At 38.5% G+C, this 144,179-nt stretch overlaps 4 protein-coding genes, 1 long non-coding RNA gene and 1 pseudogene across 8 annotated transcripts; 4 read left to right on the top strand and 2 right to left on the bottom strand.

The window, feature by feature from the left end:
• Nucleotides 1–29,746: 29,746 nt before the first annotated feature.
• Nucleotides 29,747–31,220, top strand: LOC112679155 (ribosomal L1 domain-containing protein 1-like; annotated as a pseudogene).
• Nucleotides 31,221–62,882: 31,662 nt separating this feature from the next.
• Nucleotides 62,883–71,668, top strand: FGG (fibrinogen gamma chain). 2 transcript variants are annotated; one of them, XM_025439209.3, is made up of 10 exons: nucleotides 62,883–63,041; nucleotides 63,130–63,174; nucleotides 63,418–63,601; nucleotides 63,714–63,807; nucleotides 65,850–65,980; nucleotides 66,266–66,399; nucleotides 67,345–67,529; nucleotides 68,960–69,237; nucleotides 70,770–70,939; nucleotides 71,444–71,668. In XM_025439209.3, exons 1-10 carry the CDS (start codon nucleotides 62,964–62,966, stop codon nucleotides 71,456–71,458), a joined length of 1,314 nt encoding a protein of 437 aa, XP_025294994.3. In that variant the 5' UTR covers nucleotides 62,883–62,963; the 3' UTR covers nucleotides 71,459–71,668. The 2 variants fall into 2 exon arrangements, with proteins under 2 accessions (XP_025294994.3, XP_025294993.3); XM_025439208.3 differs by lacking the exon at nucleotides 71,444–71,668 and having other exon boundaries at nucleotides 70,770–71,347.
• A 2,025-nt stretch (nucleotides 71,669–73,693) lies between these two features.
• LOC125752589 (uncharacterized) lies at nucleotides 73,694–80,923 on the bottom strand. 2 transcript variants are annotated; one of them, XR_007402505.1, is made up of 3 exons: nucleotides 80,786–80,923; nucleotides 80,446–80,522; nucleotides 73,694–73,840 (listed from the first exon to the last, which is right to left on the bottom strand). It is a non-coding gene; the product is annotated as an uncharacterized LOC125752589 (long non-coding RNA). The 2 variants fall into 2 exon arrangements; XR_007402504.1 differs by lacking the exon at nucleotides 73,694–73,840 and adding an exon at nucleotides 79,830–80,225.
• A 5,220-nt stretch (nucleotides 80,924–86,143) lies between these two features.
• Nucleotides 86,144–94,624, top strand: FGA (fibrinogen alpha chain). The gene is made up of 6 exons (XM_025439173.3): nucleotides 86,144–86,302; nucleotides 88,434–88,559; nucleotides 89,030–89,213; nucleotides 90,766–90,911; nucleotides 91,503–92,961; nucleotides 93,708–94,624. The coding sequence occupies exons 1-6, from the start codon at nucleotides 86,249–86,251 to the stop codon at nucleotides 94,415–94,417; spliced, it is 2,679 nt and encodes an 892-aa protein (XP_025294958.1). The 5' UTR covers nucleotides 86,144–86,248; the 3' UTR covers nucleotides 94,418–94,624.
• Nucleotides 94,625–104,811: 10,187 nt separating this feature from the next.
• FGB (fibrinogen beta chain) lies at nucleotides 104,812–112,639 on the bottom strand. The gene is made up of 9 exons (XM_025439222.3): nucleotides 112,501–112,639; nucleotides 112,260–112,280; nucleotides 109,690–109,881; nucleotides 109,022–109,205; nucleotides 107,857–108,084; nucleotides 107,217–107,330; nucleotides 106,725–106,850; nucleotides 106,224–106,509; nucleotides 104,812–105,446 (listed from the first exon to the last, which is right to left on the bottom strand). Exons 1-9 carry the CDS (start codon nucleotides 112,603–112,605, stop codon nucleotides 105,215–105,217), a joined length of 1,488 nt encoding a protein of 495 aa, XP_025295007.1. The 5' UTR covers nucleotides 112,606–112,639; the 3' UTR covers nucleotides 104,812–105,214.
• Nucleotides 112,640–119,943: 7,304 nt separating this feature from the next.
• On the top strand, nucleotides 119,944–136,472 carry PLRG1 (pleiotropic regulator 1). Of its 2 annotated transcripts, XM_025439045.3 has the most exons (16): nucleotides 119,970–120,097; nucleotides 121,408–121,514; nucleotides 121,804–121,875; nucleotides 122,547–122,689; nucleotides 123,385–123,438; nucleotides 124,246–124,339; nucleotides 124,532–124,619; nucleotides 127,094–127,195; nucleotides 128,190–128,282; nucleotides 130,269–130,418; nucleotides 130,507–130,608; nucleotides 131,171–131,273; nucleotides 132,004–132,112; nucleotides 133,091–133,230; nucleotides 133,932–134,125; nucleotides 134,683–136,472. In XM_025439045.3, exons 4-16 carry the CDS (start codon nucleotides 122,560–122,562, stop codon nucleotides 134,740–134,742), a joined length of 1,419 nt encoding a protein of 472 aa, XP_025294830.1. In that variant the 5' UTR covers nucleotides 119,970–120,097; nucleotides 121,408–121,514; nucleotides 121,804–121,875; nucleotides 122,547–122,559; the 3' UTR covers nucleotides 134,743–136,472. The 2 variants fall into 2 exon arrangements, with proteins under 2 accessions (XP_025294829.1, XP_025294830.1); XM_025439044.3 differs by lacking the exon at nucleotides 121,804–121,875 and having other exon boundaries at nucleotides 119,944–120,097.
• The last annotated feature ends 7,707 nt before the right edge of the window (nucleotides 136,473–144,179 follow it).

Here is a 144,179-nt window from a genome sequence, read left to right as displayed (position 1 = left end):
ACTAAAAAGACACTGTATAAATCAAGGAACTTTTTCCTGTTTAAGTATCCTTAATCCTATTCCTGCATTTGGCAAACGGCCTCAATGTACGTGCTCCCCTTACATTATCAATTCTTTTATTTACATGTCTGTTGCCATGTTGTTTTAGAATTCCAGTTCCTTGATAAGGAGTTATGTTTGTATTAAATTTAGGCACACCCAGTGTTTCATAGAGTGTTCTTCATCTAGAAGACATTAGTCACTGGTATTTCCAATTCTATGAAAGGCAAATTGAACTTTTTTTCAAGATTTTATTTATTCATGAGAGACACACAGAGAGAGAGAGAGAGACAGAGGCAGAGACACAGGCAGAGAGAGAAGCAGGCTCCACACAGGGATCCTGACGTGGGACTCGATCCTGGAGACCTGGGATCACGCCCTGGGCTGAAGGCGGCGCTAAACCGCTGAGCCACCCAGGCTGCCCGGCAAATTTAATTTCTATACGAAATATCTTCCTCTCGATCATTGAGTTAGATTTTATTAATTAACAGTTCTGATATACCCATTAAATAGCTATTCTTTCCACCTGGGCAAATATTAAGTCACATTTACCATTTGAGCAATGAAAGAAATGGTTTATAATATATATTCAAATGTGGGCTTTAAAAAAATTGGTAGTTGAAGAAATAATGCAGATATTTTACATCTACCACGTGATACCCATCTAGAGTCAAAGCTGAAGGATGGAAAGGTTGGTTCCTAAAATGGGAAGGAGGAGGGTCCTGCTGAAGAATATCAGGAAAACAAAAGTCAACATAAATGCAAGTTTTAGATATATACGCACCTACAAGATACTATATATTGTCATGTGCATCCAAAATGAAAACCGAGAGAGATTGGAAAAGCCCTGACAAAGGTAACAAAATTTCAAACATTAAGCCTACTGCTAAAGGGCATGTCAAAATTTGCTAAGTTTGTTTAAAAACATAGTTTTCAAATACTCTCCTCCAGACTGTTTGGGTTGAAAGGCACACTCTGGGGACAAGAGGGAAGAAAATATGTACTGAAGCCTCGTTGGTGATATTAATGATTCTCTAAAAGGACAAAAAATCAGGCCGTTGTGGTCATGGAGGAGAGTGTCCCAACTACCAGGAGAAGCTGAAGTCTCTAGCGCTGCAGTGTCTTATTGTCTACAACTGAGAGTTTCAATAGGTTCAGAATTTAAACAAACAAACAAACAAAAAGTGTGTTTGTGCAGAGAGAGAGAAAGGAGGCAGAAAATGAGGGGAAATGTTCTTTTACTAAATGCCTGTGGATGACATGGGGGTGTTCATTTTACTACTCTTTCAATTTTCCTATAGATCTGAAGAATTTCAAAATGATCAATGTCCTACAACATTACTATGTACAATATGAGACATACCTAAAACATGTAGGTAATGACTTATGTAGAATGAATAAGAAGTTTTAAAAACCAAAACAATATAAATTCTATATAGACAACTCAAGATAAAAATGATTAAATGGGTAGCTCAGCGGTTGAGCGTCTGCCTTCGGCTCAGGGCGTGATCCCGGGCTCAGGGATCAAGTCCCACGTGGGGCTCCCTTGCATGGAGCCTGCTTCTCCCTCTGCCTGTGTCTCTGCCTTTCTCTCTCTCTCTGTGTGTCTCTCATGAATAAATAAATAAAATCTTTTAAAAAAATGATTAAGTGGTCCAGTCATTTTACATGCACCGAGAGTACCATACGGTGATGTGCAACATTTCCACTGTCCTCTGGTCACACACTGAGTGGCCCTCGTGTAGCCACACCTTCCTCTAGTCCTATGTGCTCTGAATCTGTGATCTTTAATCTCATTTGAACCTCAGGGTTGCTCAGAAATCAACCACCGTCTTTCATCAGTCCCCAGGTTCTCCAATTCTCCAAAAAGGGCACTTCCAACGTTCACTACCTTCACACGTTCATTACTGTTTTAGCAGATGAGCTTGTTTTCAACTTCAAAAGGAAACAGAAATATCAGATCCTTCACCTGCATGCTTCCAAACTTACAAAATCTGCACTTGGTCTGTGGTAGACGCTGCCATTGGGCCGGTCTAACTGCCCTTCTCAAGTCCCGTGTCCCCTGACTTCTCCCACCGTGAGGATGAGAGAGCTTGCTCAGCCTCCCACACAGTGCTGGCCAATCAGACATAAGCAGAAGTCCCCCCAGAAACTTCTGCCAACGCTTCCTGATTAAAGGACAAATGTAGCCAATGCCACTACTTCTTCTTCCTTTTCCTGCCTTGCTCAGGGCCCCAGAAGAAAAGGCCAAGGTGAATGCGGTGACCTCAAGCCCTCAGTGCTGACACCATCGACACGGAGGCCACACCAGCATCATTTACCTTAAATGTATTATCACAGGGGAAAAAAATAAATCTCTGCTTGAGTTAGGCACTGCTAGGAGCTGGGTTTCTGCTACCTGAATTGGCAGCATGCCCAACTGCCAGGGAGCCCGTTCTCCTGCCCCACGTTTGGTTAGAGGGAGAGCTCTTAGCCGGCACCGCGCAGCCCACCTCCTCTCACCTGCCTACAGGTCTCTCTCTGTTGGTCACACCCCCTGCAGCACCTTCAGCCTTTCTCTCCCCACCAATTGTTCCACATCATCTCTGTTTAACACCCTCAAGTCTCTCCCATATTATTATTGTATATTTTTTAAAAGATTGTATTTATTTATTCATGAGACACAGGCAGAGGGAGAAGCAGGCCCCATGCTGGGAGCCCGATGTAGGACTCGATCCCAGGACCCCAGGATCAGGCCCTGGGCTGAAGGCAGGCGCTAAACCGCTGAGCACCCGGGCTGCCCTCTCTCCCATATTAAATAATAAGATTAAACTGTCCCCCAGCCTCCCATCTTCCTCTAGCAACTGCCTTATCTATATCCTTCCTTTCACTAACATTCTTCTTAAAAGAGCTGTCTGCACTCACTATCTCCCACTTCCTCCTTTCCTATTCATTCCTCAACTCATCTGGATTCTGCTGGGCCCCTCGACTGTAAGTATTTGTGCCAAGGTCACCAACAACATCCTCATTGCAAAGTCCAATGGGAATGTTTCGGGTTTTATCTCATTCGACCTCCTTGTAGCATTTGACACTATGACCATTCAATCCTTTTGGAAATACTTTCTCTCCTTGAATTTTTTAAAAGTGTTTTTTGTTGTTGTTGTTTTGTTTTTGTTTTTTAATTTTTAAAACTGTTCTGTCCCAGGTTTTCTTGCCTCCTCTGGTGGATCCCTGTAAGCCTATTGTATGGGATCCTCACTTGCAAATCCCCTGCACATTGATATGAAATGGGCATTAATGGATTCCGCCTCAGGTTTGATCTCCTGGGCAGCCTGCATGTCCTGAAAAGGCCCTTTGACCGCCCCCACCCTGCTTCTTGCCCCTTGGGCCTCCTCTGTGAGTGGAGGATCATCCACCCAAGATCCAGGCCAGAATGATCCTTCATGTTCTCTGCCTTGTTGCTCAAATCCAGTTAATCATTAAGCCCTGTACATCCAGTTCTCTAACGGTCTGTGATCTGCTGGTTCCGCTGAGTCTTGTTAATCTTATCCCAAGTCCGGCTCCTCCTGGCATCAGTTTCCAGACCCTCCTCCCCCAGTTGATCCCATCTCTATGTTGCAGCTAAACAGAACTTTCTTTAGTTGCTCCCAAACTGCCAGCGTCTCTCTTTCACCTCTGGGCTTTCCTGTGTGCTATTTCCTCTGACTAGATTTTTCCCCAAGGCTAAGTATCACTACCAGGAGTCTTGTCATTCTCAGTTTAAGTGGCCACTGTCCTGAAACGCATAGACTGGGCTGGGTGCTCCTGCTGTGTCTCCACAACATCCTATACGCCTCACCATCACTGTTTTCCTTTTCCTTTGCTCCAGGAGAACACATTTGATCTCTAGTAACCCGTCTCTCCAAAGAGATTTCTCAATTAGATTGTAATGCCAGGATTTTGATTTTATTTACACCAAGATAGCAATTCTTTTTAAAACAGCGCTGGCATTCATCAAAGACTGTGGGTTAAATTCCTGGAATATTAAACATTTCCATTTAGTTTGAAGGGCCATTTACTCTACAACGAGAAAAAGGGACATAAATGCTGGAACAGTCGTTTTGGCAGGCACTAAAAACATGATTGGGATGGATAGAGCTTACTTTTCAAAGCAAGGGGTGATCCTCTATCATTCCTGAAGTATATAAATTGGTTATTGCCTATTGCAATAAATATTCCAAGAAAGAAATAAAAAGTATATACGAACCACTAGCTGAATCTATTTGGATTGCCCATGATGAAGAGGGTGCAAAATGCTTTCAAAAGCTCTGACATGACATCCGAGTATAAAATCTAACTAAACAAAATCTAATCAATTCAATTAATTTAATCATGAGAGTGGCAGAGGCCAACGAGACTAAAACAATTTAAAAATAAGACCCTTATGCAACAGTGTTACCAGTAAATTCAACTAACAATGTGACATTATTGAAACATCCGGATTATTGCCAGGATTTACCGCAATTAGTTTTCTCTGCTTAATATGCATGTGCTTCAGATTATAAAACCAAATTCATTTGTATGATGAAGCAAAACATAGCCTGACTGAAACGTTTCACACTTTCCCGACAACCTAATTGCCAACAGAATATAACTTAATATGCAAAATTCACTCCAGATAAATTTTAGAGAGAGCTACTTATTCCTGGATTAGGAAAAAATCAATTTTTTTTTTCTGTTACACAAGCTATGTCCAGAAAATATAAAACCAAAGAACCATACTGTCATATTTATTGCTAAAAGTAAAATAGATTTCAGTACAATAATACAACTGTCCAGAGGAAAAGGCTGTCTACATATATGCCAAACACAGACAACATCCAAGAAAAGAAGATAAAGGCCAAAAGTTCAAGAAAAATACCAGTTTTCTCTTTTATCTATGATGTTTTGATCACTAAGATCATTTGATCTTAAAATACAAATACCAATTGTATTTGGCTTGGAAATATGACTTGGGGCAAAATGCCTGGCAAAAACTGTTATCCATATAATCCTTCAAGTTCTATGTTCATGTGCTTTAGGATTTCTGATCTTTCCCTAAAACCATTATATTGTTTACAGCTAGGACTTCATGTGTGTGCCTCTGTTTACTTTTATCTCTATCATTAAATATCAGGTGTTGAGACATCTGTGGTGTTGTTTCTCCTATTAAGCCCCACATAACACTGATATTCACAAAAATAAATGAAGCTTCCTTCATTTGAAATATCTAAAATGAAAACAGATGAATAAATCCTACATCACATATTGTGGCACATTAGCTCTTAGAATCTGCACTGCTCACACCAGGCATCTGTCTGCCTCCAAACAATTCTTCAGTGGCCATTACCTGTGTGATGTCCCTTCTCTGGTTAAAGACTCCACTCCTCTGGCCACAGGAGTCGGCCCACAAACCAAGCTTGGCTAATAAATAAGGCCTTCTGGACCTTAGAAACTGACTGTGGGAGAGAGGACTTCTTTTCCTGTATGATCTCAGAATAGTTTGGATCCAAGCCTTAAAGCTGTCAGGGGCTGTGTCTTCAGCTTCCTAAAGAAACCGGTCTTCACAGCCAATGCACAGAAAGCAGAGGGGAGAAAGTGAGAGGCCAGATGAGCCCACACCCCTAAAGTCAGCTGCACCTTTACTCTTCCCACAATTAGGTCCTAAGAGCCAATAAATACCACTGACTGACTTTCACTAGTTCATGTAAGGGTTCCATCACTAGAAGCCAGAGCTCTAACTAGAGCAGACACAGATTTGTATTACTATAAAGATTTTTGGAATTTACGGCGTCCCAAATCCTCACGTTAAGTATTAGGAACATGGATTAGTGAGAGAGGTTAAGTACCTTGCCTGAAGTCTCACGATGAATTTTTGTAAGGACGCAGGAAACTGGCAGGTTCTCCAGGTCGGTGCCCTCTCGCTCATTCTGATACCAACTTTCTCCAGTCTTCTTGCAGCAAGGGGTACAGGCAGGTGGCTTAAGTTCTTGGCAAGCAGACGCATCTAGCCAGGATGAGAAATGAGCAATGAGGTCTGGCCACTGCATGCCGGGAGTTTGTCTCTTTGGGGGAGCACAGTGGTGTAGCCAAGCAGTTCCTCTGAGACAACGAATGTAGACTCTCTGGCCTATAGGGTCCTACTGCCTGGTACACCACTGGTTCCCTAGAACCACTGTTTTTCTTTTTAATTGAAGTATAGTTGACCTATCATGCGAAATTAGTTTCAAGCGTACAACATTGAGTCCACAATTATATACATTATGAAATGCTCACCCCCAGAAGCGTATTACAATATTATTGACTATATTCCTTCCCTATGCTGTACTTTTCATCCCTGTTACTTTATAATAACATTATTCAGTTATTATTCATCCCTCTTATTTTATAACTCTAAGTCTGTACCTCTTAATCCCCCTTCATCCATTTCATGCATCCCTCACCCCTTCCCCTTTGGCAACCACAAGTTTTTTCTCTATAAGTCTATTTCTTGCTTTTGTTGTTGTTGTTTGTTCATTTGTTTTTTAGATTCCACTTATAATGAAATCATATGGTATTTGTCTTTAGCTGATTTCTCTCTGCATAATACCCTCTAGGCCAACCATGTTGTCATGAATGGCAAGATTTCATTCTTTTTTTATGGCTGAGTTAATAGTCTATTGTGTATAGATAATATATATATTATATATATATATTTAAGCATTTATCAATCATTCGGAACTGTTTTTGATAAATAATTGATCAATCATTTCCTTGACTGTTTTGTTTGTTTTTGACTCAGTGAGATCCTGAATTGGTTCTATGGCTCTCCCGATTCTGGGAGCTACTAATAACCTTCAAGAAATCTCTTTCTGCTTAAACTAGCTAGAATTCTGTTTGAAACCAAGAACCTTAACCTAAACAGAAGTAGGCACCTGGGAATGGGGTGCTGTAATCGCCAATGTGGAACCAGGTTGCTGAAGATGGACTTTGAGCAGTGAAGGCACAGACACTGAAAGCAGAAAGCGGAGAACTCTTTTTTTTTTTTTTTTAAGATTTTATTTATTTATTCATGAGAGACACAGAGAGAAGCAGACACAGGTAGAGGGAGAAGCAAGCTTCCTGCGGGGAGCCCGATGTGGGACTTCATCCTGGATCCCCAGATCACAACCTGAGCCTGAGGCAGATGCTCAACTACTGAACCACCCAGGTGCCCTGCATTTCGATTTTCTTATGCAAGTTAAATACTTTACAACAACCTTCAATCAGTTTCTCAATGATGATTCATTATAGCGGGGTGACTTTTATGTTATTTTGTGCGTGTCAATATTTTCGTCAAATCATCAAGAAAATTAAGTATTTTTTCCAATATGTTCATACAATTAATTACTCTTCATTAATTGGGTTCAACTTATCCTTTTCTATTTGAAATTTATCTCTCTCAATTAATTATTACTTTTGATGTGATCTGAAAATTTGTTACAATTTACCTCTTGATAAAAAATATCTATTGATCTCCCATAGAAAAATATGAAAAATTATTTTACTTTGGGATACTTTTATAGTTAAAATGCTTTATTGCAGACTACATTCCTGAAGGGGAGAACTTCTAGTTTTGACAAGGTGATAAGGAGAACTGAAACATCTGCTTACGTGCCTAATGAATTTTAACTTTAGTGTATGTGCTGCCGAAGCGAGCACGAATTTTAAGTTTAATAAATTTTTACACACCTAATGATTGAAAGAATTTTCCACATATGGATTGACCTCTGACTGTGTATCTTTCAAACCTGTTTCTCCTCCACTACCCATGTGCTTCTGGTGCCAGGGACTAAAGATCATTCACACAGCAGCCAAACTTCTGGTTCTACCTTCAATATCAGGAAATTCGGTGAGTTGGTGTGGCTGAGGTAGAGAGATTCCCATGGCAGCACAGTCTCCGCCAAGAAGGCTAACAATCACACACACAGAACAGCCTGGGAGGCACATAAGTATACGTGGAAAACTTTGGCAAAAGGGTAGTTAAGGTGGTGGTGGTGAAGGTAGTAAAGAGATAACAGTCTTGCAGATAAAATATCTCACTCTTACCAAATTTACAAAAATACCTGGCTCTGTGAGCACAATGGTAGCACCTTGGAGGGTCCAGATAAGTGAGGGACCCTAGAGGTTAATCTTCATTAGCTCTACAGTGAATATGCCTCTGCTATTTCCATAATGTGTTTCTCATTCCAATTTATATCCAGCTTTGTTGAAATAGAACTGACATATAACATTGTGTAAGTTTAAGGTGAATAACGTGATGATTTGATGTTTGTATATATTGTGAAGTGTTTACCCCAACAAGGTTAGTTAGCACATCTCTCTCCTCACATAATTACCATTTTGTTGTTATGGTGAGAAAATTAAAGCTCTCCTCTCATAGCAACTTTGGGGTATACGATACAGTATTGTCAACTATTGTCACCATGTTGTACACTCGATTTCTGGAATTTGTTTATGCCATAACTGAAAGTTTGTGTCCTTTGACCATTATCTCCCCATTTCCCCTACACCTCAGCCCCTCACAGTCATCATTCTATTCCTGTTTCTAGGAGTTTGATGTTTTTAGATTTCACATGTAAGTATTTGTCTTTCTCAATATGGATTATTTCACTCAGCATAGGTCCATTCATGGTGTCACAAATGGCAGAACTTCTTTCTTTTGTTGTTCTTTCATTCTTTTTTATGGCTGAATAATACCCTATTGTGTCTATATACCACATTTTCTTTATCCGTTTTTCTGTCAATGGACACTTAGGTTGTTTCCATGTTATGACTATTGTAAATAATGCTGCAGTGAATATGGGGGCGTCTATATCTATCTGAGATAGGGATTTTACTTTGTAATATATCCCTAGAAGCAGGATTACTGGATCACAGGGTGGTTCTAGTTTTAATTCTTTGAGGAGCTTCCATACTGTTGTTCAGAGTGGCTGCACCAATTTATATTCTCACCAACAGTGCACAAGGGCTCCCTTTCCTCTGCGTCATTTGTTATTGCCTGTCATTTTGATAATACCCATTGTGATTTTTTTTAAAGATTTTATTTATTTATTCATGAGAAACACACAGAGAGAGGCAGAGACATAAACAGAAGGAGAAGCAGGCTCCCTACAGGGAGCCTGGTGTGGGACTCGATCCCAGGACCCCGGGATCACGACCTGAGCCAAAGGCAGATGCTCAACCGTTAAGCCACAAAGGCACCCCTCATTGTGGTTTTGATTTGCATTCCCCTGATGTTAGCGATGTTGAACACTTTTTCATATATTTATTGGGCATTTATATGCCATCTTTGGAAAAATGTCTATTCAAGTCCTCTGCTGATTTTTAAATTGGATTTTTTTTTTTTTTGCTATTGGGTTACAAAAAGTTCCTTATATACTTGGAATATTATCCCCTTATCAGATATATGGCTTGCAAATATCTTCTCCCATTCCATAGGTCACCTTCTCATTTTATTGATCATTTCTTTGCTGTGCAGAAGCTTTTTAGTTTAACGTATTCCCACTTATTGATTCTGGCTTTGTTTTAATTTTAAGGTGTAAGTTTTGCATAGTCAAAATTCAATTCTCCTTCCACTTTTAAATGTTGGTAGGGAAAGAGTAAGAAGTAGAAAAAGAACAGAACTTTTCCCCATGACACTAACATTTCTATAAAATTTTACTTCTCTTCTTGGGAGCCAAAGGAGGGTTCTTACTTTCTCATTTTACCCACTTCACCTCTCAAAGCCTCAATTTCTCCATATGTGAAATGTAGGATTTCAAAGCCTTTCATATGTTATGTCCCAATGAATGAATGAGTTCATTGGATTAACAGAACTGAAACCTCAAGAGACTTGGTCCTGGGAGCACGGCAGGTTCATTTCATTCGTGAGGGGAACACAAAACCAATGTAAGAAAGAAACTCTGTGTGCCTGGAGGTGGCATGGCACAGGACATCTGAGACCTGTTCAGAGGGCACTGAGAAAGAAAATACAGGTCTTGGGAAATGGGATCCTGATGTGGGGGAAAGAGTACACAGGATGGGGGTGGTGGCATGGGCAGAGCAAACCCAAAATAAACATCACCAGGTTGCTTTGTTAGGGACTATTCCCTAAACCCATCATTTGGCAAACACATAATGGGCAAAGACATATGGTTATACTTAATATCAAGATGTTTTAAAATTTTTGATAAACTTGAAATAAATATCATGACAGAGAGCATATATACAACAAATGAGTAAAGGTATTCAAATCCTGAAAGGCAAAAGGACCATGAATACAGCATGACCCTTGGCACAGGGCCAACTAATGAATATTATAATTGATGAAAATGATAAGAAAATAAGGGATTCTTAGAGCTATAACTGTAAAAATATTCATATTTACCCATTCCAGTCCCTGCTTGTGCAATTTCTCCTGAAAAAAATTTCCACCGCCTTCTTCTGTTTATGATGTACTGAAAGTCAAAGGACTGCTTCTCGAAGACCTTAGAACAAAAAGTAGAAATAAACAAATGCATACCTCAAAATATGACACAAGCCTGTATTTGTATACATGAAAGAAGATATTTTTCTGGACCATATAATTATCTCTGACTTGCATGATCACTATAAAGAGTTTATTATTATAGGTTTTCTCAATTATGTTGTGCATGTTCACAAAAATAAACACCTTATTAAATGATAACACTCTTAGTCCTTCATAAGTTAATAATAATAAATTTTATCTTGGGAATATATGGTATATACATACGGTAATGACAGCATGAAAGAATCACTAAAATCGTATTTGTCAAATCCCTTTGTTTTTTTCCATTTTCTCTCTCTTTTATTTAATTGATGCCTATTACTTTCTTCATATGACAGATGATTTTAAATGATATGTGTATCATTGCTATAGCTCAATTTCTCTTAAAGAAAAACTACAAGAACATATGATCTATAGCCACCAGACAGTTTTTATTTTTAAGATTTTTATTTATTTATTTGACAGAGAGCACAAGCAGGGAGAAAGAGAAGGACACGCAGAGGGAGAAGCAGACTCCCCACTGAGCAGGGAGCCTGATATGGGGCTCAATCCCAGGATCCTGAGGTCATGACCTGAGCCAAAGACAGATGCCTAACCCACTGAGCCACCAGGTGCCCCATTGGACAGATTACAGAATAATTCAGTTATCCTAGCTTGAAACAGAATTAAAGTACATAACTGTAAATAAACATATCTTGGATGAGAATTTTAAGGATTTAGCAATCACTTTCTTTGAAAGGTGTGGCCATTTAGGAGGTCACTAGAAAGGAGTGGAAGTTTAGGGTTTAGTTCTGTCTGTGATTCTAAAGACCTGCTCGTCCTTCATTAAGTCAGTTCATTTCCCCACAACTTAATTTTCCTTTTTAGTAAAATGCAGATGCTATCAGGTTCTTAACTACTTCACTGAGCTACTGTGATGAAACAATATGGCATTAGATGTGAAACATTTCAAGGACAAATGCAAGACATAATTATTTTAATGACCAATAATTAAAGTAAACTTCTACTTTTCCCCTTTGTTTACTGTCAATTTCTCAGCCTAAAGCCAACTTAATGAATCTGACAATTTAATTACATGACTAAGTTGAGCTTCATGGAAACATCATGAAAAACAGACACAGGTGCTGTTTTCAAGCATCTTTTAATACAAAGCACTTTCCAAACAACAGATTAAAAGTTGGCTTTCAGATGGTAGCTACACTTGTGGTGAGCAGAGCATCATGTATAGAGGAGCTGAATCACTATATTGGACTCCTGAAACTAATGCAACGTCGTGTGTCAACTATACTCTATTTTTTAAAAGATTTTATTTATTCATGAGAGACACACAGAGAGAGGCAAAGACACAGGCAGAGGGAGAAGCAGGCTCCACATGGGGAGCCTGATGTGGGACTCTGGGATCATGACCTGAGCCAAAGGCAGATGCTCAACCACTGAGCCCCCCAGGTGCCCAACTATACTCAAATTTTAAAAAAATTAATAAAAATTAATTAATGTTTTTAAAAGTTAGCATTCACGATAACCTTTCATCTTAAGTTCTACATTCATTAAGTCTAATTCAGTGAATTAAATATGGCAATTAAACCACCTAGCCACTAAGAGAGCACATATTTCTCTGTAGAGTGAAATATCTACACTTTGACACCTGCTTCCTGTTTCTGGATTTTATCGAGCATCTAAAATTTCTCATATAATTCTAAAAAGCCCCTAAGTTTAAATCCTCACCACACACTAGTCCACAAAATAAAACACAGGAGTTCTTGGCACTTGGGCCGGGGTGCGGGGGGCGGTTATAAAATGAAATGAATAACACACCGCAAAAATTGTGAAACCAAGAATTCTCTAAAAAGTTTGTCAAAGTAAAATATTTGGCCAATATCTTGTTGAGCTTTCTATTTTGTATAAAAGAGAAAATGCCTATATGAGGGTGTCAGTAAAGACTGTGACACAGAAAACTGAGCCATTTTATTTTAACACATCTGGGATTACAAGTAACAATATTGTTTTTCTCATTTAAAAATTTAATAAATTATCTTTTTATGTTATCCAAGCCCTAATAATTCAGGTTTTAGAGCTTTTTCAATGACTCTACACTGAAACGAAACTCTTGCTCCTAGAGGTTAAAAGTGCAGAAGCTTGAATTAGACTACAGGGAGTTCAAAATCTGGCCCTGCCCCTCATTGGCTGTTTGCCCTCAAATTACTCAACCTCTCTGTGTCTCAGTTTCCTCACTTACAAAATAGAAATACTAACAGATCTATCTAAAAGGGTTGTGGTGAGGGCTAAATGAAAACACAAGTAGAGCACTGGGAGCAGTGCCTGGCACACACTACCCTCTCACTTAGTGCAGTTGCTACATTGTCATAATTGTTTCCCATACTTTCCCATCTTTTATTAACGTTTATTAAGTGAAAGCAATCATTACACACCAAAATATCTACAAATAATCCAGAATAACAATATGGTCAAACCTTTGTGGGTGTGACTATAGGAGTTAAAATGTCCTAAAAAATTATTCAAATGGTTAAACTTGTAAATAGAAAATTTAGATAAGACACATCTATAATAATGTTGCTGGGAATAAATATATGGATAGGGAAAGAAAGTACCTGGATTAGGTCAGATTAATTATCCAGAATCTAATGAGACATTGATCGTACTTCATTTTATTGAATGTGGCCATTCACATTTTACAACATAATCTCAAAATGCCTTGAATTAAATTAGATTAATGAAATTGATTTGTAATGGGTAGTAGTAATAGATTTTGACATACTTTATATGTAGATTTATTTATTTTTAATTAATTAATTAATTTGCATAGGCTCCATGCCCAATGTGGAACCCAACATGGGGCTTGAACTCATGACCTGGAGATTATAACCTGAGCTGAGATCTAGAGTCAGACGCTTAATAGACTGAGCAACCCAGGTGCCGCTGTGTTGATTTTTTTTTTTTTTTTAATGTTAGCAAAAACAATGCTGAATCTCTGATTCCTTTTCTAGGGAATATCTAGAAATCTTCCAACAAGAATGGAAGAAATATTATTTCTTACTGCTAAAAAACAACATGTATTAAGAAGTAGTTAGAAGTTAAAAATTTAAGTATCTATAGTTCTCTAAAAACTTTTTAAGAGAACCGTATGTGTGACACTCAAGAGCCTGAACATAACTTAAATATCAAAGGTGGAACAAGAAAGGAAAAGAACGGAATTGGGGAGAGTTTTGCCATAGGCATATAGGAAATTCAAACTGAATAAGCAGCTTGTTATAGAACTATTGATTTAAAAAAAATACACCCTATCAAATAGCAGTAACCCAAAATTTATAACCCATTAAAACTTAGCTAGATTGGTCTTTATACTAAATACTTTCATACATAAGTAATTAAGAATATTCCAGCCGATTCTTTTACTTTGGAATGGTAATCTTGTATTTTACTTACTCCATTTACATTTGTTTTAGCTTGTGTTCCATATGTTTCTTCAGATCCTAAAATCTGAAGGTGAACCTCATCATAATCTTACACACCAGTGTGTTCAAACATAAGATGAGTTCTGCAGCAAAGGATATGATTTTTTTAAAAGTGAATGGGATTAAGAGGTACAAATTTCTAGCTATAAAATAAATAAGTTATGGAAATGAGAAGCACAGCATATAAAATATAGTCAATAATATTGTAAAAATGTTGTATAGTGACTACACTTATGGTAGTGAACACTGAGTAATGTCTAGAATTGCTGAATCACTATGCTGTATATCTGTAAATAATATAACATTGTATATCAGCTGTACTTCAGTAATCAAAAATAAGTAAATAAATATAGTAAAAAAAAGTTATCATTACCGGATTCCAGCCAAATACTGTTTTCTGTGGAATGGTCTGAGCCTGCTGCTAGCTGGCTGTGTCCATGATAAAAAAGAGAGGTCAGCAAGTATTCAAGGACCAAATGAGATTTTTGTTTTCTCCTTAAATCAGAATCATTAAAAGACAAGGAGAAGAAAAAAATATTCATGAATCTACAGTGGCTGAATTCCAACATTGCCTTAGCTTTTGTTCTCCATCGAGGTCACCTGTTTTGGATGTCAACAACCACAGTTAAAGGGGCCAGTGCAATCCGGCATTTTAAGGCTACCAAGTCACTCTTGAATATAGCTTTAGCTTCAAACCACAACATTTGGTGTGTTATAGCCTCACTGTCCTTATTTTCTAAACAGTCTAAAATTGAAGATTTCCTCTTTGATACAATAATTACACGTGCAAGTACTTTTTACATTTCTTAGATACTAGAGTTTGGGGGTTCTGTTGCCTCTGAAAGTTTGTTATTAATTCAGTGTATTTCATATGATCAAAGAACGTGGTCTATAAAATTTCTACTTTCTGAAACAGATTAAGGTAGCTTTGAGGATGGTTGGTAACAAGATGCATATTTGTTTTGTGGGCAAGAATGTTCTATCTGTAGCTATTAATTCAACTTTCATATTATCCCAATATTCTCTGTTCTTTTTAATCATCTATCTAATAATAAATAATAGTAATAAACAATCATTATTACTTAACTCAATGAATATAAAGATGTGAAAATCCTCCACAGGAATTCTATTTCTCCCTTTCTCTTTAGGTATCTAATAGTTTTGACTTAAATATGCTTGACCACATTATCTTCATTGTGAATGACACATTTTATGCCACCTGAATTCTATCTTCCGTTCATCATTCTCTATTTTTTCCCTTGTCATTCTCTTTCTCCTTTTCCGTCTTGTTCTTCACTTACTCTTCTGGCTTTCTTGCATTGTTTGGTTTTAATGTGCATCATAATACATAGTTGGACTTTAATTTTAATCTATTCTAAGAGACTTTACCTTTTAATTGAGCAGTTTATAGCATTTACATTTATTTGTACAACCAAGGATTTTGACTTAACTTATGAAATCTTGCTTTATGCTTTCTGTTTTATAATTTTTTTTTAATTTTTATTTATTTATGATAGTCACACACAGAGAGAGAGAGAGGCAAAGACACAGGCAGAGGGAGAAGCAGGCTCCATGCACCGGGAGCCCAACGTGGGATTCGATCCCAGGTCTCCAGGATCGCGCCCTGGGCCAAAGGCAGGCGCCAAACCGCTGCGCCACTCAGGGATCCCATGCTTTCTGTTTTAATCTTCACTTTACTTTCTGATTTTTGGAAGAGTCATTCATTCATTCAACAATACTTACTGAGTAATATGTGCCAGATACGTGACACAGAACTATGTTTTCACTGCTTTTATTTTATTTAGGTGCCTAAGAAGGCACTCATCTTTCAGGCTTCTTTGTTCAAACATCACTTTGTAAAGCCTTCGTTAGCTGCTAAATTTAAATTATACTCCTGCATTATTCTTTTTTTAATAACACCCTTTAATATTTCTTCAAAGTATTTTTCCATTCTACTTGTGGGCTATCACCTTAATGTCTATCCATATACCAAACTCCATGAGGATACCTTGAATTACTTTGTCTGACCTACTCATAACTACATAGCCAGGGCTCAGCAGTCACTGCCATGTTGAAAGGGACTTAAAGGTTGAAAGAGAGAACTAATTAATTAATTAATAATGTAGGTAGTCTTAAAAATGCAAGTTGAAATTATCTTACATCTTTAATTTATAGACACTTTGACTCTCTCCTAAGTGATGCGATTGATCACAGGCTATTTTCTCTCATCTTCTGGTTTCTATTTTTTTGTATTTTTAAATGTTTTTGATCGTCATTGTTGATAAAAAAAATGAAATCATTTTATGAATCCCTCCCTCTGAAAGAAGATATTAGCACTAGATTTTCTTTTCATACCTATCAACAACACTTACTTATTTTTATTTATAAGGGCTTGAATCTTTAACCACATGACATGGTAGGAAGCATCACTACTGTAAGTAAGATGTAAGTGATTTGGTTCTAGTATCAAAAATATTATAAAAATTGTTAGATAATTAAATTTGGCTACAAAAATATGACATTTCTTTATCTGGATATGTTTAAAGAAAAGAGAACTTTCTGGGACAAACTAAGTGATATCCAGAGACAAAAACAGTTAGATATACCATATGATCTGTCAAAGGGTCTATTGCTTTGATTCTATCACTTGTTACCTTTCCAAACATCATCTCTAAGTGAAGAGAAAAAAAAAATGTGTAGCTTTTCAAGTAGAAGCTAGTATCCATAAAACTTTTGTAATACTTGCTTGTTTATCTAAGCATACTAAACTGAAGAACTGTTGGGACTGGGCTCTTTTGTATCATCAATAGCCCCCTTCACTTACTACACAATGTACTGAGTGAATAATATATGGAGACTTTAGGGGAAAATGTCAAGTCATTATAATAATGATCCTTGTGAAATAATTTGATCATTAACATGCTTTACATTTAGACTGGAAAATCCATCTTTTTGTTTCATGTACAAACCTTTTCAATATACATTCAACTTTTCTCCTTCCCTTTTCAGTTGCTTCGGACCCCACATTGTGCAGACTGCAGTTGCTCCAAAGTCATCAGTAATAAGCACTTACCTGCCAACACAAGGTGACCAATATAAACAATGACATTAACCCATGTCAACAATGATATGCCCTAGAATGGATCACATAATTATTTTTTAAAGTTTTTTCTTTAATGGGGATCCCTGAGTGGCTCAGTGGTTTAGTGCCTGTCTTTGGCCCAGGGCGCGATCCTGGAGTCCCAGAATCGAGTCCTGCGTCAGGCTCCTGGCATGGAGACTGCTTCTCCCTCTGCCTGTGTCTCTGCCTCTCTCTCTCTCTCTCTCTCTCTCTCTCTATGTCTATCATGAATAAATAAATAAAATCTTAAAAATATAATAAAAAATAAATAATTTTTTTCTTTAAGATCCATTTAGTTAATATATAGAGTATTATTAGTTTCAGGGGTAGAATTTAGTGATTCATCAGTCTTATCTAGCACCCAGTGCTAATTCCAGCCAGTACCCTCCTTAATGCCCTGATATCACAGTTTTCCCCTTCATCTCCTCTCCCCACCAGCAACCTTCAGTTTGCTTCCTATGATTAAGAGTCTCTTATGGTTTGCCTCCCTCTCTGTTTTTATCATATTTTATTTTTCCTTCCTTTCCCCTATGTTCATCTGATTGTTTCTTAAATTCCACATATGAATGAAATAATATGTATTTATCTTTCTCTGACGGACATATTTCGCTTAGCATAATTTACCCTCTAGTTCCATCCACATCACTGCAAATGGCAAGCTTTCATTCTTTCTGTTGGCCAAGTAACATTCCATTGCATATACATATACCACATCTTCTTTTTCCATTCATCTGTTGATAGACATCTGGGCTTTTTCCATATTTTGACTGTTCTGGACATTGCTGCTATAAACATTGGGATGCAATGTGCCCCTTTGAATCACTATTTTTGTATTCCTCGGAAAAATACCTAGCAGTACAATTGTTGGGTTGTAGGGTAGTTCTGTTTTTAACTTTTTGAGGAACATCCATACTGTTTCCCAGAGTGGCTGCACCAGTTTGCATTCCCCCAGCAGTGTAAGAGGGTTCTGCAACATCTGTTGTTTCCTGAGTTATTCATTTTAGCCATTCTGACCAGTTGGATCGCATAACTATTGATTAGAAACTATTATCTATTCTAAGTGTATAGGTAAATAAAGTTATCTTTTTTTAAATGAAATACTGAACTTCACAGAGATAAAGTAAAAGCTTTAATAACAAATTGTGTGTGGGAGGTATAAGATTATATCTCTGAATTTAGAGAAATATGTTAAGGGCTTTAAAGTTTACTTCTAAGCTTCCAATTAAGTTTTTTCTTCTAAGTGGGTGGAGACTTAGGAAACATGCTACTGGGAAGAATCTAAATGTCAGATAAGAATGGAATGGTTAAATAAACTTTGATAATATGCAGATAACGGAATGCTATGGAGCACTTTTGAAATAATATAAAGAAGTAAACAGCAAAAAAACAGTGAAAAGTAAAATTATTTAATCATGAGGAAATGCTTCTAATGTTATATTTTTAAAAAGATGTAACAACAGTATGTAATATAAGCTAAATATGGGTATTTATGTTTGCATATGACTGCCACCCTTTTTTATGCTACTTCGAATTACATTTCTGTCACCTGCAATAAAATAATCCTAACTAGTATACATATAACTATGTTAACAGTTTGCCTTTTTAAATTGACATTTTATTTCTAGAGGAAGCATGACTTCATAGCTTTCAGAGTCTGTTTTAAAGCAATAACATAAAAAAGCATGTATGCCTAAATTTTATGTTTTCTGTCATGGACGTATAATATCTAAAAAAAGAACATTATTTTTAATATACAGATATATGTTCTTTGTATTGATACTTCAACAGCTACTCCACAGTCCTCTATGATGCTTCATAACCATGGTGCCACCATATGTACCTGGTTTTGGATAGGAATTTTAATTTTATAAGTTTGGGAATTTACATATACCAAGTAATTTTAATCAATATCAAGAAACCAAAGATACTCTGTGGCCTCTCTCCCTACCATGTTTTCTGCTTACTTTCTATAGGAAATCATAACTTTATTCCTAAGTAAATACTCTATCATATGGAGAGAATTTTATGAGCTTTCCCCCTGACCTCTAAACAGGTAACAAAATAACACAAGTAAAAAGATTTTATAATATATTTGATCCTTGAAGAACACAGGGGTTAGGAGCACTGATCCCCCTTGCAGTCAAAAAAATCCATGCAAAACTTCTGACTCCCCCAAAACTAAACTACTAATAGCCTACTGTTGATCAACATCCTTACCAATAACATATACAGTCAATTAACATATATCTTGTATAGGTAAAGTAACCTAAAGAAAATATTATTAAGAAAGTTATAAGGAGTAGAAAATCTATTTACAGTACTGTACTATAGTTATAAAGAAAAAAAATCCATGTATAAGTGAACCAGTGCAGTTCAAACCAGTATTGTTCAAGGGTCAACTATAAAAGGAAGAAAAAACAGACCTTTTTTAATTTGAATCTACATTGCTCCACCTTCAATACCTAAACATTGGAGAGAAAAGCAGGATCACTTATTCTAATATAAAATCTGTTCATTTCTTTTAATAAAAAAGCTGTTTTTAAAATAAATGAACTAAAAAGTTAAAAAAAAGGAGACTATTATAAATTCCCTTAAAATAAGTAACAACTGATTTTAATTTGCTATCCATTTACAGTACATCACTGATAAGATCACTATAAGCCTCTTAGGCTTCTGAGTGCATCCTTGTGAAATGGAAAGATCTTTATTTGCCTTACCAATGATATTGCTATTACTAAGTAAAATGTCAGGAAAGATGAGCTAATTACAGCTAATACAGTTCACATTCTGATCTTACAAATGTAGTTGTGTGCTATTTTATACATATCTATATCCCATTAGGTATAATCTCTCTCTCTGAACTTAACAACTACTACTTAGGAGGAATAAATTATAGTCTAAGAACAAAGTGGTGTTAATAAGAATTGATTCTGAGCAAGGAGATGCATATCGGTGAATAAATAATATACATGCCTGCATTATTTGGTAAATGTAATAGGTGTATAGGTTTTTGCAAACAAAGGAAATTTTCAAGAGAAGCAAAAATCTCAGTTACTATCTTCAAATTACTGAGAGCATTCTGCAAGTTCTATATCTAAATTATATAACAATATTATGCAAGAATACAAAGAGATAAATGCTTTAAATTCTCAAAACAAAGATTCTAGAAATATTACAGCATCATCACACTTTTATCTTTTTTTTTTTTCTACACTTTTATCTTTAGCATTATTTGACCAAATAAAACATCTTGTTCCTGGGAGCAGGAACTTGTTGCAAGAGAAAGGAACTGAAAGTCTGGGAGATGCAGATTTAACTCCACAGTTTAGCTGTGTCTTCACAGGCAAGTTACTCAACTTCTCTGTCTCCCTTTCCTCTTGTGCAAATGAGTAAAATAACCACTTGGGGAAGACAGTTGCAAAGATTAAATACCTCTGAGGAGCCTATCTCCTACATAGCAGTGGGAAACAATAGTTGGTGCTCCATTTAATTTCCCTCCTCTTTCCCCAAGTGATCGTTCAAAAACCATGTGCATTTTGAACTGAATCTCTAGCTGCAAACCATTCAAAGTGAAGGATATTATAGCTGATTCATAGTCTAAAATTGGAAAAGGGTCTTTAAAAACCCCTCGAATCTAAATGATTTGAAGCAATATTATTTCAATAAGCTCAATAAAGTTCTCTTAACATTTGTTATATTTTATGACCCAATTAGCTACGTCTTTAAGCACATATACAAATGCTGGTTTAGAATCAAGATGCTGGTCCAAGAAAAATATAGCTGAATCCCTTAATTCAGGCAGATAATGTAACAAAACGGCCTCCAGTACAATAAGGTCAACAAAGTAAACACTGGAAAGAGATAGTCAGCCTCGTTGTCTCTGTCAAACATGTCAAAGCACTGCATCTGAAAATATTTGAAAAATCTGCCTATTTTCCATCTGTTATATTTCTCAGAGGATAACTGAAAGTTCATGTGAAAGTTCACTGTAAGTTCAAATATGTCATATCAGGTCATTTGCAGGGTAAAGGTTCCTGGGAGTTTATTATGATTTTTTAAAGACTGAAGTGGAAAAAGAATAAATATACTAATTGAAGCTATTTAATACTGCATTACGACCACTGATTTTTTTTAAGCATCATAAATAAAAAACATAAATTTTAAAAAGGTTATGTGCAATGCTTAATGGCAATAACAATTAGAAGATGCCTAAGATAGTATCCTTGGGACTCTTCCTAGCAAAGTAGCTGTAGATCAATTTTCATTGTTCTACATATTATTTAAAGTACAATAGTTGTTATATTTTACACTTTATTGAATACTGTTTAAATTACATATTTAAAAACAGTACACAGAGATGGAAAAAAGAAACATCAAAATAATAAATAAGTATAGTGTTACTGTATAGCTGTATAGGGATGATTTTTAATTTATAATTGCTAAAGATGGTGTTTGAGGCACAGCATTTGTGGGTTGCTTACAGCAAAAATAGGAAGCCAAGAAAATTATGTTTCCTTTGGGACAAAATGACTAAATCATTGAAAAAAATCCAAATTGACTAGATGTTAGTCAATATTATCTGAATTGCTGAAGCAAAAATTAAGATTTGGTTTTAACAAAACCTCCACATTTAAAAAAATGCTTAGAATAATATAATTTTCAAGGAAAGTAACAAACATATATAAAATATATATAAAAGTTAGGACATAACTTGTGGATTCACCAATTTCAAAAATTTTCTTTCTCTAAAGTACTGATACGTATGAGAGCTCAGCAAAGGATTCTAAATATGTTGAGTAAAAGGTACATTCCACTCTTTCCTGTCAAATGCAGCTTCACAATATAACTTGCACTCTGTACTTTGCTCCTTAAATTGAAAAACCTACTTATTTTTTTCCAGCATGTCCATGTTCTCTTCATGATGTACTGCAAACTGTTTTTTTTTTAAGATTTTATTTATTTATTCATGAGAGACACACACACACACAGAGAGAGAGAGAGAGAGAGAGAGAGAGAGAGAGGCAGAGACAGGCAGAGGGAGAAGCAGGCTCCATGCAGGGAGCCCAACACAGGACTCGATTCTGGGTCTCCAGGACTGCACCCTGGGCTGAAGCCAGCGCCAAACCACTGAGCCACCCGGGCTGCCCCTGCCAACTGGTTTTAAGAGACCATAGCACTTATTCATAGTATCAAAACATATGTATGTTAGATATATACATGTATCTAACGAAATTAATTTTTTTAGCTGTTAAAGAAGGGAAGGTAGGGTTCCTGGGTGGCTCAGTCAGTTAAGCATCTGCCTTCGGTTCAGGTCATGATCCCAGGGTCCTGGGATGGAGCCCCATGTCGGGCTCCCCACTCAGCGAGGAGTCTGCTTCTCCCTCTCCCTATGCCCCTCTTCCTCCACACTCCTGTGCTTTCTCCCCCTCTCTTTCTCTCCTTCTCTCAAATAGATAAATAAAATCTTAAAAAAAAAAAAAGGAAGGAAAGGATTTCTGATAAGATGGAAAGAGAAGGAAAATGTTGACAAGTGATGGTAATGGGGGCTGAGGCAGATCACTATCTTCCTCGACCACTTTCACTTATTATTTGGCACTCTCTAATCACAGCTTCCCATCTTAGAAGTTATTTTCTTCCTCCCACCATCTCTGGAGTGGATGGGTAAGAATTTGAACTACACTCTCTCCACCATCCTCTACTTTCTCCTTTCCTTTCCTTCCTGAGATTCCCTGGACCTGCCGGGCAGTTCTCTTACTCCAAGCCACCTCATCCATTCCCAAGACTTCAACTATCCCTCTCTCAGATTGTCTAGAAAATCTTTATGTGTTTCCCTCACATAAAGATTTTCAAGCTTTAGAAAATCTTTATAAAGCTGTTTTCAATTGCTGATATGTTCCAGGCATACAAAAAAACAAATGAAATGCTACTTCTGCCTCTGTTACTACCATTATTACTATTATCACTACCACTACCATGACTGCTACTGCCTCTCATTATCATTAATACTACCATTACTACTGTGTCTCCTGAATAGCATTTACTTATGTGTTTACTATGTGTCAGGCACTGGATTCAGCCCTTACCAATGGCAACCTAGTTACAATATTTTTTTACAACAACCTTATGAGTAGGTATTACTATCTTTATTTTATACTCAAGGAACTCAACGAGACTCAGGACTAAAACACCGTGATGGAGAGGTACAACACATGTTCAGGTAAAATCAAAGCATGCTTCTATTCTTGTGTTAACACAATTTATCTTTCATTAGTCTCCAAATATTTGATGAAAACTGAAGTGTAAAACAATAAGATAATGAACATTTTGTTGAAAATTACTATATTTTTTGGTACTGTTCTAAGTGCTTTATTCACTCCCCTTCCGTAATAACCCAAGGAGAGTAGATACTACCATTTTCCTTATTCTACAGATGGGTGCTGCATCACTTATCCCATCTCACAGAGCTGGTAAGTGGTAGAACCAAGATTCTAGGAAATGTCTTGAGAGTTTATGCATTTTTAAAAAAGATTTTATTTATTTATTCATGAGAAACACACAGAGAGAGGCAGAGACATAGGCAGAGGGAGAAGCAGACTCCCTGTGGGGAGCCCTGTGTGGGACTCAATCCCGACCCTGGGATCACAACCTGAGCCAAAGGCAGATGCTCAACCACTGAGCCACCCAGGTGTCCTGAGTTTATGCTTTTTAATTGCTATTCTGGGCTAAGTGATGCAGCTGATAAATTTGTACAAATGCAAAGATCCACGCCCTTGAAGAGTTTACAATCTGATTGAACAGGTAAGAGCAAGATGATAAAATCTAGGAGGTCAGATTTCTGGCATGCCAACTATCTCTTTTAGAGTTGCAAAGCTGTTACACTGGAAACAAGAGGAAAGGAAACCAACTACAAGACTTCAGAATCTACATTACCTTCAGAATCCAGATAAGATTCTATAATAGTCCTCAGAATCTAGACAAGAAAACTGGGAAATTTGGATGAATATAAAGTGAAGAAATTGAAGGATATTATGAGTGAAAACTCACTTTACTGGTGATTAATGAGATAAGGGAGAACATGGAAGAGAATAAAGATTACCTGAGTCTAAGTCAGTGGGAGACTGAGCACATCACCATCAAAAATGTACAAGTCTTAAATAGAGGATGATGAATTTGAGAAATTATAAGAATACAATTATAAATAAAAACAAATCTACTTCAATAAATCATCTGCTCCCAAGTAAGGGTAACCACTGCAAAAGCAAGTGTTCATTCAGAGAGATAAAATAAGAGGTATAAGAGCAAAGAGCTGAGGACTCATTTTCCATTGCTGCTACAACCCTCATGTACTTACGCCTTCTTATTAGTCTGGTCCCATATGACAGTCAAGGAAGAGGAGAAAGAAGAGAGGAAGAAAAGGGTGTAGCACCTGCACAAGGATTAGAGAAAGAATGAGAGACAAGACTGGAAAGACCACTCTCTAGATGGAGAGGTGTCTAGAATGTCATCTATAGATTCCTAATTTATGCTAGAGGCAAAGGGCTATGAATTGTAAACTTCATATTGGTAAGTTGGCTCATGGTGTAGGAGCTTCTTAGAGTTGAGACCAAGAATCTTCTCACAACAAAGCCCTAGATGGAATGGGGTCTTGGTATTTCAAGGTTCCACTATATTTAGTATATTTAGTTCTTAATGAGAAAGACTCTATTTCTATTTTAGGGACCATATAATTTTCCTAACAACAAAGTATTAAAATATGGGTGTCTTAAAGCAACAGAAATTTATTATTTCAGTCTGGAGGCTAGAAGTTTGAAATCAAGGTGTGGACAAGCAGGGCCATGTTCTCTTTGACAATAACCACCCAAATATAAAATCAAACTTTATTTTTTGGAAATATTGTCATAAAAGTGGGAAAAAAACTTAGTGACTTTACATGGGTGCCATTTTGTTTTTGTTTGTTTTAATAAAATAGGCCAATGATGCAGAAAGGCTACCTTGGAATAACAGAAAAAATACTGGTCTAAGAAGAATGGGAATATAGGCCAAATGATGAACTTTAAGCAAAATGGGGCTCATGCATTGACAAGTGTGGCTGTGAAAATTGACTGAGATAAAAAAAATATATGAAAGCACCGTGAAAATTGCAAAGTGCTTCAAAATGTAGGTTATTGGACTTGAAATGTGACATGAAGTTGTCAATATGTTATTTACAGAATAGGAAAGAAAATTTATAAAATATTTCCATTGTATTTGATGTTAATGGACTAAAAGTTATCAATAAATCTATTATTAAAACTCCCTCTTTAAAAATCTAGAAGATCTGAAGCTCTTTATAGAGTTAAGAGCTGTAATCAACATAGGATAATAAAATACTTTGAGTTTTAGTTGTTTGGCTGTGTGAATCCAGCTTGTGTGAATATTGAACTCATTCTGTAACTTTGGGCAATAATTCGTCCTAGACTAGATGCTGCTCTGGTCCTGCTTAACAAATCTTAAAAGCAAGACTGAAAAGAATCATACAGTTTCAAAGTAACTTATCACATTCCAAGATAATAAAAATATTTACAGGAATATGAAAATATCTAGCAACCATCAAGGCAAATTTACAATGTCTTACATCCAATCCAAAATTACTAGGCATGAAAAAATCTAGAGAGTGACCCATATTGAAAGAAAAATCTATCAATTAAGAAACACCTACATCAGACACAGACGTTAAAATTAGCAAACAAAGACACTGAAACCATTGTTATTACTGTATTCCATGTGTTGAAAGACATAAAAACAGATCTCAAATCCAAACATAAAAAATGATCTGAATTTGCACTTCTAAAGAAAACTACAAGCCTAGATGAATAAAATAATGCTTGTGATACTGGCAGGGTAAACACTGCAGAAGAAAGGATTAGTTAATGTTAACACCTAGCAATAGAAACTATTCAAAAATTTAATAGAAAAAAGAATTTTTAAAAATGAAGACAGCATCAGTGAGCTTATGAAAAACTAAGTGACATAATATATGTATAATTGGAGTCCCAGTGAAGGGAGAGGGTCATGGAAAGTATTTGAAGAAATAAAGGATAAAATATTTTCAAATGTGACAAGACTATAAATTTACAGCTGCAGGAAGATCACAAACGCCAAGCATAAGGAACATGAAGAAAAGGCACATCATAATACAATCAAAACCAATAGTAAAGAGAAAATCTTAAAAGCAGACAAGAAGGCCACCTGGGTGGCAAAGGCAGTTAAGTATCTCAGCCTTTGGTTTGGGTCATGATCTTAGGGTCCTGGAATGGAGCCCTTCATTGGGATTCCTGCTCAGCAGGAAGTCAGCTTCCCCATCTTCCTCTGCTACTCCACCCCCCACCCCACTTGTGCTCATGCTTTCTCTCTCAAATAAATAAATAAAATCTTTTTAAAAAAAGAAAAGCAGATAAGAAAACATGATGTCTGTAAACATATAAAGATAAGGAAGACAGCAGAATTCTCATCAGAAGCAATACTGAGAAGGCAGTAGAGCAACAACTTTATAGTACTAAGAGAAAAATAACCTGGCAACATAGAATTTTATATCCAGGGAAAATACCTTTCAAAAACAATGGTAATATTAAGTGGGGAAGTGATGTAATGAGCACTGGGTGTTATACTATATGTGGGCAAACTGAATTGAAATTAATATAAAATAAATAGTGGTGAAATAAAGATTTTTCCAGACATACAAAAGTGAAAGAATTCACCACCAGCAGACCTGTATTACAATACTCTAATCCCTTGGGCAGAAGGAAAATTATACCAGCAGAAACACTGATGTACACAAAAGACTAAAGAGCACCAGAAATGTTAACTACATGAGTAAATATACAAGATTTTTTCTTAGCATTGAAAGCACTTAAAAAAATAATTTATTATTATAGTGCCAACAAAATATAAATACTAACATAAAATTTAATAATAACAATGTGTTGTTGAGTTTATAACATATATAGAAGTAAAATGTAAAAAAAAAAAGCACAAAAGATAGGAGGAGAAATTGAAGTATGATTGTAATTTTTTTTAAAGATTTTATTTATTTATTCATGAGAGACACAGAGAGAGGCAGAGACATAGGCAAAAGGAGAAGCAGACTCTCCATGGGGAGCCTGATGTGGGACTCAATTCCAGGACCCTGGGATCATGACCTGAGCCAAAGGCAGATGCTGAACCACTGAGCCACCCAGGTGCCCCTGGTTGTAAATTTCTTATACTATATATGAAGTAGTATAATCTCACATGAGAGTGGACTGCTAAGTTAAACACGTATAAAAGTGCTAAAGCCACCAAGATAAAAGCTAATAAGCCAACATTTGAGATGTAATGCTCATTATAAAAGAAAAGCCTTAGGGATCCCTGGGTGGCGCAGCGGTTTGGCGCCTGCCTTTGGCCCAGGGCGCGATCCTGGAGACCCGGGATCGAATCCCACATCGGGCTCCCGGTGCATGGAGCCTGCTTCTCCCTCTGCCTGTGTCTCTGCCTCTCTCTCTCTCTCTCTCTCTGTGACTATCATAAATAAATAAAAATTAAAAAAAAAAAAAAAAAAAAGAAAAGCCTTAAACTCAAAAAGGCAGAAAAGGAGAAAAAGGGAAACATAGATTTCGATGAGACAAATAGAAACAAATAGCAAGATGACAGATTTAAACCTAACTATACTAACAGTCATACTAAAGTAAATGATCTAAATGCCCCAATTAAAAGGCAGAGATTGTCAGATTATATAAAAAAGGAAGACTCAAAAGAAAGTTACCCTGGCTACCTTAGCATTAGATGGTAAATTTCAGAGCAAAGACTACCACCAGGAATAAAAAAGTCTATTTCAAAAAAAAAAAAAAAAAGTCTATTTCATAATGATAAAGAAGTCATTTCACCAGAAAGACATAATAATTAATTATGTAGGTGTAATGGTCATTCACAGAAGCTCACTAAGAGCACTAATTATGAAGGTGGGGAGGTAACACCCCCTAGGTGCATTCAGAATGGTTGGGATGGGAGGACGCAAGAGTAAATGGCAGAGTGTACTTTATACAAGTCCCCTGCCCCTAAGATTTTTCTGGTGTAGGAGACAGAAAAAATGGACTGCTGGGGACGCCTGGGTGGCTCGATGGTTCAATGTCTGCTTTGGCTCAGGTCTTGATCCCAGAGTCCTGGCATCAAGTTCTGCATTGGGCTCCCCACAGGGAGCCTGCTTCTCCCTCTGCCTGTGTCTCTGCCTCTCTGTGTGTCTCTCATAAATAAATGGATAAAATCTCTTTAAAAACAACAACAACAAAAAAGGGATCCCTGAGTGGCTCAGCGGTTTGATGCCTGCCTTCGGCCCAGGGTGTGATCCTGGAGACCCTGGATCGAGTCCCACATCTGGCTCCCTGTGTGGAGCCTGCTTCTCCCTCTGCCTGAGTCTCTGCCTCTCTCTCTCTCTGTGTCTCTCATGAATAAATAAATAAAATTTAAAAAAAAAAAAGCAAAAACAAACAAAAAGAAATGGACTGCTGAGGATGCTTAATTTAAAATATAAAGACTAAAATTTCTGTTAGACACAAGATCAGAAAATAAACCCAGCTCCGAAAAGTGTATTTCACTCTCTTATCGCACACACAATAAGACACATACATGTATTTAGAAAACTAGTTTACATTGAAAAACACAAGACAGGATTTTTAAGAACCCAAATATGATATATGTTTATAGTACTTATAAGCATTTATATGTATGTATATAAACATCTGTGCATATGTGTGTGCATACACCATGTTCAATAATTTGATTTTTGGTCTTTTAAAAGGGAAATCGGGGATCCCTGGGTGGCGCAGCAGTTTGGCGCCTGCCTTTGGCCCAGGGCGCGATCCTGGAGACCCAGGATCGAATCCCACGTCGGGCTCCCGGTGCATAGAGCCTGCTTCTCCCTCTGTCTGTGTCTCTGCCTCTCTCTCTCTCTCTGTGTGACTATCATAAATAAATAAAATTTAAAAAATAAATAAATAAAAGGGAAATCACCTGTCAATCTCTGTGGTTTAAAAGTATATATAATATTTGAGTTCTTAAATAAAAATCCTGTTTTGTGTTTTTTGATGTAAACCAATTTTTTAAATGTCAAACTAAACCAAAATATTTTTCCAGTTACAATTCACCAAAAAAATAGATTAGCAGGGAAGAAACTCATTAACATAGCACTATTCAATAGAAATGTATTAGTGCCACCCTGTGGCAAGCTTCATACTTTGTAAAATCTTGTACAAGTGAAGAGGCTACATTTATTGGCTTTAGCTGTCTTTATTAAAAAAAAAAAAAGAGTTTTTAACCTACAAACATTCTTATTGTAATAGTACTTCTCTGAAAGCAATTTTAATGTCTTTTGTATTAGGATCCCCAATAACCACACATGGCAGGTGCTCCATAAATGTATACTCTAATGAGCTGAATGTGCTTATGATTTATTACTACTTAAAACTAGAAGAATTTAATTTAAAGAAATAACCAAGAAAATGGACAAAGGGTTGGGTATAAAAATATCCACTGTAGAGCCCTGGGTATCACACGCTTGCGCGAGGCGAGAGCCACATGGAGGGTTCAGCTTCCCCCTCACCATCCTCCTCAACTGCAGCCTCAGCCTCCACTCCAGAGACGGAGGAGCAGCTGGACCAAGGGCAGATGAGAAAAGCGGTGGAAGCTCTGTTTGCACACCCCAGGTCCAGGAAGAACGCGAATGGCTTGCTTTTGAATGAGAATAAAAATTTATTTTTGATGGTGATATTATGGAAGATTCCAAGTAAAGAACTGAGGGTCAGACAGGCCTTGCCTCGTGGTGTTCAATCAGATTTAACAGATATTTCTTTACTTACCCAGGATGAACCCAATTTAACTCCTGAAAAGACAGGATGGTTTTACAAGAAGCTTTTGAACAAGCATGGAATTAAAACCCTTTCTCAGATTACCCCCTTCTGAACTCTAAAAAAAGGAGTATAAAGCCTATGAAGCCAAGCTCTGCCTCTTGGGAAGTTCTGATTTTTTCCTTACTGATGCGACAACCAGGTGGCTCTTACCGTCACACCTCGGGAGACATTTCTACCACAGAGAGAAAGTTCCAGTACCTGTGAACCTTCTGGCCAAGAATTTATCCAGGGATATTAATGAGTGCATAGGTGGCACCGTGTTAAACATCTCTAGGAGTGGTTCTTGCAGTGCTATCCGCGTTGGCCACACTGGGATGGAGGTGGAACACGTCATTCATAACCTCATGGCTGTTTCGAAGAGGCTTTCACAAAAGTTGCCAGAGAAGTGGGAGAGCGTGAAACTCTTGTATGTGAAGACGGCGAGGTCAGCTTCCCTGCCCATCTTTTCCTCATTTGTCAGCTGTCAGGATGAAGCCAAGGGAATGTGCACTCCTAGTCAGAAGAAAAAGGAAGCAAAGAAAAAACAAAAACAAAAAGAGCATTGTGAAAAACAAAAAAAGAAGAAGGAAAAAAAGGCTTATGAAACAGGCTAGAAAGGCCGCATTGGCCCCGAAGGAAGAGGATGCGGACCCCAAAACTAGTGATGCTGCTGCAAAGGACCCTGCCCCCCAGAAGGAGAAGGTGCAAGCTTGTGAGAAGAAAGAGGCCGGTAGAGGAAAAACCCAGCAGAAGGTGCAAGATGAGTCCAAAGACGAGATCCCACTCCTCATACCAATAGGGAGTCCAGCGAAAGAAAACGTAGAGATGCAAAACCACGCTGCAGGAAAGAAGTCTCAAAAAAAGAGCCTTGGTCCCAACAGACCCCATGGAATAAAGAGAAAGGCCTTTCTGGGTTTGGAGACCCCAAAGGCTGCAGAGCCCAAGACTCCAGGTAACGGCCTGGAGAAGAAGCCAAGAATCAAAGAAGAGGCAGAGAAAGAAAGAAACTCTTCACTGGGGAAAAAAGACCCAAGACAGAAGACCAAAAAGCCAGGGGCCAAGTTCTTTACTACTGCTAATAAATCTGCAAAGAAAGCTCCCCACACTCCCAAACAGTGGCCCCAAAAGCGCAAAGTACCCCAGTCAACCTAAAAATCAAGAGACTCAAGCAGAAGGCAACCTCTGAACTCCCCCAAGAGCTTTTTGAAAATGCCAGCATCCCAAGCCCCCACTCCTTGCAGCCTTCTCCAGGCGTGAGGCCCAGACTTAAATATTTTTTAGAACCTTCCTTCGCAGGTAATTCTGACATATGTTTGTGGGCTAGAGAACCAGTAGTTGTGAAGTAAATCCATTTTTTAAGTTGCCCTTCTGTGTATTTGCTAATATGACAGGGGAAATACAGTGCTTGTCTCTGCTTCTCTGAGGCTGGCCATTTACTTACTAAAGTACCATTTACTGCGCAGCAAACTGCGGGCCTTCCCGATACTGTTGCTTTGACTTGAATCCTTAACATGTGGTCCTTACCCCGTCTGCTTTCCACCGTCTGTTCACCAAGGCTCCATTACCCTGGTTTGTGCAAACCCTCCCAGTGCTTTTCCGCAGGCCTAGGGTGGACTCACTGTGGAACTTATGAGAAACCCTTGGTGGGTTTTGGAAAGGACCCTTGAGATCAAAATAATTGGTTTCCGTGGTTATCGGCCAAGTCTGTGGGTCACTGAGTTAGCGTGTATTCGGTGAGGTTAGTCAACAGGGAGCCGTTGGTAGAGGCACCGGGTTGAATCCAGACCTCTCAGCTTGCGTGGATTTACCCCCATGTACACTGGGAACACTTTGGATGACCATCAAATATATTCTGGAGCAGGAAAGGACTCTTGAGGTGCTCAGCCTCTCCCTGGATTTGAATTGAGGTCCATGTCCCTGGCAGTAAGTGTCAGAGGCACTGTCCTACAGCACAGGCCCAGTGAAGCCTGCTTTCCATCACATGGTCCAGAAACCATGTGATGGTCCTGAAGTCAAGCTTCAGGTGGTCCTCCAGCAAGTCAGAGGAGTGAGAGCTTTTGGTTTTTAGTACCCTCAAATTAGATGGTGACATCAACTCCTCAAGTCACAAAAGCTTCTAAAATACAAAATTGGGACGCCTGGGTGGCTCAGTGGTTGAGCATCTTTCTTCGGCTTAGGATGTGATCCCAGGATCCGGGATTGAGTCCCGCATCGGGCTCCTTGCAGGGAGCCTGCTTCTCCCTCTGCCTGTGTCTCTGCCTCTCTCTGTGTGTCTTGCATGAATAAATAAATAAATATTAAAAAAAACAAAAATAAATAAAATAAAAATATCCAGTGTAGTTTATTTAACACAGTAAAAAAAAGGGGGGGGGGGCACCTGGGTGGCACAGTTGGTTAAGCAACCGACTCTTGGTTTTGGCTCAGGTCATGATCTTGGGTCATGGGATTGAGCCCCATGGGGCTCCCTGCTCAGCACAGAGTCTGCTTGGGACATTCTTTCCCTCTCCCTCTCTCCCTCCCCGCTGTGCATGCACACCTGCACACACTGTCTCTCAAATCTTTAAAAAATAAAATAGTAAAAAAAAAATAGTAAAAATATTGGAACCAACATATATGTCAATTGTAAGTTGGTTAGATCATTTGCACCATATACTAGTATAATATACTGCCGTGCCAAATGATATTGTGAAAAACATTTCATGACATCATTGTTCGGGGTACTTTATTTTAAAAATCAGGTATGCATAGTATAATCGCATTCTCATTTGTGATACATGTGTCAAAGTTTTTATGTTTATAATTCATATTGTTGTTGTTACCACAAGAGGTGTGATGGGCACCCTGACCTCACCATCTGAATTTGGCTCAGATTGATTTTGATGCCACACACACACACCAACAGCATATGAAAAGGTTTGTCACTCACATATTGAGACTTTCTGGATGAGAAGGGAGGGTTCTCAATCAGGTCCAAAAATGGCTTGAGAGAGTGAGGAAAGGAGACTGGCTTGGATTTTATTGCAATTAAGGGGCAGGTCTGGGGTGAGGGTTTCCACATGTGGACTGGAGCTTATGTCTTGAACTTCTTCCTGGAGCTAAAGAAGGGAGAAAAAGATCTTTCTTATCAGCTTGTCCAAATGCAGGGGAGAACAGTCTTTCTCTCTCTTTTTTAAAGACGCATTTATTTATGAGAGAGAGAGAGAGAAAGAAGGAACAGGGGGAGGAGCAGAGGGAGAGAATCTCCTGTGGACTCCCCACTGAGCAGGAGCCTGACACAGGGCTCCACCTCACAACCCATGAGATCATGACCTCAACTGAAACCAAGAGACACACACCCAATGGACTGAGTCACCCAGGTGCCCTGAGAATGGCCTCTTTAGAACATTGATCATGTCATTTCCTTTCTTTCACCTTTAGTGTTTGTTTTTTGTTTTGTTTTGTTTTTGTTTTTGTTTTTGTTTTTGTGGTCAAAGTAAAATATAAAATCCTAACCATGACTTTCAGAGCCCTCTGTTCTCTGACCCCTGCCTACTTCTCCGAGGCCACCTTTCACCATCCTTTCAGCTCTTTCTCTCCCATCCCACTATTTAAGACATCTCAGTTCCTACCTTCCTTCAGGAATATGGCATTAGGCCCTGGAATGTGCAGCGTAGTTTCTTCTACTTGGAACCTTTGCTTTCTTCCAGAACACAAATTATATTCACCCTGAACATCTCACCCTGGACATCTCTTTAATGTCACTCCCTCTGGAGGGCCCTATTGTCTCCTTCAGCACAGGTGAGGCCCCCCAGCTATATATCTCCTAGGCTCCCTGAACATTCCCTTTTGTAATATTCATCATATCTCAAGTAAAAATTAACATGTCTGTTGGGGCCTTCCAGACCCCAAGTGTTTCCCCTTCATTCTCTACTCTGTCTTCACTATTCAGAACTTGTAACTAAAATATTTAAAGAAACTGATTTTAAATGCAAATTAAAGGGCAAATGTTCTCAAAAAAAAAAAAAAAGTGTTTCCCCTTCATTTTCTTATTGAATCCTCATAATAACCTATGTGGATACAAAGAAGAAAAATCAGAGGCTCAGAGATCATGTAACCTCCCAAAGTCGCACAAGTAGTAAGGAATAAGGATAAATACTAGAAACCTCTTGAATACCTGTTGTATTCAAGATACAACTTGCTCAAAATACTAGCAAAACCAAGATTACACAGGACACTTCCTGACTGGGAGGAAGAGGAGAATACAGTAACAGCGCTGGTTGTAAGAGAGAAACTGATTTGGAAAGGAAGGGAAGCCAGAGTCTGCTGGGGGAAGCTGCTTTGGGGCTTACCCCAGAGAGGACATGGATTTGAGGATCAGCCTGAAGGGATCTGGATTTGGAAGTAGCCATTTATGGTAGAGAGCAGACTCAGACTTGACACTACAGACTACAACGTCATTAGGGCAAAGTTGTGCACCTGGTTTGGTCTGAACAGGTGAATGGGGGGATCCAAGAAGCGTTAAGTATGGACTTTCCTTTTTGTCTATACAACACAATTACCATCATTCTCTCCATATGCAGGGAAAGAGGCTCCACAACCCTTGTGAAGCCTGATTTGACTTGAGAATATATTACAACCAAGTTCCTAAGAAATTAAATAGAGTTACACAAAGAGTTGGAAATTTGACCAGGAAAAGATTAATCCACCCAATTTTAGGGCGAAAAATGACTATATAGAAAAAATAACATAGGCAAAATAGTCCCCAAACATGCAGAAGGGTCCTCAAACTGTAAAGACTTTTCTGATTATGGATTCCAAAGTATTGAATATAAACCCTGGAGGTTTTAGTATAAAGGTGTAGAAGTTATTACACCAACCACTATCAGTTGATAAATCCACTTCATATTTCATCTCTAAATAATTACAACTACAACAAAGTATTCCACCCTTTCTTTAATGGAACATCACAGTTCTATGAAATGGAATTTAAAATTCATCATGTGCCTTTTGGTACAATAGACCTTATAAAATCTCAAATAGGAAAACAATTTATTTATTTTAATTTGCTTTTAATATTTTAAAGTTAATAAATTGACACCTGAAAATACATTCTGCAGTGGCCAGAGAAAATTAACAGTGTGTTAGTAAGTAAAACAAAGGTGATAAACACAACGTCCCATCAGAACTATGTCAGCTCCAAGATACAGGGTCTTGCTCTTTGGGAAACAGGACATGATTGTTAGTGTTTTTAATCCAGGTCAGATTGAAGCGCTTGATTAAAACCAAATAACTGCTAATGTATCATTTTGTTCAACGATTCAAATATCTCTCAAGTAATGCCAGACATAAAGTAATGCGGGTAAGGGGCACCCGGGTGGCTCAGTCAGTTAAGCGTCTGCCTTTGGCTCAGGTCACGATCTCAGGATCTAGCCCTGCATCTGGCTCCCTGCTCCATGGAGCCTACTTCTCCTTCTCCCTCTGCTCCTCCCCACCAGCCCTAGTGCTCCGTCTCTCCTGCTCTCTCTCTTCCCAATTAAACCAATCAATCTTAAAAAAAAATAAATAAATACATTCCTTACTTTTTTTTTTCTTAATCATTTTCCTATAGGTCTGTTCATCAAGTATTTGGTCAGCATCACCCTCATTCTATAACGCTCATTTACCTGGGCACACAATTCTAGAAAGACACTCATTTATCTCATGGATGCCATCTCAGTCTTCTGCTATCCAATTTTACTTCTGAGAGGTTCTCGGTCTAATTGTTGACCTTTGTGTATTGTCTTTTCCCTTACATGCTCTTAAGATCTCATTTTGGGGTTTTTAGACAGTTGCACTGTGATATATCTGGTATGGATTTCTTTTTGCTTAATCTGAAAGTGATCGAGTCTCCTTGATTCTGCGGATATATATGTTTCATCAACCTTGAAAAATGCTCTTTGGACTTTACTTCTCCCCCATTCTTTATATCCCCTTCTTTTATAGCTCTTACATTAATAGAATGTTAGACCTTATAATTCTATCCACATATTTCTAAGTTCTCTCTGACTTTCCATCCCTTTTCCCTGGGCTACCTTCTAGATGATTTTCTCAGATCCATTTTCCCATTCTTTAATCTTCCCATTAATTGTATCTAATCTGCTGTTTAATCAATCCACTGAGTTTTTTACTTCAATGATTATATGCTTCATTAATAGTTCATTTGATTTTTATTCAAATTCTTTTAGACCTCTGAATGTTTCTTTTCTTTACTCAGATTTTTATCCCATCTTTAACATGTTTATTCCCTTCTGCATCAAATCATTCCAATTTATGATTTCCACAGACATTTATATAGGTTTTTAAATTTGGGGCTCCTTTTAGGTTTGAGGCTTTATCTGTGGAGTAGTCTCTTTTAAGGAAACATCTGGATTTGCATTTGCTTCTGCCAGACGTCCTGATGATACTAGCAATCATCAACTTCTATAAATAAATTACCTAATAAATTACTTGGACTGCAGCTTTCCCAAATCATAGAAGTTGTATACATTTGAACACTAACGTATGTGAAGGCAGGTCTATGATCACAGATTCTCAGAGGAAATACTGTTCCTCCACCATGAACCCCAGGCTGAGCCAGGTTTCCTCGTGATTTCTTCCTTCCTTAAAAAAAATTAATTCCACTTATTTCAGGTGCCATTTTCTTTATCAGCTCATCACTATTGTTCTGAAGGAGCTCCTATATGTAAAATAAAGTTAACCACTGCTCTCAGAAACACCTGCTGGTCTGCTCTCAGCTCAATCATAATCCTGCCTTATTGCATTTCCACAGCCTCTCTTAATGTCATATCTCCATGATCTACCCACCATCTTTCATTATTTTTTTTAAAGATTTTTATTTATTTATTCATGAGAGACATGCACAGAGAGAAGCAGAGACAGGGAGAAGCAGGCTCCATGCAGAGATGTGGGACTTGATCCTGGGACTCTGGGATCATGCCCTAAGCTGAAGGCAGACACTCAACTGCTGAGCTACCCAGATGTCCACCCATCTTTCATCAGACTCAACATGTACTGTGCACTAATGAGGCACAAGGATGCTATGACCAGGAGCCAGGGACACAGGTAGAGGGAGCGTTTCTGGTCATGTCAGCTAGCTGGGAACCCAGTGCACCAGGACTGAACTAAGTGAGTTCATGAATTCAGAGGAAGTATAAGAGGAAGAAATTCCACTAGACTTTGTAACATCTGTGGTTGCACAGAAAGAGAAAGAGGTAGGGCATTTCTGTTAGTTTAAAATGAGTGGCATTGAAAATCAATTACAGGCTTTCTACAAAACAAGTGTTTGTTACTACAAAATCTACCGTTGGCTTTTTGGTTTAACTCACTTCTGCTAGTTGCTTTGATCAGGATCCACTGATTGCAAGCTTTCTCTGGACAGGCCCTGTAACAGACAGACATGAGGCCTTCACAGATAAAATGTGTAATTCCCAGCTCACAAGGAACTCATGGTGCCGGGAGAGACAGACAGAGGGATCACAGTGCATCTCCCTTTCAGCTACATCATCAGTTCCTCCAGGGCCAGCTCAGATGTTTACCCACCTGTGTGTCCCCAGCCGACAGCACACATCTGTCCCTTGAAGAGCTCAATAAAGCAACTGAAGTATGATATACACGGGAACTTCAAACCTCTTACAACCAATGATCTTTAATCCCCAAAGATTAAAGTTGGATTCCTTTTTCTGTCCTGCTATTGGTTTAGATATACCAAGGGGACACCACTCTAGCAGCTATGGTTGTCTGAGTTCTGCTTCCATTACTCTGGGCCCCATAGATTAAAAACTATGGTGGTTCTTGAGAAAGTCCTTTTGATACTCCTAAGTGTTTCTGCTCTTACTGGGCACTTGGAAGAAAGGCAAAATATCAACACTTTGAAGTCATATGTGTCCAACTACATGTCCAATTACAGGATGGAAGGGAGAAAGGGAGGGAGGGATGAATCAAGAACATAAAAGAAAAGATCTTGCCAAAGGTACACAATTCATGCTTTTAATGGTTTCTGGAAATTTTCTTCCCACTCTCTGTATCTATGATAGCAGAACCTTACAGAGTCTCCTTCTATAAATATTTTGCAAAAAAAAATTTCAAACTTTTATTCATGAAGAGCTTACTTTTTATTAGATATGTTAAAATAATAAAAACGTAATATATAAGTAGAATCTTATTTCACTATTGGAATAAAGAAGTTAATTTGCGTTGAAAAAGGTGTTCTGTATCAGGTTCTTTTCATACGTGTTTTTTTTTTTTTTTTGAGTTGTCCAAACAACCCTATAAAAGCAAGCATTGTAACCCCCATTTTATAGATGAGGAACTTGAACCAAGGAAAGGCTGAGTGAAGCCTCATAGCGAAATGTGTGGGCTTCTGACCCTGGACAAACAAACCACTTGGATTATGACATAAATAGTATCTATCTCCTAGGATTGTTGTAAATACATACGCTCTTCTTGTTCCTGCAAAGTGATTTACCCAATTTGAAAGGTTCTCAAGCAATTTATTTCCAGTAAAGAGTCGTGCTTCCTTTCTTTTTTTTCTTTTTTTTTTTTTTTAATTTTTATTTATTTACGATAGTCACATACAGAGAGAGAGAGAGAGACAGAGACACAGGCAGAGGGAGAAGCAGGCTCCATGCACCGGGAGCCCGACGTGGGATTCGATCCCGGGTCTCCAGGATCGCGCCCTGGGCCAAAGGCAGGCGCTAAACCGCTGCGCCACCCAGGGATCCCTCGTGCTTCCTTTCAAGTCCAAATTAAGAATAAAAGTTACCAGAATATTTTCCCGAAAGACAGGAGTTTGGTTTTGTTTTTCCTCCCCACATGATCATGAAGTTTTGTGTCCAGGGACTCCCGATGCGGGCATGTTTTCCCCCACCTAAGCACCAAAACACTGGAGAGAACCTGGTTAGGGCTATGTCTATGCCCTCTGGAAAAAAGGAGGTCAGGCTAGAGTCGTGGGAAATAGGACAAAGGACCTGGAACAACCATGGTGTGAAGTACCATGGCATCAGCTGAAGCTTCTTAGATATGGTTTTTCATCTAAAAGAGCATGTGGTCAGCTCACAAAGGCTCTAAAGTGCCGAGCACGCTTTCTGGTACCTCTAAAGCCTGTCTATGGTGCACAGCGGTGCCAGAGCCAAAAAACCACTTCACCAATGTGAAATCTGGCATTGCATTATGACATATGTAATATGAGACATATATCTAACACATAAGAACAGGTTATAAATTATGACAAGTGTGTTTTGCGTTGTCATCAGTTACCACTATTCCAACAGGGAGCAGACGGGGCTTAGGCCCGAAAGGCCAAACTCTGATATTCCCAGGCAGAGATGTGCTCCTCCAGATATTACTGTTTCCATATTTGCTCTCTTTAAACAAATCAAACGAATTAAAATACCCTGTGAGTATTTTCCTTTCCACAAGAGAAAACCAGGTCGACAGTGGAGTTCTCTTGGATGAGTTAGCCTGTTTGCCACCACCCTGGGATCACTAAAGCTGACATCTGCCCCAATGCTGATGTTACCCAATTATGAAATATATCAACAGATCATTACAGCAGCAAATTCACTCATGGCCATCACTTTTTTTTTGGTAGTGTAAATAAGAACCTTTTCTTTAGAAGAAAGATACAGACGAATAAAAATGTACTGTGTTCGTTATTTGTTCATAAAATAAAGTTAACCATTGCTCTCAAAGGTTATCCCCTGAAAGATTGTCCCCACGGCAGTCGTCACCAGTCATAACCTTGGGCCTGGGCAGACAGTCCACTTAGCAGACCCACATGAGGGATGCCAGCAGCTAGGGACATCAAGCTAATTAGCAGATCTGTTCTGTTTACACTTACACAGTCAATTGATTTTCCTGTGTGTTCCTGACAGCCAGTTTCAATAGGAGAACCATCCAGGGACCTGCAAAAGTGTCTGCATTTCAAAAGTAGGATTGTACATCCTTCCCATTTCACGGGGAGCTAAACTCAGATGGTACTAAGGAAGGAAACAGCGCCAATGAAAAGCATGATGCTTGCCTGAAACATGTAGCTTTTCAGACTCAAGGGTTCATGAAAGGATTTATTCACTTCACTTTCCTTCCTGTTGTGACACAGAATATATCACCTGCACAGAATCCATCAGCTGGAACCAAAAGGAGGGTAAGAGTAGAAAGGCAGGTAATGACTTGTACTAAATAACTTCATGTTTGTAAGAAGCAGCATTTCAACGTAGACCTCCATGTCCAAAGAAGGGTCCAAAGTCCTTTTAAACACTGCCTTGATTCATGAATCAGTAGATCCTTAATACCACACACATAAAGTAATTTATAAACTTCAATAGGTAACCAGTCCAGGCAGCTGACAAAGCAGATTCATTCTGTAACACAGCTCAGAAAGGGATTTCTAGTGCTTAGTCCTAAGAGTCAGAGCAAAATCTAATTATGATATTCTTCGGGGAATCTGATAAAACTATGGATCCCCTCTTTAGAGGGAAAAACAGTTTTTGCTTATAATTTTGGAGGCATCTCAGATTCCCTAAAAGCCACCCTTGGTCACCAGATTAAGAAATCTTGCCCTAATCCAACCACCTCACTTGCAGAAGGAGTAATTAGGGTACACAGAGGCTCAATGACTTGTCCAGGGTCACGCACCTTGTTAACGACAGAGGCAGGATGAAGACCCTGAAGAATCTTCTCACTCCTTGTCTGCTTTCATCTGTGGTGTCACACTCTACACGGATTTGTGTGTGTGGTTAATGACAAGGGTCATCACACGGAATCTGCAAAGCTAAATGCCCTGCTAAACCACTCCTACTAAGCGGCCAAAGAATGGTTATTAAGTGTATATAATTAAAATTTATACCCACTGGTCCTCTTTCTATCCACGCACAACATTTTCTTCTGTTTTCACTCTCCTCCACCTACTCAGGTACATCTGAACTCAGTCTCACTCTGCTCCCCAACTCCACCCACACTTTCTTAAAAGTCCTCCCTCCCTGGCTTCTGGTGACACTACACTGTCCAGGTCCTTCCCTTTCCCTTCCCCTCATCTCTTGTCCTTTGTCTCCACTACCTCTCTTCTCTCCTTTTTTCCTAACTTAACCCAATTCTATTTCATACCCATTCCCATCACCTCAGTAAAGAAATCCTTTCCAGTCATAGCTTCACCTGTTACTTCTTCTTTTTCTTTTTTTTTTAAATGCTTTTATTTATTTCAGAGAGCGAGAGAGAGCATGAGCAGTGGGGAGGGGCAGAGGGAGAAGCAACCCCCTCCCTCCGCTGAGTAGGGTGCCCCAATGTGGGGCTGGATCTTAACTGAATGCAGCCACTTAACTGACTGAGCCACCCAGGCGCCCCTCAATTGTTACTTTATTGAAGGAAACCTTTCCAAACCTTTCTCTTTCCACCCTCTCATCTAAGAAGCACCAGTGTCTTGCACCTCACTTGTCTGTCCTGTGATGTCTGGCTCTATGTCCGCCACACAGCAAGAGCAAGAGTCAAAACTTTTGTGCAGTAATTGACATTTCATGATTCCAAGTAAAAGATAATGTACAAATACCATACTCACCACCAATACCCGGGGTTCCTAAGAAGTTTGGGTAAATCTGACACCTTGCTTTCTTTATGGCTTTACTTTCTCTGGGTAACTGATTTTTTAAAAGGGGATACAGCTCCTCCTACTGGGAGGACTTAAAATCATATTTAAAATACCGACTTTCTGGGGCGCCTGGGTGGTTCAGTGAGTGAAGTGTCTTGACTCTTGATCTCAGTTCAGGTCTTGATCTTCAGGGTCATGAGGTCAAGCCCGAGTTGGGCTTCACACTGGGTGTGGAGCCTACTTAAAAAGAAGTGCAGACTCCTAACTCTTAACGCATTCTGAAATGCATCAACAATAAAATTAAAGTGTACATAATAACTACGTGCAGACTATTAATCATTCAAAGCTCTTCAGCTTAAAGATCTTAAACAGCACTTCTAAGGGACTTATCTTTTTTCATCGGAGATACATTTTTAATAATTAAGAGATATTCAGTAATGTCACCTTAGGTCACATCAGTATTCAACTGCAAAAGGAAAAAGGATATTCGGTAATGTCATTTCAAATTATCTCAGTCTCCAACTGCAAAAGGCTTTCTTGGTTAGCCCAATAAATCACATCACTATGAAAATGAGGCCAGCATCTTGCGTGGGTTCAAGTATGGTCAGCAGCTTTTATGGTTCCACAGCTATAAATTTCATCCTGAATCTAGGAAAGTATTCTTTTTTTTTTTTTTTATGAGAGACACACAGAGATAGGCAGAGACACAGAAAGAGGGGGAAGCAGACTCCCTGAGGGGAGCCTAATTCGGGACTCAATCCCAGTACCCCCGGGATCAGGACCTGAGTTGGAGGCAGATGCTCAACTGCTGAGCCACCCACGCACCCTCCAGAAAGGTATTCTAATAAGACTTGCCCTGTGCCACAGAACATCCAGGGTGAGGAGAGCAAACAATCAGAACAATTTTAACTCTCTGATTTCCAAATCAACCCAAATATGCTGGTGTGTTTACAGTGGCTATATTTTAAAATAGTCTTTCATCTAATGACAACTGCCTTCTCTCCTCAGAACCATATCAAAGGGGCTAATGAAGCCCTTTTAAACGTTGAGTTATTTAATTATTTAGTTTTAATGACCATATCAAACAGATAGTTATATAGAGATACAGGTGTAGATATATATATGTATATCTATATATTATCTCAATCTTAAAATTTGACATGCCGTGGAATGTAGGAAGTTAAGATGATTTAATGAGGTTTTTCAAATTACTTTTTTAGTGAATGCCCTTTATATATGAAGCCATGGCACCTGCATAAAATCAGGAACATAGCCCAAGTCCTAAAAATATAGCAATAAACATGTGATCCACTCTAAAATACATTTAGTTAACTCAAAGGTAATAAATAATGCAGGCTAATCAATCTTTTAGTTACTTGCAAAGTTACATTAAATATTAATAGCAACATTTATGTTGTCTGGAAAGAACTAATCCCATGTGATTTTGAAAATATAATCAATCAATGGAAAGGTCTACCATAATGTTCCAAAGAAACTGCACTTTCATTATCCCCAAAGTGATAAATGAAGGATCAAACAAAACTTATCACTTATCTTTAGGATCTCTTAGCAGTTTTAAATATAAAGTTCCTAAAATTCCCGACACTATCCATGCCTAGCATTCATCACAAAAAGCCTACTAACTCTCAAGGGAAGCCAATGGTGTCTCCTTCACTTGAGAGATTGTAGAAACAGATGCGGGAAACCAAAAGGGTAGACTGGAGTAAAAGTTATCATAGGTGATGAAGTTATTCCAAAGAACCTCATTTGCAGTCAAGCTATAGTTTAAAGCCAAATTAGATAATTAGTTGTGTTCATATGTTTTTTTTTAATTAATTCTAGCAAATAAAAGCAGCTATTTACATAAACTAAATACCACAAAGTAGATGACATAGCTGTAATAAGACTTTCATATATCCTCTAATAAGCTAAATAATTTGAATGGTTTTCTTGTCTAGATGGGATTTTTGTTGGGATATAGTCCATGCTTCAGGCCAATTTCTAGGCCTTAAATATTAAAATAAAAAAATCTAACCCACTGGAACTAACAAACATTTCAAAGTCAGGACTAAGATATTTATCATATGGTATATGTGACAGCATAATGTTAACAAAGCTTTCCATAAGTATAATTTTCGTGCTGCATAAGATTTTGTTGCTTGGATCTCTCATCACTCATTTAACCATTTCATTATTGTTGGGCATTTAGGCCTTCAGATTTTTGTGTATATTGTAAATGAGGCTACACTATCCATCTATGTGAACAAAGCTCTTGCAGAGTTAGCTGTATTTCCTTAAGATATTTCTGCCTTAAGTGATAGTACCTAACCAAGTGACTTACATTTTTTTCAAACAATAAGGAGACCTAATACTATAAAGGTTTATAATAAGTTACTTACATAAACATTGTCTTGTGTAATTATTCTTTAAAGTATGGTTACAGGGATCCCTGGGTGGCGCAGCGGTTTGGCGCCTGCCTTTGGCCCAGGGCGCGATCCTGGAGACCCGGAATCGAATCCCACATCGGGCTCCCGGTGCATGGAGCCTGCTTCTCCCTCTGTGTCTCTGCCTCTCTCTCTCTCTGTAACTATCATAAATAAATAAAAAAAATAAAAATAAAAAAATAAAGTATGGTTACACGGTTATTAAAATGACTATAGATGATTTTACTTTTGCAGCAGTTAGTAGGCACATAGTTATCTCTGGGAGATAAGCAAAGACCAAATAATCCGGCTTCTCTCCACATAGTAGCTGAGGAACTAGAAGTAAAGCACAAAGTGCAATTTACTTTTTAAAAAATAAATTTAACAATAATTTAATCAAATTTGAAAACCGCATGAGTAAAATCTTATTTCATTTACATTATCCAAATACAGAATCTGCGGATACATACTTATGCATTTTGGGAGTATGTCCCTGGAAACGCTTTCTATCTTACTGAGCTTTTTTTTGCCATTGTACTTTACATTCAAGCACTGCCATATTGGGGTGATAATCCACACACTTCATTGCTAATTGAAGGAAAAGTAAATTATTATAGGGTAAAAGAAAAGACCAGAAAATGGAAAAATATCTATAGCCGTGTAGATGTTCTCATTTCCCAGTGCTTTCCAGAAGTTATTTCCTTCAAATGGGAAGGATTCCTTGCAAAAGAAATTATATATTGCCAGTTCATCAGGTGTCACACCCTCTTTGCTCTTCTGAGCTCATAATCAATGTAGGCAAAAACCAACTCTGTCCCTCACAGCTTTTGGTGTGATGTAAATATGAGAAGCTGATGGGGAAGTCTGTTCTTACCGAGCCTCTAGTTTCCCTCCTTCTTTCATTCGAAAATAATTTATTGCCTTCAAGTTACTTCCTTTTTAAAAACCCCATTCCAAGGCAATTCCCAAAGTACAAAACAAGAGATGTGAAAGTCTAAAGAAAAATCCTGCCATAAAATATTTTGTCCTCCTAGGCAAAAATTATGTTTAAAATTATGGGCTTTATCTTAATGCAGTGTCCCTAGTCTCCAGCACTCTACCTACTGGGCAATTAGCAAAAGTTGGTTGAATTAATGTTGAATGAATAAGAAACGCATTTCAAAACAGTTCTTCTTCTAAAGGCTTCTTCACACCACATCCCTCATTTTTCCTACACAACAGTGATGGAAGCCTCTAATTTCTTATTAACTGACATAGAATCCTTTACTCTGTCATGTTGAAATTCCTACAACCTGCTGTAAAGATTCTATGTAAAAGCTCTTCACAGGCGCAACTTTTTCCACTAGGTCACAGATCTTGGTACAGCAAAGCCTTATGTAAATACATAAAATGAATAGAGTAATTAAAAATTACTTCTTGATTACTGAAATATTCATTTATACTTTCTCCCTCTGTATAATGCAAGAGAGATGGATGGGTTTTCTAACCATTAAAGAGTGAACTCAGACGTGATGTAATATATGTATGGAAAGCCCATTAAAATAAAAGATTGATGAAGGATAAATGGTCCTATAATTAATTCTTTGTGATTTCTCCAGGACAGCTGAGCTCAGAAAAGTCACTAGCAACTGCTTTGAGATAAGTAGCAGTACCATCTGTTGAAACACTGGGTGTCAGACTGTAATTGAGCCATTCTATAGACCACACACAGAACAGAATCTTTTCATCAGTGATTTCAGAGAAGGAAGAAAAATCTCACTTTGTGATTTCATGTCAAGATGTTTAGTAAAAGTGTGAAATTCAAACAGGGCACAAGTGGTTGTATTTGTGATCGTGGGAATATTGTGGTAAGGAAGACAAGAACAAATGGATGCTACAAAAATCAGACAAAGCCTGCTTTGTGGCTGATGGATAACTCAAATGACCACTGTAAGCTTCAGGGACAATGCAAAATCCAAGACAGAGATGTAAACTGCATTGCAAATTAGTGTCATGTATTTTTAAATGTTTCCTTGTTCAGATTCTTTTTTTTTTCTCCTTGTTCAGATTCTTAAATTGTATCTGCAAGTTTTCAATAGTCCAAGAATGGAGAGGTGCATGAAATCTGCTTTCTTGAGAAAAGTCACCTGAACAAGTGTAAGACATAGTGGAAATTTTCCAGAAGGAGCAGAACTGGCTGCCAGTGTGCCTCCCCTTCAGCGATGTGAACTGCAAGCAGCCCAGAGCCCAAAGAGAAGACGCAAGGATGCAGAAGCATCAGAGGCCGAGCTAGATGACCCCATCCCAAAGGCTGTCAGGTGTGCTCATTCAAATCACCTTCTGTGAGATCAGACTTTGAGTCAACTTTGCCTCCTCAAACTGGGAACCTGGAGGCTACCGAAGAATTCAATGAATGAACTTGATTGTACACAACCAAAATTTTTTTAAAAAAGTAAATAGAGGGCAGCCCGGGTGGTTCAGCGGTTTGGCGCCGCCTTCGACCCAGGGTGTGATCCTGGAGACCCAGGATCAAGTCCCACATCCAGCTCCTTGCGTGGAGCCTGCTTCTCCCTCTGCCTGTGTCTCTGCCTCCCTCTCTCTGTGTCTCTCATGAATAAATAAATAAATAAATAAATAAATAAATAAATAAATAATCTTTTAAAAAAGTAAATAGAGATGAGAAGATGGAAATAATCATCTTACATTATTTCTCTATAGTTTATATTTACAAAAAAAAAGAAAGAAAGAAAAAAAAAAGGTTCTCATTCCCTGTAAAGAGTCATGGGTTTTAAACAAAGGTAAACAACATGTTGAATGTAGTGTAAGTCTAGAGATAAATAAAGATCAATAGAAATTATTTGGGGTTCAGGAAATAAGTAGTACTCTGTTTTACATTTCCAAGGCCCAGCCCTGTGCTTAACAAATATTTATTGATGAGTAATGTTTAACTAAAATAATGCAAACTATGTTGATATTCTAGAATTTCTGATGGAACACATAGACTAGCAGGTATTCCTGCAGAATAAACCTATGTACAATTGATAAATAACTGATATATATGAGAGGCACTGTGCCAGGCAAAGATGAATAAAATTGGTCCTGCGGGTGCTACAAGGCCTTTATACTTCACATTTATTGGCCACGGCCAACTTCAGTGAAGAAGCCTTTTTTTTCCAATGTAATGTTCCATGGTCAAACACTCTGTTCTCTTCTCCAGGTTTAGGACAACTCTACCCTTGTTGGGACCTCACATGTTGGGATCATCTTCTCATCCCACTTGAAGCGCTCAGCTCATATACTCAGGAACCCAACCGTGGGGTGGGGGTGGGGTTTCTGGGGATGGGGTTGTCAGGAAGCTGTGCTGCCATATTGGTGGGGGTGTGGACCTAGGAAAAGCTTAGGAGGCTACGTGGGTTCTTTAAGTGTTCTGAGCCTGCATGATTACTGAGGAGGGGGTTGGAAACCAGGGAAAGAGTCCAACACAGCCAAAGCAGGACTGCTTAGCACAACCAAAGCATGAGCTTCCAGGGAGATTCTTAGGCCTCCATTTATCTACCAGTCTAGAATTCTTAAATCTCAACAACAAGAATACAGAAGTGGGCCTGGGACTCAGGATCTCCTCACCTCACAACTTTCTGTGCCCTAGAGGCCCCAAAGCTAACTCAGTCTCAAGAATACGGCCTACGCTTTGGAGTTTCAAGGAAAAACTAACAGTTCCAGATGAAAAAAATAATCAATATGCTAATGTGACCGACTTGCTAGTATCTTCTAACTGCAGTAGGAGTTGACTTACTTCTTGTCCTCAGTTTGCATCATATACACTTGTAAAACTGGCCTACACTATAACCCAAGGGACTGAGTGTCCTGAGGATAAGGGCATGTCATATTCCCCTTTGGATCCCTGCGTTGTCACTGTGTACGGCACTAAAACAAATAGGACTCCTAAGGCAGGACCATGCTGAAGGACCATGTTGTTTATAGGCCATCCGGTCTGTGGTGTTTTATTATAGCAGCCCAAAGGGACTAAGACCCATGCCAAGCACTGTTCTAGGCACTGGAGACACAGCACAGTCAAGACTATCGAAATCTCTGCCTTCTTTGGAGTCTACATTCTAGAGAGGGGGTGGGAAGAAAAAAAACAAAAAAACAAAAAAATTAAAAAAGCCCAACAAATATCTGTCATCTGGCAAGTGCTGTAGAGAAAGGTAACGCAAGGTAAGGAGTTAGGAAGCAGCAGGAAGGAGAGGTCGAATGTGGGTGGTGGCTATTGAGTGGTCAAGGGTAGGTCTTTGATAAGACGCTCTTTGAGTGAGCGGAGGCCTAAGCAAGTGAAGGAGGCAGCCCTTGGGTCGTCTGGGGAAGGAATGTCTCAGATGGAGAGATGAGTAAGTGCAAAGTCCCCAAGACAGAGATGTGCTTGGTATAACGGAGAAGTAGCTGGAAGATCAGTGTGTCAGTAGTGCTAGTGAGCAAGTTGCGGGTGTGTGGGAGGGAGGGGGCGGACAGAGCAAGAAAGAGACAAAGCCAGAAAAGAATCTAAGACTAAGTCACACTTTCCCGCCACCATAGGACTTCGGATTTTATTTTGAGCGAGACAAAGAGTTTCCTTCCAACCCAGGACAAGACTGACTTGCAGGATTACTCTTGCAGCTGTGACGAACACACCGCAGAAGGGCAAGGCGACAATCGGGGAGACTAGGGAGGAGGCTCTTATTACAGTCCAGTTAGAGGGAGGGCGGCTTAGACTAGAGTGAAGGTGGAGCACATGTTTGTCTGCAAGGGTCTGGGCCTGAGCACAGACAGGGCTGTCATTGACTGAGGTGGACAGGCCCCGGGGAGCCGCAGATTGGGGGGGAGGGGCTGAAGATCAGGAGGTCAGCTTTAAACATGCTACTTCTGAGACGCCTTTTACAGAAGATGTCAGGAAGGCAACAGGATATGGGAATATGGATCTCAGAGGAGGACAAGTCCATGTTGGCGGCATGAGTGTGGAGTCTGTCAAGGTACTGATGGTAAACGTCACGGATGAGGGTGTCTGAAGAGTAAGAGAGTCCAAGAGGAGGCCCGAGGCACTGAGAACCTTAGCTCTTAGCGATGAAGAGGCACCAGCCAAGGAGACGGAGAAGGAGTGGGCAGGGAGGAAGAAGAACACTTCTAGAGACTTCAAGGCAAGTATTTCAAGGACAGAGTGATCCGTTTGGTCCAATACTGCTGATAGGTCAAGCAAGATGAGGGCCAAGCTTGGCCACTGATTTTAGCCCTCATTGGCCAGTAGATGGAGGTTATCGGTTCCAGCTTCCCTGATGGAAGCTTCTAAGAGATGAAATAAGTTGAACAACCAAGGTCACATGGCCAATTAGCAGTAGAGCTGGGCCCAGGCCCAAATACTGAACACAGGCGTCGGGATAGCCAAGCCTCCTGAGTCCCAGAGCAGGCTCTTCATACCATGATGTCAATCTTCCCTTGGAAACTGTGATTCATGAGGAGGACTCTTAAAGGACAGCAAGGCTGCAAGCAAAATAAATAAATCCTGGGCGCCCGCATGGCTGTTAGGTAAGTGGCTGCCTTTGGCTCAGGTCATGATCCCAGGGTCCTGGGACTGAGTCCCCGGTTGGGCTCCCTGCCCCACAGGGAGCCTGCTTCTCCCTCTGCTCCTCCCCCCACTTGTTCTCTGTCTCTCTCAAATAAATACACAACTTTTTAAAAGAAAGGAACATCAATAGCAGAACTTGGGGGCATAATGACAGACAACAGTTTGGTATTTCATGCCAGGGACAATGGTCTTCGAATCAAATGATACAGACACTGTCACCAGGGAGTGCCCAAGTGTCAAAACACATTCTGTTGAAAAAAAAAAAAAAAAAGTTTACATTTCCTCAAAGTGAATTGTTCATTGTGTTTCGCTAGATGATTTCCATGTAAATAAATAGGTAAATAAATAGCCCCAGGTCTGATGACCTAGGTTAACCTATATGCACAGTCAGGTTTGAATACTGGGGACCTGATCCCCCACCCTCTTTTCTCCCTTATAATGGGGTCCAGAAAGGGGGGGTCATATTTTCAGTTTTAATAAATGAAACACATCTTTGGGAGCGGGGCAAAGGCACAAGGAAGCCCTACGCCACCGAGGTACCAAAGCCACAGTCCTAACAGTCCCCACTCCTAACCTCAAACCCACAGCGGCCAGCACCCGGGCCGCGGCTTGGCCACCGTCTGCGGGGGAGTCTGCGGAAGGTCCTCCGCGGGGAGAGCAGGGGGCGGCAGGCGCTTCCCGGGGCTGACAGGGCGGGGCCTTCCCGGGGAGGGGGGGGCGGTGCGAGCTGGACCCGGCGGACGAGCTCTCAGGGGGCTGTGCCCCGCGCAGTCCCACTGTCACCGCTGGACCGCGGCCCCCACAGGGTCGGTCTCCCTCCGGGGTGGCGGCCAACGCCGGCCTGCCTGCCGGCTCTGCGCGAGGTGGCGGGTGCTCAGGGGTGCGGGTGCTGGGGGTGCGGGCGCTCAGGGGTGCGGGCGCTCAGGGTGCGGGCCCTCAGGGGTGCGGGTGCTGGTGGGGGCGGGTGTTCAGGGTGCGGGTGCTCAGGGGGCGGGCGCAGGGGGGGCGGGCGTAGGGGGTGCGGGTGCTCGGGGGTGCGGGTGCCCAGGGGTGCGGGCGCTCAGGGGTGCGGGTGCCCAGGGGTGCGGGCGCTCAGGGGTGCGTGTGCTGGGGGTGCGGGCGCTCGGGGTGCGGGTGCTCAGGGGGCCGGTGCAGGGGGGGCGGGCGTAGGGGTGCGGGTGCTCGGGGGTGCGGACGCTCAGGGGGCGGGCGCGGGGGGCGGGTGCTCAGGGGGCGGGCGCTGGGTGCGGGTGCTGGGGGGTCGGGCTCGGGCGCCGCTGCCGCTGGGCTACCTGAGGCCGCAGAGTCTCCAGGACGCGGAGGCGCCGCCCGGCGTGTCACCCGGAGGCGGGAGCCCGGGCCCCCGAGCGTCGCGGCCGCAGGTGCGGGGCGGGGACGCGGAGAGGCGGAGGCCGAGGCCGAGCGCGCCCCCTGCTGGCCAGGCCGCCCGCGCGCCAGCCTCGGGTCTCGGGTCCACACCGCCTGCCGCCCGCAGCTCCGGGGGTTTCAGCAACCCTGCGGGCAATGCGGTTCAGGGTTCCTGGCGCGGCTCCTCTCCCCTGATTTTGGAGTTTGTGCCGATGATTTAAGGATCCTTCCCGGGACGCCTGGGGCCCAGCGGTTAAAGCGTCTGCCGTCCGCTCCGGTCGTGATCCCGGGCGAGGACCGAGGCCCGCATCGGGCTCCTCCAGGGAGCCTGCGTCTCCCTCTGCCTCGGTCTCTGCCTCTCTCTGTGTCTCTCATGAATAAATGAATAAAACCTTTTTTTTTATGAATAAAATCTTAAAAAAAAAAAAAAAGACCTCTACTCTGCAGCTGCCCTTTGGAGTTCCCTGATCAGAAACTCCCAAAGGGGCTGCTGAGCAGCCCCACCTGGCCCTGTAAGTCCCCTGTGTGCCCTCGCCTTCTTACTGTTCTGGGCAGAAGGCCCTGTGCTGCCGCAGCATCCAAATGGTCCACGGCATCCAAATACTGTGTTGGACTCCCTTCCCCATTCTGCATGCAAACCTGTCAAAGTGTTGCCCAAATAAAAGCTAGCCGCGTGTCACTCTTACCTCATGGTCTTGTCTTCTTCCTTGACCAGCCTCAGATCCCTCCAACTCACTATGTTAGGCAAGACAAGCCTTGTCGCCAAAGGGAGAAAGAAATGAACTTCCAAAATGGAGAGAAATCAAGTTGTTCTATGGTCATGGCATGTACTACTTTACTGTCTTTAATAGCTACAAGATCTCTACTCTGCAGGGAGCCTGATGGGGGACTTGATCCTGGGATCCTAGGATCCCGGGATCATGACCTGAGCCAAAGGCAGACAACCACTGAGCCGCCCAGGCTCCCCCAGAATAGAGATCTTTAACAGCTACAAAGTTTATTTTATGGATGGCTAGCGGATGTTGGATGCAGTTTCATTGCATAAACAAAGAAGGTCAGTTTTAAATAAGTTTTTAAATATGCCTATTTGGGCTGTATTTAAAGCAACTGATTTTTTTTTTTTTTTTGAGAGGGAGATAGGATACATGCAAGTGGGAGTGGGGGAAGGGGCAAACCTAGAGGAAGAGAGAGAATCTTAAGCAGGCTCAACATACCTGGTGCACAGTCCAATGCGAGACTCGAACCAGAACCCTGAGATCACAACCTGAGCCAAAATCAAAAGTCAGCCACCCATGTGTCCCACAACTGAATATCTTTTAAACATGAACATTTGGCTTCTATGCCCAGAGGCTTTTGAGTTCCTGAGTTCCGGACTGGTCTAAAGAAATCAGCAATTTAAGGACCAATTTATTGGGCGCCATCCTTGGCTTAATTATGTAAGACGCTAAAACGAGGATCTTAGGAAGTACAGCCAAACACACATCTAGAATCCACAGCTCTGCCAAGGCCGGGATAACAGCAAAGAATCTCCCAGGCATGTTGCTCATCCAAATTCTGAGTTCAGTGTTGTGACCCGAGAGGCCACACTGAATGCTGGTGATGGACGCAGGCTGATGACTGACTCTTACCTTACCACATCCCTTCATAATCAGAAAAGCAGGGAAAAAAATCTAACATTCAGACTATAATGTTCTACACACATACAGAAGGAATGGGTTAGGAGGATATTTTATCTACAAGAATGTATGAGAGAGTATGAGTGATTAGCGATCCATACGAGTGTGCCTACGGTTGGGTTGCCTGGTGGTGAAATAAGTCCACCAGCAGGTGGCTCTGTCGCATTACGTATCGGAGAGGATCTCTTCCAACACAAAATCCTAAAATAAAGCATATTTCCAAGTTCCTTAAATTCTGGCCACTGGCTCTAGGAAGCCTTATGTAATCCGAGATATTCATAATGACATATGCTGTATTAAGTCTTTTCACTACTCAATCCAACAGATTTGCCCAAGCCCCTCGGGAAATGCAGCACAATTAGGAGACTAATTTCACAGAATATTCTAATGAACAAAAGCAGCTTACTAGACAGTCTATCTGCTTCTGGATCCATAAAACATGAAAAAGTAGAATGACTACTGCTCATTTGGTAGAAGAAACACTTTAGTCTGAATCAGTCATTCACACCTCACTACACATGGGTTTATCAGATCCTGTTCTGGGGAGAAAGGAAGTAGGTAGGGATTCCTGAAAGGAGAAAGAAGGTACCACAACACACCCAAGTAGGGCGAGGTGCTGGAGCCAGGCTGGGAGGCACGGAGATGACTCCTTAGAGCACACACAGATGTGGCAGTCCGAGGGACGATCGCAAATTGGGGTTGAGGAGTGGAGTAGGGTGGGGGACCCAAGACCCTGCAAGAGCTTCTGCAATGTTGGCCATGCCCTCTCTTATTGGTGCTAGCTTGGGGCATAGCAGCACGAGCTGGGCTAAAGCTTGGGATCAGGACAGAGAAGACAAAAGTCATTGGCTTTCTTTCCATGCACATTAACCCTGGGTCTGTGTGCAGCAGACATTTTTCTGAAGTCAGTGCAAATGCCTGACAGAGCTCCAACATGCGATGCTTCATAAATTCCCTTATTTTCCCACCTTCTAGTAGTTATTTAATGTCGTTAAGGTTGTACAGCTGCTCAGGACCCACTGAGCAGGTTCTAGGCAAGTAGGAGTAGCTCAGGGGCCTGTGTGGAGCCTTCGCTCCTTATACTTCATAGGTTGGATCAGGAGAAACAGGGATCAGTGGCTCCAAGAATTTTCTTCCTAGTGTTGTGACATGGGATTCATCCTCCTGTTTTAATGACATCATTCCAACTTGGATTTGTTTTAAAGGGTTACATGGTTTTGCTTTTGTTTTCCAAGAATAAAACACACGTGAGATCTCCCTTGGTCAAAAAGTCACAGAGAAGGGTCTCTCTTCTGGCCTGATGTCACTCAGATGGGGTCATAGAAGAATGCCTGTGGTTCTTCTGAGGGAGCTACTGTCCACCAGTGCTATGACTGGTTTACCCTGTGGTATGTGATTGCCTTGCTACATCCATGAACACATTCTGGTCTGGGACAGATGATTTCGAGACTGGGGTAATTTGTCTTTTCTTTTCTTGGCTCAACTCGTAAACCCCTTAATATTCAAATGCTCTTCCTCAAACTGCACTTGAATATTATTCATTAAATATGTACTTATTGAGGAAGTGCATTGTTTTAAGCACTGCAGGTGATAGCAGATAAAAATCCTTACCTTCGGGGATCCTGTGTGGCTCAGCGGTTTAGCACCTGTCTTCGGCCCAGGGCTTGATCCTGGAGTCCTGGGATCGAGTCCCACATAGGGCTCCCTGCATGGAGCCTGCTTTTCCCTCTGCCTGTGTCTCTGCCTCTCTCTCTCTCTCTCTCTCATGAATAAGTAAATAAAATATTTTAAAAAGATCCTTACCTTCATGGGGTTTACCTAAAATTTATTTTAATTAATTTATTATTACATGACCTAATATGGTTTTAAAATGTTATGGGATTGCAATACCTTAATCCAACTTAGAAGATCTGGCTCATAAGCTATATTGGCCATATTTTTGTGAAGAAGCTTAAATAAAAGGCTGAGAAGTTTATGTTTTCTTGGATAGGAGGTCCTGGAGGGTTTTTGATCATGAGAATGACATCATCAGCGTTCCATCACAGGACACCAGACATGATGTAGTGTGGAGATGGACTTCATCATGTTGAGAGGCTCACTTTCACAGGTTCCTTACTTTATTCTCACTCTGTCATTTCCCTGGGCTGGGCAAATCTCTCAAAACCCCAAAACAAAAAATTAGGGATGTTACCTTTGAACCATTCACCCTGCAGATACTTGGGGGCCTGCAGGGGGCAATGGTGAGCCAGCCATCAGCTCTGCCTCCAGCCCCACAGCAAACCCAGCAACCCGGCCTTATCACAGAGGGTTTCCCAGGCCACTAGCCCTGGCTCAGCCTCTCTCACTCCCTTGCCCTTCTTTATTTATCTTCACAGCCTGTGTCACCAATCGATATTATATAATATGTTGTTTATTGCCTTTTTCTCTCCACCACAGTGTAAAACTTCTTGACAGCAGAGACCGTTGGGTTCATTGTATTGATCAAGGATGGCCTGACAAATAGTCCATGATCAAAAACATTTAGTATAAGCAGCCAGTGGAGGAACAGAGCAGGAAAGTGTGCATTACCTCTAACCAAAGTTTGGACAGCATGTTTGATTAAGCATTACTTTGAGAATTTTCCTAGGATAATGCCATACGGTTTCTATGGCAACCAAGAGGCAACTTACCATATCAGGAAGATATGAGCAGTGTGAGGAAGAGACCTTCCATACCCAGATAGCAATGATGCAGTATTCGATATTGATGACGAGCTAGTAGGAAAACTAACCTTACAAAGCATATTGGGTGAGATCCAGAAGTGTTGATACGAGAATATCAGGTAGCTTTCTAACCCAGAGGGATGCATGATTAGGCAATTGGTTTCCTGGATCTTGGTAAACAGAATTTCCTCTGTTTTGTTTATAAAAGATGAAACACAATGTTCTGAATTTTGACTGGTTTTGTTTCTTTATGGACGAGCTTGTCCTAGTTAGCCCTGAAGACAGGTCATTTTTCAGTAACCTACTGGCACAATAATTATCAACCAAGAATGTAGTTTACACTCCGGTTTTCCTTGCAAAACATTTAGTAAATATTTGGGCTCTTGCAAATGGTATCTTTGTTTATCAAGTAGAGGTCATTGTTCTACCACTCAAGGTAAAGCATACACAGCAATCTATGTTTAAAGAAGGGTAATGTATCTCACCTTTCATGGATGAAACCAGGTCCTTCAAAATGTCAATACCCTTTATAGACAGCATATTCTTTAGGGACTTCACTTTGAATTGAAAGGACTATAGTGCAATCATATTCAGGTAGTAAACTAACTCGAGTAGTTAGAATTTAAAACAAAGACACAAGTTTAATCAGTATTTTATTTGCTCTCATTCAAGGTTGAAGGTCAGAACAAATGTGAGCATTAAGCAAGATAAGATGAATCATTTTGTTTCTTGGAGAGCATAATCTATCCTCCCTACTTCCCCTCCTTCCTTAGGGACAAATAGTTTCTTTCTACAAAGATAATTTATTTGACAAAATGATCAGAGTTCTCCTGAAACATAGTACTGTCCCTTTCACCATAGGTTGGTATCTCTATTCAGAGGGTTAAAAGGTCCTGTTTCTCTAGAGCATATTTTTGTGGACGTTTCTTGGCCCCTTTGTAATTTTTTAAAACCGTACTCACTTCTCTTGCTATTTTCTGCTGGACACATTTAGTTGTGAGAATCGTTTCATAGGGTGAGAGATCTCAAATTGTAGATTACATGAAGATAGAAAGAACAAGACAGGAACTAAGTAATAAAAACCAATTTGGCATTTAAATCTAATACTGATTTGTCTCAATTCAGGGAAGTCTCAACATTTCTTCATTTCCAGCAGTATTAAAAATGCCTACTTCTTGGCCATATTGGCTCTGAATGCAATTCTGATTGGGATGATCCTTCTTTCTCTAAGCATGCTTCCTAATCCTTCTTTCTCTAAGTTGCTTAATTTTCTGAAATCCCATCTACAGCACTTTTGAACACCCCTGCCCCTAGGCCAGATGTCCCAATTGATCCTTGTTATGTAGCTTTATGAAGTTATGAAGCTCAAAACCCAACCTGTGACTGCTGCCCAGCCCCTAGTGAGAACTCCATATTGCATGCCCCATGTTGTTTTCTGTCTTTAATTTACATAGTGAAACTAAAAGCACATTGTTCAGAGGCTATCAAGAAAACATTTTCATTTTCACTTTCCCTGGGCTATTTTTATAGACAAAGCAAATATCCTAACTGACAAGGTTGTTTCCCTTAATGGGATATTTTTACCATTAGGTTGAACAGATTTCCAACATGGCAACAGGTCAATTTCTTTCTACTTACTTTGAGGAAATCCAATTATGAGGAATTTGGCTATAAATTTAACTTATACCTATAAATAGCTTATTAGAAAAATAGAAATATCCTTGTTAGCATTGATTTGAGCTTCCTTGGATCACCTAATGGATGTATCTTCCTTTAAGCTACAGAGAGAAGTCAATTCATCAAGCTTTACTGAACTCAAATCATGTAGTCAGCATCAAAAAAAAAGGCTTTCATCTAAAATTGGACTGAAAATTCAAGCATCCTAAGACAATAAAAATCCAGGTTTGAGAAAGACTATAAAATATCATCTAGTCAACCATGTCCCTAACTCAGAGAAGATAGACAGATGAGATAGAGGTAAATATATGTTCATACAACCATGCACACATACTTAGCTATATGTACAAACACATTATTTTTTTGAAATCCATAAACTTCTCCAGAACCCGTACCATCAGTGCATAACCAGTCTTATGTCTACCATCTTAACCAGTCATGGTTAAGAGCTCAGGTGTTGGGCTCATGGGTCTGAATTTCTGTTCTGGCACAGCGACTTTGTATAGGTCACCACAACCTCTCAAAGATTCCTTTTGCTCATTTATAAGGTGCAGATAGTAATACCTACTTCCTACACTTGCTAAGAGAATTAAATGAGAGAATACACAAAATGGCAACAGCTAAACCACAACATGACATCAAGCATAAGGACAATGGTCAAAATCTATGGCTCTTTTTTTTATACTCAAGGTCTTTATCATTTGTGATCAGGTCAAAAAGTCTTAAATTAACTCTACATAATTATATTTGAATTCAGCAAACAATTTTGGAGCAGAGATGAACAAAACAGACAAAGGGTTCACAGGATAAACTATCAATATATGAAGACCACTAGCAGTAGATGTTGTATTTTCAAATCAGAACACAAACAGTTGGGTAACTGGCAATTTGGGGAATTATTATTTCAATAAACAGACCCATTGACCTCTGAACTAAATTAAATGATAATTTTGGCTTAAACACTACATAAACTATTTTATCAGAAAATGAACCTAGAAGTAGAGGAAATCTGATTTAACAAATATTCTTCTTTCCTGGAATTCATTAATCATTTATAATTTATCAGAGAAAAATATTGGCCCCAATGTGGAAGAGAGCAACTAGTTAAAATTTAACAAACCTAAGAGATATCAAACTAAATTCAGGGCCATTGTAGGCTACCAAGTCACTGTTGACCATTTTTTTTTCCCCCCAAAGAGCATCATATCTAATAAAATTGTGATTGAGAGTGTGGTAAAAAGCAAGTCTTTTCTCTAAAAGTATGATTCTGCATTTTAGATCCAATGCAAGCCAGTAAAAGCCAGAAACACAAACACTATACTTCTAAAATTAGATATACAGGGCACCTGAGTGGCTCAGTCAGTTAAGTATCTGGCTCTTGTTTTCAGCTCAGGTCTTGATCTCAGGGTCCTGAGTTCAAGCCCCACATTAGGCTCCATGCTGGGAGCCTAACGTATATGTATATATGTATGTATATATGGAGGTGATACATATATGCTCGTATAAATATAAAATTTAACACAAAGTTATGAATTGTTACCTTAAATTCAACAAGCAACACTTTATGGTCCTTAGCAATAAAGTGCAATTTAATTCTATAATGCTCACTGAAGAAGAAAGCATCTGGTTGTCTAATTTAGATGGAAATTCTACCTAAATTAATTCCTATTCAAAGATGAAATGCTAATGTATCAAACTGCAATTAGTTACAATAGATCATATTTAATAGATAGATATAAGTAAATAAATATTTAATAAATAGATTTGTTAAATAAAACTTTCTATAGCCTAAACAACAAAGCTTGTTCCCCCATGAACCAAGTCTACCAGTAATGGTCAATCTTATATTTTTATGAAATGAAATACTTTTTTCTACAAGTTCAAATTTTCACTTGAAAACATTTGGTAATTCATGACCCTTATAAGCATTTACTTATATCCTGGTAACAATCTTATGAAGTAGGCATTATATTATAAATATGATTTCTACTTTATCAACATAGATACTGAAATTCAGAGAGGTTAAGGGACTTGTACTGAGTGATATACCTTGAGAGTTGTAGGGATGGGATTTAACAACCCCCAAGATGGACTCCAGAGCTCTTATGCATATTCTCCTCAATTGGGCTATATTCCCCTTAGAAGGCAATGCTTTTATCATCTCTTATACTTAAATTTTTAAGAATCAAAAATCAAAAGTAGTTACTTAAATTTTTAAGAATCAAAAATAGTTCTTAAATTTTTAAGAATCAAAATTAGTTACAACAAATAAATCACTGTGAATGATTGATAATTATGTTTTAATTACATGTACTTTGGGTACTATGTGCCTATATTCAAAATTCTAAAGACACAGGATATGCAGAAAAAATGAAGCCTTTTCCCCAACTTTGTCCTTCATCCTTCTACCCCATACTTCTGTAGACTCTAGTGTGTGATCTTAAAATGATATTCGGTGTATATGCTAACATGTATGTATATATATTCTGCTGTTTTTTGTATTTTGCCTTTCATATGTAGTGTTTTGTTTTGTTTGTCTAGGAAGTTTTTTTATGTAGTCAAAACTCAACAATCTTCTCTGGGGTTGTCTTATATTTAGATAGACCTTCCATACTCTAGTATTATGAATGATTTCTCTCATATTATTTTTCTAGTATTTTTGTGGTTTCCATTTTTATATTTAAGTATTTATTTAATCTGGTATATTTTTGGCATAAGAAGTTGGTATTTATGACACTTAATTTTTTCCCCAGATAGCCTCCCAATTATTCTACTATGAGGCTAATGCCATAATTGAATAATTTTAAATACTTACTTTCAGCCAAGTTCAGTTCAATGTCATCGAATCATTATTGAGTGTTAAATATTGCTATGCCAGGTGCAGTACCCATGAAATTAAGTTTACAATCTAATAAGGTGGACACAGTATGGATATATGCAGCAGAAGACTGCTGTAAGTGCTATGAAAGAGCTAGAGCTGGCCTCCAGAATTTGGGGTTTGATTTTGGAGGGTAGGAATCATAAAACAGGGCCTTAAGGTTGTGAAGAATTTTGACAGCCAGAGATGCAGGAGTGTGTATGAAGTCCATCCAGGCAGAGAGAGTGATACATAGTACGAAGAACACCATGTGAGAAATAGGGCTAGATGGTGCATCCTAAGATGTTATGCAATTCGATCCAGCTAATCTAGAGGGTATAGGAAATAGAATCAAGAGAGAAAACGCAACAAAGTTAGGAAGGACATTTCTTGTGTTTATATTCACTATGATGGAAGATAGGAAGTCACTACAGGTTTTTGAGCAGGTGAATTGTCATGATCAGAATTATAGGAAGAAGAGCAATCTGTTAACAGTATGACAAATGATTTGGAGCAAGAAATGACTGGAATGTTGGAAGGGAAGTCAGTTAACAGGCAGTCTACACAAACAGTATAGACAATAAATAAGAAGGCCTCTTCTAGGATGTTGGCCCAGAAAATAGAAAGTAGGAAGAAAGTAGAAGTGACAGTGTGAAAATAGTTTTATTTATTTATTTTTTTAATTTTTATTTATGTATGATAGTCACAGAGAGAGAGAGAGAGGCAGAAACATAGGCAGAGGGAGAAGCAGGCTCCATGCACCAGGAGCTTGACGTGGGATTCGATCCCGGGTCTCCAGGATCACGCCCTGGGCCAAAGGCAGGCGCCAAACCGCTGTGCCACCCAGGGGTCCCTGAAAATAGTTTTAATAGCAAGTTTTGACAACAAATGACATGAGTAGATAAGGAGGAGGTGAGGAAGATTGCCTAGGGGTATGGTGATGTGATTGGCAATAACTGGTAAGCCAGAGAGGTAGCTATTAAGGAAAAAAGAAAAGGCAACACATTTGGTTTTGGTGTATTCACTTTGTTATGATAATTATGGATTATTTACTGAGTAGGAACATTTATCTGTTTCAAGTCAAAACAAATAGTCTTTTGTAAGGATTTAGGATTAAACAGAAGTGTTGGTACTTCTTTCAATCTAGATGTGTTTCTCCCATTAATATATTTAATAAAAATTTGCAATAAGCTTGGTTTCAGAGGAGGAAAGGAGAGATAATAAAAAACAGAGGTATGAATAATAGCGGTAATGCACAATTTTAAATTATCAATAGGAGATGATGACAAACATGTTTTCCCAATATACAAGGAAACTCTAGGGGCAGAGTAAAAAGGGAAAGCCCCTCCTTACTATCTCATTTTGCCTCTTTTCCCTCCAGCTGTGCTTCTAATCACATACGTGGGATGTGGATTTTCCTGGTCCCTATCCCCAGGTTTTTCTCTGGGGTAACTAGATGGATCCTCAGTGAAAAAAAAAAAAAAAAAAGCTCCCATTTCCCCTCTGGCAGATGTGGTGCTACACTAGCTAATTCTTTCAGTCAAGGGGAAGAAGGGAGCTTCAACATTCACCGCAAATGGAGAGCCTGTGAGAGTGACCAACACTTGGGTGAAAGTGGTCAAAAGGTACAAACTTCCAGCTATAAGTCCTGGGGATATAATGTACAGCATGGTGACTATAGTTAATAACATGGCACTGCATATTTGAAAGTTGCTGAGAGAGTAGATCTGGAAAATTCTCAATACAAGGGGGGGAAGTGTTTTATAACCACATGTGAATGTTGACTTATTATGGGTGATCATTTTGTACTATATACAGACATCGAATCAGCATGTCGTGCACCTGAAACTAATGTAACACTGTATTTTTTAAAGATTTTATCTATTTATTCTAGTATTTTATTCATTCTAGTATTAGAATAAAGAAAGAGAGAGAGAGCCAGAGTGCACAAGCCAGGGAAGAGGCAGATGAGGGAAGAGGGAGAGGGAGAAGCAAGCCCCCCCGCCTCAGCAGGGAGCCTGATGCAGGACTCGATCCCAGGACCTGGAGATTATGACCTGAGCCGAAGGCAAAACACTTAACCGACTGAGCTACCCAGGTGCCCCTGAAACTAATATAATGTTATATATCAATTATATCTCAACAGGAAGGAAGGAAGGAAGGAAGGAAGGAAGGAAGGAAGGAAGGAAGGAAGGAAGAGAAAGAAAGAAGAAAGAGAAAAGAAAGAAAGAAAGAAAGAAAGAAAGAAAGAAAGAAAAGAAAGAAAAGCAAAGGAAAGCAAAGAAAAAAAGAAAAGAAAAGAAAAAAAGAAAAGAAAAAAGAAAAGAAAAGAAAAGAAAGAAAGAAAAGAAAGAAAAGAAAAGAAAAGAAAAGAAAAGAAAGAAAAGAAAAGAAAAGAAAAGAAAGAAAAAAATGGTCAACACAGAGGGGCAGGAATATATTTCCAGGTCATTCATTCATTCCTGAGAATACTGACCACTGGGACCTCCTGCTTCCACCAAGCAGGCAAAGTCTCCTGCTGCCATGACCACAGGTTAAAAATAGGTATGTTATCTCATCCCTTGGCTAAGGAAGGACTTGCGCTAAGTTGGATTATGGCACCAGGCTTCATCTTAAGGTTGAGGCGGGTTTGTTCTGGTCGAGGTCAGCCCTCTGTATTTGCTCTCAGCCCCATACTGGAAGGGGTTGCATCACAGAGCTTCCCGGGCCCCCCCCTCCCTCCTCACAGCAAGGGCTAATGCTTCACTAGCCTTTGCAGATGAATGTGCTTCACAGGAGAAAGTTTGAGCTGAGCCAAAAAGGAGGAGCTTCCAACTGTGTGCCAATTCTGAGAAGCTGCCTGAGCACAGGGTGGTAGCCAGGATGAGGAAAAAGACGGGAAAGACCTCCCCGCCTTACTGGAAAGGAGGCCCCGTGACCAGCTCCAGCCACTGGGGGCCCTGGCCATCCTTGGAGCTTCCATAAAGGGACAAGAGGAGCCCCAGAGGCCACAGTGCTGCCATCACAGGGCTCGGAGCACCGGGCACCTAGACACCATGACTTGGTCCTTGAGTTGCCAGGGCCTAATTCTCTGCTTCTATACTCTTTTACTGCTCCCTTCGACATGCCTGGCAGTAAGTGTGCTGTTTAGAGAACATAGTTACACGGAAAGCTGACAAATATATGATCAACTAGTGACATTTCTGTGTTTTTCTCCTCTAGTACACTGCTACCAGAGACAACTGCTGCATCTTAGATGAAAGATTTGTAAGTAGTTTTCATGTTTCTCACTGCATGTGAAGTGGGGAGGGGCAGAGGAATATCATTTGGCATTTTAAACTTTATTTTTTATTTATTTACTTATTTTTCATTTTAAACTTAAAAAAAACATAATCGAGGTTTTACCTGTTTTTATTAATGGATTTTATGCAGGTTTTTTTGTTTGTTTGTTTGTTTGTCTGTTTGTTTGCTTTTGAATCAAGATTTCTAATCACTCTATTCTATTCTCAGGGTAGTTATTGCCCGACTACCTGTGGAATTGCAGACTTCCTGTCTACTTACCAGACCGGAGTAGACAACGATCTGCAGGCTTTGGAAGACCTCCTAAGACGAATTGAAAACAAAACAGCAGAAGCCAAAGAAGTGATCAAATCAATCCAAATCACCTATAATCCCGATGAGCCACCAAAGCCAAGTGAGAAACAAAATACTGCCGGCTGAGACAATGATTCATGACGTTCTTTTGCTGCCATTGCCAGTGGTTCCATTTGCTTATGCCTTTTTATGTCTCTGATCCCATATTACAGACAGGGTCGTGGGTGCTACCAAGGACTCCAAGAAAATGATGGAAGAAATTATAAAATACGAGGCATTGGTTGGATCGCACGAGTCGAATATTCGGTAAGCATTTTTGTTTTAATTCATTCTCCAAGACTTAGTTTTTATTCAGTATTCCAATCTTCAGGGAAAGTAACCTTTTTACCTTTCCCCAATTACAATAAACAATTGATTGGCTTTAGCCTGACCATCTTGAACACAGTGGAGGTAGGAGCTTTTAGTGTGCTATGAATTGCACTGGGTCATAATTACTTTTTAATAATAATATAGGAGGGGGGCGCCTGGTGGCACAGTCAAGTCAATTAAGTGGCTGCCTTTGGCTCAGATCATGATCTCAGAGTCTTGGGATCAAGCCTCATGTCGGGTTCCCCCTCAGTAGAGAATCTGCTAGTCCCTCTCCATATGCCCTTCTCCCTGCTTGTGTGCTCTCTCTCTCTCTCTCTCAAATGAATAAATAAGATCTTTAAAAAATAATTATCATATGGAAGAAAGGTGTTCTAGATGTCTTCAAATACTCTTCTGACCAGAATTATCAAAATGGTCACCCCTTATCCAACTTATACAACAAAAATTCAAACTGATGGGAATTTGGTTGTTGAAAATAAGTCTTGGGCAGCCTGGGTGGCTCAGCGGTTTGGTGCCGCCTTCAATCCAGGACGTGATCCTGGAGACCCAGGATCAAGTTCCACATCGGGCTCCCTGCATGGAGCCTGCTTCTCCCTCTGCCTGTGCCTCTCTCTCTCTCTCTCTCTCTCTCTGTAAATAAATAAAATCTTTTTTTTTTAAGTCTGTTAATAAAAATGCCAACAAATAAGTGATGGGGAATTTGAAAGTAGAGGTATAGGGAGGGTCTTGGCTACAGTAGTATATTATATTGAAGAAAGAGCATAAAAAAACTCATTTTAAGGAACCAAGCATAAAATTATAAAGCAACATGTTGATCACGGCACTATGAACCTACAGTCATGTACTCTCCTCTCTTTACTTGAAAGTAAAACGTCTCTGTTAACAACTTCCTAGGGATTTATAGACTTTCTGAGCATAGGGTTTCAGATATAGTTTAGTTTCTTATTCAATTTTTTCCCCTAAATTTTTCTCAAAGTAGCATAGGAAATTGAGACAAATGGTGGCTGGAGAGAAGTGATCCCGAAGGGATCTATCATCTGTTTGGTATCGGAGGCTATTATTATTTTTGTGCTTATTGTTAGCATTATAAGTTGCATTATTATTGCCCATCATTGAAGTTCAAGGAAACTATTGTGCAGAAATTTTCTAAAGCTCAGGAGATAAAAAAAAAAGGGGGGGGGGTGTCAAATAGTTTGTCTATCCTTCTTTACTTCAAAGAAAGATACAACAGTCTATGCATTATAGTTTTCTGTCATTTCTGAATATGCACAAGCCACCCTGGGAGAAACCCCCCAAAACAGATTTTTACTTCCCTCAGACTCTTTCCAAAGCTATGTAAATGGAAACATTAAGAAGAAGGACAAAGTGTCTGTTGTTTTGCTTTATGTAAAATAATGGCCCAGTTACTTTCCCTATGTGAGTTACAGACTGAAGTAGATCCTCAGTGGATCTACTGTGAAAAGGAATAGCTTTGGACTTGTCAATTACTGAGCAGAACCTCTCCTTCCCTACAAATATTCTGTCCTAAGAAAATCAGGTGGTCTTTCTATTGACCAGGTTCCTCACTCACATAGGTTGTTATTTGCTGCCCTTTATGCAGAAGGTTAAAAACTGGATGATCAGGGCACCTGAGTTGCTCAGTTGGTTAAGCAGCCTACTCTTGATCTCGGTTCAGGTCTTCATCTAGGGGTCAGGAGTTCAAGTCCCATGCTGGGCTCCATGCTGGGCATGGAGCCTTCTTTAACAAAAATCGTCAGAATAACTGCTTAAGATGACATTGTTTATCAACAAGGACTGTTGTTTTCTTTTCCAAGGAGTTTAGAACTTCAATTCACCTCAACTCAGTAACATAATTTTATAATTTTTCCAAGACTGGGGTAATTTATCAGGAAATACTTCTTGAGAACATATTTTGTAAAGAAGATACAGAATTAGTCCCCTGAAAGGAATCCTCTCTTATCTCATTTTTCTGCTTGTAGATTTTTGCTGGAAATATATAATTCAAACAGCCAAAAGATCAATAACCTGAAACAGAAGGTAGCCCAGCTTGAAGCAAAGTGTCAGGAACCTTGCAAAGACACAGTACACATACATGATACAACTGGGAAAGGTAAGTGAAAGGTTTGTATTGGGATGGTTCTTATCACAGCAAATATATAAGGCAAAGGATAATGTATAGAAATAACTTGGAAAGTGTTTAGTCATTAAATCTAAAGTGGCCAATTGCTTAGACTTTTGTTGAGTAGCTGAAAATAGTTTGAAAGGAATGATGATGTGGGAAGTCAGACAATGCTTCTTGGGACATCAATAGTCTGCAACATGTGAAAAGCTCATCGTGAAGGCTGAAACAAAACCTTCTTCTTCTCCTCTTCTCCTCCTTCTCCTCCTCCTTCAGATTGTCAAGACATTGCCAATAAGGGAGCCAAGGAGAGTGGGCTTTACTTTATCAAACCACTGAAAGCGAAGCAGCAGTTCTTAGTCTACTGTGAAATTGATGGGTCTGGAAATGGATGGACTGTGCTGCAGAAGGTATTTCCCCCTCCCCGTGTATATGTGATAAACACCCAGATCAGCATCCGTGTGCCAGATACTTTTGCAAGCCCTTTGTGAACATTAGTCTTCACAATTTCCCAATTGTCCTATGAGATACGATCATTATCTCTAAAGAGGAGGAAACAGATACAAGAGGTTCTGTATGTAACTTGCTGAAGGTCACATAGTGAGTAACAGAGTCAGGCAGTCTGGTCTGTGCTTTGACTCTACAGTGTGTTGGGGCTGATGTTGTAGATTCACGATAGGGTATAATCACGGTATCAGAATGACAAAGAGACCTCTTGCATCAGGCCACTCAAGATCTAAGGCTGCCCAGGACAAAAAGACAAAGTCGCCCGGAGGATACAGTTGGGCTATTCCAAGGCAAGGGCCCTCTGTTACCTCTGCCAGGGCCAGGCACCCAAGGCAGATCCTTTAACCTTCTGTTTATCTAGGATCACTGTTACAACTAATCCTGCAGGGGGCGATAGAGAGAGTGAGTGAGGGAAGCGCGGGCTGCAGAGGCAGGTTGAGCAATGAACAGGTTGACCTTTCCACCAACAGAATAAAAATCAGCAATATCAAGGTGGGGTTCTGAAGTCCTCTAAGTGCCTTTTTAAAACTACCTCTGGAAAAAACAAAACAAAACAAAACAAAAAAACAAAACAACAACAAAAAAAACTACCTCTGATCTAGGATTTGCCGCATACCAGACTCTTTTCAGTATTTCTCTCAATTCTCTGGTGTAATCCTGCAACAACCCTTAGAAGTAGGCATCATCATTCTGATTTTACAGACGAGGAGACTAAGGCAGCTTGCCTAAGTTCACTTAGTAAATGGTGCAATCATACTATCCAGATTTTCAACAAGATATTTATAGCATCTTCTTTATGTGCACTGATAATCCACTCTCTCCTTTTGTCCATGCAATTGTGTAATTAGAGGCTTGATGGCAGTTTGGATTTCAAGAAAAATTGGATTCAGTATAAGGAAGGATTTGGACATCTGTCTCCCACTGGAACCACAGAATTTTGGTTGGGAAATGAGAAGATTCATTTGATAAGCACACAGTCGGCCATACCATACGCATTAAGAATACAGCTGGAGGACTGGAACGGCAGAACCAGGTACTGTTTAGAAAGGACTTCTAGTTTTTGTTGTAGAGACAGTCTGGAATGTGCACTCTCTATCAATAGACCGATAGCAAAGACAGCCTGACAAATGCAAAGAGCGCATCCAACCATTTTCCCCCAGAGTCAGTTTGGTTCTTGGGCAGTTCAAAGAGGTAGGTCTCATCCAGGTTGAAGAGTGTTTTGGTACAATCTCCTTGCCCTGGAACCGTATAGACTAATATCTAATGATTACTGAGCGCTTATTATGTACCAGACATTGAACATGAAATTATAACTTAATCTAATCAAAATAACTGTTTCATGAGGAAGGTACTATTATTAATCTCATTTTACAGATTACCTTTCCCTAGGTCACATTGCTGGTATATGGTAAAGCTTAGATTCGAACTTAGGCAGTTCGACCCTTCAGCCTGTCCTCCTAATGACTACTCTGGTTGAAAAGTGAATCCAGACTTTTTAAACTTCCTGGTGCTTTAATGACAATTCATTCAGTCAATCCATGAGCTACCTTAAAATTAAATCAGCTAGCGCCTTTGGTGAAAGTCCCTTCTCTTGCACAGCTCCCTGGGAGGTTTGAGCACAGCTTTCCTAATTAAAATTCAGAAAAAAAATCTAATCCTTTTGCTATGTCTATGAAATAATGAAATATTTTTATCTACAAACAAGTATTTTTAATTTTTCTTTAAATCAGAGAGTATCATAGTCAGCAGACCTTTTCTTGTGAGAACACTTCCCAATTTCCAAGTATTGGAGATTAGGGAAGAGGCTAAATATTTTCTGAAAATTTCTATTCATGCACCAAAGCCCATTCTTTCCTGCACCCCATAGATTTCTGGCCCATATTCACAATTTTTTTTCCAGGGAAGAATCGCTCTCTGATCCTACAGCTTATATTTTGTGGGCCACACAGGAACCATTTCTTTCATGTGATGCTCTAAGAAACTCTCCTTCTTGTCACTATCATACTGCTTTGGGAAAGAAAAATCCCTTTAGCACCTTATCCTTCATGAATGGCTAATAGGGCTGTAACCCCTTCAAATTTGGTGCATTAATTAATGATCACTCAGTGTGTGCAATGCTAAACACTTAGATAAAAGTGGAAAATACAAAATGCGTCAGATTCATCCACACACCTGGATATGATATTAGGACTTTATAGGAAAAATGCATTAAAATGGCTGATATTTTTAGATGTCACTGGAATGCCCTGAAGGCTTCTAGATTTACGGGTGGTGTTGATGAGCTCTGAATTGGTTCACACATCCATTGCCTCTTGCCAGATTTGCTGACAATTAAACTCAGTGAGCACATTTCAGACTTAAGAAGCAAAGTTAAAAAATCCAAACAATTTTCCTATAAAAAAGGGAACTTCTGAGATCCCTCATGAAGGTCTAGATATGATGTGTCTATTCCCTTCTTTATAGTACTGCAGACTATGCCATGTTCAAGGTGGGACCTGAAGCTGACAAATACCGCATGACGTATGCCTACTATATTGGTGGAGATGCCGGAGATGCCTTTGATGGCTATGATTTTGGCGATGACCCTAGTGATAAATTCTTCACATCCCACAATGGCATGCAGTTCAGTACTTGGGACAATGACAATGATAAGTATGAAGGAAACTGTGCTGAACAGGATGGATCTGGTTGGTGGATGAACAAGTGTCATGCTGGCCACCTCAATGGAGTTTATTACCAAGGTATGGTTTTCTTTCTTACATATATGAATTAGTGTATAGTCTATATTTTTATAAAAGGTTAAACATAGAAAGAAGAAAATGAGAAATAATTAGTGACGAGATTGGGGGCTTATTATATAGTTCTTCACTTTAAGCCAGAATTGGATAATACTAAACTTATACCTCAAATCAGCCCCTCTATTAGAAATCCACCCAGTTGACACTTTGTGTTATGGTATCTCATCTAGATTTACCATATATATGATCTGGATGGACTAACATTATCATTTTTTAAAAGATTTTATTTATTCATGAGACACACAGAGAGAGAGGCAGAGACGCAGGCAGAGGGAGAAGCAGGCTCCATGCTGGGAGCCTGATGTGGGACTCGATCCTGGGACCCCGGAACCATGCCCTGAGCCAAAGACAGATGCTCAACCACTGAGCCACCCAGGCGCCCCAACATTATCATATTTATGCTTGTTAACACATTAGCCTGATGCAGCTTCCAATGAGCTATGTGACAGATATAATCAGCGAGCAGTAAGCAGGTGTCTGAAGGACTAGAGTTAAGAGCAGGGAAGTAATGGTAAGGACATGGTTCCACGGAAGCTTGAGATTCCAACCTACAAAGTGTAGGCACTTATTTTTGAGTGGAAGTAGCAAGCTGTAGTTTGCTCTAAGGCTGGAATACTTCTAAACACTGGATTTAGCTGACAAATTATTATTACTACCCAGAATTATGTGTTGGGGAAGCCCTACTGATTCTGAAAGATCCATTACGGTAGACAATCTCACTTCCTCAGGGTATTGGACTAACCAATAGATGATTCATAACCCTCTTAAAATCTATTTAAATTTACCTTTTGATTTTTGCAACAATCTCCTCCCCCCACCTTTTTAAAAGAAACTTAACATATCTTCGCACCTACAAACCACGTAATTAAAAGACACTCTCAGGGAAAGTCTTTAATCCACATGACACAGAATAGCTATGTTGATAGCCTGTGGTACAACCCAGTATTGGACTCAGATAATCCTTTACAAAATTGTGTAAGATCTGGTGCCCAAGGACAAGGAGAAGGCAAATCGGTAGTCTCCACTGTATAATGGAGATGTAAAATAACTTTCCAGAACTGTTTTTTAAAGTTGTATACTCTCCAGTGAAATTGTGTTCAGATAACCTGAGGTCATCTGATCAGGAATTGTGTTCTGACATTCTAATTGCTTGTAGAAAGATAGCTGATTCCAGGATGGCTAAGCTCAGGAAGAGAGTCTGTTCAGGGAAATGGGGGTTCTAGCCCTGTTAGTAGAGAATACACTTAAGTATGGATGTGATCAAGAAGTACAATGTAGATATAAGAGGTTGACTCATAATAAATGTAGTTCAATTGTAAATCAGGATTTTAGGCATCTTTAGGGATTTTTCAGATAGTATAACACTATAAATTTGATGTATGTGACAGTATATTTTGTAATATACCGTACTTTATGGACTTTCAGAGGTAAGGAAATTCAAGAACAATTATATGTACATCTATGATTTATTTTAGGTGGCGTTTACTCAAAAACATCTACTCCTAATGGTTATGATAATGGCATTATTTGGGCCACTTGGCAATCCCGGTGGTATTCCATGAAGAAAACTACCATGAAGATAATCCCATTCAACAGATTAACCATTGGAGAAGGACAGCAGCACCACCTTGGGGGAGCCAAACAGGTTGGACCAGAACACCATGTTGAAATACACTATGATTAAATCATTTTACCCTGAGAATTAACTTAATTTTTGGTAGTCCACGAAGTTTCAGAAACATTTCTGAAAGTCTCTTACTGTATTTATTAATTTTAAATACTTTATTATGAGTATTTAGCCTTACATGGAAACTAAAACTCACTTTGGATTATATTCTCAAATCACTGAACTTGGAGTTCTTTAAAATTTGTTTATTTAAGGAGATAACATTTTAGCGTATCACTTAAATATATAATAATAAAATTATTGACATATTTTGTTATTTTAATGACATCATTTTTGTCTTAGTGATTCATTTGTTTTTATTACTTCTTAAATATTTTGGTTTATACTAATAAAATCAGAATAAATTCTAACATTTCAAATGCCTAAGTATTTTTTCTGTGGTTTTTACGCCCAAATCATTCATATTAATTCTTCTTTTTAAATGGAGAGGATTATATCTTTTTATTTTTGTTTTGCTCATAGGCTGGCGACATTTAAAAGACCATTTCAAAAGTGATCTGCTTTTTTTAAAGGACTTTACCTGAACAGAAAAATATAATATTTTCCCTTTGGGACAATGGACTTACAAAGCCTCACTTCATTTTAAGAGTAAAAAGAACCCATGTTGAGAACTCCACTATCAGTTTTATGCTGGTGATAATTTATCAACAGGCCATTTCAATAAACATTTTGTTTCCTAAAACTAGACACACGGTGCCTTTTACTGACCATTAAAAACCATCACTTTCCTTCAATTCAATAATTCCATTTGGACAATCATCAGTAGTTGCTGAGTTCTTAGTGTATGCTCAATCTTATGCTTGACTCTGAGGGAGTTATAAAGAAAATGGAAATCATGACTTTTGTCCTCCAGGAGATATAAGACAAATATAGAAGAAAACGGTTTAAGCCTGAGAGACAAAAATTAGTATAAGAACATAAACACAAGTCACAATCACATAACTAAGGTACATAGTACCCAAAGTATAACTGGAAATATAAGGTTGGGAATTCTCTCAGAAAAGCCTTTTAGCTCCAGACCCCTGTAACCAGATGTGGACACCCTGAGAGGACTGCACACAACTCAGAGCAGCGAGCTTTAGGGAACGATCTGCTTTGTCTCTCCCTAGCAACTGATGAGGTGAATGGAATGGAGCCATTACATCATTCTAAATCCAGGGATATTAAGGTTTTAGCAGGCACAAAGGAATTGGCAACTTCTGGTGAGGAATAGCAGAGTCTATGTAAGTCAGCATAAAGTTGACCATGTAAAGAAACTGACAGATTTCATGGGCAGAAGATCTGGTTTTATAGTCCTTGGCTTTGGCTTCGGATTCTCTTCCTTTTCACAGATTGTTTCCCAACTCTCTCCCTTCCTTGTTGTCATGAGTCCTGTTTTTTAAATATCTGAATGAGGAGTTAAAAGCATTATATCAACTTCAAGGTATACAACCAAATACCGGTCAGGCTCTAGGATAAGAATATTGATTCATTGTTTGCAGTACTCATCCATTTACGTATGTGTGAAGCACTCATTAACTGACACTTACTGAGCGCCTTCATTGTACCGGCCACTGCGCTGGACAGTGGGGATATTGCACATAGTAGTATTCTCCTTCCTCCCAAACCTCTTCTATACCATCCAGTTCTCAAGTTGCAAATGACCAAGGGATTCAAGTTGCAAATGACCCAGGGGCTCATCTTCCTGTCTTCCTTATTTTTCCTTCCCCATACCATCAAGACTGCCAAACCCAGCTGCCAAATATTTGTTATATTCTTCTTCTTCTCTATATCCATGGCCATCATTTTTGTTGGGATATACAACATCTCCTGTCAGGATAGTGGCAATCATCGCCTCCCTGTCCTCCATGTTGCCTTCAACCTTGCCTCCTCCCACTTCCTCATGCTTCAAACCACTTTAAAACTCAGTCTACCCTTCATGAATCTATAAAAGTCTCTGGGTGAGCAATTTGGTCATAGATAAGAGGAGTTGTATTAATAGTCACAAGTTTTGTTGTGATAATAACACTTCAGTGATATTTACCCAAGAACATTATTTTTGAAAAAGAAAACAGCTATGTAAAGAAATATAATCTAGCCATATATCTAGTAAGTGAAAAATTTAGAAAATATTTAATAGTGGAAGAATGGATAAACAAGATGATTTATTAGTACAATGGAATTGTATGCAATGATTATGTAATAAGTATAATATCTCTATATGAACATGAAAACATTTACAAAATAATAAGTGAAATTTTAAAATGAAAAACAATTCTATCATGATAATTATGTATAAAGCACTTATGCATATATATTCTGAACAAAATTCAATCTTGGCATGTATACGTTCTTTATACACATTTATTCTCCCCAACCAATCTAATGTAAGATTTAATACTAAAACATAAAATAAATATAAAGAAGTCCAAAATTTTCTGATTTTTCCAATGATTACTTGCCCAGTGCTTCTTCTAAAATATCAATTATAATATTTTTTCAAAAACATTTTGGAGCTCCCTGTTTTTGTGAGTGTCCCCAATATATATTTGATCTGCATGTTGGATAATCCAGCATTGATTGCTAAAGGGGGGCTGACTGGTAGAAAGGAACTTCTAACTTTTTCTTTATATACCTCTGTATTTGATTTGCTATACTGAGTACATACCAAATTTAAAATTAATTTTATTTTATTATTTTTTAAAGATTTTATTTATTTATTCATGAGAGACACAGAGAGAGAGAGAGAGAGAGGCAGAGACACAGCAGGGGGAGAAGCAGGATCCTCCCAGGGAGCTAGATGTGGGACTGGATGCTGGGATTCCAGGATCACGCCCTGGGCCAAAGGTGGCTCTAAACCGCTGAGCCACTCGAGCTGCCCTGAAATTAATTTTAAAACCCAATGAGATAGAGAAACACAGATGAACCACAAAATCCTATTTGTTTAGTTACTAACATTCAGTGGTAAATATCAAAGGGCTACAGATTAAGAAATAAAGCATGAGAAATACTTCCAGATTCAGTTAGATCATGTCTCCACAAATAAAACAGAAATAGAAAAGATTATTTTGCTAAACTTAAAAAAAAATTTTACTTTTAAGGGAAACAAAGAGTTTAATCTTCATAGAAATAAATTATTTTTCTTCACAGCTCAAGCTATAGATCACTTACTCAACCCTCTCCCAGACATAAAAGAACTAAAGGCACAAAAAAGGAAGGCTAAGTGCAAAGCACATGTGCACAGTCTGAAAAACCTACAGAAGTAAGCTTCCAGAAAGGAAGGTCCTGTACAGGTGTCCTGGTGCCATGACTGTAGATCATGCAACCCTCAAGTTTGATCCGGTCAGGAGTGGAATGGGATAGAGAGGCCAGACCAAAGTTGGTCCAGGCAGGCTCCCCAGTGGGGTTCAAGGCCGCAGGGGGAGAGAGTGGGGAAGTCGTGCCCAGGGGAGCACTAGCAGGCTTTTCGGGGGTGGGGGTGGGGGGGTAAGGGGTTGGGTCTGTGGGGGGAGTAAGGGTTTGGGTCTGTAGGGGGGGTAAGGGGTTGGGTCTGGGGGGAGGGGTTGGGTTTGTAGGGTGAGTAGGGGGTTGGGTCTGTGGGGGGTAATGGGCTGGGTCTGTAGGGGGGTAAAGGGTTGGGTGGGAGGGGAGTAAGGGGTTGGGTCTCTAGGGGGGCTAAGGGGTTGGGTCTGGGGGGGATAAAGAGTTGGGTCTGGGGGGGTGAAGGGTTGGGTCTGTAGGGGGAGTGAGGGGTTGGGTCTGTAGGGGGGTAGGGGGTTGGGTCTGTGGGGGGGTAACGGGCTGGGTCTGTAGGGGGGATAAGGGGCTGGGTCTGTAGGGGGGTAAGGGGTTGGGTCTGTAGGGGGGTAGGGGGTTGGGTCTGTGGGGGGGTAATGGTCTGGGTCTGTAGGGGGGTAGGGGGTTGGGTCTGTGGGGGGGTAATGGGCTGGGTCTGTAGGGGAGGTAAAGGGCTGGGTCTGTGGGAGAGTAAGGGGTTGGGTCTGTGTGTGGGGGTAAGGGGCTGGGTCTGTGGGGAGGTAAGTGGTTGGGTTTGTGGGGGGTAAGGGGTTGGGTCTGTAGGGGGGTAAGGGGTTGGGTGTGTAGGGGGTAAGGGGTTGGGTGTGTCGGGGGGTAAGGGGCTGAGTCTGTAGGGGGGTAAAGAGTTGGGTTTGTTGGGGGTAAGTGGTTGGGTTTGTGGGGGGTAAGGGGTTGGGTTTGTCGGGGATAAGGGGCTGGGTCTGTAGGGGGGTAAGGGGCTGGGTCTGTGGGGAGGTAAGTGGTTGGGTTTGTGGGGGTTAAGGGGTTGGGTCTCTAGGGGGGGTAAGGGGTTGGGTTTGTCGGGGGGTAAGGGGCTGGGTCTGTAGGGGGGTAAGGGGTTGGGTGTCTGTACGGGGTGGTAGGTGTTAGGGCAGGTCACTGGTGGAATGGGCCTGGGGCGATAGCTGCCCATGCCCGTCTATGGGGTCTGGGCAAGGGGCGGTCCGGTTTCCCCCAGAGGTCCTGCCTCCCCCAGGACGCGTCCTCCGCGGCCGCTGGTGGCGGGGCCGCAAGATGGAGGGTCCGCCGCCATGTTGTCGGTGCCCCCGATGCCCCTGGGTCCCGCGGCCCGACGGCAACGACAGGCCGAGTTCCCTAGTCAACAGCTGCAGGGATCGTTCACTGAACAGATAGCAAGATTTTAAAATAAACCTCTGAAGTGCTGCAGCTTTTTTTTTTTTCCCCAATTCTCTTTAAGCTTAGTAGTTATAAAGATTATGTTTCAGATTTGTAGGTGGGTTGAAAATGAGTGCAAAATGAAGAATATGAGGGTAACAACACCTTGAGAGCTTTACAAGAGCTAAAAGTTTTTTGACTCACTCTAACCAGTATAAACTAGCCAAGGTATTTGTGGTTTGTGGTATCTTCTGTTTATTCCGTTGTTAAGAGTGAAAAACAAAGTACACACTTAACCCTGGAGAAAATATAGCTCCCCAATAATTTCTTTTCTTTTCCCTTTTAAATATTTTTTTAAATTTATATATTCATGATAGACAGAGACAGAGAAGCAGGCTCCCTACAGGGAGCCGGACAGAGGACTCGATCCCAGGACTCCAGCATCAGGCCCTGGGCCAAAGGCAGGCACTAAACCACTGAGCCACCCAGGGATCCCCTCTTTTCTTTTTTTAAAAGGATCTTACTTATTGGAGAGAGAGAGAGAGAGAGCACAAGTAGGTGGAGGGGCAGAGGGAGAGAGAGAGGTAGCCCTCCCCCCCACCTGGAGCAGGAACACACACACACACACCCCAACATGGGGCTCCATACCAAGACCCTGGGATCTTGACCTGAGCCAAAGGCAGATGCTTAACCACTGCTGAGCCACCCAAGCAACCCTTCCTGATGATTTCTTATCAGTTAGAGGTAGCTCCAAAAGAGTACAGGAAAGAGAGTTAAAGATAGTAAGAAGAGATAAAGTAGATGGATAATAATAAGCTGTTGATAAAGGGACCAATAACATGGAGCAGACTGGTGTGTGTGTGTGTGTGTGTGTGTCTCCCTTAAAGGCAGAGGTTGAATTAATCATAATCCTGGTAACACCATTCTCACTCATCTGTGTTGGATCACTCTCTTGACGATTGATTCTCTTCTATTCAAACTTCCTTTTCTTCTCTCTCTCTCTCTTTTAAGGATTTTATTTATTTATTCATGAGAGACACACACAGAGAGACGCAGAGACACAGGTAGAGGGAGAAGCAGGCTCCATGCAGGGAGCCTGATCTGGGACTCGATCCCAGGACTCCAGGACTCCAGGATCATGATCTGGGCCAAAGGCAGATGGTCAGCTGCTGAGCCGCCCAGGCGTCCCTTTTCTTTCTATCTCCTTAACAAACAATCATTCCAATAGATCTAATGTGCTTATCGGTATGCATTCCTATAAAGCATGAATTGGTCTGTTGTTTATGTATTTTTAAATTATATAAAAGGCATTGTGTCATAAATCAGTGTTATCTGGTTGGTTCCCAAATTCTTTGTTACTGGTCTATGTTAAAATAGGCAGAAAAATTGATTAGCATGTAGAAACTTTTTTCTTATATTATCTTTGCTCAAATTATATTCTCTGAACTGCAATTTTATATCTTTGGGATCTAATAATAAGTGTTAGGGCCTATACTTTATACATCCCTACTTTTTAAAAATGTTACTCTTCTAGTAATTTTTATATTTCATTTTAGGATCTATAGGTCTGTTAATTGTTTAGAAATTTAACAAAACTGGTCCTTTACTGCAAATACTTTGAGAAACACTGCCAAGGTCTTCATTGTACTTGCTATCTTTTTCATTCAACACTATGTTAAGATCTACCCCTAATCTAAGTACTTTATAACTTCTCTTGATTTTCTTTTGAAGCCAAGGGTTATAAAATAAATACTTTTTTAAAAAAGAAAGTGAATATTACTTGGTTTCAAATCTTGTGATTTTATTTATTTATTCATGAGAGACACAGAGAGACAGGCAGAGACACAGGCAGAGATAGAAGGAGGCTCCCTGTGGGGAGCCTGATGTGGAACTTGATCCCAGGACCCAGGATCATGACCCAAGTCAAATGCAGAAGTTCAACCACTGAGCCACCCACGTGCCCCCTAAATCTGTCTATTTTTAATTAATATCTAAATTCGTTGCATTATAGTCAGAGAACATAATCTTCTAATGGTTTTTCTTTTATTTTAAGATTTTATTTTTAAGTAATCTCCACACTTAACGTGGGGCTCCAACTTACAACCCCAAGATCAAGAGTAGCAAGCTCTTCCAACTGAGTCAGCCAGGTGCCCCTTGATATTTTGGTTCTTGAGAGAGAGATTTCACAAGCTATTCTGGGACAGAGGAATTATCAGAGATTTAATCGATCCCCTGAAAGTGCACATAAATCATAATCACTCTCCAACAATGATCTACATACCAGAAAACTATTAATATTTTTTCCCTTAAGAAAGAAAACAAAATAAAGATAGACAGTGATAAACATAAACTTTGGTCCAAATGGCCCTGTAGCCATGGCCCCTTACAAGTACTAAAAAGTAGACTTGACCATTGACTTGTAGAACACTTCTCAGTATCGGGTTTGAAAGACTTTTGGGAAGGCCGACTGGCACAATTTCAAGCTTTTGCTTATTTCAGTTTAATTGGGAAATATCTGAAGGAACAAACTGAGATAAATTCTGAATCATGACATTTAATCGGGTTTACAACTGTATCAAAAAGGTGTTTCCCAAATCCAATTCCAGTATTCTTGCCCCACCCTCCCACCTCCACCTTTCCCAGATCCTTACCCAGCTTTTCTTTTACTGGCAACTTCAAAAGCCCAAAACAACCTCTGGTAGAAGGGAAACCTCCTAAATAAATCTGAATGTTGACTCCCCCTAAATAAACATGGATAGATTCCACTCTTGTGATGAAAGTGGACTCTTCCAAATCATCAGGGACAAATAGTTAAAGTGTGACTTTAAAAAAATTGACCTAACTTTAAGAGACCTTGGACTGGCAATGTTTTCCTTCCTAATTTGCTCTCCTTACATCACAAAGCTGTGGTAAGAGTCAAATGAGAGAACATGAAAATTGCTTCAGAAATTAAAAAAAAAAAAAAAATTGGATTTTGCTGTTAAGATTGGCATTGCTGCATGGGATTTGAATCCAATGCCAGTTGAGCTTGGCAATATAATTTTAAAACTTTAATAATTCTTGCTTTTATTTTATAATGATATATATATATCATATATATATATATTTTTTTTTTTTTGCAAGAAAGTTATAAAGATACTGCAGAGAGTTCCATATACTCATCACCCAGTTTTCTCTCCTGCAAACATATTACCCTGATTCATTTGTCAAGTCCGGGAAACTAACTCTAATAGTTACTATTTCCTAACTGCCACACTTTATTCCCTTTCACCAGTTTTTACACCAATGTCTTTTTTCTGTTCTAGGATCCTGTCCAGGATATAACATTACATTTCGTTGCCACATCTTCTTCATCAACTTTCTTAACAGTTTCTAAGCCTGTCCTTGTTTTTTCCTGACACTGACAGTTTAGAGGAGTATATTCTGCTATAGTAGTCAGATATTTTGTAAAAAGTCCTCCAACTGGGGCTTCTCTGCTGCTATTCTCAGTATGTTTTTGTTTACCTAAGCAAAACTTTACCCAAAAGCATTCTTTAAAATGTCTTGGTTTTACTATGGAATGACCCATTTAAAGTAGGTTCCTGGGATGCCTGGGTGGCTCAGTGGTTGAGCATCTGCCTTCCGTTCAGGTCCTGATCCTGGGGTTCTGGGACCGAGTCCCGCATCAGCCTCCCCACAGGGAGCCTGCTTCTCCCTCTGCCTATGTCTCAGCCTCTCTCTCTGTGTCTCTCATGAATGAATGAATGAATGAATAAATAAATAAATAAATAAATAAATAAATAAATAAATCTTTAAAAAAAAAAAAAAGGTTCCAGGGGCACCTGGGTGGCTCAGTTGTTAAGTGCCCAACTGGGTTTCCGGCTCAAAGTCCTGAGATCGAGCCCTGCTTCCAGTCCCATGTTCAGCAGGGAATCTGCTTGAGGTTCTCTCCCTCTGCCCCTACTCACTTCTATCACCAATCTCTCTCTCAAAAATAAATAAATATATAAATACTTTAAAAAATAGTTCCAATAAGAATCACAAAGAAATTTATTTTGATAATTAAATTATTCATACTTTTAATATAATTTCTTGCTGTGAAAAGTCTGTTACCTAAAAATGCTATTTCCCCAGACCTTAATATATCATTTTAAATCAGTACCAACTGATATATCTTGTTTTATACTCTTTAATAGAACCACAGTGAAACCAGCAAAGTGTGCCAAATTTAGTGGACTTAAGTTGTATGATGCTAGAATGAATCCATGTTGTTGATATTAACACATCAATTAATTATTCATCTGTATAACGGTTTTACCTTTCAAAAATAACACTTATATTTTAATGCATGCTCAAAACAATTTGATAAATTTACTAAAGCACATTGTAAGTATAATTAATTTATCTTGAAAATGAAGTATTTAATGGACAACACAGTTAAAAAATGACAAGAAGGGATCCCTGGGTGGCGCAGCGGTTTGGCGCCTGCCTTTGGCCCAGGGCACGATCCTGGAGACCCGGGATCGAATCCCACGTCGGGCTCCCTGCATGGAGCCTGCTTCTCCCTCTGCCTGTGTCTCTGCCTCTCTGTCTCTCTCTCTCTGTGTGACTATCATGAATAAATAAATAAAATCTTTAAAAAAGAAAAAAAAAATGACAAGAAGTTAAAAAAATTGACAAGAAGTAAAACAATGGGAAAAACATAGGGACCTCACTTTTACCCATCTTTGTTCCTCTCCCTTCTTTTTCCTCCCTCCCTCTCTCTTTTTCTCACACACATACACACATGTCACATACACACATATTCAGAACTACTTGATGGAAACCTGATTAAAAGTGCTTAAGTGGGTCACCTGGCTGGCTCAGTTGGTAGAGCATCCAACTCTTGATCTCAAGGTCGTGAGTTCAAGCCCCATATTGGGCATGAAACCTATATTAAAAAAAGAAAAATTTAGCAGAAGACCATGAAAATAATGCATCAGGACAGAGAGGGAGGGAGAGAGAGAGAGAGAGAGAGAGAGAGAGAGAACTATTAATATATTTTTGGAATGTTTTAGAATTTGATTTCAAAAATACTAAAAAATCATTCCATTAAATGGCTATTAATTTGGAGACCATTTAAATGTAACAAAATAGATTTCTTTTCTGCATAAGTAGATTAAAGAAAAAAACTGCAGTGTGACAGACACATACGAGATCGAGGAAACCATTTTTTTCTCCCTCCTCAGTTTTGTAAATCCAGTTCAGACTCATTTCTGTATGTTTAAGGAAATTCCCATCTTTTCTCTAGAGCTATAACTTCCAGGGAAACCATCTGGAACCATCAGGGTACTGATGAGTTCTGAAAGTAAAAGTCCCATTAGTTACTCTTACATATATCATCAACCACTCATTCACCTTTCACAGTAAACAGCTTGGTTAAAAAACAACTTTTGCAATACCCTTGAATGCAGGAGACAAATAGAGAAAATCAGATACACAAAACTAAGTAGCCTTCCCATTGTTTCCCAGTGAATCCTTTATAGATTTAGTCTCTGCTGTAAGACCTGAGTCAGAGGCCCTGAAAGAGACTGTACCAGAATTGCCGAAATTTTCATAATTGAGGCATCTCAAATTTTAGAAATTAATTTTAGTACTTTCTAACTGTGCATTTAACATTGTTTTGATAAAACATGTCCTGTCAAAAAAAAAAAAAAACATGTCCTGTCAAAGCGCCATTATCTTCTTTTTTATTAGGACAATAATAAAATTACAGATTCATATAGATTTATGCTAGAACATAGAGTGAGGGCAGCCCCGGTGGCTCAGTGATTTAGCGCTGCCTTCTTCCCAGGGCCTGGTCCTGGAGACCTGGGATTGAGTCTCACATCGGGCTCTCCACATGGAGCCTTCTCTCTCTGCCTGTGTCTCTGGCTCTCTCTCTCTCTCTGTGTCTCTCATGAATAAATAAATAAAATCTTAAAAAAAAAAAAAAAACATAGAGTGAATATTTTTCAGAAACATCTTGCATTTTTTAGACCTGAATTAAGTGTGATATTTTAAGAAATATTTTATATGAAATGTAATAGAAAGTAATACAGAAAAGATTCTCTGCTCTGTGTTTCAACAGTACTTTGAATATACATCACAGAATTTTTTCTAATGTTTTGCATTAGGTTAAACCATATGAAATTGCAGGTATTCATCATTTGGATCTACAAAAATGCAATTTTATGTGGTTTACCTTCTTGGTGGCATACGTATTTGATTTGCTCACCAATTTTTTTTAAAGATTTTTTAAATTTATTTATTCATAGAGACAGAAACAGAGAGAGAGGCAGAGGCACAGGCAGAGGGAGAAGCAGGCACCATACAGAGAGCCCGACGTGGGACTCGATCCTGGGTCTCCAAGATCACGCCCTGGGCTGCAGGCGGCGCTAAACCGCTGAGCCACCCGGGCTGCCCTTGCTCACCAATTTTAAGCAACGTGAAGATACAAAACTATACATGCATCATTTGCCTTTCTATTTCAAGAGCATAGCATGCAGGGCTGACAAATAGTAGACATGCAATAAATGGTTGTTACATTTAAACAAATAAATAAGCGAACTCTCTCAGAATTCAATACATTTAAAATAAATGGGTAAAGAAAGGAACGTTTTCCTACTTCCATGGAATGCAGCCCAGAGAAGGACAAATATCCCATTCAAAAGAAAGCCGGAGGGGTTGTTTTGTTTTGTTTTTATTTATAAGTTATGTTGACACAATGGCAAATATTTAGATGACTGGATATGTATTTTACTCTTCATGCATAAGTTTTGATGGGTAGACACAGTTTAAAACTGAAACATAATTATAGCTACAGAATTTCTATTCTTTTTACATACATTATATACCATTTCAGTCCTGCCAAATATTACTGCATCACAAATACATGGATCTCTGCAATTAAATAATTGTAATTTGTGGAATATATTATTAACTTCAAAAGGATAAATAAATGAACCATTTCTCTCATTGGAGCTTAAAAAAATTAGGATATAGTCATCTCTGGGAAAAATACAATACTATTTAGAGATTGTGGTTTAAGAAACTGGAAATTTCTCAGACTTTCCCCCACAATTTTATACTTGTAAAAATAACCTTATTGTCACATGCTTTTATTTTTTTAATATTTTATTTTACTATTTATTCATGAAAGACACAGAGAGAGAGAGAGAGAGGCAGAGACACAGGCAGAGGGAGAAGCAGGCTCCCTGCAGGGAGCCCGACGTGGGACTTGATCCTGGGACTCCAGGATCACCCCTGGGCTGAAAGCCAGTGCTAAACTGCTGAGCCACCCAGGATCCCTATGTCACATGCTTTTAAAAAATGATACTCCTTGTATTATTTGTCTCCTGTTCATCTCTTGGATTCCCGGCTAGACAAAACCTACTTCTCCATAGGTTATAATACAGCTTGTTCATGGGAGGGAGGGCCCAGCCTGGTAGGGTTCAGTCCTGCAGGGTCAGGCCAAAAGAACGCCTCACACAAAATTCCTAGTTACAGAATTCTGGCACTGGAGAGAAGACATGGGAACTTTCAATTTTGTGGCACTGGGACATTCTAGGAACAACAAAAATGACCATTTCTGGGTCTTCTAATGTGTATATCCAAGTTATGTGCCATATTATATAATTCTCACAGGAACCCTGCAAGATAAATATTGCCATCCTCATCTCACAGATAAGTAAACTTGCTCAAAAAAGCAAGTTTGGCTAAATCTATGTGACTTAGCTAGAATCCAGATCCCATTCTCTGCAAAGGCCATTCTTCTTCCACTGTACTGTGCTGCCACTGTGACAGCCTTTCATTCCTCCAACAAATACTTATTAGTGTTTACTCTAGGCCTGATCTTTTTTTAAGATCTTATTTATTTATTTGAGAGAGAGAGAGAATGTGTGCAAGAGAGCACGAGTTGGGGGAGGGGCAGAGGGAGAAACAGACTTTGCTGGGCAGGGAGCCCCACATGGGGTGGTGACCTGAGCTGAAGGCAAACACTTAACCGACTGAGCCACCCAGATGCCCCTCTATGCCTAATCTTGTACTAGGCAGTGTGCTTTGGTCTCATGAAGCTTAGTTTAGGGGGACACAAACAAATAACTTCCCAAAATATACATTTTCTTGATAATGTGATAAAATATGAAGGGATAAATACATGACGTGATAAAATATATGATAAAATATGAAGAGAAACAAAACTTTGTTAATGGTATGGCTGTTCTGTAAGTAAGCTGGTCCAAGAAGGCGTCTCTGAGGAGATACCGTTTGAGAAAAGACTTGGATGTACTGATTCTTTAAAAAAAAAAAAATTATTTATTCATGAGACATGCAGAGAGATAGGCAGAGACAGGCAGAGGGAGAAGCAGGTTCCTCGCAGGGAGTCCCATGTGGGATTTGATCCCAGGACCCGAAGATCAGGACCTGAGCCAAAGGCAGACACTCAACCACTGAGCCACCCAGGTACCATGGGACAAAACATATTAAAATGTATTTGCCATTTTTCTGAAATTCAAATTTTACTGGGCATCCTGGTTTTTTGATGTACAGATTCTTGAGGGAATCATGGAACAGCAATAAGAAAAGCTAAAGATAGTACCTTGGAAATGCCTTGATGTGGCTCAGAACTGGGGCATTCCACCAAATGAATGCTTTCTGTTCAAACTGTTTTCTGTTAACTTACTTTGAATTCGATTATGTTCAACCGAATCACCTGAAGCCCACCAGGTTACTCCCTAGGAGCATCTTCCATATACTGTGTTCACTTCCCAAGAGGAACACTTCCTGCGAGCAGACAAAGTCACCTGAAGAGGTCAGGCCTCCCTCAAGTTTCTATCCATGCCTGGCATTTTGCCAGTTTAGTCACTGCCGATTGAGAATAACTCAACTTTCCATGGAATCTCTGTCTTCCAGAACCTGGATGGGCTCTAGGGTTCCCTTTTGCAGCTGCCTCTAGAAATCCAAGAAAGCAACATCAGGAGTGAGCTTGATCAAAACCTTCCATAGAGCAAGCAGTGAAGGAGGGTGCTGCCTTGTACCAGGACTTTCATGCACTTACAGCAAGCTTCACATGCCTATAGCGCCTGAGGGCATGGCGGGTCAACTTTGCCCTCATGTTTTCTTGCTCAGTGAGGGCCCATGCTTTTGGGACAACAGAAAGACCAATTAAAATATGTCCATTCTCAACACTGTGATCTAGTGAAGGATAGTACTCCTACAGTGGTAAATGCCATGAGTGGTACATGGTCTAAAGAAGTATGGAAGAGCAAGAGATTGCTTTTAATTGGAGAGATGGAATAAGGTATGATGTAAAGTGTCTAGCAAACTCCGTGGCACTTAGCAAACACTCAATAAGTATTAGGTATTACTATTATCAGAAATGACTTCACATAGGGACCAGAATTTGAGGCAAAGTAGGTTTGCCAGAAAATTACAAGATGCACAGTTAAATATGCATTTCTGATAGCACTTTTTAGTATATGTATGTCCCAAAGATTGCATGGGACAAAACATATTAAAATGTATTTGCCGTTTTTCTGAAATTCAAATTTTACTGGGCATCCTGGTTTTTTGTTTGCTAGATCTGGCCAGGGACAGTTTTCATATGAAGATGAAAAGCAGAGAAAGTAGACTGGCATGTCCAAAGACATAGACACAGGAAAGAAATGGTATTTTTTCATGGCACTTTATGTTCTCTAATAGTTGTTAACACTCACTGAGTACTTCCTACGTGGCAATCACTGCTCTAAGGGCTTTACAAAGATCAACTCATTTGTTCTTCATAAAAACATGTAATTTGCCCCAAAGCACAGAGCTGGGAAATGGTGTAATTGAGATTATGAACATTAGATGTTTGGCTCCAGGGTCTACTGTCTTCATCATATTGGATAGAGGAAAAGAATCCATTCAAGGTAACTTATAGAAGGACTTCAGGGTCAGCCTATCACTACTGTCATTTTTTGAATATTTATTTATTTATTTATTTATTTATTTATTTATTTATTTATTTATGAAGAGGGGGAGGGACAGCAGAAGAGGGAGAAGCAGACTCCCTGCTGAGCAGTGAGCCAGAAGCAGGGCTCCATCCCAGGACCCTGAGATCATGACCTGAGCCGAAAGTAAGAGTCAGATGCTCAGCCACCTGAGCCACCCAGGTGCCCCCACCACAGTCATTTTTAAAAAGTCAGATCATCCAACCATAATTCCTACACAAAGTGAAATATTTGCCAAATCTCTGTTTGCAGTGGGCTACTGCTAGCCTGCCTCAGCCACCCTCCATATTGTCTCAAGTACTCCAAGTACTCGAGCAGGGGTACATCTTCCTATGTTTTCCTCTTGCATTTCTAAAGTCATCCTGTTCCTGGAATGTGAGGTTGTCCTGGAATTGCCCCAAGGTACCTTTGCAACAGCTTATCAAAAGCAAACAAGCATGGGGGAATTGAGCAAGAAATTCTGGGGCACCATCCTTAGAGAAGCAGCAAGGGTTGTAGAGCGCATGTTGACTGTCTAAACAGGACAAAGATAATGATTAATCAAACCTCCTTGCAGATTTAAAAAGGATAGGAACTAAGAGTGGAGGCAGTCTTCCTTTCTTTCAGCTGGAGTGCTCCTCAAGAGCGAGCTCCACCCTTAAAAAAGATGTTTTCTGCGAAGATCTTGTGCCTGGTCCTGAGTGTGGTGGGCACAGTCTGGGTATGGCCGCCTTTACTTTCTCTTCTTGCTTTCTCTCTGGTGTTCATTCTGCAAAACGCTTGCAGGTCTGAGTCAGTCTTAAGTTTGTCCTTGCACACTGTTGACTTTATAAGCTCTAGGCCATGGAGGCAAGTTCCTAGATGAGTCTGACACCTCAGGAGTAAGAGGGAGACTTAACTGGACCAATGAATAGAAATTCACAGGGGAAGCTTTGGTATCTGTAATTCAGCCTTACAACATTGTTTATTTGTTTTGAGGGAAGAAATCTTTGCCATCTTTGTTCCAATAAAGCCTTGGGATAGTTCATGCTAGCTAACAGAAAAAAAAGCATTCTTCTGATGAGAATTTTAAAAATCTAATGATTAATTTATTGCTAGTTGTCCATAATAAGCAGAACAGTGGTTTAATGTAGTTTTCTGAAAGGTTGTTTGTGGGTGTGGGTGTGTGTTTTTAAAGAAAAGCAAATTAGTTGTCTTTGAAAACATCTAAAACAATATTTTATTACATATTACATAGTTGGGAGACATTAATTGAGAAGGCAATATCCTTTTTGTGGGAAGGAATCTTTTAAAATAATTACTAAATATTGCTATAATTTCTAAAGTTTGACTCCAGAGACCTATAGAAGAGAAACCTCATTCAAGATGCTTTCGAAACCCTTAGATCTTATAAAAACATGATAAATATGTTTAAGAAACTCAATTACTTTCAGGATATGAATTATTCCAATTTTTTTCTTTCCCTTCACCACTCATAAATCCTACTATCAGAGCAAAAGAACTAAAGAGGTTTTCTAACCTAATATTCTTCCTTATAGTAAACTAATAAGTAAAAAATTTGGAAGACTAACATCATTTACTAACATGATATGTTGGATATCTCTCCCTTATTGACATAAGTATTGAATTTTGCCTATTTTTATTGTTGTGCCATTTTATTCTGAAGTATGTTTGAATTTATAATTTTATTTCTTAAAGATATTGTACTTGTTCCTTTAAATAAACTGTCCTTAATTGCTGATTTATTTATTATTATTATTTTTATTGTTAGGATACTTTAAAAAAATGAGACAGCAAATATTAGGTAATTATAAGAATAAACTAAAAAAAAATTATAAGAATAAACTATTCAAGGGAGTACCTGGTTAGCTCAGTCGGTAGAGGATGTGACTCTTGATCTCTGGGTTGTGAGTTTGAGTCCCTACTGGGCATAGAGAGTACTTAAAAACAAACAAACAAAAAGAATAAACTATCCGAGATTAAAATAGTCATAGCAAAAATCCTTGGTATGTTAGTGATACAAAATAAAAATAGCTAAAACTTAAAACTTATCTTGATTTATTAGGATGTAAAGTCTAATTGGAAGATTATTTTTATGTCCTATTTCACTTCATAGGTCACAATAGAAATTTTTTTAAAAATCTGTATTTCTGAATAGAGGGTGCTCAAAAAAAGTTGTCAGTCCATTATTTTTCTTTCAGTCTACTCTTTTGCATTGCAAAAGGAAATTATTAAAATTTCCTTTATAATTCCTTTATATTAAAGGAATATTAAAATATTAAAATTCTTTTATAATTAAAATTATAATTATTAAAATTATAAAAGGACATTATTACATGAGCGGGTAACCTCAAAAGCATTTTCCAGTCCTTATTGGCCACATTTGTATCCTTGGTATGTTCTTGCTCAAATTACGGACCCATAAGACCGAAGTAGAAACTTGAAGTAGAGAAAAATTAAACTAAGGTAGTATAGGTTTGGTCCTACTAAAACAGAAATTATAGGAGAAAGAACTCTGAATTTTCCAAATACCCTTCCATCTCCAGACATTACTGAAAATGAAAAGGTAAATTTTAATTACTTTTGTTGATTCAAATATTTTCTCTTCTATAATAAATCCTTTAAGACACCTAGCTTCATTAAATGCTTGTTTCGTGTCCAACACAGTTAAAAAATGTCTATACCCTGTCTCCTTCAATTCATAAAACTCCATGAAGTAGGTATTCGGATTTTCAATCAAAATGTAAGAAAAATGAAGCTTGCAGAGGCCCCAGAGCTGCTGCTCTTAAAATTAATCTCTTAATCTCTGCCTAATGCTGTTCTCTTTCGTGTGTATGAATGAATCCGTAAAGACCACAAATTCCAAGGAAGGTGAATTTATAGCCGAAGGAGGAGGTGTACGTGGCCCAAGAATTGTGGAAAGACAGCAATCTGCCTGCAAGGAGACAGACTGGCCCTTCTGTTCCGATGAAGACTGGGTGAGCAATGGGCATAGGGAGGGGGATAATCCTCCCCTGTGGTGCTAGAATTGTGCACAAACTGACCCAGTAAGTCACAGAAAACTTTTCCAAAGGGTAATAATCTAATAACTCATTACATGCCAAATTAAAAAAGACAATTGGAAAGTAGCCTCACCATGAGAGCACTATTTAAATTACCTCCCAAACCCTGGGTCATTAGTGGGATTGATAGCTTGGATTTTAGTTGCATGTTCCAGCAAATGCCAGGAACCTGAGTATTATGGCTTCAAGATTTTGTGGAGCCTATTTTTATGGTTAAGTGGACCTTCATTCCAGAATTTCTCTATGACTAGTTCTCTCAAACCACTTTTAAGTCAATAGATGATCAGAGGATGTTGGGGGAGGGCAATGGGAGCCACATGGAAACTTTTAAAATTGTGCTGGATTCAAGATAGAGGCTTTAATATAATTTTCCCCTTCCCTTCCAGAACTACAAATGCCCTTCTGGCTGCAGGATGAAAGGGTTAATCGATGAAGTCAATCAAGATTTTACAAACAGAATAAATAAGCTCAAAAACTCACTCTTTGACTATCAGAAGAACAATAAGGACTCTAGTTCATTGACAACGAATATAATGGAACTTGTGAGAGGGGATTTTGCCACTGCCAACAGTAAGTAGTAACATCTGGGCTTTGACTTTATAGCGCACAACAGAGAAACAACCAAGGCCCTAAATAAATACACTGTCTCCTTATGGCAACTTCCAATTGTATTCCAAAGTACTTAAGATAGAAACACATCCCTGGGTGGCGCAGCGGTTTGGCGCCTGCCTTTGGCCCGGGGCACGATCCTGGAGACCCGGGATCGAATCCCACGTCGGGCTCCCGGTGCATGGAGCCTGCTTCTCCCTCTGCCTGTGTCTCTGCCTCTCTCTCTCTCTCTGTGACTATCATAAATAAATAAAAAAAAAAAAAAAAATTAAAAAAAAAAAAAAAAAAAAAAAAAAGAAACACATGCCTTCACGATACCCTGAATTTTAAGGAGGGGCTTGCTTTTTGTAAAAGGAACATTAAAAAGGTCAGTTTAGAATTAAAAACAGTCAGTTTAGAATTGTTTAAAGTCATGGAACACCTGGGTGGCTCAGAGGTTGAGCATCTGCCTTTGGTTCAGGGTGTGATCTCAGGGTCCTGAGATCGAGTTCCACATCGGGCTCCCCGCAGGGAGCCTGCTTCTCCCTCTGCCTGTGTCTCTGCCTCTCTCTCTCTCTGTCTCCCAGGAATAAATAATCTTTTTTTAAAAAAAAATTGTTTCAAGTCACAAAATTAAGTCTGAACTTTGTATTGAAGACTAGAATTTATGTGTGTTCTTTTTTAAGAGTATATACTGAAAATAAGATGAGCAAAGCCTTTTGAGTAGATCTTGTTTCTGTCTTATAGAGGATGGAGAAAACTGAGAGATCAAGGGACTTACTCGAAGACACAAAGCTATCATGTGATGAGGCTGGGAGTTCAGTTTACAAACTCCATCAGGCTGTTCATGTTTTGTTTTTTTCAATTTAAGATATAGAATCATGCTCTGTATTCCTCACAGAACTATGACTAAGTCTCATTAGGACTAGGAAACACTGGATTTGCTCTTGGAATGGGAAGCAAGTTTAGTGATGGCCTAGCTCCAGAAGCTTTGACTCTTTATACCTTTAGGGGACACTTGACTAATTTAAAATCAACAATGCAACAGCAATGGCAGGAGAGTGATCCTATTGACCTGAAAAAAGAAAATCTCAGGAACAATTTCAGATCTATAGGTAGGAGGGAAAACTCAGAAAATCCAAGACGATGTTTAAGTATGTTATCATATTATTTAGCAATATGTTTAAGGATATGATGGTTAAGGTTAAGGATATGATGAAATAGTTGAAATGCAATCACATTTAATCTCCTAATTATACCTTTAAAATTCCAAAGAAATTTCTTCCGCATTTATTTGGGTTACTAATTGCTAGTAGACAATCTTAACTGACGCTATGGATGACTAAAGAATATAACATTGTCCAAACATCAAATGCCTATTAGATTGGGAACTAACAAATAAAGTGTCCAGAGAACAAATTGTTATTAAAAGGGAAAGGATATTTATGAACAAATTTCCTTCTTTTGCTAGCTATTATAAGCAAATCACTTAGCTGTTCCTTCACTATCCATACTCCTTTTTTTTTTTTTCCAGATAATGATAATACATATAGCCAAGTGTCAGAAGATCTGAGAAGCAAAATTGAGATCCTGAGGCGCAAAGTCCTAGAACAAGTACAACACATCCACCTTCTACAGAAAAATGTCAGGGATCAGCTGGTAGATATGAAACGACTAGAGGTAAGCAAGTATGTGGCTGTGACATCAGATTTCCTTGTCTTTGAACAGCAGGGTAAAGGAAGGCGATAGTCATTCACCGAAGGCCTACTGTATGTAGAGCAAAGTGTTACATCCATTATGCACCTACAAAGCAGGTATTATTTCCCCCACTCTACAGATGAAGAAAAAAAAGCTCAGTGATATAAGTAAATTTTCCAAGGATACACAGTTAGTACATTTCTAAAGGAAATATTAGGTCCCCGCTTGTCTTGTTCCAAAGCCCTGACAAGGCCATGCCTCTGGACCTCTAGTCGTAGTCTCACTAAGGATCAATTCATCAGTGCTTCCTTTCAGAGGGAATAGCATCTTACTCTTGATCTATTTTAAGGCTAAGATGAATCCAAATAGCTCCTATTGCTTATCTGGCCTAACTTTACAAAACCTAATGTCTCTTCCACTGAGGGCATGACATACATGAAAAATAAGAGTATTGATTGGTAGGTCTCCAAGTCAGAGAAATGAACCCAGTTCAGTTCTGCTAAGAACTTAATAAGCATATATTTTTTAATTTATATCAACCTCTTTTCTATACCTTTCTCCCCTTCTCTCTAGGTGGACATTGATATTAAGATCCGATCTTGCCAAGGGTCATGCAGTAGGGCTTTAGAGCGTAGGACAGATCTAAAGTACTATGAAGATCAACAGAAGCAACTTGAACAAGTCATTGCCAAAGACTTACTTCCACCTAAAGACAGGCAATACTTACCACTGCTAAAAACGAGCCCAGCTCCAAATATGCTTCCTGGGGACTACAAGAGCCAGCTTCAGGAGGCCCCTCTGGAGTGGAAGGCACTCATGGAAATGAAGCAGATGAAAATGACTCTAGAGAGGCTTGATAGAGATGGGAATGCCCGAGGAGATACTCCATCTCATGGAACAGGATCAGTGCCTGAAAGCCCCAGGAACCCTGGGAGCTCCACCCCTGGAAGTGCTGGCACTTGGAACCCTGGCAGCACTGGACCTGGCAGTGCTGGTCCTTGGAGCTCTGGGAGCACCAGGCCTGGCAGCACTGGGCCTGGTAGTGCTGGTACTTGGAGCACCAGGCCTGGCAGCACTGGGCCTGGCAGTGCTGGTACTTGGAGCTCCGGGAGCACCGGGCCTGGCAGCACTGGACCAGGCAGTACCGGTACTTGGAGCTCCGGGAGCACCGGGCCTGGCAACACTGGACCAGGCAGTACCGGTACTTGGAGCTCCGGGAGCACCGGGCCTGGCAACACTGGACTGGGCAGTACTGGCACTTGGAGCTCCGGGAGCACCGGGCCTGGCAACACTGGACCGGGCAGTACTGGCACTTGGAGCTCTGGAAGTTCTGACTCCGAAAGCTTTAGGCCAGGTAGCGTAGGGCATGGGAACACCAGGCCTACCAACCCAGAGTGGGGGACATTTGAAGAGGTGTCAGGAAGTGTGACTCCAGGGTTAAAGAATGAGTTCCACACAGGTAAACTGGTCACTTCTAAAGGAGAGAAAGAGCTTCTTATTGGTAATGAGAAGGTCACCTCTGGTAGCACAACCACCACTCGTCACGCATGCTCTAAAACTGTTACTAAGACCGTTATAGGTCCAGATGGTCGCAAAGAAGTGACAAAAGAAGTGGTAAACTCCGAAGATGGTTCTGATTGTGGTGACTTATCCCATACTTTTGCTGGCAGCCTAGATGATCTCCATGCTAGGCACCCTGATCTAGAGCGTTTCTTTGGCACCTCAATTGTCAAAACACCTCCAGGTATACTTTTACCCTCGCGTAAAGAGTTTGAACATAAGACCCACATTATGGGCTCAGATTCTGACATATTCACAAACATAGGGACACCTGAGTTCCCTTCCAGTGGTAAAACTTCAAGTCACAGCAAACAATTTGTGACCAGTAGTACGACTTACAACAGAGGAGACTCCGCATTTGAAAGCAAGAGCTATAAAGGGGCAGGTGAGGCCGGAACGGAAGCAGAACGTGAAATCTTCAGAGGAGAATATAGCATCAAAAGAGGCCATGCTAAAGCTCGCCCTGCCAGAGGTATCCGCACTTCTCCTTTGGGGAAGCCTTCCCTGACCCCCTAGACTAAGTTCTCTATTCTTGCAATGCCTCCCATGGCACCTTGAACCTCTTTCCTAGCCCTCTATGACACTTTATAGAAATTACACCTTTTGTTTGTTTGTGTTTGGGGACTAGACTGTAAGTTCCATGAGGGCAAGGGTTTTGTCTATCATGTGTATTCCTAAATGCCCAACAGTGCAGAGAGTCATCACTCAATAAATGCATGTCAAATGAATGAATGAATCCCTCCGAAATTCCATTTCAAGTTTGTCTAACCAAATTCTTTCGCTATTCAAAATGTGTGCTCTTGCAACTGTCACCCAATTCATTAATCGTATTTTTAGTGTGTGTCTCAGTTGACATTGAGATCAGGTTAAAAACAAGTTATATTACGACCAAATGATGCCTAGATATCTTTGGTGGTTACTTGCTGTTATCAGTACCGGCAAGTAAAATTTCAAATCCATTGGAGAAAATCCCCTTTGCAATTTATAGGTATAAATGTCACTCACTTGCATGAGTTTCATCCCAGTGTAAGTGTGTCCTTTCCCCATGGAGAGAAGGAAGGAAGGAAGGAAGGAAGGAAGGAAGGAAGGAAGGAAGGAAGGAAGGAAGGAAGGAAAAGAAAGCCAGTATCTTCCTGTCTTCATTTAATCTGGGCCATGCCTATCTTTGTAAAGTTAAATGAGAATAAGTTCTTCCAACCAGCTTAATTTTTTTTTTAGACTGTGATGATGTCCTCCAAACACATCCTTCAGGTGCCCAAAGTGGTATTTTCAATATCAAGCTACCGGGATCCAGTAAGCTTTTTTCTGTTTATTGTGATCAAGAGACCAGTCTGGGAGGATGGCTTTTGATCCAGCAGAGAATGGATGGATCACTGAATTTTAACCGGACCTGGCAAGACTACAAGAGAGGTTTCGGCAGCCTGGATGACAAGGGGGAAGGCGAGTTCTGGCTAGGCAATGAACACCTCCACTTACTAACCCTGAGGGCCTCTGTCCTTCGGGTTGAATTAGAGGACTGGGCTGGGAACCAGGCTTATGCGGAATATCACCTGAGGGTAGGCTCTGAGGCAGAGGGCTATGCCCTGCAGGTCTCCTCCTACGAGGGCACAGCAGGGGATGCTCTGGTGGAGGGTTCTGCAGAGGAAGGAACAGAGTATACCTCTCACGCGGGCATGCAGTTCAGCACGTACGACAGGGATGCAGACCAGTGGGAAGAGAACTGTGCAGAAGTCTACGGAGGAGGCTGGTGGTACAACAGCTGCCAAGCGGCCAATCTCAATGGCATCTACTACCCTGGGGGCTCCTATGATCCAAGGAACAACAGTCCTTATGAGATTGAAAATGGAGTGGTCTGGGTCCCCTTCAGAGGTGCAGATTATTCCCTCAGGGCTGTTCGCATGAAAATCAGGCCCCTGGAGACCAGGTAGGAGTGGAAGTGAGAGTAATCTGTTTTCTTTGTTTAGGGAGGTGAAGAAGAAAAAAAAAATGGGGAAGATAAAGTAGTTAAGATTCTTTACAATCCACTAAAAAAATTCACAGGTGCTATTTTATTATTTCTTGTACTGTATCTAAATGTAACTGAGACATATTACTGCTTTAAAGAATAAAGTTATGTGAGCTTTTTTATCTTGAAAGGAACTCTGGGTTTTCAAGTTTCTCTAAGGATACACCAAGGAACATCAGGAAGAAGAAACTCATGGATGCTCCTCTCTTTAACCCTTAAGGGTGTTCTTTTGAGCCCTCCTCTCCTCACACCACTCGAAGTCATAGGGCCACTGTAAAGAAAAAAGTTATTGCATCCATTTTGTTTAAATGGGTTGAAACCAATATTTTAAGTGACAAATCACTGAATTGAACAATAGCTGGCCTTGGTAGAGGGACTTAGAGACTACGAAATACATCCATCACTTCTGTTAGCAAGCAAGTCCAGGAAGGCAGGAGAAGCATTCTTTCCTAATAGAAACAGAGATCTATTCTTTATGCTTTTCGTGAAGACCATAATGCACATTTAATTTTTTCCCCAGAGGCTAACAAGTCTCTTTCAGAAACACATGGCATGAAAAAAAAAATGCATTTAAAATCCTTTAAACGTTTATAAGTATTCAAAAACCACTACTACTGTTAATGAATTCATAAATTCAGTGTATTTACACTGGTCAGTATTTTATTTGATGTATGTTGCATTTTTTATCTTGGCAGCCTTGGCTCCTGCCCCCTCATTTTAAACTTATATTCTTTCTAGAGGACTACTTGCCATTTGCATTTGAAAATGTATTAAAATACTCCAAGCACACTGGGCTCCGGTACATTGCTCTCCTTTGCATAGTCTTTATTCCAGTTTAACTACATCCTTTATCCTAGAAAAGGAAGAAAGAAGGAAAGAAATAAGGAAGCAAGCAGGCAATCTAAGGATAGGGGCCAGAGCCTGGGGAGCAGATGGACGATGGACATAAGGGCTTGCAAATGAGTCACATAGGAAACCCCAGCATTCTTGCAATCCTTATGTGCAATGAAAAATCCTTAAAATAAATACACCTCCAAATCTCTGAATAATTGGATAAGAACTTCTTTAGAATTAAAAAAAGTTTCATTTATTTCAGACCTGGGAATTCCATGTTGATCCTATGCCTGCCTCATTTATTCACACATATGCCTCCACGGAATTTGAGTTGGCAGCAGGAAGTATTTTTTTTATTTTCTGGAGTGTCGCACTATTACGGACAGTCGGGTCCCCAAATGAAAGTGACTCTGAATGTGAAAGGCCATTCGTTTCTCATTTATTTTGAAGACTTTGAGTTTATTGGCAAAGAATGGGTAACCTCTTTTAATCTAATAAACAAAAGCCAATATTCACAGAATTGTGATCATTAGAGATATACTTTAGTTGTGAGAAAAGACACCAGATATCTGTTTTCCATCTTACCTTTAACCTATCGCTCCATTTCCCTTATTCCTGAAATTAAATATTAATGTAGCTTCTCTCTCATTCACAGTGGAAGCCAACTTTAACTTGGTTTTCACTTGGTTACCACTCTCTTGAAATTTCTCTTTTTAAAGTCAACGGGAACTTCATAGTTTTGGGGGGTTTGTTTGTTGTTTTAAAGATCTTACTTATTTATTCATGAGACACACAGAGAGAGGCAGAGACATAGGCAGAGGGAGAAGCAGGCTCCCTGTGGGGAGCCCTTTGGGGGACTCAGTTGGAGGATCCTGGGATGATGATCCCAGCCAATGGCAGCTGCTCAACAGCTGAGCCACCCAGGCAACCAGAACTTCATAGTTCTAAAATTAATGCCCTATACTCAAGCTGCCCTGTGTGTGACATCTTTTAAACATCTGCTGCTTTTGTTCCCACCCTACCTCTTCAATCTGCATTTTTCTCTTGGTTTTTGGTATACCATTCTCATTTGTCTCATGGTCTTTTTGACCAGCAATTCCTTCTTAACCCACTCCTTAAATGTAGGAGTTTCTCCTTACAGTAACATTAGTGCTCGTTTTAATCAGTTGGGATTAGGTTTAATGCATGTGGCTTAAATAAGACAGAAACTTCTTTCTTGTTCACAAAAAAGTGTATAGTAATATCTCCCCTTTGTGTCTTCAGGAAGCCATCATCCTAATTAAAGGGTTTCATCTTCAAGTTTACCTCATGTCCTGTCAAACACCATGTTCTGTGGCAATCTGGAAGATAGAGGGAAGACAGAGGGAAATGGAGTATCTTCTCTCTTTTAAGGAACTTTCCAAAATGTTCCATGCAGCACTTTTACTTATGTCGTACCAGCCACGGCTTAGTCACATGGACATACCTAGTTTCAGGAGAGGCTGAGACACCTTAACAATACAAGACTACTACAAGGCTATCCTAATTTTAATTAGGATTCTATTAAAAAGGAGAATACCTGTTGAGGTAGGCAATTAGCAGTCTTAACCAGACCATCCCTTCTTGCTCTGTAAGTGAAATATTTTCTCTTTGGTTGATTTGACAATCACCATAGCTTCCATCAGGAGGTTGGTGGTGACCTAATTTAAAACTTTGGTCCTGGCCCCTGCGTGCTGGGAAAGGGCTAGGCCCGCACCTCATGGACCCCGTGGAGGCCCCAGCCCCCTTCCAAACCCCCTGCTCCCTGATGCCACTGTTGCCTCAATAAATCTGCTCATTTGCAAAAAAAAAAAAAAAAAAAAAAAAAAGTTGGTGCTCAGTGGTTGAGCACCTGCCTTTGACTCTGGTCCTGATCCCAGGGTCATGGGGTCGACTCCTACATTGGGCTCCCCACAGGGGGCTGCTTTTCTCTCTACCTGTGTCTCTGCCTCTCTCTGTGTCTCTCATTAATAAACAAACAAATAAATAAAATCTTAAAAAAAAAAAATGTCTCACCTACCCCAGGATTCTACAGATGAGTCTTTAAACAATTTCTTCAAATATTTTTATTGTTTTATTTTTTTGCCTTTAAATATTTAATTAACCTGGAATTTATTTTAATATGTTATGAAGAACGTGTACTTTTGTTTTCTTCTCGATGGATAGCCAGTTTTGCTGGGACCAGCAAGTAAAGTATTCTTTGCTGGTGGAATAAAAATGCCAATTTTGTCAAATAAAACAAATCTATACATAAACTCTCTCCTGTGCTTACATCACTTTGCTCATCTTTAAAGTACAGCTTTTCAGTGAACTAGTCTCCCTCTTACTCCCACCCCCCACTTTTTTTTTAGGCCAAACATTTTTTTTCCTTTCAGTTTGTACTTCTTTTGTTTGTTCTAGGGGCTTCAGAAAGGTCTTTCTTAATTTTTAATTAGCTGCTTTTTTAGGCGTGAGTCATCTTTCTTTTTCCTACAACTCTGACCTCATGTGGAATAAGTGAGTCATCTTTTAATTATTAATTTTCAAGTATTTAATTACATAATATCCTTTTTTTTTACTAATTACATGCTTTTATATATATTTTTAAGATTGTATTTATTTATTTGAGAAAGAGAGAGCAAGAGCGAGCCAGCAGGAGTGGGGTGACAAGCAGAGGGAGAAGCAGGCTCCCCTGCTGAGCAAGGACCCCCACATGGGGCTCCATCCCAGGAGCCCGGGATCATGACCTGAGCCAAACAAAGGTAGATGCCCAACACTGAGCCACCCAGGTGCCCCTTCTTATTTCATGCTTTTAGAAACAAATTCTACTTGTTAAATATTAATATTGTCCTCACTCACAGGTTCTTGTTTTTGTGTGTATTTACCTATATATCTTTACCTGTCCTTCTGTTTAGAAGCCTTCCCTAAAATAATAGATGAATTCTGAAATTCAAATTTATTTTAAATTTACTTTTTGTTTTATTGTAGTCTCCCATTTAACTGTTTTTCCTGTTGTTCTTTCACTTCTAAACTGCATTTCTTAATTAATTTAGAAGGTGTTGTTATAAATAATGAACTTTTAAAAAACTGCTTCTATTTTACATTTTCCTTTAACATTTTTTGTTTGTTTGTTTTTTCTTTCCTGAACTTCTGCTGACTTCCTCATGATGCTTTTCTCCTCTGACCCCATGCCTTCTTCCTCTGCGAGCTTTATTTAGGTTATACATTTCAACAGAACCCCTAGGTGAATGAATAAATAGATAAATGAAGGAGTAAAATGGACATGAACCTGAAGGTTTTGCCAGGAAAGCACATGGATTTTAGATATTCCTTCCAGTGAGGAAAATGCTGAATTTGGGATTTTGATCCTGAGTAAGGAATGGAATAAATGTCCAACTGTGTTTTAATTTTACATCTAGATGATGGGTCTCCGGCAGTTAGCCTGTAGCTGTCCTTCATGTTTCCTTCAGCACGCTATGGTACGTGAAGAAGATGGATTAATTAATTGCTCTTTTCTTAATTGCAATTACTGTGTTTTATTTCTACCATTTCACACAAGGTCTGGTACAAAGTAATGACCCAATAAAATGTTTGTGAATTAACGAATCGACGTGTTAAATGGAACTGTAAAGGTCATCCATTGCAGCTCCCTCCTACTAAATGCACAAATCCCTTCTATTTCTGTTGATGTCATATTTAATCTTTTATTAAAAGAGATTATTCACATTTTGGTTCATGTGTTCTGTTTACATATTTGCTTTCAGATTCTGGAAACCCTTTAGAATAAAGTGTTACATTTCCAGGAAAATTTTTTAGAATATTTTTGATCAGTGGTTACTAGAGTTTCTTTAAAGGTAAGAACATTTTATAAATTGATTTATCTAGTGAGAAAATAGCAGCTTAGGGTGGTTAAATAATGTGATGATAAGGAGCACACCTGGGGATGAGGCTCACAACAGTATTCTTATAGGCTCAAACCCTATACGTTCCACACATCATTTATTATGAGTTCTCGGATGAAGATACTATAGTTTTAGATAAATGTAAGAATACAGTTGACCCTCGAACAACACAGGTTTGGACTAAGTAGATCCACTTATACACAGATATTTTACAGTACTGTAAATATATTTTCTTTTTGTTATGATTATCTTCATAATACTTTCTTCAGCTTATTTTATGATAATAATAGTGTATAACACACATACCAAATATATGCTAATTGACTGTTTATGTTATTGTTAAGGCTTTTGGTTAGCAGTAGGCTATTAGTAATTAAGTTTTGGCGGAGTCGAAAGTTAAACTTGGATTTTCTATTGTGTGGGAATCTGAGCTCCTTATCTCTGTATTGTTCAAGAGTCAACTGTATTACACATACCATTTAATTGTAATTATTTTCCCAGTGTTATTGTTGCCCTAATTACACTCTGTCATGGGTTCTCCTTTCATCCAATAAAATACATTTTCAATATAGTTAGTAGACATTAGGGAGGTAGCTGGTGAATCAGAACAAGACCCATCCAGGTAACTTCACTAACCTCAAGTCATATCTAGAAAAGCCTGAAAGAAAATGACACTATATTAATGTAAGTACATGTGGAAGGTGAGAATCATAAGCTAAATATTTTTTATACTTGCGTAAAGTAGTACAACATTTACTATTTGCTATAACAGCTTGAGAAGTAACAAAATTCAGATTTGGGTAGTGATGGATATTATAAAAGTTGCCTGTAGGTAACAAAATTTTCACAGAAACCATTTTGGGGATATATATTTTATCTATTTGCTCATTATTAGTTCATCTATATCCTCTTTTTAATTGAACTTCAAGTACTTTGTAAATCTCATTTATGGAGAAAAACCCTGAATTAATTGTGGGTGGGGATGGCAAGGGCCTTAAACATCACAGAAGGCAGTACTATGGTGAGGGATTTGTACCTGGGGAAGAGAATGTCCTCCATTTCCACATAGTAAAAGCAACACTTCCCAACCATAGAGGCAAGAAAATTTAAGTTAACATTCCAGGTTTAAGCTAAGAAATACTCAGTTACTAGACAATGGTCTCCCTATTCATCACCTCATTGCTGAAGGTGCTACGTGCTTGTTGCAACATAGCATTCTGAAAAATATTTGCTAAATCCACCTTTGATTCTGTCTACAATAGGTCTATGACCTCAAGGTTGCAGGCCTGCATAAGCTCTTACAAAACTACTTAAAAGTATCTCCTTTGGAGAGATAAAGCAAGTGTAGCAAACAATTGGTGAATCTAGGTGAAGGACATAGAGGTATTCATTAAACTATTCTGGCAATTTCTCTGTAAGACCAGAATTTTTCAAAATAAAAAATTGTTGAGAAAATGAATATAATTCAGTCAAAAAAACGAAATAAAAAACTTATCACCTAGTGGTCACAGCTTGGCTGGGAGGAGAGAAAGGGTATAATGGTTAATATTGATTCCAGTCAAGACTATTTGCATAAGCATATGAGTCTTTGAGTCTAACTATTTAGGAAATAAAATATTTGAATAAATGGAGGGTAATATCCTATTCGTGATTGCTATCCTACACATGTAAAAAATGGTTAAGAATTCATATAAAAGATTATTTTAAAAAAGATTATTTATGCTGATAGAAAATTAGCATTAGGGTAAAGATATGAAAAGTAACTCTCAAAAGAAGATAGACAAATGGTCATTAAACATTTTAAAAATCTCTTACTCTCACTGGTAATTAAGATATTAAAATTAAAGCAATTGTTAAGATTTTAATTACAGTATTCAGCATTATTGAAGGAGAAGAAAAATAAAACAAACACCTGTAATTCTATCTGCCAAAGGTAAATTGATACCATTTTTCTTGAGAGTTATTGGGCAATATATCTATTTTAAAACCTTCAGAACACCAATCCCTTTATTTCCTCCAGATATTCTGCTTCTAAAAATTTACTCTGGAAAAAGTAGATAACAATATATATTATATGTAATACCAATTATATACATATAGAAAGTTTATGTAGAAGGATGCTAATTTCCGTATTTTCTTTATTAGAAAAAGTTCAGAAAAATCTAAATTTTAAGTGACAGGGACTTGCTTAAAAATTAGAGTATAGTCACATGATGGAAAATTGTAGAGCCATTAAAAAGAATTTCCAGAAAATAACATTAAAGAAAAACATTAAACATATTGAGTAACACGGAACATTTTCCATGACACAATGTGAAAAATTCAAATGCTAAAACATGTACAGAATCACATGAAAAACATAAACTAGGGCAGTAACTGTCTTCCTGTTAGTTATAAGCGGTTCTACTTTTCCTATATTTCCCAAAATGTCTGCAAATAATGTGTACTACTTCAATAACTTAAAGCCCCAATTAATGTTAAAATAAACAGAAATAATTCTGTTTGCTAGTTTAGCTGTAATTATGCACCAACATATTGTGCCTTAGTGCTGAGTTGAGCAACAGTAAAAGTTCAAGCAGGGAGCATCAAGCCACGTGGCCCAGTTGTGGGGTGGGGGTGGAATTCAGAAATCAATTTCACCTCAACAAACAGTAGGTAGCATTTTTAAGTTGTTTCTACACTGAAAAAAACGAAGAGTTCAACCGTGAGAATCACTTGAGTTGAGAGATCACAGAGCAGAAACAATGGTTCCAGCTTTTGGAGACTGTGCTGTTTAAACCAAAGTCAAGTTTTATTTTTTATTTTTTTATTTTTATTTTTATTTTCCAAGTCAAGTTTTAAACATAGGTGGTGGCCACCTATGAAATCAATCATTTTGAATATGATCACTTGCCCTAAATATTGCCTCGTGGTCACCATTTGAGTGAAAGAAAGGCTCCATGGGAAGGATGGGAGTCTCAGGTAAATGCAGATGTCAGTTATTCTAAAATCTAGTCAGGGATCAGAGTCTCTTGGAGACATTTATTTAAAAATGCAGATTCTGAGCCTTTTTCCATTTTGAGTCTCTGATGTAATAAACCTGGTTTGATACCAGGATATCCATATTGTAAATAAGCTCTGCAGGTTTAGATGGTCAGGGTACATGATGCCTGGTGTGTAATGGTCAAACAACATCAGCTAAGCTACTGCAGTTGGTGGTGTGTCCCATCACCTACATTTTCTGGTCCATGTGGAAAAATCTGTGTTCAGTTTACAAGATTTTAATTACAGCATTCAGCATTATTGAGGGAGAAGAAAAATAAACACCTGTAATTCTGTCTGCCAAAGGTAAATTGTTACCATTTTTCTTGAGAGTTATTTGGCAATATATATATTTTAAAACCTTCAGAACATCAACACTGGTGTTGGTTTTCCAACATTGGTTAGCTGTTTTCTTTTTTTACTTTTGGTTTTTTAAGATTTTATTTATTTATTCATGAGAGACACAGAGAGGGAGGCAGAGACATAGTCAGAGGGAGAAGCAGGCTGTGAGACTTGATCCCAGGACCCCTGGGATCATGACCTGAGCCAAAGGCAGACGCTCAACCTCTGAGACCCAGGCATCCCTACTTTCCTTAGTTCCTAAATGCAGAGGAACTGGAAATTTACATCCCAAGTACATATATCTTCCTAGCTTTTTTACATACTTTGTCTTTTTTTTTTCAAGATTTTATTTATTTATTCATGAGAGACACAGAGACAGAGGCAAAGACTCAGGCAGAGGGAAAAGCAGGCTCCCCTCAGGGACCCCAGTGTGCTACTAGATCTCAGGACCCAGGATGACCCCCTGGGCCGAAGGCAGACGCTCAACCATGGAGCCCCCCAGGCGTCCCATCACTCTTAGTCCTAGAATAAAATATGTTATGGTTCTCCTGCTGCAGTGTGGGATTAATAATTCCCAACTAATCTTTTTATTATCTTCATAAAAGTCACGAGTTAATCTTTTCTGAAACTTTTATGTATCCTAATTCTACTTTTATATTGTATTCAAATTTGTGATGCTTGAAAGGACAAAATCAGATACATAGCATTTCTTACCAAATGATAACTTAAGAAGGCTTACTTCTTTCTAGATAGACTTAGATATTACACGTCATCCAGGTATGGTCTCTGTGTTCCTGCTATTTGCACATTAACTAAGAATTGACTATCAGCTTGTCTACTTTAACTGTTTTTTTGTTGTTTTCTGTGGCTTTCCCTGAAGCTTATTTGATCTTCTGTGAGTTCCTAAGGGTTTGAGCAAAGGTCTAAGGGATAATTCCTTCGGATTGGGCTCCTGCCACCTTCCCATCCTTGATCCAGTGGGCTTTTGCTATACTTGGTCTTGCTGTAAAAGTTCTATTTTTAACTATTTTCAGTATTAAGTTTCTGTGACTTCATTGGAAAATGGGTTCTATACAGAAGAAGGAGGGGAGCTATCCCAGACCTTGATAATCATTGGATTTAGTCATCCAATATTTATGAATTTATAAAAATCATGTTTTCTGACAGGCTGATGATTCTGGAATCAAAGGTGTGTAGGAGTTCACCATTAGTAAAGGAGAAAGGTATGTAAAACATAAAAAGTGGAGTTAAAGTGAGGCTTAAAAATGAATAATAATTTGTCAGATAGCATTGGGGGAAAGAGGCTATTAAAATGGAAGCATCATATAAAAGGGCCTGACATTCTCTAGGATGGTGGAAAATTCACTGTGACAAGAACATAGATGTGTAGTGAAGGGGGCAGGAGACGGTGCTGGGACCAAGTAGCAAATCATTTTCACTCCTGGTCAAGGAATTTGTATTATAGCATTTAGATTAACAAAAGCTACATTAAGCAGGAGGTAACTTGGTCAGAATGTCCTGTTTTTAGGACCATATATGTGATGGTAGAGTAACAGAGTATAGGTAAAGGTGAGACAGAGTTTATGGGAAGGAAAACAGGTAAAAGTTGAAGTTAGATTTGATGAGGAATGAAGACAGTGACAGCATTTCTATGATAGAAATTAATAGCCTCTGCCTAGATGCAAAGGTAAGTGGACGAGCTTCAAGTAAGTTTCCATGAAAATCAGTGGCAGTGATGCTGCATTGGGGAAGGAGAATCTAGGGGTATGGGGTTGCCCAGGGCAGGTGGAGTCAAATGATGGAAGAATGGAAGATAAAGGAAGTATTGAATTGATATACTTATTTCTTGGGGAGAAGTTGCAAGAAAAGAAAGCCTATTTTTACTTTAGTTCTGATGTTACCACGTGAAAAACAAAGATCTAATTGAGGTCAACAGGCCTAAATTCCAGGGACAATAGGCAACATCTGTTTCCTACCCCACTATTCCTCCCAAAATACAAATGATGAAGACCGGACCCTGGTTGTCCTACTGGGATGTCTGATCCCAAAATCTTGCAAAATGGCAGTGTAGTGGTTTTTCCATGGTACAGAGCGAGATTTTGAATCTTCCTATGTTCAATGACAGTTTATTATCTATTTAAAGTTGTGATTGTTTCTGTTTTCTTACAAGTTCAAAGCCTAACTCATTGGTCATGTGGATTGCAAAATAAGAATACATTAATTTATTGTAACAGAGACTGGTTTAATTAATAAATCTTTTTGAAAGTTTTTTCATGTGTGACAGATCTTAAGTAATTAGTCTTTAAAGTGGACTTCTGAACAAGGACAGAGAATTCCTCTTCCTAATTTGAAACTTTCTACAATCAACTGAAATTGAAATTACAAACACTCTTCACAATTATCGTTTGAGTTAGTTCTTGATCAGATACTATAAATGAAAATACAAAAGAAACTCATGTGCCATTTTTAATGTCATTTAGCCTAAATACTTTTCCCAAAAAGTCACACTCACAATTCTTTGATAGTTTTAGGGGGATACAATGTGTGAAAGAATATTCCAATGACATAATATATAAAAACGTTGTTACATATAGAAGAATAAAAATAATCTATGTTTTTGGGGGTTATTGCCGTGGGAAGAAGGGTCTGATCTTCATAGACATCTTCTTCATTGAATACCAGGACCCCTTCCAGTTCATCCATACCACTCCATCATCTGTGCCATGTTTTGCCATGTCCCAGCTGTAATGTCCACCCCAGTAGTATCTGCCATTTGGATTGGCTGCATGACATCTATTATACCACCATCCACCACCATCTTCTCTAGCACACTGTTTTTTGGGATCTGTAGTTATCCTGAAAGGAAATGTTTGGGATTATTAGAACTGCAGTGCTATCGAGTTATTCTTTGCAAAGCACCCGCAGAAGAGTGCTGTGTGCAGTACAGGTTCTATAAGTAAAGTCAAACTAACACGCAAAAGGCCTTCTCCGCCCTATAGCAAGAAAGAGATGGGTTCAACTACATTTGTTTCTTTAGACTGACATATCAGTTTTCAGCTCCACTAGTAGAACCCTGGAAAACAAAATGAAGGTTCCAACATCCACGTTGGAATATACAGATAGAGAAATTTATCTAAATGCTCATTACTCAGAAGGCAATTGTGCTGTAGTTTGAGGTCTACCTTTTATCATTCTTTTTTTTTTTTTTTAAGATTTTCTTTATTTATTCATGAGAGACAGAGATAGAGAAGTGGAGACATAAAGGCAGAGGGAGAACCAGGTGCCATGCAGGGAGCCCGAAGTGGGGACTCGATCCTGGGACTCTGGGATCACCCCCTGAGCCAAAGTCAGACACTCAACCACTTAGCCACCCAGGCATCCCCACCTTTGATTATTCTATGACCTTGGGTAAATTACTTTGTCTCTCTAAACTTCATCTGTCAAGTGAGAATAATAATGACAACCTTATAGCAGAAATGGTTTAAAGTGACATATGAAGAGCTCAGTATGGTGGCTAAGGCCCAGGAAGCACCAAAGAAATGATTGTCATTAATAACATGAGCTACCATTAATAGCTCCAATCACAGCATCCATGGTGGCTTTTAAAGCAGGGGGGGAAGACACCATACATACCAGCCATCATTGTCTCTGTCGTACGTGCTGAAATACATGCCGTTGTGGATGGTCATGGTTTGGTTCTCTCCAAACAGTTGAGAAGCTCCTTCTATGAGGGCATTGCCAGCTGTTCCCTTATATTTGCTCACTGAGAGTTGGTATTTGTTGGCCTCATTCTGCATAGTGAATCCTCCATAGAGGGCCTTCACCTTGTCGCCTTTCCAGTCCTCCATTTCAATCAGAAGTTCCGTGGGTCCCATGTTGGTAAGCTGGCTAATTTTATCATTCCCAAGCCAATATTCACCTATAGGAAATATAAAATATAAAATCTCACCAAAAATAACACCTTTGGAAATTAAAAACTGCCTTTCTTCCCTTATCTTTAGTTTTCACATTCTTTTTGTAAACTCCTCCTATCCTCCTAAAACTCCTAAAAATAGATTCTCAACGCTGTGTTTTCTAAGCAGAAATAAAAAAACTTTTCAACAGGATGTTTTATTTTGTACTCCCAGTTTTTACCTGGTAGACCACAGTATTTTTTCCCATCGGCACTGGTTGCAATATTTCCAAATCCTTGTTTATATGGATCCCACGTCCTGCCAAAGTCAACGCTACCATCTTGACGGTTCTGAATCACTGTCCATCCTTTGGGTGAAAGAAACAAACATGCCACATATTAACCAAAAACAAATAATCTCACTTTGAGGAGAATGTCTCAATTCCTCACCTATTTAATTTACTTTATGCTCACCTATGTTTAGTGCTTCAAAATGGATACAATAAAGAAATAAATATATGAAAGGAAAACTTAAAATCTTTGGAGACTACAGGCACTTTTTTATCTTACTCCAAATTGTGAATCATAGATATTTTACAACCTTTAGAATATCAGGTTAAGTTCCAAATCAAATGGCTCATTGTGAGTTATGTTAAAGCTAGGTCTTATTTCTTGGCATTTTATGGTATCAAAATCATTACAGCATAATAGGTCAACCACTACCCAACACTTACCTCCACTGTCTGTGGTCATATCACAGTATACTCTGTATGGTGTGATAGAACTGTGAGGCTGAATGAGATACATTTCAGATGTTTCACCTCCATTTCTGATAATTTCCTCACATTCTGCAAACATAAAATAGCATATTATATTCAGGGAACTACAACATAATTCCTTGGTCTTTAGTCATCAATTTTATGAGATAACTGATTACACAGGTTACTGAGGAATATTTTATTTATGACATTTGAGAATAAATTATAGAAACTGAATTATCTTTTTACAAAACCAAACTCAGTTTTCAGCTCTATTACCCAAGGGGATGAAATAAGCCCTTCTCCAACCTTTATGTCCTAGGATATACATAACTTGCCAGAACACATGGGATGGGGAAACTCCTACACCCACCTATCTAAGCAAACATGTGCATTAGCCAGGTGGAGCTACCACCATGGTTACACTACATCCTGTTCATCAAAAACTGGCAAATACATTAGGCTAAGTCCGAACACGGCATGCTAGGGATATCTTCATGGTATTGCTCTAATGTCATTAGGATTGGTTGGGGAAGAGCCACTAAGCGTTTTGAAGTTCTTTTTTAGAGAGGATTTATTCTGGAACCCTCTGGAAATATGTTTATTAACTAGTTACCTTTGCCAGACACCACAGGAATATTGCAACTGACTGTGCATGGAGTGCGGCAGTATTCCATCTGAGCTGAGACATCAGATTCTAATTTTTGTATTTTGCTTCTCAAGTTTTCCAGGATTGCCCGGAGCACACGAAGGTTAGTTGGAATATTGCTGGTCACAGTCTCCTCTATATATAATTGGTGCTTTTCCAGCTCTGAGGAATACTCATTTATTGCATTTTCATTATCTGGAAAAAAAGAAATCACATAGGAATGGTAAACATTTTCTCCGAATAAAAAAACTAGGAGTACTCAAACATATAGTTGTGATTTTGATTTGCTGAGAATAATCTAATAGACACAGAACTAGTCAGGCAATCATGATATGTAATTGTACTTAGAGGAAACTATTTGGCCTGTGACATACACAAATTAACATAAAGTCTAACTATTACACTAGTAATTTACTTAGGAGTAAGCTAAAACTTATGCCTAATAAAAAATACAATAGGTTCTTTATTTCTCTGGTGAGGAGGAGAGGAGAAAGCAGTGTTTAGGCCTTCCATCTTTGAAGTTCAACATTGTGTGGATTGGATACACTTGATTTATTTATCCATCTCACATAAGTACTCTAGAGGCTTGAAATTTTCAAGAGGGATGTCATGATACCTTTGAAAAATGTCCTGAACTGGATAAACTACTCACTGGGATGCCTACAACAGGCTTACTCACTAGCTGATTCCTAACCATCCAGCCAACAGCATACAACATTCAGATCTCAGAGTTTAAAGATTTGGTAGTGCTATCTGCAATACAATTGAATGCATCATAGATTACCCTCTTATATTCAAAACCTGAAGTATGAAATTTATAAATACTAAATTTAACTCTGAATATTGTCTTCTGATTCACAAATTTCTTATAGAATGAAAATAAGAACTCATGGTGAATTTGTTCTCATAGAAAATGTGTCTAGCTAAGAAGTGCTGAACGGAGCCTACATGGCAAGCTGTGGGTAAAGGTGGTTAAGTGAGAAGCTTAGAGTAATCAGGCTCATACTAAGAGCAGTGGGAGCTATTTGGACTCATCTAGAAATGTTGGACTTCCCAGAATCATGCATGCCCACAGCAGTCCAAGCAGTTCCAATTTTATAGGAGTATCAAAGATAAAATACAGGATTTCTACCTCTTATTTGCTTCTGCCTGTTTTTCCACATGTCTTTTAGCAGAGTTATATACTGAAAGGTGCTAGAAGAGGACTGGGACACAGACTCCACATTATTATTTAATTCATCTATACTTTTTCTGATTGGCCTTTCCTGTTTTACCAAAGTATCTTGCAACTGACATCCTGTAGGACACAACACTCCCTGCAAACAAAGAAGATAGCAGGCATTAGATAAAGGATTCAGATTATGAGTATTTGTGGAAACAGCACACAGTGAAAATTCAACGATATCATTAGCCATTATAAAAACTTGTAATTTAATTTTCTGTATGTCTGTCCCGAAAATCTAGAGTTCCCGTCATATTCCTATGAAGATTAAAATTAGTCCTTACCATAAAATAAATATAACTGGACTATGAAAATTTTACCATCTGACCAAATGTGGTGGGCAAAATACAAAGCTAAAAACAATATGCATGTGTCCTAATTTACTATCTTGGGATCATACTAAAGAAGACTAAGGAACCTTTAACCCAAGGCCCAATATGTTTTATAATTATTTCCAAAATAAAGGAACAAAATAATGATGATGATGTGGGTCAAGGCAACATTGGGAAGCCATGATGAGACCCATGGGACTCTCTGCATGGGAGACCCATCATGACAAGAAACATCAGTGCACTCACCAGATCTGGGTCAGCATGAAGACAGCCCCCAGCATCAGGGGCTTTTCTTTCTAATTTCTTTTGGCTGGCTACTGGTTTGACTGGACGAGCTCGATAGCCACCTCCACTGATGGGAGGGGGAGCAGGTCTCAGGCTGGGAGCCTCTTCCCTCTTCTTGTCAAGGGGCCGATGACCACGGGCATCCACAGTGGACTTCAGAGAAAGAAATAAAATGGAAAGTGTTATCATAGATATGACATGTAACTGTTCCAATACACTCAATTTATCATTTAGGTTATTGCATGATTAATGGTTTGCTTCTGGTCTATCAGCTGGCTAGTCTTTGTTGGTAAATAGGCTGCTTATGCATCTTCAGGAACGAGAGAAAGAAAAACTGCGTGAAAAGCTATTGCACCTGAGGGTGTTTTTAAAAACAAGCCTTCAATTAAAGCTGTATCAGATTATGAATAGTAATGACCTCAGATTCCTAATCAGATTCCTGATACATCAAATATATAAAATAGTAATATTGTCAGAATATTACTGTCAGAAGGAATATTGTCAAGCTATCTGGATTACTAAATCCCTGTAATCATTGTTCATTCTTTTCCCACGTTCAGTTTTTATGAATTGATTAAATTGCCTAACTCCTATATAATAATATTTAAGAAGCAATACAGATTTATTAAAAGTGAAATTTACTTGGGATTTATTTGTAATAAGACAATCTTTGACTCTAGCACATTTGAAGAGGAACAAGGTATTCTGGAGTCAGATGGCTTGGGTTCAAATCTTAACCCTACCACTTACTAGCTACAAAGTCTTGGGCAAGTTATTCTATCTGTGCTCCAGTTTCCTTATGTAAAATAGGGATAATAATAGTAACTGCTGTATAAGATGATTGTAAGGATTAAATGGCATTTCATATGACACCGTCCAAAGAGCACATGACACATAGGAAGTACTCTTTATTTCTATTGCAATAGCATATGATGGATACTAGAGTTTAAATGGCTTCTCCACTAATTTCAATATTATTTTGTATCCACAAAATTATTTCTTAAGCCATTCTCTTGAAATTTCCTACATGATTTCTTTATCAAACACCATAATTTTCTCATATTTAAAATAATTCTCAAGGTTTATGGTTAAAATTATTTGCTAACTTAAAAATATTACATTCAAAGATAATGATGTGGAAAATATACAATGCAGTGTAAAAGTGTTAGCTGGGATTAACTATATTGTCATGTGGTCTTTGTCAGCAATTACACTTTTAGGGGCTTAATTACAATAACAATGACTAGATTTGAAGCAAAGGCTAAACTCTGCAGCTATTTTGTGAGCCTAGAAGTCATGCAATGACTCTATTTTGAATTTTACTGTAATTTATTCATTAAGCTAAAATAATATTTAACATTTAGTGAGAATATGGTAGGCTTTAAACCCAGACAAGTTGTCTCCAGATCCCACCCTGCTTAATCACTACAGTATCGGGGTAAGTGCGATTGGAATAAAAATAGTAATACGTGAGGAGTTGGGGAAAATGTACATATTTCATGTGGTCCTGGTCTGTCCTACCAGGAATTTTATGAAATGTGATTCACTTGTTTGTTGCAAATCAAATTATAATAGAAGAAAAATATTTCCTTTCTATTTCAGAGTGCCATTAGTGAGGTAGCGTTGACGGTCTAGGTCTAGCATTACTACACATGGGAGATTAAAAATATTTAAAGAAATTATATGGATATTTAGGTTCGTGAAGATCATTTAGTGAAATAATTGAACTAGAAAATCCATTTGGGAGCCTAATCTAGTAAACTATCTCTGAAAGGATTAGCTTGTGAGTAGAAATGTTAAAGTGCTTAGCCAAGTATTTACCAAAGTTTACTCTTAAACACTCTTTACATTTTTCTTACCTAATGCAATTAATCAGACAACTATCTTTTTATCTGTGTGATTTGATAATTAAAACAATTTAGATTTCCCTTCAAATTCACCAAATGATCGGAACAAATCACTTCCTTTAAGTATTATTGTGTACTCTTATTTCCAGTGTGATGGACTATGTTATATATGAGAAATTTGATCATGATTCGTTTAAGAATAAAATAAAAAATTTTAAGTATTTATCTCCCTCAATGCATTTCTGTATTTTTGTTGTCTTCAAACCCACAGAAACAAATCAGCAAAAATAGTAGTTGAGGAAAAACTGTTCTACAAATGAATAAATTATACTGAACTATGTTTCATAACCATTAATAATAACAACAAATATTCCTTATGATTTATATTTTCTCACTTGAAAAAAAAACAATTATTTCATTTTCTATCACTGCACTTGGTCTATTCTGTTTTTAGATTAGTTTATAATTTTCACTCATAGGTCACCAATATATTTCAGGAGCTATATATTACTTTCCTTCACCAAACAATAATCTACCATAGCTTTTTTCTTTTAAAATACTGCTTTTTCATAACTTTATAGTCTGCAAAACTCTCATATTTGTCCTTATAGTTGCAATAACATATTGCTAGAATTAAATCAAAATCACAGTACTCAGGATAACAAGTGAGAAAAACTATCTTACCACAATTCTCTCTTCTTCATCCTGGGAAAATAAAGGTAAAGAAACAAAAAACAAGACATTATTATTTAGTTTTTATGTAAGAAATACTATGTAACATTCTTTAAATAAAATGGGCCCCTGAGATTGACATTCAGCTTCATAACTAAAATCAATGTTAATATCATTAAAATATTCACATGATTACATTATTATTTTTTATATTATAGTATTAGTAATAATATAAAAATTTAAAAATAGTCACCGTATCGTCATAATAGTGAGCTTGTGACTTAACAATAAAAACACACAATAGTAGCAGTAATAGATTCTTCATGCTTTTAAAATTTTTGAAGTTCCAGGAAACCATCCTTTGCTGGTGGACTTTACTGAGATCTTCAATCCTATATATAGCTGAGTCCTTTGTGAGGTATCACTTTAGCAAAGGTTACCTTTCTTAGTTAATATTTAATTTTTTGGTTCACTTGTTGGCTGAACCATTTTATCACTTAAGCAACATCTTCCCAGCAAGACTTATTTACTTGTCATACAGCTATTCTCTGTTGGCTGAATTTAGAAACACCAGAGTTCTTCAATTCATTTAATTGGACAATATGATGGAAAATTAGGACATTTCTCAAAGAGATGTGTATCACCTTTCCTGTAAATTAATGCAGATATTGTACAGGCTCACAAAGAATGTGTGAGGAAATAAATATTTTTCATCTAAACACAAAAATCTGGACCTACTCACAAGAAATCCACTAAAACTGAGTTCACTAAAAGTATAGCAAAACTGTTCATGCCTTGAGGCAATCAGGTAATTAAATTTCAAGAAGCCAATAAATTAAGAATAATATTATATCATCGTGTGTTTATCTTTTCTTTTAGACACTAATAAGAATAGTAAAATTTCAACTCATGCCTTATGCTCTGACAGACAAACCTCAAAAAGAAAATGTCAACTTCTTTTTGCTCTCGCTTCTTTCCACACTTTGTCTTTAGTAATAGACAAAGTTTTAAAATGTTCAAAACACTGCTAAAATAATTAAGAGACCACAGATTCCTAAATCAAAATCATTATTATTGTGATTGGGCACATAATTAACATTTTATTTTTACATTACATTATTTATATTTTACAGAATATTATGTTGTTTATAAAGACAATGTTATTTTACCATTAGTGAAGCCTTCATACATATTTCAAATAGAGGCTCAGACACTAAATGTGGTCCATTTCCTATCATTATTTCTTGTAAGCCATCAAATTCCTGTCTCTCATCTTTTTATTTATTTGTTGCAATCAGGATTAGCAACTCCTACAAGAATCAATGAGGAACTCAAAGTCAACAACACAAATCCCAGCAAGTGTGTTGCTTTGTAGTATTTTCTATGTGTGTATGTGTATTTGGTATGGAAAGTGAAACATTCTCATGGCATTTACAAAATAATTTTTTGAAAGATAGCAGGTTATCTGCTAAATCAGGAGAGTGTGTTTTCAATCGAAGTATGGTTCACATATACTATAATATTAATTTCAAGTATGCAATATATTAATTCTACAATCATATACATGTTAGGAAATGCTCACCACAGTAACCACCTGTCACCATACACAGTTATTATAATATTATCAATTCTATTCCCTATGTTGTACGTTTCATCCCCATGACTTAGTTTATAATGCAAGTTTGTGCCTCTTATTCCCTTCACCTATAAATCATGCTTGGAAGCAGATTCTTGATAATGGTATGAGACCCATGAAATTACTTTCTTCTCTTGCCTGCAGAGATTGCATTCCCAAATTCCTTTAACTCAAATATATAGAAGCAAAGTATTGAGTTTTAATTAAGTAAATTATTTCCCTGGATTTTTCCAAATTTGTGTACCATTAATTAGTACTGAGTAAATATTGTATTTTAAGATCAGCTTAGTTTTAATTTTTCTTAGAAGAATACATATCTGACCATAAAAGCAAATTATGTGTGTATTAATTAAAATAAGATGCGAGAACATTTCTCTTCAAAAAGTAACTGTGTAAAAGCTCATTTTAATGACCTGGATGGGGTCTTATGTTAATGATGTCAGATTCCTGCTGATTTGAAAAGATTGATATGAAAACATACAATTTTTTGAGGTAACATTATCATATTATTACTTCATTTTCAAGCCCTGAAACTAGCAACAGAACCATTATTTAATTTTCAGAAGTTTGTTAATTTTCAAGTTTTTTCTGTCATGTAACAAAATTGTATAACATTAAAATGAAAATTCCTTTAAATTCCCACCTTTTTCTACTCTGGCATTCTTGCTATCATCAATAGGAAGGTGGAGGATGGAAATTACTAGAATGTATGTTCTATAGGAGTAGAGACTTAATGTTCATTTCACATATAGTTCTTGAAAGCCTTTTATGTGACAGGTAGTGTGCTAGAGGTTGGGGACACATTTGTGAGCAGGATCGACATAGCAGGCATTCAATAAAAAAAAAAAAAATCGTAGAATGAATGAGTGAACTAACCTTTACTGAAACATGCCTCAGAAGCCAAGTCCTGATAATCATTTATCTTACTTAATTCTTGAAACCATTAAGTTCTTTGGTGATGAAACGGAGGCTCTGAGAGGTTAAGTAAACTACCCAAGGCATACGGGTAGTAAATACCACCAGTACCAGGACTTGACCAGGACTGTCTGAGCCTACAGTCCATGCCCTCTGCCCATTATGCCATATTGCCCAACAAAATATAAACATTATAAAGAATCTACCAGTAGCATTTTGGTTTGTTTGTTGTTGTTATCTTGGCCAGCCCATTGTCTTGGGGCTATACTGTCTTAGACCGGCACCCTCATTCTTAGCCTTTATTTGCACCCTGATAGGTGGGTGTGGGTGTGGCTATTCATGTTTGTATGAAAAGCATAACCAATGCAGTGATAACAACTGTGAGCTTTTTAAATTCCAGGTCTTATTAGATATTTTTTTCCTACTGAGTTACATACAGCTACACTAACACTCAAAAATGCCTAATATTACAAAGCAAATTATCATATTTTCAAAGAGAAAAATATATTTGCAGATATTCTGCTTATAAAAATACATACTTTAAAAAATGTTGATGCTATTGGTGGAGGAGGAAGGGAGTACTATTTGTTCAGTTATATTTTCGGTCAATAGTGCTGAGTGTTCTTCCTATTAGCTGATATCGTTACATAAATCAAGGATAGTAAATCAGTGACAGAGATTACAGATAATCTGTCCTGCCTGGAAGCTCTGTGGCATGAAGGGCAGACATGTGGGTGCTGATCGTCAATGCACTAGATAAATAAAAACTTTTATTTTATTTTGGAGTATTTTAGTACATGTATTTCACTATTTCCCGAATTAAAAATATTTTCCATAAAAGGTACTCAGGATTGAATTAATGGCATAGCAGACATTTATTTTTGACTTTTCCAATCCAAGAATAACTGTCTATTTTCATTGATTTAGATCTTTTTTGGGGGGGTGTCCCTTAAATATTTTTCTAGGTCTTGCACATTTTTCATGTTTTGCTGTTATAAATAAGATGATTCCTGCCATTATATTTTTTAACTGTGTATATGAGAGCTATTGAATGCTTCATACTCCACTCTCTTAGAGAATTATCTTGTTGTTTCCAATAGTTTTTCCAGTTGATTTCTTCTTTGCTTGTTTGTTTTAGGTATGCAATTGTGTCATTTGTAAATACGCGTAGCTTTACTTCCTTATTTCCCATGTTACACGGGTATTTCTTCTTTTGTCTAACCTCATGACTAATATTTTCAGGAAAAATTAGGTGGGGATAATAATAGTGATAGCAAGAATTCTTGTTTTGTGGCTAAGAGAATGTTCCTAAAGTTTATCTAAAAACATAAAGCTAGCTTTTGATAGGCTTTTTTTTTTTTTAATCTTAAAAGTGCCTAAATTACGGTGTAAAAGTTTCAAATAGGGCAGCCCTGGTGGCGCAGTGGTTTAGCGCCGCCTGCAGCCCAGGGCACGATCCTGGAGACCCTGGATCGAGTCCCAGGTCGGGCTCTCTGCATGGAGCCTGCTTCTCCCTCTGCCTGTGTCTCTGCCTCTCTCTCTCTCTGTCTCTATGAATAAATAAATAAAATCTTTAAAAAAAAATAAATAAAAGTTTCAAATAATCAAAATGTCTTAATCCTCTTAATTATTGATGTCAGGAAGTTTTTCTGCTAACTAAGCTAAGTTTTTAAAAAGATATATTTTTAAAAAAATAAAAAGATATATTTTTACAAATAAATTAGTATCTTTTAATTTAATGTCAGAACTAAACTAGATAAACTAGATAAAATGTGGTACTAACTTATCTAAATATAGCGGAGAATAATTCATTTTCAGAAAATTTATAATGATCAGAAAGACAGACTATCCTCATACAAACAATTCTCTGCCTTACATACAGGAAAGGGTTAAGGTTAAATTAATTATTGTTGAAATAGTAGTATCTGTTCAGGAGTGAGCACACAATATACACACACAATACAATTACGTACAATATTTTTCACGACAGATTTAATACTTGCAACCCCACATCAAAATTAAGGTCTCAGTGCCTTCCATCCCCACGTTTAAGTGTCTACAACTTAACACCTTACTTATTCAATCATTCAATGAATATTAAAAGCATACCAGTTTTGCAGGTTATCCAGATACGGGGTGTGTGATAATTTCACACCACACTCACCCCATATATCAATTGGAGAATACAGATAATTAAACAAATATTACCATCAAACATGGTAGTATATGAACTCAGCTGAGACAACTAGAAATGTCACATTGCTATTTTTTCTGTGTCAGCAAAAACACTGACACAGTTTTGCAAAACAGAAACAAGATAAATTATGAATTGTGATCATGTTCAATACGACACCTGTTTTTGTAACATGGGATGAGACTTCACAAAGTAGGAGCAAAAACTGAGATAAGCAATACAACTGGAAATGCCACACTGCTATTTTTTCTGTGTCAGCAAAAATACTGACACATTTTTGCAAAATAGAAACAAGATAAATTATGAATCCTGATCATGTTCAATACGACATCTGTTCTTGTGACATGGGATGAGACTTCACAAAGTAGGAGCAAAACCTGAGATAAGCAACACTTCCCTCCTCTCTGTCACACATACACACCCTTAACTAAGATATTTATAACTGACAGTGCAGCTTTATTATGTCCCAGGCCTTTCCAGGCATTGATTGGAAAAATAGCTCCCTCACTGTCTCCTTTGGTTCCAGAAGCTGTCCTCTTAACTCTATTACTAAGAATCACTTGCTAACAGTACCTCAGCATTTGGGCTCATTCTTAGCATTGTAATAAAGACCGAATCCTGGAAGAAAGGCCCAAGTATTCTTTTTAACTGGTTCTGACCTTAGAAGTCAAAAAAGAAATGATAACTTCCACCATCCCTCCCTTCTGAATTAGAGAAGAACTACAAATCCATAGTTCATAAGGAAAAGGACAGACTTTGTCAAACAAGTCTACAGAATATTGTATGAAAAGAGTAGTTAGTGTCTGCAGAGATTATATTTAGCCTTCTAAACTGAAAGAAACAAGACGAAATAATATTCATCTTTTTATGAGTATAAAAATGAGAAAACACTTTTAATGAAAAACCTGATAAAAAGATGAAAAGGACACTAAATCTATAATCGTGTGACCCCCCTCTCACTTATTTAAGGACAAACAAAAGACACAAGTATTTGAAACAGAATGAAGGGATCTCATATCCTGGAGAGTTTAAAAACAAACAAGCAAACCTAGATTAACTAATAAAAAGAGGCCCTTCCTTAAAATTTGTACTATTGGTTTTACACAAAGTTCATATTTACATTAATAAATTATTCACCATACTTTAGGTGGTGAACTCCTGTCCTTAGAAAGATAAGGGAAAACCCTCATTAGGAAAATCCTCCTATCATCAGAAAGAGCAGTAGTGACCTCTACTGCTGGAATAAGGCAGCTCTGAGTGTCCACCAGGACAGAGGTTCTTAATCTTTCCAACGTCCTAGATTTTTTTAGGAATCCAAAGAAATCTATAGATTCTTTCACCAGATAATGAAACAAACAAAACTCAGATTCTGGTATAAATATAAAATTTTCATACAACATAGGTAATTCATAGATCCATGAGCTACATAATTGGGGAGCTCTATCTATCTAAAACTTTTGGGTAGATAATATAATTCTACAGATTCAAGAGAACTTTTTAAAAGAAACATAGTCTAGTGCAATTTATCTCAACTATTACAATGTTTGATGAGTCTGGGTTTATACAATTCTTTCCTGGATGATTAACATGTTAACAGGCCCAACTAGACAGTTATTATATTGCCATAGATATATTAGAATCTTGTTTACATTTCTATAATTTCATCACCTTTAAAAATAGTATTCTTTTCTATAGTTATCACTATCTATGAGGAAGTTAAAATATGATGTAGGTTCCCAAGTACATATTGCACCATTATAGAATCTCTTTATGAGGCCCACCACCAGTGGCTACTGCTGCAGAAACTCAGTAGGCCAAACTCACTCAAATTCAAACACGATTGTATTTTCAAGTAGAAACATGACCTTAATGTTTTTGATTAATTAAGAATCAATGTACATCCAATGAGATTAGCAATTCACATTGATATACTTTTGATAGGATTTTATTTATTTATTCATGAGAGACACAGAGAGAGAGGCAGAGAAACAGGCAGAGGGAGAAGCAGGCTCCATCCCTGCAGGGAGCCCGATGATCAGGGACCCCAGGGTCACGTCCTGGGTCCTGGGCCGAAGCAGATGCTCCCCCACTGAGCCCCCCAGGTGTCCCTCAATAAGACTTCTTCCCTCTCCAAGCCCATGCGGTATGCTGAGATCAGTGGAATTGATTAGCTTAAGGAACAAGCAGGGCCAGTGAAATATTTGCCTATCGGATTTACAAATGTTCAACTCCTGTTTGCATAGAAAAGTAATGGGACAGGCTTGATCGAAAACTGCATTTTACCTAAGACAAGACAATATAAAATACTGCTATTTTGGCACTAGGATGTGTATAAATAAAAGTGGCTCGAGTCTTCAGTTGTGTCTTTCTTCCGCCAGCTTTGAAAAGCTGCCCTTTGATACTGTCGACGCCACCACGTTCATTAGCAGACTGGCTGAAAATCGTTCGGTTTTGAGAGATTTTAAAAAAAAAATCTATGCAGCGTAAAAATAAATGTGGGGATTTGCCGTACAGGGCTACAACAAAGATCTTTGCACACTTTCTCAAATGCAAAGTGTTCCGCAACATCCGGCCGCCAAGGGTTAACGGGACAGCATCAGCGCAGGTGCTCTCGGCAGCCGAGGCCGCAGCGCGCGGAGGCTTCCAGGCCGGGCAGCCCCGCGGCGCAGCGGGAGCCGAGACGTCAATCAGGGGAGCTGGACGCGGACCGGGATTCGCTCTCTCCAGACCCTCCCTAGAACGGACTCCTTGGGTTCGCTGGGAAAAAAATAAAATTAAAGGATTAAGCTTGGGGAGGCACAGCGCAAACAACCACACCCCTGAACCGAACAACTTAAGTCTGAGCCGAAGGCTCTTCCAAGACCTCCTCCGGGACGCCGCTGAGCCCCGCCCACCTCGCCGAGGCCACGCCCCTCTGGAGAAAGCCCCGCCCCTCGATCCCAGAAGGCCGCCGGGCGGCTACCGCGCCTGCGCGGAGGCCCCACTTCCGGCGCCAGGGCGCTCGATTCCGGAAGGGCTGCGCGGCGGCGGCGGCGGCTTCTGTGTTGCGGGCTGGTGTCCCTTGTCTGTTGGAGCGGCGAGTCGCACGGCAGCATCATGGTCGAGGTAAGGTGGCGCTTGGTGCTGAGGGGTCGTTGGCTTCCGCGGTGGTTTTCCTTGGCGGCGGGCGTGGGGGGGTGTTCGCGGTTTGGGGATGGTGAAGGCTGCGGAGGGGGGCTGTCTGGCCGAGGCCGGGTGGTCTCTGAAGGTTTTCAGGGGCAGAGGAAGGCCGGGTGGGAGCCCTGGCTGGACGTTACCCGCGGCCGCGAAGCCCGACTGAGTTTCCACGGTCCGTATTTGGCTCTTGAGCGTCGGGTCTCGGCCGGGCCCCCGGAGGCGCCGCGTCCGGCCCCGCGGGGTCCCCGCCTGCAGAGCAGCGTCAGGGGCTGTGTGTCCTGAGGCGGGCGGTCTTCCTCCAGCTCTGCCCCCAGGAAGACCTGCCATTTTGAAGTTTTGCATCAAACTGTTAGCCAGCCTTGCCCGTCTCATCTCAGAAATACTTCTGGAGCCTTGTCCAGACCCACTGCCTTCGCCTTAATTCAGATCCGGCGTCATCCTTCGTCTGCACGAGTGCCTTAGCTCCCTGCTGGTGTTCTCGCTTCCATTTCTTCGCCCTCTGCAAAATTGATCTGTTTAAGATATACGTTGATCGCGTTTTTTTCTGCTTAAAATCCTTCGCTGGCCAGATGTCACTAGAGCAAAAGTGCAGACTGTTGCAGTGATCCTTTAAAAAAAAAAAAAATCCTTAACCTAATCTGCACCTTGTCTACCCTTGCAACCTCATCCCAGCCTCACAGTCCACCTTCCAGTGGAACATGCACAGTTCTCTTGCAGCTCCGGCCATCATTGCAGCCACCAAACCCCTGTGTACCTGGCATTTCCTCTCTGCCTGGATTGTTCTCACCTCTGCTCTGCACGAGGCTGAATTTCTGCCTAAGGAATACCTCAGAGAGATCTTTCATAACTATCCTAGGTTCTTTCTTGGCTTGCTTCCTTCATAGCACTTATCAAAGATTTGTTGCTTATTTTTCGTTTTCTCTTGAGCACTGGGACCATGGCTGCCTTGTCATCATTCTTTTGTTAGCTTCTAGCACAGTGCCTGCCAGACACATAGTAGGAACTCAGTAAATACTTGTTCGAATCAATGGCTAAGCTCAGGCATCACTAATTGGTATACCTGGGGCTCTGGCCATTGAGGAGCTTCCTCCTCCTCTCTGACCTTGACTTCTTCTATCGCTTGCTACAAATAGCTGTGGTGAGTGGTACAAAGCTTTTTACATATTTAAATGTGTAAAGTGTATGGCTGCTTTGACTTAATTTAGGTTGTGGTATGTGTCATTTGTAGCTAGATATGTGATTCTGTTCTTTCTTTTTAGGAGGTACAGAAACATTCTGTGCACACACTTGTGTTCAGGTCATTGAAGAGAACCCATGACATGTTTGTAGCTGATAACGGAAAACCTGTGCCTTTGGATGAAGAGAGGTAGGTATTGTTCCTTTTCAGTTACTGGAATATGTAACTTCTAATGTTGGGGGAAGAGAGCAGGGAGAGGGGGACCTTTAAAGCTTAGTGAGTGATACTAACACTCGTAGGATGTCTATTCGGTAATGAATGGTGTTTGGGCATGATTTAAGCTGATTTAACTTTTTTTGGCCTTGTCTTTCACAATAAAAAGCCCCATTAATTAATTGCATTTATAAATACCCAGTAATTAGGAGAGTCCCTTTTAGGTGTTTTATTTTATAATCAATCACTTTGTATGTGCTTTCAGCTTCCCGCTGCTCTCAGAGCCTTGCTGAGCTGAAATTGTACCTGGCCAGTACCTCTACTCCCATCTTTTCTCGTTAGTATGATGAAGATTTTTGAGTGGTGGCATATTTTTGGTTCTACATCTCCAGCTCCAGTCTGGGATTGCATTATGTGCAGTGTTCCTTCTTTGTCCTTTACCCTTCTTTTAAAATCTACTTAATTCCTAAGACAAGCATTTATATTTAATTTATTAAGTGAGCTGTTCTTAAGACTAATATAAGTGCATTTCTTTAAAAAATATTGAACTAATTAACTACTTTGATTAGTTCTAATTGGTCTTTTTAGATACATCCAGTAAAGGTTATGATAGAAGCTTTTACTGTGTTTTTATATTGACACATTTGAAGGAAAGTGTATTGACTGAGGTTTTTAAAAGGATATATTAGTTTCTATATGTTTTTAAATCAGACCCTTGGTAATTTATCATGAAAGGTTATATATTTATTGGTTAACAAATTAAAATGCTACTTAGACTTAATGGATGCTCTGTGGTGGATTGGGAACAAAAAAAGTGTGGAAATGCACTTGGAAATTCCAAGCTTTTTAAAATACTATTTAACTTTAAAAACTTCATAGAATTTTTTCTACATGATTAGGCAAACCTAAGCTATTTAAGTACTTGTGTTCTTGGCTGTCTATATTTCTTTTGGCTAATATATTTAAAGCACTCAAAGATACATTCTTATGTTCATAATTTTTAAATAGTCACAAACGGAAAATGGCAATCAAGCTGCGTAATGAGTATGGTCCTGTGTTGCACATGCCTACTTCGAAAGAAAATTTTAAAGAGAAATGTCCTCAGAATGCATCGGATTCGTATGGTCATAAGCAGTATCCTGCCAATCAAGGTGAGGATGTATTATCAGAAATGTCAGGACTTACATGTGAATTTTCAAAATGAAAAAATGAAATGTTTTAGTGCCCATCCCAGGAAAACTGAATAGAGCCATACCCTATTGAACAACTATACCAGTATTATAACGGAAGTCTTGATTTCCTCATTGAAGTAGTGAGTTGAGATTATTGGTTGGTGGATTTTTTCTTACAGGAAATAAAAATGTGATAGAATAATAATGCAGAAAATCTTAGGATGTACAGGTGGAGACTAAAGGAAAAATTTGTAACATACGGAAAGACCGTCTGTTTTGGCTGTCATTCAGAAAGGTGATTCTAAGCACTAAAATTGTAGTGAATAAAGATGATCTAAGATTCCTTTTTTTTTTTTAAATCTAAGATTCCACAGAAAAATCATTTGCATGGGAGAAAAACCAGAATGGGGGTTGTTACTTGATAGGATGATCTCTCTCCACACCATTACAATTATACAAGCTTTCTTGACATCATATTAGCAAATATCAAGGAAATAGGTGTGTACATGGTCCTCAGAAGTCAAAACAAAAATCAATATATCTTGGTTCTGAGGTTTTGGTTTAGCTGGGAAAATTTGAGAAATTCAGTTGGTGACTTCGCATTCGTTAAAAGAGATAATGCTTATATGTAAATTTGCCACTGATAATGATGATGATTCTTCTCCCTTTTAAAGGACAAGAAGTTGAATATTTGGTGACAGGTACACATCCATATCCACCAGGACCTGGTAAGCGAGCTATTACGTACTGAAAATATCTTACGGACGTTTCCATGAATGAACCAATACTATGATTCTAATTGCCTATAAAATGCAAGATAAGCTCAGTACCCAGGCATCCAGGCATAGATGAGAGTTATTAACTCATATTCACTTTCATACCTGTTCATTCAGCAAACATTGTTAAGCACCTAGATTTTTCAGGTGCTGTGCTAGGAATTCAAAGACAGTAAGGTCGCTCCAGGCTAATATGGAGATTAAACAAACATGTTATCACTAAACTTACAAAAGTGATAGAAGTGTTAGTATAGAAGCAAGTGTGATGGAAATGTCTATTAGCTGTCTGTGTGTGTAGATGACTAGTACATAGATGGAGTGGCTAGTATAATGGAGTGTAGAACAAAAAGCTTAACATATCTAGGTTCTAGTAATTTTAGAAGACAGGATTTACCGTATTGAAAGTACAGGCAAACTGGTACTTCTTGTTTAGTGATTTACATTTATTCTTGAAAACCTTGTTAGTGTTTGGGAATTGCTTGATTTTTGTATCTGAAGGTAATATCCCAAGATGATAGAAATTTAACTTTACTGTGTTAGGTATGTTAATACCAAACTGCTTGTGATTAAATCAAATTTGAGTTATATGTTTTTAACTTCTATTTATTAGTAAAAAGTTAGAAATAAAAGACACAAAATGAGAAATGTTTGTAATATGACTACCTAGAGTTAATCATTTTTCTTCTTCCAGTATTTTATTTTAAACTGATATAAATGAAATCATAGCAACTAAAGGGAATTGATTCTTTTTTTAAACAGGAGTTGCTTTGACAGCAGATACTAAGATCCAAAGAATGCCAAGTGAATCAGCTGCACAGTCCTTAGCTGTGGCATTACCTTCTTCTCAGACCAGGTATGAAGTATTATGCTTCTAATTACAAAGATTTTGAAAGCATAATTTGTTCTTTACATATTTTTCTCATTTTAAGATTTCTATATATGTGACATTTTCTTTTATCATTGCTTACAAAAATTTAAAGAGTTGGTTCTGCACAAGACATGACTGGAGACAGTCACTTAGAATGTGATATATCTTTTGCCTCAGGGTTGATGCAAATCGTAGTGCACCTGCTGGAGGTGAATACCGACATCCGGGGACTTCTGACCGTTCACAGCCTGCAGGGATGACTTCAGTAAGTTTCTCTGTGTCAGATCACACTGCAGGTTTCTAACTTTTGGAACTTGTCTTATTTCCCTTTATCCCGAGTGTCTTAGGTTAGATATTAAATAAATGAAAACTTTCTTTGCTTGTTGTTAAACAGCAGCTGAGTGAGCTAGTTAATATTTCATAGCCCTAAAATTTAAGTTGCTTGTGATTTTGCATATTTTTTAGAATTTAAAATTCTAAATTGTGTCTGTTGCACATTGTATCTAATAATTATTTTGATGCAGATAGTGTGATGTTGCTCTTTATTACCCACTGTTAATAATACAAAGAATGGTATTCTCTAACTTGTATTAGCATGTGTTAGATACGAAAATCTTTTTTTTATTAAACTCTAAGTTGGTTTACACAATTTGAATTGAGTGCTTTAGTAATGTAATATTCACGGGCTGTACTAGTATCTTAAAAATGTTTAGAAATGTAGAAGTTCATCAATTGGTAAATAAATGCCGGTTAATGTCGTTACTGGTAAGAGTAATTATGAAACGAAAAACGTCAAGTACCTACTTTATTTTATTCTGCCACTTGAGTCACTGCAGGCTAAATGAGTGAATTTGTGGTCTTCCCACTACATTTCTTCTTTTGCCTCTATTCACAAATCTCTGCCCATGGTTTTTGCCTCCTTAGTAGGAGGTGAAATACAAGCTTCTTGAGGGCAGGAACTTTATGGACTTAAGTATTTTTTGGGTGGATGGCTGGTTGCTAACAGTTGATGGTACATCAGCCAGGATATCTCTTAAAATAATACTTAAACTAAAAAAAAAAAAAAAAAAAAAAAAAAAAATAATACTTAAACTGATCTCCAAAGGCAAGGAAAACAAGGCAAAAATGAATTGTTGGGACTTTATCAAGATAAAAAGCTTTTGCACAGCAAAGGAAATAGTCAACAAAACCAGAAGACAACAGATGGAATGGGAGAAGATATTTGTAAATGTTTTATCAGATAAAGAGCTAGTATTCCAAGATCTAGAAAGAACTTAGCAAACTCAACACCCAGAAAACTATTAATCCAGTCAAGAAATGGGTGGAAGACATCCACAGACATTTCTTCAGGGAAGACATACAAACGGCCAACAGGCACAAAAAAAATGCTCAACATCACTTGGCATCAGGGAAATAGAAATCAAAACTACAATGAGTTACTGCCTCACAGCAGTCAGAATGGCTAGAATTAAAAGTCAGGAAATGACAGATGTTGGCAAGGCTGTGGAGACAGGGATACTGATAGGAATGCAAGCTGGTGCAGCCACTCCAGAAAACTTTAGAGGTTCCTCAAAAAGTTAAAAATTGAGCTATCTTAAGACCCAGCAGTTGCAGTACTAGGTATATACCCCCAAAATACAAATGTAGTGATCCAAAGGGGCACCTGCACCCTTATGTTTATAGCAGCAGCGTCTGCAATAGCCAAACTATGGAAAAAGCCCAGGTGTCCATTGACAGATGAGTGGATAAAGAAGATGTGGTATATGTACAATCGAATATTACTCAGCCACCAAAAAAAAGAAATTTCATTTGCAGTGATGTGGATGGAATGAGAGGGTTTTACATTAAGCAAAATAAGTCAATCAGAGAAAGACAGTTCTATGATCTTGCTCATATGTGGAATTTAAGAAACAAAAGATCATAGGGGAAAGGAGGGAAAATAGAATAAGATGTTACCAGAGAGGGAGATAAACCATAAGGGACTCTGAATCACAAGAAACAAACTGATCGTTGCTGGAAGGGAGGAGGGTAACTGGGTGATGGGCATTAAGGAGGGCACATGATGTAATGTGCACTGGGTGCTGTATACAACTGATAAATCACTGAACTCTGCCTCTGAGTAATATACCGTATGTTAATTAATTGAATTTTAATAATAAATGAAAGTATTAAATATTTTTTTGGAAGCTAATTAGTTTCTCTTTTTGCTATTAAGTTGAGATAATGTTAAAATACAACAATGAAAGGCAGTGACAATCCACTTAAAATCACTCAAATAATAATAGGAGCTTACATAAAGCATTTACAGAGTGTAACAATATTTTTACAGTAATTGTCTGAGGTAGGCAGTGTTATTTCCATTTTACAAAGCAAGCACAGAGGTTATGTAAGTTTTTACCAGTCAGCTAGTAATTAGCAGAGCAGGGTTTATGAACCCATACACAATGTTATGTGCTCTTTTGAACCCATGCACAATGTTATGTTATGTACTGTTTAGCCTCTGAGATTTTTTTTTATTTCTAAAATTAAAGTTAACATACAGAAAATAACAGTTCTGATTAGAAGTCTTAGTTATGCAAACATTTTCTAGTGATTCAAACATTTTAACTGTCTTTTCCTCTTCAATTAAGGAAAAAAAAAACCCTCATAAATCCCCTTTTTTGAGTTTTTCTTTTTAGAATTAACACACAGAGTTAGGTATGATGCCTTTAACAGTAACATAATCTGTTCTATTTGTAGGCAGTTATGGAGGCTGGCAACGCTAAGAACTCTGCACTGATGGCTAAAAAAGCCCCTACCATGCCCAAACCCCAGTGGCACCCACCATGGAAACTCTACAGGGTGAGTGAATCTGTATGTTATTCCACTACAGGAATGATGATTGCTTTCCAGTTACTAAGAGCCAAGGAATAGAATCAGGAGGAAAAGGATTGAATATGAGAACTGATAAAGTGATCTGAGATGGGTTGGGGGGAAGGTATCAGGCAGTCTTAAAAGACGTGAAGACTTCTTTAAGTAAAAGCTATGTGTGTGTTTCCTATATAAAATATTTACAGAAAGCTATTAAACATGGAGAACAGATAAAATAATTTTTCTACGTGTTTGAAGTGTTTAATACGAATCCCAGGAGGAAAAATAACATATAATGCTATTTCTTTAGCCCTACTGATTATCTTTTTAATTATAGTAAATTAAAGTGATTCAAAACATACCAGATCTAAAATGAAATGTATGTAGTAGGAAAACTATAGCTACACATAATTAAATATATGTATTAAATTTTAGTTTTCTAATTATACACTAAAGTAGACTTTCTTTTGGTATACCGACCTAATAAATTTTAATAGATGTATAAATTTGGGTAATTACTTCTTTATACACTCAGTATAAAGAAGTTCCGTCAGCTCAAAAAACACTCCTGTGCTATTATTTTATACTTCTAACTTTCCCTACCCCTGGCAGCTGTTCGTTTGTTTTTCATACTATTTTTGTGGGGTTTTTTTCAATTTTGTTATGTAATGGAATTATACAGTATATACATTTTAATACTGACTTCCTTCCTCAGCTTAATGCCTTTGAGGGCCCTCCAAGTTGTATTAATATATTCCTCTTATTTGCTGAGTAAATATTCCATTGTATAGGTATATCATAGCTTGTATATGTATTTACTGTGATTGAAGGTAATTTATAATTTTAAAATCTAAGTGTCAAATAATTTTATAAATGTATTTGAAGATATGAGGAGGGGCTCTTCAAACTTGACTTATATGTAATGAGTTGAAGTTGAACAAACTAGTGTAATGAGTCCACCCATTCTATGTTTTGTTTTATACAGGTGATCAGTGGACATCTTGGCTGGGTTCGCTGTATTGCTGTGGAACCTGGAAATCAGTGGTTTGTAACTGGATCTGCTGACAGAACTATAAAGGTAATAGGAAGGAGGAAGAAAAAAATACGACTTTGTATTTACTACGTGATTTTAATCTTTTATTTCTGAGGTGGGAATTGCTGTTGTAGTTTCTCTGATTTCTGAGACCTGAGTATGGAGTAAAATTTATTATCTTTATCAATTCAGTGTTCCAATTAAATATGTTTGGAAAGTGGTATTTAAATAACAGGCTTTTCCAAACCAAACATACCGACTACCACTAATTTCTTGATATTTTTTTCTCCTCTGGTTACAAACTTAAAGCTTACTCATATATAAAAAATGAGGAAAATATAGAGAAGTACAAAAGAATACAGACCCATATGTAATTGAACACTGTCAGATAATTTGAACGAATTTCTTTTTAGTACTTACTTCCATGCATATGTGTCACTACATTTCCTTCTGAGCTTTCTTCCTGTGTGTATAAATGTGTATCTTTAAAAAATCATGATGGGGGTGTCTGGATGGTACAGTCAGTTAAGCAACTGATTCTTGGCTTCAGCTCAGGTTGTGATCTCAGGGTTATGAGATCAGGCCCTGCATCGGGCTCTGCACTCAGCGCCGTACCTGCTTAAGGCTCCCTCCTCCTCCTTTTGCTGTCCTCCCCACCACCCCTCATCCCCATGCACATGTGCACTCTCTCAAATCTTAAAAAAAAAATACATAAATAAAAATTCTTGAGTGTTACATAGTTTTGTACTCTTGCTTTTTTTCCACTTAACATATAAGAGGCATATTTTTGTGAAGAAATGGACATCTTTTTAAATGGTTTCACAATCTATCAGATATTCTATAATCTATTTTCCTATTGGTAGACATCAGAGTTTTTAGTTTCTTGGTGTTCACTATCACAAGTAATGCTATATAATTTTTGTGCCTAAAGCTTTTTGCCATATTTTAAATGATTTTGTTGGACAGATCCCCAGTAATGGAATTAATGGGTCCAAGATTTTTGTAATTGACACCCAAAGTACAAATATTTTCCAAAATGGGTGACTTGATATTTGCAGTGTATTACAGGATCCTTTTTTAACACACTGATTGTGTATCTTTAAAAATATCTGTGGGGATCCCTGGGTGGCTCAGCATTTAGCGCTGTCTTCAGGCTGGGGTGTAATCCTAGAGATCCGGGATCGAGTCCCACATCAGGCTCCCTGCATGGGGAGCCTGCTTCTCCCTCTGCCTGTGTCTCTGCCTCTCTCTATCTCTCAAGAATAAATAAAATAAATAAATGAATGAATGAATAAATAAATAAATAAAATATCTATCTACTAACGTTAAGCAGAAATGGTTACCTAATCTTGTAAAAACCGCACAAAAAAAATTTATAGTGGGATTCCTAGTAAAGCTGTTAAGTTTTTTCAACATGTATATATTTTTTATTGAGGTATAATTGATATACAATATTATTAGTTTTAATATACAATGTAATGATACAATATATTGGTATATTGTGAAATCACAATAAATCTAGTTAACATCTATGACCATACATAGTTGCAGAATTTTTTCCTTATAGTGAGAATTTTTAGATGTTGAGTACAGTAGTATTAACTGTAGTTGCCAGGCTGAACATTATATCTCCGTGACTTACCTGTTTCATAACTGGAACTTTGCACTTTTGACTCTCTTAACTCATTTCCCCCACTCCCACCCCCCACCTCTGGTAACCACTGATCTGTTCTCTGTATCTGTGAGCCTGGTTTTTATTTTTGTTTATAGAGTTCACATACCAGTAAAATCACCTAGTATTCGTCTTTCTCAGTCTGACTTGTCACTTATTATAAATATTTTCCCAGTTTGAACATGCTTTTTAATTCTGTTTTCCCTGCTTAACAGAGGAGATCATGGGAGATTCTTTTGCAAATTTTAAAATTTGTATATGTTTACAACTTTCACTTTTTGAACACTTAATTTTAACATTAAGATTTTAAAAATTTGCTTTGGAATAATGAAGAAAAATTAAATATTTTTTGATTGCAGATCTGGGACTTGGCTAGTGGCAAATTAAAACTGTCATTAACTGGGCACATCAGTACAGTGCGCGGTGTGATAGTAAGCACGCGGAGCCCTTACCTGTTTTCCTGTGGAGAAGACAAACAAGTCAAATGCTGGGATCTTGAATATAATAAGGTAAGCTTAGAGTTAAGGATTTAAAACATAGTCAATCACTGTTTTTCTTTATAATTATAGAGATTTTAACTTTCCCCTTTATTTTTAGGTTATAAGACACTATCATGGACATCTAAGTGCAGTGTATGGTTTGGATTTGCACCCAACAATTGATGTGCTGGTAACCTGTAGTCGAGATTCAACTGCACGGGTAAGTGGAATAGAGTTTTGTGTTTATTTGTAAATATATCGCATCTTATTTGGTAATGGAGTCATATATTTGTAAATATGTTGCATGCATATTTGGTAATAGAGTCATGCATTGACTTATTAGAGAATTAAAGATAGTTGCCTTGACTAGCAATAGCCTGGTCTCTGTTTCTTGGCTCAGGTGTTTTTCCACCTTCATTTTCAGTTCTGTGGCCTCATGTTTATCACTGGGAGTGCCCTGCTTCTGAAATGGGACACTCACATGTTCCTTTCCATCACTACAACATTTTCCATTAGCTTTTTCCTTCAGTAGTCTTATTGTACCCATTCTTACACTTTTAGTACCCTGATCCGTTAGTTTTTTGGGTCTTTTTTTTCCTTTCAGCTGCCTTCTATCTATATTCCCCAGCCAGCTTACAGATCATTAATCTTTCTTTTAAACAATTTTTCATTACATTCAGACACAGTTGTCTAGTAAATTCCCAGCCTTGAATTGGTTCACTTACCTGTCTGAGATATGAATGCTTATTTTCTCTGACAGTGTGTCCCTTGTGTTTTTATAGATTTGGGATGTGAGAACTAAAGCCAGTGTACACACATTATCTGGACATACAAATGCAGTTGCTACAGTGAGATGTCAAGCTGCAGAACCACAAATTATTACTGGTATGATTGATACTTTTTAAGTTTACAGTATATTTGATTATAAATGCATTATGATTATACATATACTTTTCATATTCACTATGACTCTTCATTTTTGTAGATACATTGTTTCTGTGCATATATGAAACTTACTGTGGTAACATTTCATTTGGTTTTTATCTCATACCCTTTACATATCATAGAATGTATCATACACAGTATCATGTGATGTCTGACTAGAAAATAGTGCTGTTAGATACATTCAGACATTGTTTCATAGTATCAAAATTACTTGTTTAGGAAATTGAAGTCAAAAGACAAAATAGAGACCAATAACTTTTAGAGCTAGTTTGAGTTTGGTTTTGCTTATATAGTAAGATTAATAATACAACTTCACTCTGAGACCAGAAAATAATTTCTTTACTTGATGTAGTTTGTTAATTAAGAATCGTTCAGGTTTTTCCTTCCCCCTCCCCTCCAAGGAGTAACTTCATGTATTTGCTTTATTTGTTACTCACATTTGTTCCAGCTGTTCACTGGACAATGCATCAAGTATTTACTGCATTTTTTTAAGAATTAAATTTAAAACCAACCTAAAAGTTTAGAACTGTAAAGTAATTAGGCAGGAGTTAGTATGACTTTCATTTAATATATATATATGTCTACAGAAGACTGATTCATACATTGTTGTGTTTAATTTTTGCATTATTTTTCCTGATGTGTATTTTGTGGATGTGTATTTTCGTTATAGGAAGTCATGATACTACAATACGATTATGGGATTTGGTGGCTGGAAAAACAAGAGTCACATTAACAAACCACAAAAAATCGGTCAGGGCTGTGGTTTTACATCCAAGACAGTAAGTGTATTTTCCTAATTAGCTTTTCTTTTTTCTTCAATTTTTAGTATAAATATTGAAATACTAGCATTATTACTACTTTGGTAGTCGTTTAGCCACTGTTATTTCCAGGCCTGTGCCACTTGGCACCTGGATTTCTTTCATTTTTCCTGTATACTCGTTTGCTTCATGACCTATATATATGATGAAGAAAATTTTCTACAAGGTGAAAGATGATAGTGTCAGATGAGACAATATGAATAAATCATGGCTAAAAGCCGCACATCAAAGTAGAGGCTTTTGATTTAATGTTTAGTAGAAGATGGATTTAATGTTTTGACAGAAACGTTTATACTGAGATGTACATAGAATAGTTTAATTCATAAGGAGGAAATAGTATACATAGAAAAAAAAATAGTAGGACCCATGAACATACAGGGTGTCCATAGAGGTGGAGCATAATATCACAGCCTGTCTCTTATATCACATCACCCTGACGCTTTTCTCGTCACATTGATATTTCTATCTACCCCCTCCCCCTTATCCATTATTTCTTCCCTTCTTCCTCCCTTTTTCTGTCTTCCTTATTCCCTTTCTTCCTCTCCTCTGTTTCCTTTTTCTCTCTCTTCCTCTTGCCCTCTGTTTCTTTCCTTCTTTTTCATTCTTCCTGTAGTCCCCTCTATCTCCCTCTCTTGCTCTGTCCAAAATAGCTTCATAACCCCTTGCCCTCAATGTGAATTTAGGGGTTTGTACATTTATTGCTGCTTTAGCTCAGTGTAGAGCACTGGGGAAATGAAAAACATTAATCTAGAACATTTAAATAATTTGAAGATCTGATTTGACTTGGAATAAATGTCTTTGTATTTTTACCTCTTGGTATGACAAATAATATTTTGCTACAACTATAGATCCATAAGCACACGTATAGAATACAACCGTAAAAGGCTTTTTTGAATTCTTTATTTTATTTAACTTGATCTCCTTTTCATCTTATTTCAGTTATACGTTTGCATCTGGCTCCCCAGATAATATAAAACAGTGGAAATTCCCTGATGGAAGTTTTATTCAAAACCTTTCTGGTCATAATGCTATTATTAATACATTGACAGTGAATTCTGATGGAGTGCTTGTTTCTGGAGGTAAAATAAGATTTTAATAATAAATATGTTTTAGCCTGTCATTTTTTCCTTTAGTAAGTGAGTAAACATTTTAAAATTTCTATGTCATCCCACCTAAGTATTACAACAGAACTTGCCTGAGTAGTGTGTTTTTGGATGTTGTTCATATATGTGTTTATGCATACATGTAATACATGCAGCATATTTCATAGTTTAGTTTTTTTTGAGTTCCTACATGATAAATCTAACGTATTCATGCTGGGAATTACCTAAATTTTGGTTGTGTATTCTGGAACTAGGTATCATTTTGTGGTGCTTTTTGGGCTCTATAATTACTGAATTAAGCACAAATGAAAGTAGGCACACCAGTATTAAGAGAAGCTTGAGTGCCTGGGTCTTCTTTTTTTTTTTTCTTTTTTTTTTAAGATTTTATTTATTTATTCATGAGAGACAGAGAGGCAGAGACACAGGCAGAGGGAGAAGCAGGCAGGCTCCATGCAGGGAGCCTGACACGGGACTCAATCTCAGGTCTCCAGGATCACGCTCTGGGTTGAAGGCGGTGCTAAACCATTAAGCCACCCGGGCTGCCCACTGCCTGTGTCTTGTATTATAACTTTATTTAATCTTTGTTGTCACGGTGCTTGACTCCTAGATGGTGCTTAAATGTTTGTCAAGCAGAATTGTTAAAGGATACCAAGTTTAATTAGATTTTTTCCTTTAAGCTGACAATGGCACTATGCATCTTTGGGACTGGAGAACTGGCTACAATTTCCAGAGAGTTCATGCAGCTGTGCAGCCCGGATCTTTGGACAGTGAATCAGGAATATTTGCTTGTGCTTTTGATCAGTCTGAAAGTCGGTTACTAACAGCTGAAGCTGATAAAACGATTAAAGTGTATAAAGAGGATGATACTGCGGTAAGTTCTCTATTTCACATGCATTTTGAAGTAAAATAAATCAACCATACCATAATTTTGCGAGTGCTTTTCTCATTTTAAAGATACTGAAATTTTCAGAAGGGAAAATAATCTTTATAGTATTGAATTATTTATCATCTCGAGTAGTGTCTGCTCGTAGATTTCTATATTAGTCCCATTGATACCAGCGAATCCATAAATTGTTTTAATTTTATCCCTACTTACTATAGTTATTGGGAAAATCTTACATTGAGAATAATCACAAATAAATTGCTATACAAATTAATTCTAAAATCATAAGCTTTGGTATTACTAGGTTACCTAAGTAGCAATTTTATTCGAGATGAAAAACCACAAACTGAATTTGTAGTGAACCCATTCATCCTTTATTAGATTCAGATAATGTCACTAGTTTGTCAGCTATTCCTAAAATTGTTAAAGAACTGCTAAATATGTAATGTCAACCAACAGATGCCTTATTTTGTTAGAAAGAGAGTTATTAATATAAAGCAAATTAATAATACTTTGTTTTAACTTATTTAATTTTCTGTTTCCAGACAGAAGAAACTCATCCAGTCAGCTGGAAGCCAGAAATTATCAAGAGAAAGAGATTTTAATATGGCATTTTCTTCATGGTGGCTCCCATTTTTTGTTGTTGTTTTTAAAGAATAAGCTTGGTGTTGATGAGGATATCCAGTCGTTTTGTGCTCTGGCTAGGAATATAAAGCAGAAACTCACATGCTTAAATGATTCCTGCTTCATATTTTACAGTAAACTGCCCCTCCCTCCTGTGTTTTTTTTTTTTTTTTCCCAAAATAAAAAATTGAGGTCCTAGGAAGTAAGATGCAGGTATCAAGCATATGTAGGTTTGTTGAACATAACTATTCTAAAGATAGAATACTTTGTCAGTTTTATTAAAAGATACCTTTTTAAAAAATACTTAAAAAACTGCTTACTATAATAAGGACTTGTTTCAAGGGAGCAGTTGCATTTGGGTTTTATTTTTATTTTTTTTACTTTAAAAACTAGTATCTGTGACTAATAATGGGGATTAAGGGATTGAAGTCTTACTTTTGTATGTTTATTCCAGAAACAGTTTTTGAGTGCATGTTCTACAAAGTTCTGCACTATTGAATACAGTTCAGGAAATAGACTAAGATGAATCTGTCCTCCAAGACCCTAGTTAGCGTATTACAGAATGCTGTATTGGAGTCCCACAGAGGAAAAGACCATCGCTCTTTTCCAGAGAGCATTGTGGAAGACTTCATAGAGTCGGGTATTTGAGCTGAGCCTTGAGAGGCCAGAGAGGGAAACTAGTATTCTAAGATGGGGCATACAGTGAACGAAACCAGACTTGTGAAACTAGGATGTGTTCTAGGAGCAAAGAATTGTCTGCTGCAGTTGAGTAATGAGTACAGCTGGTGGAGGAGAAAGCTCATGTTTGAAGTTCGATTTTATCCAACAAGCAGTTGGATACCAACATAGGTATCAAAACCTGAAGAAATTAATAAGATACTACTGGTGGTATTTGAAGCTGTGGCATGGGCTGCAGTCTTTTGAAGACTTTCTGGAAAAGTGTTATTTAAGTTTCTGATACCTATTCCCTGTAAATATGAGTTTTCTAAACCCTGCCCTTAGGATCCTGACTCCCCATCAGTCAAGAAAATTTGTCCACCTTCTCTTTCTGTAGGTAGAAAACACAGTTACAAGAACAATTGATGATAGATTTTTTTTTTCTAATTAAAAATCACACCATAAGTTTGAATAAACCTTTCTAAATTATACATATCCCATCTTGCATGCTGTAGGTGGGAGGATAATTTTATAACCTTTAAAGGGGGGGGTTCAGAGTATATTGAAAATGCTCAAACCATTTGGCAAACTTCATTAAAAAGATTAGGAAAATGCCAATAGGAATAATCTGACAAGTGTACACAAGTTTACTGTACCTTTGCTCTTCAATGAAACTAGCTCAGATGTCCTGTCAATAAGGGACTAATTTAATAGATTATGGTACCTTCATGCAATTTATTTCTATCCATTAAGAGTAAGGAACGTCTCTGGACTAATAAGATGTCCAAACTTTACTCTTAGGTTAAAAAAAGTTGTGGAAGCATTTTTTTTTTTTTTTTTTTTTTTTGTAGAATAACTTGTTAATGCTATATATATATACATATATATATATAAATAATGGAATAGTAATTCGACATTGTTACCAGTGGCTTTGTGAGGGAGTAAAATTGTGGGAGAACTTTCATGATTGGCTTTATATATTTCTATAATGTTTTAATTTTCTATAAGCATGTATTTTATAAACTTAAATAAAGAAAAATCCACTACACTTGCATCACTGAGAGATTCTCATATACCTTCTAACAGGAGAAAAATAGAGGTGGATACGGTCCCATCCCTAAAGGCCAACAAGAAGTGACTGCTAGTACAAGGAGGTGAGAAAGCTATCCGGCCTAGGATTAGATGTATGAAATTCTGAATAGCATGTAAGATAAGTCCATTTCCCTGCTTCTGCTATCAGGTGTTCTCAAATCCTCTTGCAGAAATTTGATCTACCACATGGGTTCATGAACCCCATGGAATTTTAGGCAGAATTTCATGCATGTGCTCTTTTGTTTTACCTACTCGACAGAACCCCAGCCCAGGATATACCCGGGTCTCTGGCAGTGCCTGTCTTACGTACAGCTGAGCTGTGGAATGTTACCGAAGGACAGCAGCTGCGCCAACTGAACTCCTATTTCATTTACAACCACATACCTCAAGTGGACCATTAACAGTGGTCATGACACACCTTCATATAGTCCATGCTTTCTGCCTCCTGTTGCAAAGGATGAGCTCTGCCCACCTCAGAACAATTTCAAATGTACAGCATCACGAGACCTAATGTTCCCTTCTAACTATGCACTTACTTACTCTCTTTTATAGCCAAACTCCCTGAGTTTTCATAACTTCCCATGTTCCTCACTTCCCATTCTCTCAACTGACTCCAGTCCCAAAATAATCAAATGTGTTAAACATTCTTAGAGAAATGGAAGAAATCTAAGTAGCATGAAGGAGTTGACAGGAGATAGGTAAAAAAGAGAGTAAGCCTGAATAGTGATGGGGGGGGGGGGCATTAAAAGTAGAAACTAGATAAACCAATTAAATAGAAGAATCATACATATCCTAACGAAAGCAAAAGGGGAGATGAGACAGTTCTGTCCAATTCCATGCCATTATATTTAAAAAGTGAAAGAATGGTTAATTTCAAGTAAAAATATATGGCTGATTCCAGAAGATATGGAAAACCTAAGTAAAGTATCCTAGATGAAATAGTTTGTCAAGGAATTAACCCCTCCCACTACCACCCGCACACATCTCTAAGTGCATTAAGTTTTAAAGTGGAATTCTAATTTCAATGCACTATAAATTTTTATAGGATCTAAAGAGCTTTTATGTTCTAAAATGTGACTATATCAAAAATATCCAAGTCCAATGATGCACAAATGAAATGATTTCATCTTGCTTGCGTGAATATTGTTGGGAAAATCACTTCTAAAGGCAAAGAGTCAAGCAGCACTTAAGTGTATTCTAAAAGTGCAAGGAAGTTGGATTATTAGAAAATAATATGATTCACCATATTGGATTATATGGGGAGAAAAAGCATTTTTATAGATGGTAAAGGGACATTTCAATATAATTTGAAATCCATACTTCATTAAACTATTACTATAGACAGATGATATTTTTAAACCTTGGTTAAATACAACTACTCTACCTTAATGATCAGTTGTCGATTGGGAAATACTAAAGATATTCCTATTAATGTCAGTAACAAGACAGGGATGCCCACATCCATGTTCAGCTTTTTAAAGAAGACTTCTGGACTCCTAACTTTTCTGGAAGTCTTTTAGAAGATGTAGAGGTATGGTAACTGGAAAGCATGGATATAAAATGATTGTTCGCAGATAATTTGATTATACACCTGGATAATCTAAGAGAATTAATTGAAAAACTTAAAAACAATAGATACATTCAGTAAGGGCTTGGTACAGAACCGGCACTCAGAAATCAATAAACAGATTTAATGAAAAAAACTCCTTGTATAAAATGGCAACAAGATTAATACAGTTAAAAAGAAATGTGCAAGTCCTGTGTGAAGAAACTTTTAATTCTATCCAATTAACTCAATCCTAATAAAATTACCTATTAAATATATATTTTAGAACAAAAGCTGATTTCTAGTCTTACAGAAAATTTTATTTTATTTTTTTAAAAGAGTATTTATTTATTCGTGAGAGACACAGGGGAGAAGCAGGCTCCGTGCAGGGAGCCCGATGCGAAACTTGATCCCTGGTCTCCAGGATCACGCCCTGGGCTGAAGGCGGCACTAAACCGCTGGGCCACCGGGGCTGCCCCATGGAAAATTTTAAAAGCAAGAACACCTAAGATAATCCTGAAAGCACAAAAAGGGAGGGAGGGAACTAATACAGTATTAGCTACCTGAACAGTGGGGTGGGGTGGGGTCCAGAATTAGACCCAAATACAAATTGATAATTACATATATGATTAAGGTAGCCTAACATAAAATACTCAAATGTACTTAACCCCAAATTTAAAACTACAATAAAACCTATAGTTTTCACCAATAAAAATGTCAAAGTTTAAAAAAGTGGTAATAATAGATGTAGAGGTGGTGTAAGAAATAATTTTCTATTTTGCTTATCCAGAAAATGCAGTGCTGAGAACTTTCACAAGTTTCAACCCAGAAATTCTAATTTTAAGAATTTATGCCATAAATGTGCTTGTTTGTGTGAGAAATGTGTATGCATTTTTTATAACAAAAAGTATTGAAAAACATGATTACCAGACTTCAGGCTAAAGAAGAGAAGTGGAGGGATCCCTGGGTGGCGCAGCGGTTTGGCACCTGCCTTTGGCCCAGGGCGCGATCCTGGAGACCCAGGATCGAATCCCACGTCGGGCTCCCGGTGCATGGAGCCTGCTTCTCCCTCTGCCTGTGTCTCTGCCTCTCTCTCTCTCTGTGACTATCATAAATAAATAAATAAAAAATTTAAAAAAAAAAAAAAAAAAGAGAAGTGGATCTGATAAAGTCATAGTCTTACGTTAATGACGCCTTGCATGTTTATATTTTACACTGAGCTGTCTTGTTTACGACTGCGTGTGATCCCTCGAGATTTTTGAGAAGTTGGACTAATATTCCCATTTTACAGTTTGCAGGATCAGCCTAGTGGGCTCAAAGCATGACAGGGGAAGCCAGTGTGAGAACCCAAGGGTGGTTTTTTCTTTTTTTTTTTTTTTTTTTTTTTAATCTCTGTTCCATTTCTTTTACTAGGAAATGACACTATCTTATAATTTCTCATTAATTCCCATAGGAGTTGACTTTCCATTGATTTAAAGGGAACTTTAGGGGAAGAGTAAAGCAGATATTTATGTTTCTTTTGAAACTGTCAAGTCTTGAACTTGACAGCATTGTTAGTTAGCCAAAAGTAGCATTCGTGTTAGGAATGGCCTCAGTCCATATATCTTTCCACTATTTGATGCTGAATACAAATATTTTTAAATCTATGTATCTACCTATCCATCTACCATCCTTTTTTCTATCCATCATCTGTCTAAATTTACTTTCCAGTTAAGGAAATGCACATTTGTACATTAATTTCTGTTACTTAGATTCTTATCATCTAGTGAAGATTTTAGGAGGAGAGGAAATTACTGACTTGAGGATACTTGCATATTTATTGAATATTTTTTTAAGTTCATACACATTTAATAATATTGTAGAAGATAACGAAATCATGGTGTGTGGTATCTACTCCCCCAGCTGAATTCTAAGCAGGGAACAGAATATGAAATGCTTGTGTAAGGACTGAGTAAGAACATAAGAAATTTCTTTCCACCAGAATCATAAAATGAAATGTTAAATGGATGTTACATCCTGTGAGTGCCCCAGGAGGGGGAGGATAGTGTGTTCTGGAAGGGCAGTTTTTGTGAAGGAACTCAGTCTTGGACTGTAGGTAGAAGGATGGGGACAGTTTAAGCAGAGAGACGAGCGGGGAATGAATAGATGAACCTGGTCTTACGTTGTCACTAGATGAACTAGACCGGAATTACGTCTAGGGTTCTGTTACCTCAGCTGCTTTGGTCTCTGGGAGATGAAAAAGAGCTGGGCCTCTTAATAGGGTTGGACTGACACCTGAAACTGAGAATGTAGCCTAGGGTATCCTGAGAAATTCCTTGAGACTGCAGTTGGCTCAGACCCCAAAGCTGAGCATCTTCATCTGGGCTCACACGATAGGCACACCCTCAATCAGATTTCTAGTAAGTGTGCCTGCACCTGACTGGCCCATCAGAAGACACTGTGACCTTGATCTCGGGATCGTGAGTTTGAGTCCTCTGCTGGATGTAGAGATTCCTTAAATAAAAAAAAACTTTAAAAAAAATGGTTTCTGTTAACTTGCACAAGATAATTTTAATAAGACACTTTATCATGAGCAGGTTTTGAATATTAAACTGCCCACCCAAAATGAGGACCTGAGTTAAAGCAGCATGAGAGGTGCTGGGAGCTTCACTGCGCCTCACTGCAAAGCTAGCCTGTTCCCCCAGGGATAACCGCAGTGGGGCAGCCACTCTCTAGTCTGTGGGGACTCACATCTTGCCCACATACCCACATACCCAGAGTCAAGGGCCAGACTACCACAGGGTCAGGGAAATCTTGGGCTCTGCATGAAAAGGAAGCAAGAGATGTGGAAACTTCACATCATTTGGCTGTAAAGAAATAGGAAAAAATAAGACTTTGACCTAGCATGATTCCATTTTCAGCAAATGCAACAGTGGTTAAATGTTAGGCATCATTTTTGTTGTAAATAGTTTAGATACACAGGATCATCACGCTAATGATATGCAGAAAGATTATTTGACAGGATTCGAGAAAAATGTCACACCAGACTTCTGAAAGAATGGGGGACACATGTCAATAAGTTCCTACAGAATAATTACTAGGAAGGAGCATTAAATCATTCTTCACAGCGGGGCATAGAGGCAGGCACAGGAATAATTAAAGTCCAGAATAATAAAAAGGTTGCCTGCACTCATTTTTAAAAATTCAGCGTGGTTCTGGGAACTAATTGAACTAATGGGATAAGAAAAAATAAGAAACAAGGAAAATCAAATTATAATGATTTGTAGATAGCGCAAATAAAGTAAGCAACAGAAAAACCATTAACATGAATGAAAGTGCCCTGTAGGACGATTCCACACAAGGTAAATATAGTACATGAAAATGAAGAGTTTTCCTTGGTAGCGTACAACAGTGCACTGTTGTATGTTGCCTAAAAAATGCCACTTTCAAGGGACGCCTGGGTGGTTCAGTGGGTTAAGTGTCTCTGCCTTTGACTCAGGTGGTGATCACAGGATCCTGGGGGCAAGTCCTGCATCCAGGTCCCTGCTCAGCAGGGAGTTGGCCTCTCTGCCACTCTCCTGGCTCCTGCACTCCCTCCCTCTTTCTCTCTCTCTCTCTCTCTCTCTCTCTCTCTCTCTCCCTCTCTCTCTTGCAAATAAAATCTTTAAAAACAAAAACAACTTTTACACCATGAACACAACCTATAGCACAAACAGGAAGAGTGGAAACTCTCTATAAATGAATAAAATACTATAAAACGTCATCCAAAGTGTTTTCAAATGAAAACACAGAGCCACTGTGCCCCTGGAAGAAAAAACCCACAAAATTTTAAATATATCATTTCCATAAAAATTAATATACAAATTTAATGTGATCCCAATCAGGCGTTCAGTAACTTTTGTTGGAATAACTTTACAAATTGGTGCTCAAGTGTATCTGATAAACGATATCAAAATGTTTAAGAAACTTTTGGAGAAATAGATTCATAAGAGGTGGGAATGTCTGTCCTACTAGGTATAAAACACTCAAAATAAAAAGTTAAGTCAGAACAGAAGAGACAGCTCTGAAACAGATATGGTTATATGTGGAGATTTAGTATGGGCTCTGATATGGGAAAATCTCAGAATTGTATTGCAATAAAAAAGCTGTGCTAATTTAGTCTAAGTGCAACATTTATTTAGACTCATTTAAATGTGTAATTTACCAATAAAATACCAAATGCATAGATATATGTTGAAGGACATATAAGAAATAACATCGATACCTCTTTGAGAGGGGATCGGGTCTTGAGTAGATGATACACCCTTTTATTTTATTTTATTATTTATTTATTTATTTATTTAGCCTATGGCTAACTTTATTAAGGAAAGCATACAAGATTTTACAGAGAACAAGTTTAATCACTTCTTAGAAAAGACTCTTTGATACCTATATGCAATTCTCTAGGTACCTATATGCGATTTAAGGATTTTGGTAAAGAAAGCCCTTACAGAATCTGATTTCTTTCTTCTGGACAACTTACCATAATTCATGTAGCTTCTATCAGATAAATCCTGGGACCAGACTAAGCAATAATATTATTTAGCAGATGAATGAAAGCTATTTGGTATATAATTAGAGTTTATTATTGTTATAAAAAAGTTAGATTGCGATATGATTTTTACTCAGCAAAATTCATCCCCTTGGCATAGGGTAAAATTTTTATATTAGGCTATGATTGCAGAAAACCAACCAACCAACCAACCAACCAGTAGAAACAACTGAAATAAGCTACTGTGAGATTCTAGGTCATACACCAGGACTAAAAATTTCTAGGCTACAGTAGCTGGCTATATGTGTGCTAAACCCACTTCAGAAAATTGTTGGGCTAATAGTTCTTTTTACTCTGAGTAGTTAGTGGCTTCTCTAAGAGAGATAGAAGTGCCTATTGTTCAAGGCACAGTCTGTGTTGCCGGTTACAGTAGCTATACGACTTTGTGTAAATTATTTACCCAATATATAAGGTACTTGGGAGAATTAAAACGCATGATCTTTGTAAAAAGGCTTACTCCAGTGCCCAACGAATATTAAGCACTTCATATGTGTGGACTATCACCATCATCATCATCATCATCGTCATCATCATCAGGCCAGATGATAGACCCCTTTAATATACACCCTTTGGTCTAAAAGCATCTGTTCATGAGTAGAGGACTGGTTAGTACATATTTTTCGGTAAAAATAAATAATATACTTCTCTGCAAAGAATACAGTAGACACTTCACTGATGTAGAAAGATAGCTACAGAATACGGGGGAGGGGATATTCAGAATATATAGCATCACCTTAATAAAAAATCTGTATTAATATAGATCTGGAAATATATCAATTAAGGTATAAAGGGAGAAGCTAAAGTGTAAATCGTTTACTTTCTATTTCATTAGGAACTAGCAACTGCTTACAGTCAAAACTGAAAATATCATCCAGCTAATCACATCCATTAGTTTTTTCCTCACCCCTACACCGCTGTTCCACATCCAGACACATTCATGGGGAAAAAAAAAAAAAAAAAAGCTCATCTTCCTCTTCCAGTTCTCAAACTCTGACAACTCATAATTCATTTAATAGAAATCAGTTTAGTAGTAAGTTTTAGAGCATGAATACTGCGGCAAGGGAATAATATGTTGCCATTAAAAAAAAAAAAAAAAGACCCAGTAGGTTTGAACATGCTGGTGTAGAAAAATGGCCAAAATAGAAAAAACAGAAAAAAAAAAAGTTCACAGGAACATATTTAATAAGTATACAGACTTCTTTAAAGAAGTCCACTTAGAATTGCCACAGGAGGGATGCCTGGGAGGCTCAGTGGTTGAGCATCTGTCTTTGGCTCAGGGTGTGATCCTGGATCCCAGGATCCAGTCCCACATGGGGCTCCCCACAGGGAGCCTGCTTCTCCCTCTGCCTCTCTTTGTCTCTCATGAATAAACAAACAAACAAATAAATAATCTTAAAAAAAATAAAAGAAACAAATGCCCAGGAGGGCAGAAGAGGTACTGCTCATTCCACCGGGGTGAGGGGTGGCGAGTGGGACTTTGAAGAAGCTTCACTGAATCATTCGAATGAGATTTGCATGAAAGAAGGGGAGAGGGAAAGACGTTGCCAGATGGA

Source organism: Canis lupus, chromosome 15 (assembly GCF_003254725.2).
Source record: "Canis lupus dingo isolate Sandy chromosome 15, ASM325472v2, whole genome shotgun sequence".
In the NCBI taxonomy this organism is placed as follows: Eukaryota; Metazoa; Chordata; class Mammalia; order Carnivora; family Canidae; genus Canis; species Canis lupus.
Note: the sequence above shows the minus strand (reverse complement) of the source record. Positions and strands in the feature narration are given on the sequence as shown.

Coding starts and splice junctions, on each gene's coding strand:
- FGB (XM_025439222.3), bottom strand. CDS start 112,605: ATGGTTTCCTGGAACTTCAAAAATTTTAAAAGCATGAAGAATCTATTA. Junction 106,851..107,216: donor TATGACCACAGACAGTGGAG/GTAAGTGTTGGG, acceptor TTTCACCCAAAG/GATGGACAGTGATTCAGAAC. Junction 105,447..106,223: donor GACAGAGACAATGATGGCTG/GTATGTATGGTG, acceptor ATTTCCTTTCAG/GATAACTACAGATCCCAAAA.
- FGG (XM_025439208.3), top strand. CDS start 62,964: ATGACTTGGTCCTTGAGTTGCCAGGGCCTAATTCTCTGCTTCTATACT. Junction 63,042..63,129: donor TCCCTTCGACATGCCTGGCA/GTAAGTGTGCTG, acceptor TTTCTCCTCTAG/TACACTGCTACCAGAGACAA. Junction 63,175..63,417: donor GCATCTTAGATGAAAGATTT/GTAAGTAGTTTT, acceptor TTCTATTCTCAG/GGTAGTTATTGCCCGACTAC.
- PLRG1 (XM_025439044.3), top strand. Junction 130,419..130,506: donor GGGATCTTGAATATAATAAG/GTAAGCTTAGAG, acceptor CTTTATTTTTAG/GTTATAAGACACTATCATGG. Junction 132,113..133,090: donor GTGGTTTTACATCCAAGACA/GTAAGTGTATTT, acceptor ATCTTATTTCAG/TTATACGTTTGCATCTGGCT.
- FGA (XM_025439173.3), top strand. CDS start 86,249: ATGTTTTCTGCGAAGATCTTGTGCCTGGTCCTGAGTGTGGTGGGCACA. Junction 90,912..91,502: donor TAGATATGAAACGACTAGAG/GTAAGCAAGTAT, acceptor CCTTCTCTCTAG/GTGGACATTGATATTAAGAT. Junction 92,962..93,707: donor TAAAGCTCGCCCTGCCAGAG/GTATCCGCACTT, acceptor TTTTTTTTTTAG/ACTGTGATGATGTCCTCCAA.